The sequence below is a fragment of the Strongylocentrotus purpuratus genome, unplaced genomic scaffold (genome assembly GCF_000002235.5).
Source record: "Strongylocentrotus purpuratus isolate Spur 01 unplaced genomic scaffold, Spur_5.0 spur5_scaffold_5, whole genome shotgun sequence".
NCBI lineage: Eukaryota > Metazoa > Echinodermata > Echinoidea > Camarodonta > Strongylocentrotidae > Strongylocentrotus > Strongylocentrotus purpuratus.
Window position 1 is genome coordinate 39,409,456 of NW_022145611.1, and position 115,456 is coordinate 39,524,911.

Sequence of the window (115,456 nt, forward strand, 5' to 3'; positions counted from 1 at the left end):
CATAGGGTTGACCGGGGCTGTAATGACTCAGGTTTATAACTTTCTCACGCCTGAGTCACAATCTAAATCCTGCATTAGTCAGTATCTGTACCTTCAGGTTTGTGGCACTGAAGATGTGTCATCGAGCCGTTCTCATTTTTACTTTACCAGGCCATGCGAATGGTGGTGTTCATTTTCCTTTCGGTGGATTTTGGAGGAAAACAATTTTGTAACGCTGTATTTTTTTGCGAATTCATGAAACCGAATATCTACCAGTCTACCACCAAATCTGCGCTTGATAGTTGAACTGTGTTTTTATTACATTCATTACCATAAGGCAATATGCACGCTACGCTGTGTGTCGCCTCGATCCACTGACCGTCACTAAGTGGCGCCAATACTGCAAATGCATCCATTTTTATTGGCAGACTTGGTCTTGCATCATCGGAGTGAAAAAACAGGGGGATACGTTGTAACCTCCAGATGGGGAGGAATTATCGTCATAGGACACTCATCTCGTAATATTTTGTCTTCGAACGTACCATTTTGTATTTTCATAATACCTTTTTCAAGACCATGTGTATGGTCTGCACAATAAACGGGGAAAGTAAACACAGGATATCAACGTCGTATAATAACACACGCCAGAAATTTCCAGCGCGATCGAGCGATCTAAGTGCGCATGCGCAAGGCAGATAAAATCAACTTTTCGCAATGGCGGGCATCCGTGATGAAACGAGGAAGCTCTTCCCCGTCGACAATGTTAGGGCTATCTTAAAGATATTTCGCTCAGAATTGGAAGGAGATCATGAACCCAATCTGACGGTTCTTTCGGTTGTTGTAGGAATGGTGGAGAACATTTTAACGAGCAATCGTGCTTCGTCCCAGGGTCAAGCTGCTGATGAGAACCGCATGTGCATTGAACCCATCTTTCCAGTCATTGAGCTACCGAACGTGGAGGCGTTGTGCGCCAAATTCGAGGCTCAAGTGAAAGGGTCTGTCGACTTGAGCGACTACAAGTCAGAATTTGCAACCAGAGAAATGGTTAAAAAGGTGTCTGATATTATCTGGAGTTCACTCTCACGAGCATACTACAAAGACAAGGCTCACTTGCAATCTCTTTTCAGTTATCTGACTGGTAAGAAAAGACAAAAATTATCATGAGGTAGTTTTTCATTTTGGAGAAAATATGAGTTGCACGTGATTGACCGAGGTGGGCGGGGCCAGAGATAGAGTCCACATGCGTACCAACATAACAACTTTGGCTCAACATGACTAAATCTAAGTTAGATCAAAGAGATAGCTGGTATCTCTTTGGGGTCTTTGGTTAGATTCACAATCAATTTTTCAAATTTCACTTATGTCCTGGGATATATATGAAGTCTCAAGATGTTAAAATTAGATGTGTTTCTGAATTTAGGCAATCCAACCCTTGTAACTCTTAAATTGATTTTTATGAAAGAAAAATATCAAACGGAATGGCAATTTTTTTAATGAATCGGACCACTTAGCTTAAGTAAAGAGACCACTAAGTCTATGCGAATCTCAAATTGGCAGTTTGGTCAGTGGATTGTGACGTTGTGTAGGACATGGATAACTCCCATTTGTCGTGTACAAAAATATAACAAATTTTTGTTTTTCTCGTAAGTTCCTTCTTTCTTGGGGCACTACTCAAAATATATTATAGATAGCATATTATTATAGGTCCTTTTAAAAGAAATGACCTTCCTGAGCCATGATTTTGTTGAAAATTTTAATCATTTTGTATGTTGGACCAGATGGGGAAAGTAGTCCGACACTACATCACATGACAGTACTGCTTTACACAATTTAAAGTGCCCGTACGTGTAGTGATTTCAATTTTCAAAATTCATTACTTTCTTATATTTAATTGAAACTTCATCAGGCTCTCTAATTTTTCTGCTTTCTTTTAGAGTAGTTGTCCATTTGGGTTGGATTTCCCTTTAAGGGTTAATCTTGACTATAGTCTGTACCTGAGTAATCATGCCGGCTTTAACTTTAGTTCTAAGCCTTTATCAACACCACCATTAGTACCATCATTCAATTTATTTAGGAATTTTTTATCGGTTTTGAATTTGGTCTTGGGACTCCTGGTTTTCTATGATTTCTGAATTATAAGAAGATTCCATATTTTATCAACTTTAATATTTAGCTTCAGACTGCAATGGTATCAAGATAATTCTATAATACCGGTAGTCTCAATAGATTTTTAGTTTTTTTATTTTTACTTCAGTCATGCTGATTTATTATGGAGTTAATAAATCTAGACTAGATCTAGCAGTATTGGTAATCGATTACAATTTATAGTATTCCCCCACACATTAGCAAAAATTTTGTTAATGCATTGCATCGATCTAACAAGTACAACAATCAACATTGGAAGTTTTATTTTTTACATTAAAAAAGATGGGTCTATACATGTACATGTTTTCCTGTCCTGAAAATGCTTTAAATTGTTTTGTTTTGTTGCAGGGGGAGGGTTTTATTAAATAATGTATTGAAAACTATTGAGTCTATGGGAAAAGAAAAACAGTTGTACCAGAATGAAAAAAAAATCCATTCCCGTTATCATTTTGTGCAAATTATTACTTATTACTTATAACTGCCCTAAAGTCCCACTGCACTACTTATACCTACGGTACTCGCACCCTCTATAGCAAACAATGCCTAATCGGTGACCATTGGTCCCCCATGATAACCTTTTTCTTATGTTAATTGAGAGCTTATTTGATGAGATAACCACCTGTCAGTGACCATGCAGGGAGGTCTAATCCCTCCTGGCCAAACTAGTGCAGATAGGCATTAAGGTCTCTTCTGCACATGAAGTTGAATTTAGTAAGATTATTTCATATCAAGTCATAATATGGACATTGTTATTGTAGTCATTTGTTATGTATCAAGGACGGAGCTTGTGCAAAGAGTTTCTTGTAAGACAATCTGTTGCTTTCTCTCGCACTAAAAAATTGTCTTTTTGAGTTTTATCTACCCATTTTCTTTAATTCCTTTCCCCTGCTAGGAAACCAACTGGATTGTTTTGGTGTTGCGTTAGCTGTGGTTGCAGCCTGTCAGATCCTGAACTTCAAGGATGTACACCTAGCCCTGTCTGAAGACCATGCCTGGGTTGTGTTTGGAGAGAATGGAGAGGGGACTGCTGAGGTCACCTGGCATGGAAAAGGGAATGAGGACAAGAGGGGGCAGCCTGTCAGTATGGGTAAGACAAGATAGAAGTTTTGATAAGATGTCAGCACAAAGCACTCAACTCTCTATCCGCCCTAGATTAAGTGATTTCATGTTTGACTTCGGTGTTAAGTGTTGGTGTTTATTTTGTTGTGAAATCATGATTTGAACGTGAAATGAGAAAAAGTCGGTCAGTGTTTAGGTGTTGACTTCTGATTTCTCTGTAGTTTCTGGTGGTGGTGTTCATTTAAATCAGATTTGAGCTAAACAGAGATCAGCAGTCAGATATTCCTGTTGACTAATACTAAAGAAAAGAAGTATCTATTTCATGGTCTGTGTTGGTGTCCATATTACTAGCTTTAGGATATATTTTTGTCGGTAAGAGCCTTCCAAACAATCAAAAGGGTTTAGTTTTTACTTCAGATAAATTTGATAAATCCCAATCGTCTTAATGAGGCCTGAGTCATAACGTTTTTTGCTAAATGTTTTACTGTTAACTTTATACGGGTGGTTTTGTTTAACCATTATGAAAATACATGTATTTGCACACATAGCAGCATTACTATCCTGGCTGTGTATTAAGGTGGGTAACACTGTACTGCAGTACATTCACGCAACATTTTGTTAAACCTGATCAAATATATTAACAACTCAATACTGATGACAAATAACAAACAAATAAAATATGTGGGGTCGCGTAAAACGCATTTAGAGTCCTTAGTTTTTATCTTTGAACTCCCAAATTCGTTACAGAATATATTGTTTCAAGTTATCCAACGAATGTAAATAATGTCAATCTGACTTAAATTTATTTCCATGTTTTGGGATTGTTCATTTTTTACTTGTGCAGCAGTAATACGTGGCTAAGGCCATCGAGGCCCCATTTTACTATTGACTTTTTCAATGGAAAAAAAAAAAGAATAAAAGATTTTTATTTTTATGATGGTGGCAAACAATTAAGCTCAGGTCTGTAGAGTACTAAAAGAGCTTTGGTTAAAAAATAAAACTATACAAACAAACAAATACACTACAAAATAAACAAATAAACCGATACAAAACACAAGAAAATACATGACAATCATTCGGAAGAATTGGTAGCTTCACTAGAGCATGGTATTGAAATATTCAATATTTATATTGTTCAAGGGCAATTAAACTAGTGCTCTCATGCAATGGTAGAGCTCACAAGTCATAACAAGCTGAAATGTGTGTGATTTGTATGCAGCTCATGAGGTTGACTCATAGGCCTGTTTTACAGTGCTAACCCCACTTGGCCCAGCAATTACATGGTTAGGAAGTACATAATTATAATGTAAAATTGTTAATTACTGAGAATAATTGTTTTTAATGATTCCTCATGAATTGTAATATGCCATTAAACATTAAACGGAAATCAACCAGGGGTTATATCCTTAGTTCATTTAATATTTAGCAAGGTACAGGTTAACTGTATAGCTTTTGAAAATGAATGTTTAAAGTCATTCTAAAAGTTGATAGTAATGATTTGTGATTTCTTAAAAATTTGTCTCTAGTATTTTGGTCATAATCAAGGATTATTTATTTATTCCACATTCAATATTATTGAGTATGAACACTAAATTTCTGAAACAATTATTTTTAAAAAATTGTAGGAACTTTGTTTCCTTGTTTAATGCCATTGCTACCTTCTAGGCATTTCAACTTAATTTCGAGCCTTTCAATATATTAAATTGTATTTTTATTAGAACATGGTCGTTAAATCCTTCTTGTGAATGGGAGCCACGCGTATGTCTTGCTCGTTTAATAGGCAGTCCACTTATATCAGCTATTAACAAATTACATGTTTCATGGTTTGCAATTATCACAGACATGTGATCAAGTAATTGTGGATGTACTACCTATTATATTTCCAATCAATTTGCAAGGATGTGTCATTTTGCATACATTGTTTATTTAGATTATAATGGCTGCTACTACATGTACCGGTATAGTGTTCATTTAACCTATACAGAACTAGATAGGATGATTGCTTTGCTCTCTCTTTTCATCCTTATCAGTATACCTTATTTGTATGGTTGTGATGAGAGTGCCTGCCTCCTCCGCACTCCACCCCCACAGCTCAATTCAATGGTGCTTGAGGAGTCCAGAGGCTACGCCCACATACAAAATCATCTTTTATGCAGAAGACAGCATTGTATTCAGCATGGCGTGTTCTGTTTCTTGCTCTGGAATTACTTACACATTGATATTTCACATCATCCCTTGTATGGATTGTCTGGATTATTTGCCTTCTTGATATGAACACCAACAAAAATTACTTTCATTCTGTAGGGGAAATGTCAGCACCTAGCCCTAGAGATGTTCCTTTCTGATCTTTCTTTGAAGTATACTCCAATTATCACACTGAACTGAATTGAATTTATTTCCACATTTACATTAAAAATACAGAAGTTGCTACAGTATATATACAAAAGTAAAAGTATAAAAAGTAGACAAACATCAAATACATGCATTAAGAAGATAAAAGGACAAATTCACACGACTTGAAAACATACAATGTAAATGTGGTGGGATAACATTGTTAAGAATTGACCGGAGAGTATGTGGGAGTCACATCAATTTATTTTCATTCTCAAATTATGCAAAATTCAAGGAGCTTTCCTTAACTTAAATTAAATTGTATTTTTTTCTGGCACCCTAATGTGTGGGGTGAACACTATTGATTGTCAAGTCTAACTGTCAGGGTCTATCTATTCCTTATACCATCCAGATAATATGTCATAACTACAGGTATCATCCTACCAGCAATAAATTCAAGTGTCCAAACATTGAATATCAGAATATGATAATTACTTTGATCAAACACTTGACACCCAATAATAAGAATTGCACAGGGTTAAGGTTATCATTTCAAACTACATGTATAAACCTGAAAAAGGTCCCCCCCCCCCCTCTTTTTTTTTTCTTCTTCTTCCTTAGCTCGCATGGACTCTTTATTGATTTGCAGATGTAAAAGTATTTTTTATGTCGTTTTTGTTTATGAATTTTTAAATCTTGTATAACTTTTTTACATCAATTTTTTAAAATTTATTTATTTCTTGCTGGAGCTCTCTTTTTATGCCTCCGCCACCGAAGGTGGTGCCGGAGGCATCATGTTTTCGGGTTGTCCGTCCGTACGTCCGTCCGTACGTCCCGTTTGACCGTTATCACAATATCTCAAGAACCATTTAAGATTTAAACTTAAGACTCGGGAATAGTATTTATCACCATAGGAAGACGATCTGATTAGATTTTGGAGTACGTAGGTCAAAGGTCACAGGTCACAGAGGTCAACTTATGAAATTCCTTGTATTGAGTTTGTTAGCGCGATATCTCAAGAACCATTTGAGATTTAAACTTAAAACTTAAGGATAGTATGTATCACCATAGGAAGACGATCTGATTAGATTTTGGAGCACGTATGTCAAAGGTCAAGGGTCACAGAGGTCAACTTATGAAATTCCATACATTGAGATTGTTATCATATCTCAAGAACCACTGGAGATTTAAACTTCAAACTTAGTGATAGTGTGTATCACTATAGGAAAACAATCTGATTACATTTTGGAGCACGTAGGTCAAAGGTCAAAGGTCACAGGGCTCATTATGTATGCAAAAACAGCTTGTGATCGCGTTATCTGAACAACCGATTGATGGATTCCTGCCAAACTTTGGTCATGTATGTATCTTGCAGAGCTGATGAACTGAATAGATTTTGGGGTCACGAGGTCAAAGGTCACAGGGCTCATTATGTATGCAAAAACAGCTTGTGATCGCGTTATCTGAAGAACCGATTGATGGATTCCTGCCAAACTTTGGTCATGTATGTATCTTGCAAAGCCAATGAACTGATTAGATTTTGGGGTGACGAGGTCAAAGGTCACAGCGCACATTATGTATGCAAAAACAGCTCGTGATCGCGTTATCTGAACAACCGATTGATGGATTCCTGCCAAACTTTGGTCATGTATGTTACTTGCAGAGCTGATGAACTGATTAAATTTTGGGGTCATGAGGTAAAGGTCAAGGTCATGCGGCTCATTATGTATGCAAAAATAGCTTGTGATTGTATTATCATTAGAACAGATTGATGGATTCCTGCCAAACTTAGATCATTTATGTATCTTGCAGAGCCAATGAATGGTTCATAAGATCAAAGGTCATGGGCTCATTATGTATGCAAAAATAGCTTGTGGACGCATTCTCATTAGAACTGACAGATGGATTACTATTTAACTCAGGAAATCTTGCAGAGCCAATGAACTGAGTAGATTTTAGGGTCATGAGGTCAAAGATCAAAGGGTCATATATGTTTATGAGAAATTGCTTGTAATCACGATATTCTGAGAACATGTTAATGGATTACAATTGAACTTGAATTTGAAAAATTTCTTCCGTTTTGGTTTGTAAAATTGCTCTATGACGGAGGCATCATTTTCGACTGCGCGCAGTCGAATTCCATCTAGTTACAAATGTTTTTTCTTCCCAGAGATATATATTGATTTTCATTGTCGAAAATGATTTTTTTTTTTTTTTTTTTATTTATTTTTTTAAATTTTTTTAAATTTTTTTTTTTTATTTTTATTTTTTTTTTTTTTTTATAATAATTTTTTTTAATTGTTTTTATGAATTATTTGCAGGAATCACAGAGAAGAGTTGGTTGTATCTGAATGGTTTCCCTGTAGTGTGCACAAGACACATGGAGATAGCAGCCTTGGTGTCAGCTATCAACCCTACTATCAGTTCATCGTTAGACAGCATAGAACTTGCTTCTTTACAACAGGTGGGTATATTATTTATATACAGTATTCCCCTTCCACCTTTTCACACATTGGTGTTATTGCTAATAAGATGCAAGAATACAAAAGGGATTTTAATATATTTGGTAATTTGATAACTTTTGTAATATAATGATCATTTGATGATTTAAAGGTATTCTATGGCATTAGGCAAAGTAAAGAATTGGTGGGGGGGGGGGGCTGTTTCTTTGTATATAGGATTTGCTACTTCAGCTTACCATAAATAGCACTTTCAGGTATTTGAAAGTGAGAGTGAAAGCTGTGCTGCTTCTAAGGTTTTGCAAACAGGAACACCGCCCTGATCACTATTCTACTCTATTTATAGGTTTGAAAAGAAGGTTGAGTTCCGGTAAAAGTGAAAATGTATTTGTGAGCTTTATTGGTCTCTTTATTACTACCGGTAAGCGGAAAGAAATCATAGTAGGAAAATTCCAACAGGGTTTTCCCTGAAAGGCTCTCATATTTGTGAAAAGAAATGATTAAGATTTCTGATGCCACATTTTCATACCCCTACCTGTATACAGTCTCTTTCATTGTTCATGTTTGTTTTGTTTTGTTTTTTTGATAAATATATTTTACATATTTTAATAATTTTGATGAATTCTAGACATCAAATATACATTTGGTAATGGATGATGCCTTTGAGTTGGAGTTTGAATATCATAACTTGAGTACAGTTTTATGATCAAGATTAATAGTTATCTACATTGTATACTGTAGGCGTATCTAGCGCTAGAACTCATCCGTCCCATTTTATATCGGTTACATGTAGCTTTAGACCAGAATGTCAGCACTAATAGTAGGGACACTGATTTTCCGTTTTAAAAAATGGCTTTTTCCATTTCAGAAAATCTGGAATTCCGTGAATTCTGTTTCGCCAATGATAACCACTCAAAAACAATATGGATGGGACTGGATAAACTTGATGCAAAATACCAGTGAAAATATACGAAAAATTATCAAATGTTTAGATTTACCAACTTCAAATTCGTACTTAGACAAGCAGACTAAAGTTAGCGGAATGTGTCAGAACACTACATATTCCTGACGGAACGATACAGATACAGGCTGACTAGTACCAACGTGGATGAAAACATTTCAGTCTTGGCTGTCATGTCAGCGATCGGTCGATTTTAGGCGCACATGCCAGCCCCTTTTTCGAACTGTACAACAGCGTGTGTACAATCTCGCCGCACTTAGTGCCCGCTGCTGGCGTGTGTGTTCCTAGTATTACGTCTACATAGCTGGCATAATAGGATCGATTCGCTGCTATTTGTACTGTGTTTTGTGTCACAATCTCATGTGTCCAGCGAAACAAAATGGCAGCCCCTGTCTCCTAAGAATCTGACGAATATCACTAAATATTCAGAGTTATTAACCATGATTTTAGGCCCAATATCTTTTCACTGCATAACAAATCACACAAATAGTGTAAGTTTTACAATTTTCTTCTTAAAAAATGAAATGTTTTTAGGTGAAAAGGGTTTTCCCCGACTTTCTGTTCGAAATTGCATTTTCCGTTTCAAATGGTCATTTCCGTGAATTCTGTCCGTTTTCTGTGATCACAGAAAATCAGTGTCCCTACTTAATAGGAATAAACACAGGCTCATCCTTCACAAAACATGGCAAATGGTTTAATGTGTTTACTCTTACATGTAGATAGTGAAGATTGCAGTAGCCCCTGCTTTGTCTTGTATATGTGTGTCTTTTAGTTTCCTCTGATGCTATTTATGACATGTCAGTGGGTAGTATGTAGGAATTTAAGTGGCAAGAGATTGCATGATAGTCTAGGACAAATACTTCAAACAAACAACAACAACAAAATGTGTGTGAATGATCAAATATTTAAACTCATATTTAAATTAAGCACCTGTGTATAAGGCGCACCCCTATTTTGGGGAGGAAAAAACGAAAACCCACGCGGGGAAGGACCTTCATTTAACATCGAGGTGCAGTTAAAGGCACTGATTTGTGTTTGTAAACTTGTCACAAATAATAGTAACAATGTTGTTTTTAGAAGAATGTGTAATATCATTAATGTAAATTAAAAACAATAGAGTACCTAGGTCCTGGGATAGAACCTTGTGGTACACCATTTGTTATATAAAAAAAATTGAGGAATTATTATTATAAACTACATATTGAGATCTATTAGAAAGATTACTTTCAAACCAAGATGACAGACAAATTTTAGTGTTGTTGTAGTTTCCCAGTGGTGAGTCAACGCACTGATTACTGAGCTGGGAGACATTGCCAGGCATAGCGCCATAAATCGAAACTAAAAAAAAAATATATAATTTTTTTTTTTTAAATTTAAAAAATTAAAAAAAACCTGTGTATAAGGCGCACCCCCGACTTTCAATTTTTTCGGCGGCAAAAAAAGTGCGCCTTATACACGGAGATTTACGGTATTGCAAATCATATGACTACGTCACTACGGTGCTATAAAATCTGTATGGTTGGATGGTCCACTGTTGTAATCATCAAAATTGGAATCAACATATCCTTTCTTCAATTTTAAATGAAGAAAAGCAAGTAATGGCTTTCTGAGAGGTCGAGTAGTTTTGTGAAGGTTGTATATTTTTAGCATTGATCAATAATGAAATGAAGAATATCCCATGAGAGTTGCCTACAACATCCTCATTCAATCTTCATACACCATGGATAGCTAGTATGAACAGATTCTTATCTGTAGCACCAACATGTTCATTCGATCTTCATACACCATGGATAATAGCTAGTATGAACAAGGTCTCATCTGTAGCAGCAAGATCCTGATTTAATCTTCACTGATACAATGTACACCCTGAATCAGGGGTTAACCCCCCCCCCCTTGATTTTTTTTTTTAATGTGTATGTTTTGGGGGAAACCCCCCCCCCCCTTTTTTTTTTAGTTTTTGTTAATTTTTTTTTTTAAATCCTTAAAGGGGAAGTCCACCCTGAAATTAAGTTAGTTTTAATAGGAGTAGAAAAATGAGAGAAACAAGTCAGTGAAAGTTTGAGCAAATTCCGATTAAAAATAAGGAAGTTAGGATTTTTGAAGCTGTGATCAATCAAACACAAATTGGGAACTCTATGACGTATCATGCGAGCTCAACTACCATTTGCTCAGTACTAAAAAAATCTAAAATTTTCATTTTCCCTCAAGAAAAATTTCAACCATACATGCACCCTAAATATAATAATTGCAAATATGTTTCTATACTCCCCCTGCAAGGAACAAATATATATTCCGTCATCAATAACCAAGAAAACATGATTTTATGGAATATTATGCACAAAGCAAATGAAGGAGAGCTCGTATAATAAGTCACAGAGTTGCCAATTTGTATTTGATTGATCACAATTTAAATAATTCATAACTTTCTTATTTTCATTCAGAATTGCTCAAACTTTCACTCACCTGATTTTCTTATTATTCTGCCTCTATCGAAACAAACTGATTTTGGGGGTGGACTTTCCCTTTAAAACCCCCCCCCCCCCCCCTTGAAAAAATCCTGCATTCGCCACTGCCCTGAATAAGATAGCTAGTATGAACAGAGTCTCATCTGCGAGCAGCAACATCCTCATTCAATCTTTGTAAACCATTGATAAGGTAGCAAGTATGAACAGGGTCTCATCAGCAAGCAGGAACAACATCATTTAATCTTCATACACCATGGATAAGGTACAGTGTAGCTAGTTTGAACAGCGTTTCAACTGCAAGCAACACAAAAAGGGTTGTCTAGACATAGTGGATGTATCCTACAAATGTCATAGGGTCATGAGAGGTTTTAAGGGTTAGATTTTTACCAAGTTAGGAGATACATATATGTAGTGTAAGTCCATCCTTTAAAATGATAATGCACAGTGCAGACATTAATTTCTAGTGATTGTATTAAAGGTACTATGTCCCTTTTGCAGCCAACCTCAAATGCTGTAGAACTTTGCAGGAAATATGAATATATCATGTATGTCCTATCTGTGAAATTTAAACGTTAGCAGTGTCCTCATGTTCAAATTATGCAAGGAAACCTGTTTACTTGCTAGACTTCACTGTCAGACACTATTGAGTGACTGACTGGCTTTTTTCTTCTTTGTCAATAACATACATGAAAAGAGTTGTAAAGGGTACATGAGCATTTGTCTACATCAATAACCCACTTCTTGTGATGGCCAAGATTAAACTGATTGGATCTTTGCGCAGCATAAAACATATGACCATTCGGTACAATTGTCTGAAAATCAAGACTATTACTTTTGGGCTCTATAGCCCTAAAGTCGGTTTGACAACTAATACCGTATTTGCCGGCGATAAGGCCGCATCCCCGGAAACTACAACAACTACAACTACAACTTGTAATTCAGAGCATTCTGGATCAAAAGACTGTTAAAGATGCCACTAAAAAGTAAAATGTGAGACTATAGTACTGAGTAGACTACTAGATGTAATTTGACTTCACGTCCTTACCATTGCAAGCAGTGCTATCATCGTTTAATGCAGTCACACGGGCTACAGGTGTAAGAGCCATCTGTGTTCGAACACATTCCATTTGCACAGAGCGTTGCATCCACCATGCATTCGTCAATATCTAGGAAAAGTAAACATTTTTATGCCTCCGCCACCGAAGGTGGTGCCGGAGGCATCATGTTTTCGGGTTGTCCGTCCGTACGTCCGTCCGTCCGTCCGTCCGTACGTCCGTCCGTCCGTACGTCCGTCCGTACGTCCGTCCCGTTTGACCGTTATCACAATATCTCAAGAACCATTTAAGATTTAAACTTAAGACTCGGGAATAGTATTTATCACCATAGGAAGACGATCTGATTAGATTTTGGAGTACGTAGGTCAAAGGTCACAGGTCACAGAGGTCAACTTATGAAATTCCTTGTATTGAGTTTGTTAGCGCGATATCTCAAGAACCATTTGAGATTTAAACTTCAAACTTAAGGATAGTATGTATCACCATAGGAAGACGATCTGATTAGATTTTGGAGCACGTATGTCAAAGGTCAAGGGTCACAGAGGTCAACTTATGAAATTCCATACATTGAGATTGTTATCATGATATCTCAAGAACCACTGGAGATTTAAACTTCAAACTTGGTGATAGTGTGTATCACTATAGGAAAACAATCTGATTACATTTTGGAGCACGTAGGTCAAAGGTCAAGGGTCATAGAGGTCAACTTATGAAATTCCATACATTGAGATTGTTATCATATCTCAAGAACCACTGGAGATGTAAAAACTTCAAACTTAAGGATAGTATGTATCACCATAGGAAGACGATCTGATTAGATTTTAGAGCACGTAGGTCAAAGGTCAAGGGTCACAGAGGTCAACTTATGAAATTCCATACATTGAGATTGTTATCATAATATCTCAAGAACCACTGGAGATTTAAACTTCAAACTTAATGATAGTGTGTATCACCATAAGAAGACAATCTGATTAGATTTTGGAGCACGTAGGTCAAAGGTCAAAGGCCACAGCGCACATTATGAATGCAAAAACAGCTTGTGATCGCGTTATCTCAAGAACCGATTGATGGATTCATGCCAAAATTAGGTCATGTTTGTTACTTGCAGAGCCAATGAACTGAGTAGATTCTTGGTTCATAAGGTCAAAGGTCAAAGGTCATGGGCCCATTATGTATGCAAAAATAGCTTGTGAACGCATTCTCATTAGAACTGACAGATGGATTACTATTTAACTCAGAACATCTTGCAGAGCCAATGAACTGAGTAGATTTTATGGTCATGAGGTCAAAGATCAAAGGGTCATATATGTATATGAGAAATTGCTTGTAATCACAATATTCTGAGAACCTGTCAATGGATTACCATTGAACGTGAATTCAATTTTTTTTTTCTGTTTTGGTTTGTAGAATTGCTCTATAACGGAGGCATCATTTTCGACTGCGCGCAGTCGAATTCCATCTAGTTTTCCCCGAAGACGGTAGTCGTTATTTTCCCACTTGAAGACATTTTCAAGCCCCACACTTATTTTAGGGAAGTTCTAAATTAGTATTATCTTTCAAATGCAGTTGGAATTTAACTTTTTCATTTTTTGGCCTGCAAATGGGACATAGTACCTTAAACATAATTTGTTAATGTCTTTAAAAAAAAAAAAAATCATTCAAGGGTTAAAATTGTGAAATACATGTGCAAGAAATGCACTTGTTTTCATCATGTACACATCTTGGTCATTTGCCCGCCCCCCCCCCCCACTCAGTGTTATTTAGGGTACACGTATGCATGTTCCCTCCTTTTGAAAACACCCCCCTAAGTCTGGTGTGTAAAGTTAATACGGGCCAGATTTTTGTGTACTACGAGCCAGACTTTGGTGCATGAAAAGTACCCCTTTACCGGACATTTTGGGAACACGCATGCGGTTCCTCCGACCCCGGAGTGGGGGGGGGGGGGGTCATTTGCTTCTCCCTCGTTGTAATTATGCACATTTTGATAAACAGCGATCATTTTCTGTTTATCTTATGTCAGGACTGTTACCTAGAAAGACCAAACTAATGATGCATATAAAAAGATTTAAGGCCTGTGTACTACAGAGCATGTGCAGGAAAGAGTAGGTAACCAATACTGAGTGTAAGGCAGGGGTTCTTGAATATTTGTCATGCAGGGTAGAATTTTATTTGGCATTGCATTGCATTACCTAATAAATTCTAGTCTTCTAAACAAAGTGAGATTTGCATTTTTTTTGTAATTCTTGGCTTCATATCGTCTACCTGGTATTTGGAGCTGGAAGGGTGTTAGCACAGTGTTTATTATATTAGTGAACACACCTCTGGCTCAAAATGCACTGTATTTTTGATGAGACAAAATTGGGCTGCTTTTTTAAGATTCAGGTTTCTGCCTCATCTTACAAATTCACCTCTCTGCAAAACACAGAAATTAAAAGCTTGAAAATGATGCAACTGCTATGAAGCCATATTCATGCATGATTGTTCGATTGAGATTGAGAGACTCATCTGCATGACACAAGGCTAAGATCGCGTGATGATTGTCATGTCTGTAGAGTAGAGATGAACTGTGGCATTACTCATAGCATGGTGTGAATGGTATGGTTTAGTTATTAGGTCTGGTTATTAACCTTTCAGCGTATCATCGGCAAAAAATGCCAAGAGCAGTATTGAAATTAACTTAGGTGACGGTCTTGTTTCCCGGCCACTCACCCTTCTAATGAATTCATTTTCATACACACCTCTGCTATACACTTCAACCAGGTTTTTAATCAATCATATCTAGCATGAATTCTTAGTGGTTGATGATGATAAATAAGAAAGCCTCACATATGATGCAGTAAACCACCTTTAAACAAAATATTTTACATGTATGTGAACAAGGCCAAAAGACAAAGAGGTTCATGAATGTTGCATACATGAGAATGGTGTGACTCATAATAATATCTTTGTTGTCAATTTCATTGATTATTTTTTGCGACAGAGTTTTTAAACTGATAGGTATCTTTCCTTCCACTTGCGTATTCTTGGTCATACATCAAGCATCAATTTGATGTCTATACCGTATTGATTTTGTTTTGTATGGTACTTGTTCTCAATCATTGATATTAGAGTGGTTTTTTTTAATCAAACGGTCTGAATTCCAAACTACTGCAATTGTCTGTCCTTAAGGTATTATTCCCCATTTTCTCAATCCTCAATGACCAAATCACTGAAGTCTGACTAATGGCTATTTCTTGTCCATTGCAATATCTCTCAATAAACCATGAAGCATAACTCAAGTCTTTCTGTTTTAGAGAAATTACTTTTCTCTATCTTTTTAGGTTTATAAGCCATGATATTTCAGAATGACTATACAAGCAGTGACAACAGTGCACAAATAGTGCAAACATATGTACAGTTGCCACTATGTAGGATGTGGAGTTCGTAATTTGAACATTCTTAAAGGGCCATCCCTACCCTTGTAATAAGTTCATTTGTATGAAAGCAGAAAAATCAGATAATCATAATGGCGAAAGTTTGAAATACATCTGACAAATAATATCAAAGTTATGAATGTTTGAAATATGAGATCACTAAGTCTAAGCAAATCTCATATAAGCAGTTTAGTCAGTGGATTGTGACGTAGTCCCAGATACTGTACCTCTCCCATTTATCGTGTACAAAAATATAATCAATTTCTGTTTTTCTCCTAAATGTCTTCTCCCCTTGAGGCTCTACTCAGAATGTATTATGGATAGTGTATTATTATTATTGATCCTCTAGAGAATAGAATCTCCAGAGTCATACATTTTTGAAAACTTAAAGTTTCAGTCATTGTGTGTGTTGGAACAAATGGGAAAATTGTTCGCTACTACATGACAGAGACATTACCAATTCAGCCAATTTGAAGAGCCCAAAGCTACAGTTGTATAGTGATTTAATACAACCTTTAAAAATTCACTTTCTCATTTTTTGTCAGATTCATTCAAACTTTCACCAGTCTACTTCTCTGATTTGTCTGTTTTCCTTCAGAGTAGTTTGCTATCAAGGTTTGATTTCCCTTCAACCCATTCGTGTGTGTGCATTGCTCTAAACATGCTTGCTGAGAGTTTTAATGCATAACAAATATTCCTATGTAGGGAAGAAAATGGAAGCCCATGATAGATTCAAATAAGAAGGAAAAAGTATGCATCTAGGTATGATTTTGCTTGCCATTTCTGGTATGATCTGGAAATGAGTGAATAATATTTTGTTTATTTCATGGGCCATTGAAAGAAAACAGCACTTGACTCAGAAAATAAAGGCATGTGAACACACAAGAAAGTGTGCATGTAATTAAATTTGCGCCCCTCTATTATTCATAACAGTACATGTACTTTCAAGTTCAACAGTCTTTTTCTCAAATGGATGAAATGGCCATTATGATTCTAATCAAGTAATTGTCTGTGGGGAAATTTTCAAAGGGAAACTGAGAAATATGAGAACATAAAGACTCTCCCTTTATCATTTATATTTTTGCATGTTATAGAGAAGATAAAAAAGAGTAAGAGAGGAAGAGATAGAGAGAGATAGAGAGTGAGATAGAGGGGGGGGGGAAGAAAGGGGAGAAGGGTTTTAATGTCTCAAAACTTGAACAAATGTCTGGCTGAAATGGAATCTGAATGCATCCCAATTTAGCTACTTACAATTTGCAAATACTTGCAAAGGTGAAAAATTATGCTCAGGCCTCTGATTTATGTTATTACACCCAGGCAAGAATAATGCATTTCTGCCTAGAGCCAGTATTCGTGCACTGTGCAAGTAGACCAGACCGAATGACAATGTGTCATTAAAATATCTGATTTGATTTAACTCTGTCTCATCTCTTCATACTGGTCCATGAAGTGTACACTACACGTGAGAGTGAAATCAGACGAAGTGACTCATTTTCATGTGTTTATTCTGTGTGCAAATTGTCCTTGTTTCCCAGCGAGGCGATGTCCCATTCCTTCAGCGTCTTCAGTGCCACTGGCTGCTGGAATTCAATAATGTGAACAAACACCTAAAAATAGATGAGCCATTTGTTTTTTTTCCTGAGCTGCCTTTTAATTACGTCATATGTAAGGTTGTCTTACAATGAAGAAACAGTGATTTTATTACTAACATATTGACAATTTTATAAAATCTGATTTCAGGGGAGAAAAGAGATTTGCATGAAGAAAATTGTGAGCAAAAGCTAAAAAGCTGAGTAAAGTTTAGAATGTAGACAATATTTCTGAAAGACTATGCATTTGTTCTAATCGTGGAATCAATTAGCATACGATTGATTCCTGTGCTGTAGAAGCTTAATGGTTGTCATGCAGACTGAGCTGTATTGAATAATGCCTGATTGACATTTAGTTACTAGACTCTTCATGATGTGAAACCGTTTATATTTACAGACTGATGTACATACTGTACATACATATAATAACGTATTAAGTGTGTATTAAGTGTAGAGTTCCTCTACCAAGAGGCAAAGTGTACTTGTGATGCCCTTAATACAAGGCATTATATATATTTTGTGTGGGTGTATGCTGGGATATTGTCGTATTTAGATTGTTGTTAGATATTGTTGTCATGACAACCCAGTAATTCCTCACTGAGTACATAGAGGAAAGTGAGTGATTGCCATTTCAATCTCATCCACGTGCAAAGACTTCATACATGTACTGGGTACATGTTTATTGTAATTAGAAAAGACTTCTACCCCATGTTAGTAATGACTTAATGTGTATCATTTGACAATTCAGCAAATTTTTCTTATTAGTGAGGTTTTAGTATTGATGAATCAATAAATTTTGCTTAATTTTGATATCAGGTTTCAGTATTTGGTAAACCAGTAAATTTTAGAATTTTATGCTGTCTTTTCTTTTTCAGGAGCTACTATGGTCACTCTATGACATGGGCCATCTGAAAAAGTAAGCACTTCATTTTATAGTTATGTTATTTCCCTGTGGAGTCTTCTGACGTATATATAATTTATAGTTTCCTGGAATTGTTGTGGAGGGGAAAGACAATATCCTCATTTAGTTGTAAATCATCTTCCCTGCCCTTTCTGTTCATATTTGCTTACCAGTTTAGTTATTCACTGTTCTCCAAAGTTGTCTTGATATATCCTTGTTCAAAGCGTCCTTGCTATATGAAGTGTCTGATTGCTAAATACATTGGCTGGTATTCTTGGATGGTGATTACTTTAAAGCCTGGGAATTGTAACATAAAAATTATTATAATAATAATAATAATAATAATAATAAATAAGATTTGTATGGTGGCAAATCCATTGGGCAATCAAATGCTCAAGGCGCAGTTTGTGCAAAAGATGAAATACATGATATACAAAAGTGCAATAGGAAAGGTACAGACATGAAAGGTAAAGGTAACCTTGTTTGTTAATAATAAGTTACTATGGAGTGTAAATATCTAATATTAGATGTATCTCCTTCAATCAGTCTTATCTTTAGTAACTTCAGAAACGATGCATGGTAAGTTGCTACTATTGTAGCAAGATTGGAGATACAATATATTTTTACGATTGATTGCAAGTTGATTTTTATGTTACAGGTTCCAGGTTCTTTTAACTAAATGGACAAATTAAGACCTTATCAAGACAATGATTTTATTTCCTCCTGAATGGACTGCAATTTTATTTAGGTAATAGAGCGGTCAATATATTTTTTGCATTGTATAATATATCAGAACCTCTAAAGCCAGGTTGTCCTTTGTTCACCTTTAAACACACAGGTCGGTGAAAACTTTTGAAACATGTGAATTCAAATAGCAGTTTTACAATTTAGAGTATGTATACATACATGTTAGGGAAAGTTGAGGTAAAAATTAGGTCCTATTCTTGTTTTTGGAGCAGAGCAATCCGACTCTCATCAACTTTCTTTTCAATTTTCTCATCCTGCAGGTATCCTCTTGCTCTGAGCAACCTTGGTGACCTTGAAAGCATTGACCCCACACCAGATCGACCTACAACCCTTGAACTGTTTGAGGAGGCTATTCAGGCGGGCAAGGAGTTCTATTCTGACCACCATGTCTATCCCTACACTTATCTGGGTGGTCATCTCTACCGGCAGAAGCAGTACAAGAGGGCAATGCAGTACTGGGCAGAGGGAGCTAAAGTGCTCAGTCAGTGAGTAGATTCTCTATTGTCTTGCTCAATGTACATAGTATTTTACAGTATCCTTCACAAGTATGTAAATGATTTGTTGTAACTTTGTAAACCTCTGCGCTAGAAATGCATGAATCCAGCAGACATTCTCTAGTTGTGTATGCAAACATAGCAGCTTTTCCATTTAAACGTTATCAATTTCGTTTTAAATTGCATTGAAATATGTATAAACCTGCAAAGGGTGCACTCGCTTACTTCTGCGGATAACTATATTTACTTTCATATTCAGAATGAATGCCTTGGCCTGTATGCCTTTGAGAAATATTGAGTAAAGTTTGTTAATGATAGGCAGAGCAGTTGTGTGCAATATGAATAGATATCAAAGGGATCAGGAAAGCTAACAAAACAATTTTAATTGAACAGTTCAGATGTTAAGGTTCTTACTTTATCTAATGTACAATGTAAATACACAATAGGTAGATATCACCATGAAATCATACTGTTAGAATGATTGGTGAGAAAAGCTTTTATTAAGTATTACACTTTTCTTTTTTTTTCTGTGTGAAATATGATAATTCATTTCTTTGAATCCTATCATTTTCTTCTTTCAAGATACAACTACCAACGGGAAGATGAAGAAGTTTACAAGGAATTTCTGGAAGTGGCCAATGAATTAATCCCTACCATCCTGAAGCAAGCCACTGTGTACCATTCCAGAGATGCCAGGCACATCCCTAAAGACCCTGAGTGCTACGGATTCTACCTGCGTCTCTACGACAACATCTGTAAGTGGGAGGAAGGCAGTTCCACCCCCGTCTTGCATATCACATGGGCGAAGCACTTTGTAGCCTCGGTCACCAAGTTTGACAGCAGCATACGGGACAGGTTGGATGTTAGATTGATCGATGCTGAGGGGAAGGAAGAAGTGGAAGAGAAAGAGGAAGATAATGAAGAAGAAATGAAAGATGAGGAAGAAGAGGAAGAGGAAAGTGAATCCAAAAAAGCAGTCAAAGACAAGGAAGAGGATATCAACAAGAATGTGGTCTCTGCACCTGATGAAGCTGACGGTTGCGGGAAAAAAGGCAAGGCAGAGAATGAGGGTGAACGCAGTGAGGATAACATTAATCCAGAACTCTTCTCAGATCCTTTTGCTGGGACAGGGTTACTTTGGGACACCAAGACCGAATTCAGTGATTTCCTTAGCACTCGTTCCAACGGCAGCGCTTTCCCAGGCATGACACTCGAGTCTCTCATGAAAGCAGAGAGTCCTGCAGAAATGGCATTCCAAAGGCGTCTAAAGTCACAGCTGTCGCAAGATGATAATGACAATGCACAAGGACAGAGTGATAGTAAACAGAATGAGGAGGGTGACGATGAGGATGATGAAACCAAAGACGAACTGGAGGACAGCATCAACTTGCCTCCACAACCCGTACCTAAGATCCTCTTGAGGAGTGCCAAAATGAAAGGGCTGCGAGGTATCCTCACCTCAACGAGCAAACTGAACACTGCAGCCATCCACCTTCAGCTGACTGCCCAGTCACAAGTGCAAGTTGGCAAGAGAATTCGATCCACCAATGATTATGAAGACTATGGCACCTTGAGACGTAGACCACGCAGGGAATGAGAAAGGGAATCCTACGAAGGATTATCGCCAGTAATGTAGGAAAATCCTTTACATGGGATTATGGTAACTAAACTTGGTTGAATGTATAATGTAATGTCAACAAAAGAGATTTGTTTATTTTGAAAGAGGAAAAAACAGTGATGAGACAGTGCCATGAATAAAGAAATATTCCTGTATATTGTTGTTAAAGAAGGCAAGCATTAAGCCTTTTGAATGAAATATAAGCTTTAGAATATTTCCAAATTATTAGTGAGTCTGCTCACATTGCATTTCTCAAGCAGTAGACATTTTGTCTAATGCTAGATTGTCTTGAAATTAATCCGAAAGGTCACAATGTTCTTGTGAATTGCTTTCATGAGTTATAGACATATTGATCAAATTCAATATATTATCTGTTCATCTAATGTTATATAATGAAGAAGATTTGTCTTGGTAGCCAGAGGGAGGGGTAAAAGTAAATATTATCTGTGTGCATTGGGTGTACTTGACATGTACAATTACCAGTAGGCAAGCCAAAGTTATCATTTCCATTTTAACATTATTAAAGGAAAATTATGCCCCCATCGGCAGAGACAATCCTCAATTAGATTATTATAGAAATACATTCAGTGAAAACAAGGATTGTTCCTAGTGCATCTTCTGTATAAAAAGTGCACTTTTCTGAACTTCCATGCTTACTCTGCAATATATATGTATTTTATGTGCATTTAGTAGAAATTTTCTTTTATATGTTAAGAAAAAAGACTACACAGGTACGGAGTGCAATCGTGCCCATCTTTTTTATGTTTCTTAAACAAGTCCTGTGTGGTCAGATTTTTATATTTATATGGAATGACTTATTTATGTCCTGTAAAGTTTATTTCAAGTTGTTTGCTTAATAGTATGTACTTTTCCTTCTTACGAGGTCATAATTGATATTGATCCAGTTGTACATATATATACGTGTAGCCAAATGTATTGCTGATGAAAACGCTTCGTCAGTGTAAATTTGAGATTATCTTGTCAGATTATTCTGTGATTTCAAAAACATAGGACATATTTCCATCTCTTTGGAAGTTAAGAGGTATAAGTATGTTAAACATAATTCCATAGTCATTAACTGTATGTCTGAGAACAGCATTCTCCTTTGTATCTCTCTACTTGACCAAATTGAAAACTATACGCATGCTGTGGATGATTTCTTCACTTATTACCATTTTATATTTTATTTATTTATTCATTATTAGTGTTTTTTGTTATCTTTTATATCACTTCTTGTCCATTCTTGGATGATGTATCAATAAAAAAAAAACAGCAGCAGTTTTTATTCAAATTGTTACCAAAGATTTATCACAACATTCTTCATGTTGTTGCTAATGTATTATGCACTTGCCAAATGTTTGGAGATTATTTGGTCCTCTTTAACATATTGATGTATAAATTAATGTACAGCGTAATTGAATTGATATCTGTATATAATACAATGTCTGTAGATTCAGTGAGCATATGCTCCGTCATTTTATTGTTTGATGCTTGTATAGTTAATTATGTCTTTCTTGTCGGAAGAAAAGCTCAATGTAAATTACGAGAAAAAGGCCATGGTGAAAGTTATTACTGAACAAAATGTTTTTAAGTAAAAGGTGGTATTTCAAAAATACAAATAGGGGTGAAAATATGATTGAAATTTGAAGAAAAAAAGGTTGAATATTTTTGATGGTGCATATATTCTTGTATGTAATATGAATATACATGTAAAATATGCACGAGCAAATATAAGAACCGGTAATCTGTTTCTGTGTTGTCATTTGAAATGCCTTTTATGTGGGTGTCATTTTAAAGTTGCAATGATGTTGATTAAAGTTAATGTCAGTGTCTTTAACAAAATTATAACATGGAATTCTAGTAATGTTATCTCTATTTTTATTGAAATGATACAAATTATTAATGCAACCTTTTAGAAGAAATCAAAAGGGCAAATGTTTTGGGGCACCCTACAGTGAAATCAGTCAGATAATGTTACGTTTGGATAAATTCAGATCTGGCGATACCTTACATTTTAGGGAATAAAATCAGATAATTCCAATCATGAGATTTTGGTTTTTCCAGTACTCGAGATTACCTTTAATATTTGGTGCCATCTTTAAAAGATATTATTGATCGTAAAATGAATTGCTCCTGTTTTGTGAATGGGATTTTTTGTAAATATGTAGATTTATGCATGTGAAATGAGTGAGAAAATCCACCGTTCTGCCTAATCATGTTGTATCATAAGGTAGGTTTTAAAATGAGAAGTACTGAATGTTTGTTTTCTTTCAAATTTTTATTAAAAAATGAACCACATTTGTGTCCTTAAGATGAAAGAGCGCCACCAAGTGGTCATTGCTTGTCAGGTGTTTTAAGTGAATGCAATGAAAAGACAAGGAAGTATAGTTTATTTTTGAAAGAGAAGTATGTTATATCTTTATTTTTTATGAGACAATCCCTAATTGTGTCAGTCTTATTTTCTTGTGAAATTGTGGTAACTTGTCAATAGATTTTGTTCTTTATTTGATGTAAGATAATGCTTTGTTTAGAAATTGAAAAGATGTAAAAGAATTATATATATTTGTTATGAAATATGTAACTCACCATTCCAAAAATATACTGCACTGTATGCACCAACTGTTGATTCATGTTAAGATATTAAAGTGTATTCATTTGAAGGAAATTTTGAGCAATTTTATCCAAACAACTCCATATATTTGACATAATATTTCACATCAAGTTCAATTTAGTTAAGATGATATATATTACAATGTAACATTTACAGTATTTTCTTCAGTACTGTGATTCTTATGAATGTATTTATGATTATGTAAATCATCCTCTAATTGTTATTTTATTACTATTATTTTGAATGAACAGACATATGAATGTATTCGTCACACCCTCCATTGATCTAAAGAAGAATAAATTAGGTAATGAAGAAGAAAAGCTGCTACTTGGAGAGCTATAAGGGCTATTTCAGTAGTAGGGAAAGGGGGAGGGGTATCCAGAGCCCCTGCTTATTATTAGCACAGATCTTCAAGCATTCATAGTTCTTTCTGTTCAGTAGGTATGACACTTAAGAAGGAAAACAAGTTTATCGTCTAAGGGTTATCTAACCATCACCATTTCAACGATTTATTGATTTATTCAAATGCAAATATTTAAAGTGAATATTTGTAGATTGGTGTTCAAACTGTTTTTGCATTCGCACACATTACACAGCCTAAAGGAATAATAGTATCACATGGCTTATTTTGTCACATTTGAAAATATAATCTTGTATGACATCTATCTACATTTAGGATTTGAGTAGCCTAGTTTGCCCTCGTTATTGACACAATAGTTATCAAGAATTCCCTTATCTGATATAATGTAGACTTCTGTCCAATACACTTTCTTACGTACATTGCCTTCAGCTCTAGACACTCGTCTACTTTGCCAACCACACAAGAATTTCATGAATAGAGTCCTGAAGCTCCTGCAATTTAATGTGACATAAGTCTATATTATAGCCGGGTATTATGGTTGGCACTTCCTGAATCAAATGAGCAGAGGTTTGGCAGTCAGCCCCCCCCCCCCCCCCCCCCCCCCCCACCGCTAGCTTTCAAGATTTGAAATAATAATAATAATAATAATGATGATGATAATAATATTATTTGCAGCTCCTAATTTGGGAGTGTTACAGACACACCAATTATATAGTAAGCTTAATACCTGTTGTCACTTTTTATGCCTCCGCCACCGAAGGTGGTGCCGGAGGCATCATGTTTTCGGGTTGTCCGTCCGTACGTCCGTACGTCCGTACGTCCGTCCGTACGTCCGTCCGTCCGTCCCGTTTGACCGTTATCACAATATCTCAAGAACCATTTAAGATTTAAACTTAAGACTCGGGAATAGTATTTATCACCATAGGAAGACGATCTGATTAGATTTTGGAGTACGTAGGTCAAAGGTCACAGGTCACAGAGGTCAACTTATGAAATTCCTTGTATTGAGTTTGTTAGCGCGATATCTCAAGAACCATTTGAGATTTAAACTTCAAACTTAAGGATAGTATGTATCACCATAGGAAGACGATCTGATTAGATTTTGGAGCACGTATGTCAAAGGTCAAGGGTCACAGAGGTCAACTTATGAAATTCCATACATTGAGATTGTTATCATGATATCTCAAGAACCACTGGAGATTTAAACTTCAAACTTAGTGATAGTGTGTATCACTATAGGAAAACAATCTGATTACATTTTGGAGCACGTAGGTCAAACGTCAAGGGTCATAGAGGTCAACTTATGAAATTCCATACATTGAGATTGTTATCATAATATCTCAAGAACCACTGGAGATTTAAACTTCAAACTTAATGATAGTGTGTATCACCATAGGAAGACAATCTGATTAGATTGTGGAGCACGTAGGTCAAAGGTCAAGGGTCACAGAGGTCAACTTATGAAATTCCATACATTGAGATCGTTATCGCGATATCTCAAGAACCACTGGAGAATTTTCACTTCAAACTTAATGATAGTATGTATCACCATATCATAATATCTCAAGAACCACTGGAGATTTAAACTTCAAACTTAATGATAGTGTGTATCACCATAGGAAGACAATCTGAATAGATTTTGGAGCACGTAGGTCAAAGGTCAAGGGTCACAGAGGTCAACTTATGAAATTCCATACATTGAGATTGTTATCATGATATCTCAAGAACCACTGGAGATTTAAACTCCAAACTTGTTTAAATTGCTCTATGGCGGAGGCATCATTTTCGACTGCGCGCAGTCAAAATTCCATCTAGTTTTTTCTGAACAGATCATGTTCGTTGGCCATCCTTTGAATTTTTGTAAACGTTAAATATTTTTGACACACACTGAGTTTCAACTTGAAGGACCATATGAAACATTTGATGAGGAAAGACTTTAGAGTTAAACATTATATGAATTAATTGATCGATTCCGTGCCAAAACGTATCTTCAAGTGACATTGCTAAATTATTTATACTCCACTAATTCAGGTTGCATTTATTTTGTTCCCATATTAAGTACCGTATGTATTTGTGTAATATTATAATTGAGAATTCTATTAATGTGTCATATCACCTATTTTATTTCAAGGCAACTTCCACTAAATATATTTCTTAATCGGTGTTTTTATAGATTATATGCACTATTCAAACATTTTTGCACAATTTGTTTAGTTTTATTTTTTCTTGAAATAGTCAAGTATAATACATATCTTTAATGAGATATCAGAAGATCAGTCAATTTTTGTGAAGATTGTTTCGTTGGAAAAACCTTTGCACAGAATTACAGTTGTAATTGTAGCTCATACTAGAAATACCACTGAACAATTCTGTTACACTTGAGTGGTATTTTATGCTCCTCTTGTTCTCATTGTTATATACATATCATTCCAACTAGTGATCATGTATGATTTAGAAGCATTTAACTTCATATATTTTAGCAGCTGAACTTAAATACATGCATTCTCACTTTGCCTGTAATGTAAATGTAATAAGGATTGTATGGTCTTACATGCAGCTTTTTTATCAGAAAGATGTTGACTTTGAAAAAAAACTCATTATTTCTCAAGAGTTTGAGACAAATTTATGTTTCTCTTGACCATTGTATTTATAGTGTAAAGTAAAAACTGGTGGTGAGATGGGAAGTTTTCTCTTAAGAAGATAAAGCTTCAGATCCACTCCAATTTTATTCATTCTTTTTCTTTTTCTTAAAGTAAAATGACTGTTTAATTGAATCTCTTTCTAAGTGAGACAATTTTTCTTCTTTTACAAAACTGAAGTTGAGCAAAGGTAAGACCAAAGCTTTCTATAACGTTCCTATAAAGACACTATTCTAGTTCCAGGGATGCAAATCTTTACATTGGACAAGATATATGAAGCTTTAAAGTGTTGTCATTTTTCAGGCTAGTTTGGTAGTACAGTATACTGTATTTTGATGTCACAGAAATAGTCTACCACATGTCATAGATTGCTTTGGAAAAAGAACTCCAATTTGTTCTGTATTCCTTGAATATAGATTAAAGATGTTTAATGTTTTAAGAGTTCAGATGAAGCTGTAATGCCCACATATATACAATTGTTGTATTTGGCTTACTGGGGCTGTTAATACATTGTGAGATTGACCATATCACATGTATGTGAACTTACTTAACTTTCACCTTGTTTTGGAAGTATCAAGTAATGTTCCTATGAGGGTTTTATGAAAAAATCCGACAAGTAATTGTGACAATTGAAAATTATCAAATATTATTCTATTCTGATATGAATATATTCATAATGCCAGCTTCAAATTGACTAACTATGAAGTAGCCATGATACTTTAACATAATAGTCATATATTAGTCTTACTTTTGGTAAAGACTTTATATTATCAAACAAAATCCAGTATATCTCTTTATCCCTATGTTTATTCAAGCTACCGGTATATATTTTTTCTGAATCTGTTGAAGGTTTGTAGGCAGACATATTTTGAGGGTTCAACAGAATACCCTGGCTTAGTAAGGTAATTTGAAATGCTCATCTCTTTTTAAAACATGCTTGTAACATCATGGTGAAAGAGCTGTTTTGTTGTTGTGAATAACATGCGTATCAAATGCAGTCTTCATTCTATGTAGTATTACTTAAGCTACTAGAACTTTCTTCTTCCTTGTCATTGACTTTATATGTAGATGTTCTAGCTTGATGTATAATGAAAATGTAGATTTACATTGTGTATGTCATATTATTTTCATCCAATTATTCTGAACAGTATGAAATGACATAAATAATGTAACATAGAGGTGTATTCAATAGATTTTGGGTTAGGATTCAATCATTCAAATTCTAAGGTTTAAAAAAAAACATACTGATATCTTTTGCTTAATTTTTAATGTAAATTTAAATTTTGCTATGGTATGCTCTAGAAATAAGACTAAAATATAGATTTGAAAGGCTGAAGCTAACAATTACAACCTTGCCAGGTAATGAGTTATATTGTTCAGGAAAGATATTCCCAGACTTGGTATATTTCATAAGAGATCATTATTGAATGAATTTTAGCTGTCATTACAAAGATCAATGAACTATAATTAATTTCAGTTTCTATTTTCCGACTGATAATTTGGTGTTATTATAAATTTGAAGGAAAGGGATTAAGATGCAGTGTCATTTGACAATGTTAAGCACAAGCATCAGGAATCTATAACATTTATCATACCCTTTCATTATCTTTTGTAATGAAAAATAAATGACAAACTCATTTCCGATGGAAAAACAGTGTTAATAATACTTTTCACATATATGAATTATTAGGCTATTTTTATAATGCTGGTAATATTTGCTAACGGAATAAATCACATCTGTTAAAATGCCTTTTAAAACCTAAATCAAGGGATTAACTTATGTGTTATTTCTTAATGTGTAAATAGATATACATGTAATGCTATGATATTGTTCATCTGAAATAGAATTCTTATAGACTAACATTTCATTGTAGCAGTTTTTTTTTTTGTATTGCTATTTATTTTGAGCACACCTTGAGTTTGGTAATTCCTTGCAGCTTTGTTGTAGATGAAAACACATAGTTGAAGCTATTTGCATTATTGAATGTTAGACTTTGATTATTATTTGCAACATGAAGATACAAAAAGGACACATTATGTTCATCATGCTTCATGTTTCATGTGTAACCACATTAGTTTCTGTGAAGAAGAAAAAACCCAAATTGATATTACTTAAACCAGTTAATGTCTATATACATTCTATGTCACAGTGGATTCAAAATTCTATTTACATTTATGCTAAAAGCATGTTTGAAGTACAATCACAAGTTTGGAGCATGTAATGTGTTAATTTATTTATTTGGTCTTTTGCATCAGGAACACTATTTTTTTTTTTAAGCTACTTGATTTATACTTAAATTTGAGTCTTTAAAATAATCCATTGATTGTAGGTATAGTAGACATATTAGACAAAATTTATTTTATTGTTAAGAACTTTGACCAAATCATTTGTTATGAAGGACAGTGTTTCACACAGACAATAATGGCACAAACTTGCAAAATTCTATGATTTGCCAGCGTATTATTTTGTCACGGTATCTGTAGATTGTATCTTCATCTTCTGAATTGTTTTGTTCTGTTTTCAATTTGTGTGCTCAATTGTATCGCTATTGCAATGAAAGATAATAAATATCTTGCTTGACAATTTCAAAACGTGTGTTTGTCATAGATTTGTGTGTACACATTTACATTGATGTTGAAATACTCTGAAACCAGCAACTTTCACGAACTTGGCATGTTGTCACTTTTTGCAAAAGTTTAAAGTTTTACTTTATAATTTTCCTTTCAATTTGATTGTCGCGAATAAGTCGCCCTTCACAATCTGCAAAACTTTCTGGTTTTACAGCACTTATATTTAAATCCATGACTGATCCTATACATAGCCATCACCGTAAACTTATGACAGAAGTTTGTGACAGTTAAGTTGCCACAGGTAATTTAGTTTCGCAAAGAATTTGTTATATATATATATTCTATTAACATACCTCTTTCTTGTATGACCAGGTTTGATAGAGAAGATATACACAATATTATTTTGTTTTTCAATCAGTTTCAATTAATTTCAAGTTAGTATTAGAAATCAACATTTATGGCTCCTACAAGCTACAACTGGACTTACGATATGACAGATAAGTCACGATGGATTAATTCATGTACATAAATATTTATTGATAATCACTTATATGATATTACACAATGAGCACTAAAATATTTCTCTACTTCACACAAAATTCACAAAAATAGAGGCACTTTAACAGAAACTTATGATGTGAAGCAAATAAAGTCTACAAATCAAAAGAAGTACATATTAACACCCTTTGACCTTTCAGATCGGTACTCTTCTTTTTGTTCCAAATCAACATAAAAATATTGTTCTCCAAAAAATTTCCAAAATTGTTTCAAAACTAAAAAAAACTTGACCTGTATTGTTCTTCATACTTTTGCATAAAATTATACAACTTGCAAAATGACTGTAATAATGCTTGTTGATGTCGATAGACATATCTAATATACAAACATTTAAAAATTGACCACAAACAATAGTCTAATTAACTAAAATGCAGTTCACATAAACTAGCTTTTCTCATGAAATCTGATTCTAATTTATATCCGATATCAAAATGTAGTACAGTTGTACATGTAATTGAAAATCTACATGATTATTTCAGTACATAAGTTAACTTCATATCAAAAACACTCCTCAAATATATTTTTGTCACTAAAATACCAACTTGATGATATTTATTGATTCATAATTCATTCTATAGGCCTAGGAGTAATACACAATTCATAATTACTATAAAATAGAAGCATTAATTTAAGGGTACAGAAATAGTGACCTATACATGATACACTTTAAAAAGCCATGATGATTTTATAAAAAAGTGTTTGCTCAATAAAATATTTGTGCTTTATCGTTTGCATAAAAAATAAATTATGTGCATAATCTCAACTTGTTCGCTATGGCATTCATTTAAAAATTATGATGCATAATATAACCATGATTGATGTTTGTTTGTTTTGTTTGTTTTTATAGCTGTATGGATCTAACAAACAAATTTATCATTAAATTAAACATGATTTGATAGCATTAATGTGCATTGCATAATATATATCAGATCTGTGTACAAAGTCAGGAAACATTAGAATGCAATGATGAAGGAGGAATTGATTACCATTACTGCAATCTCCACTAAAATACCAACAAGGAAAAAATGCAGCAATATTCAATAACACCCACCTGATTAAATTCCCATGTTTACTATAGATGAATAAATACAGATGAAATCTACAGCAAATGTTTTCTGTATGACATGCGGCTACTCATCGACACATTTATGCGTGCCCGTTGAGATACAAGTACCAGGTAGTTATTGCCATCAGAAGCATTCAAAAATGGACTTCATATCGCAGGCAAGTCTTGATCAAAATGTTTGATCTTTATAGCGTCACTGAGCACTCTCTCAACTCTCCCACCGAAACTTCCAACACATGTGCTGCACTGTGAATAGCCCACTACATTCTTGTATACATACTTGTATTCTATGAAACAAGCTTCCGACGTTCCAAACAAATCCACCATAATCATAACCATTTGGGAATTTATTCATTTGAATAGGACTTAATCAATTCTCTCATTCCATTTTGGATCTTAATCAAAATAAATTTCAATCATCGTCGGAGTCCACCCCACCAAGTTCTTCTGATTTCTTCATGAAGTTTTCATTAAACGGATGTCTGTAGTCAGGGAAGTCGATACCATCTCCATACCTCTGTCTTCTCTGTTCCTTCTTGATAATAAGCTCCATGGTATTTGGTACATTACTCCATGCTTTGAGGGGTATGTAAGTGATATCCTCCTGGTGTTCTATACCCCCGGCCATGGCCGAGGCTGCTCTTAGTACGGAGCCTTTACGCTCGCGTGGTGTTGTGATTGGAGAGTCGGTCTAAAGAAAGGACAGAAAAAAGTAAAATGTTAGTCTACATAAGAAAATGTATACTTGTTGAAATCATATTTGATGTCCTTTAAATTCAATATTATTGGTAACCAATTATGAGGCACAGTGCTCCTGAGAAAACTGCTTTCTGGTTTATCTCCTACACTAAGTGAATTCTTAACCTCAATCCCGGACCGTACTGTAACTTTACTCTAACTCCAAATCTAACTTTAAACCTAACTGTAACCCTAGTTCTGTATTTTTAAAAGAAAAAAGCATTTTCCATGTTTAATTGCATCATTATTTGGGAAAGTGGTCTTCAAAAAACAAGTGTGAGCTCATGTTCAATCAAGGTAGATATGACTATGCTTACTTGTTGACCTCCATTGATTAAATAAGCTTATAATAAAATTGAATGTAGATCGACTGGTAGACTTCTAAAGAACATTTCATCTAGTTAGAAATAGACTTTTAAATGGAAATCACTGTATGTATACACAGGTCAAATTTCAAAAGAATGCATTTACTCACCCCTGATGGTTGTGATATGAGACCACCCTGAGGGATAGGAGGTACAGACTGCGCCCTCTTGACTCCATCGCTCTTCTTGCCAGCGCTCTTCTTGCCCTTCTTCTTGCCTTCCTTTGGAGTTGGGATGGTTTCAAACTTGTCCGAGACAATTTGAAGAACCCTCGGATCAGCCCACCACCTTGCTACATCCATTGCTGTATCACCTAAAGAGAGATTATATGAATCAAGATTGGAGTTTAAAACCAGTATCTTACAGTTCATGGATTAAACGCCTTCTAATTAACGTTTTGGAAGTACAAGTCCAAAGAAATCAGTGCTTAATGCTTTAGTACTGCTTGTGTTGCTTATTACCGGTATTTAGGGTATTTCAAATTGCAAATATATTGGAGAAGATATTGGAACCTAAAATATTCTTAAATTAAAAGCTAATAAAGGGTCTTAAAAGTTTTCTGCTCATAAATAACATATAGATGAATAGGTTTCTAGTTTTCTGAAATAACTAGGGAAATGAAATATGGATTTAAATTACTTCTTTAAAAAAAATTGCACTCTTTCGACATAAGTCCCAATATATGCCAATTATACATTTGAAATATCCCCTTAATAAAAAAACAATTTCAATCAAATCTTACCTTTTCTATTTTCAAGTTGCACACTACAGCCTCTGTTGATGAGGTACTGTACAACGTTTGGTGAGCCTGTCTGTATAGCCCTCATGAGCGGTGTCCCTCCATTCAATGCCTGAGCGTTCATGTCTGCTCCAGCCTCCACTAACCGCTGGACAATGTCTAGCTGACCAGACAGACAAGCATGGTGAAGAGGAGTCCACTTGAAGTTGTCACAAGTGTTTACCTGGGCTCTGTTTGAAACAACAAGGAGTAAATATTATATAGACTTACTCTGAATGGGAAGAAGATATTGTACTCTTGTCAATTTGGGTTTCATCAATGTTTGGAATAACTATGTTTTCTAAAGAAGTGATAGCAATCATTTCTCTCTCTCTTTTTCTTTATCCTGTATGAAACTCATTCCTTCACAGGTGCAAAACGTATATTAGGATATGGACACTGCTTGGTAGAAGCGTCTCTTGTTAATCTGTTAACTTCCGATGGATTCTCTTTCCTTTTTCCAATGTTCTGATCATTCCTCACATTTCAGTTTTATTGTTATTTCTTCATAATACTTTAGCAACCAAATTCTACTTTTCATCAGTATTTCAACTTGTTTTCATCTGAAGTAAACTTAATTTTGAAAATGCCTCTACAAAAGCATGAATTATGAAGAGCAAAATTGAAATACCATTAATATCAAAATCGCAAATCAAATGCAGCACTTACCCATTATCAACTAAAAACTTGGAAATCTCAAAGTTCCCTTGACCACACGCAATCATGAGGGCCGTCTTGAAGTATTTGTCTCGTACATCCACGCTCCTACCATGAATGAACGCCTGTCGTAATGAGTCTAAGTCTCCCATCTTTGCAGCATCATTAACATTAATGTAAGTCTTTTCTGGATGACTAAGATACCAGGCTGAGTCATCCTGGATGGGATGAAGTGGGGGTCTGTTGCGATCAAAACGACCAGTATCAGTGAATGGTACATGTCTCTCAATGAATACAGGTGGGGGTCCACCCCTTTCAGTTCTATCACCTTCAGGTCCCAAACAAATGGGCATTGGCACTTTGGTTTTACCCTTCTTCTTCTTGCCTTTTTTGCCCTTCTTCTTCTTATCTTTCTTGGCATACGCTGACATGAGATAAGTTTTGTGTACATACTTCTTGGCTCCTAGAAAGTCACTGTAATTGATAACGTTTTCCTTCATCTTGTCATGAAGCTGGAACAGTTTCTTAAAGTCTTCTTCATTGACGGGTGCATCAAACGATATGAGGACATCATAGAACTGGTCCTTAGAGATAACCTCATTCATCTCTGGGTCCATCTCCATGAACTTCTTGGAGAGTTCTTCTTGTCTGGCATTTGCCCAATCATACACCCTGACAGCCCATGGCTCCGTGGGCAGTTTGCCGCCAGTCTGAATCTTTTTGGCAAGTTTCTCAGCCTTCTTACATTCCTTCAGTGCATCCTTAAATCCAAAATTCTTTGCAATCACTTTGGGAAGAAGGCCATCTTCATTCTTCATGTGTGCTTTGGCACCTGTTTAAAAGAAAACAAAAGAAATCAAAAGTAGATTAGTATGAGAATGCTTTATCTACAGCTGATATTTGTCAAAATGGATATACTGTGATAGTTTGAAATTGAATAAAGTTTCTATTCCATTAGATTGTTCTCTAGGCAACAAAAAATATATTCTGACTTAGATATATTCAGAAGTAGTTTTTTATACAAACTATGGAACAATTCAAAAAATTAAAAGTCAATCTGGAGAATATTTAATAGTTCCTTTAAGAGTATACACTAACAAAATTAAAGACCAAGTGCTGACAGTCAAAGCTGAATTCCTACTTCAACCTACCTCTCTGTGCAAGGTATCTGCAACACAGGGCATGACCCCCCTCTGCAGCGTAGTGCACAGGTGTGTTTAGAATGACATCAACACAACCAAAGTCAGCATCGTAGCTAGCTAATATCTGAAGAACCTCAAAGTGCCCTCTCATGGATGCTCTGTGAGTGGGCGTCAGCATGTTCTTGTCGGGTGTGTTCACGTTGCCCCCTTTAGACAGGATGGCTTTGACGACTTCAACACTACCGCTTCCAGCTGCGGCATTCAGCGCTGTTCTTCCTGTGGACTGCATAGATAAAAGATGCATTGTATTCAAAATCATGTTGCACAAACACAAAATTGATTTAATCTTTTTCTCCCTTACATCTTACAAGTTACATTGCACTGTAACAACAAACTAGAAGCAATTTTAGTGATGGTGGTACCGGTATAAAGCCCAATAGAGAAGGTATTTCAAAAAACCTGAATAAATCTCTTGCATTTTACCATGCTCAAAATTATGAAATGAGGACCAAGTAGATGTACGCATTGATACACGTAATTCAGCAATTTTAAAAAATTCAAAGTTTCAAACCTTTCATTTGTTTCCATAGTTTTTTAGTAAGCCTACATTTGTATTTCATACATCAAATACTTATCTCTCTTTGTATGCTATTCAAAGTATTCAAGTTGTAGTTAAATGCGTATCCTAATGTCTGATTTTGCTCTTGACATTTTCTTTGTTTAAATACAATTCTTTTTTGTGGAATATTCATTATTGAATGTTTCCCTTATATTCTGAAATCTTGTCTACAGTAGCTCTTGTGGGATTGGGAAACTTACTGGATGTGTGCTGTTTGGATCAGCGCCTTGGTCGAGAAGCTTCTTACAGATATCTTCATTCTCTTTTGCTTCTAGACAGGCTACAACCAGAAGAGGCATGCCATCATTAGATGTATTGTTACACTCTGCTCCATTCTCCATAACAATGGCTGTACAGCGAGCATGACGACTGGTTGGCAAAATACAGAAGAACAAAATACCTATAAAGAAAAATGAAAAGAACAAGAGTTTAAAGTATGAATTCTCAAAATACACCTCCATAAATATAAATTTGGTTTATTTGTATGTTCATCATAATCCGTACGTTTAAAGAATCACTTATATTATTAACTTACTGACCAAATTAGGGACTAACTAGAAAAAGAAAAAATTGCATTGCTCAATATGACTTCAAATGTACTCCAAGTATCAAGTATAAAGAGTCAAATAAATGTAATTCTTTTGTGAATACAGAAATCATAATTATCAGTTCCTCTTAAACATTTTGCTTCATATTTTAATATAGATTCTAGACCTGAAAAAACATCAACTTGAATCTTGTCTGCTGGCTGAGTATAAAATCTTCCTCACCTTTGCCATCAGTATCTTTTATCTTCATGTCTGAGCCAGCTGTGGCTAAAATTTCCAGAGTCTGGACATGGCCAAACTCTGCAGCTCTCATCGCAGCTGTTCTCCCTTTAAGATCGATGACGTTGGGATGGGCTCCCAAGTCGAGAAGGAATCGTACCATCTCCTCATCATTGACCCTTGCTGCCAAATGCAATCCTGTTTCACCTTCCTCTGGTTCACTGTAGTTGACGAGATGTGGGACTCCATTTGAGCACAGTTTCTCAATCTGTGCTTTGTCCTTCGATCGTACACACTGCAAGAACTTGTGAACTTGCAAGATTTCAAGTCTGGTTTGTGCAACTGGCATTGTTGACACTGGGTCCTTCTCTGCTTCTTCTTTATTATTAAGTTTCAAAGATTGCTTTATAGTGTTAGCGGTTGTAGATCATGAAATTTCAACTCTTACTTGCAGAATCAAATAGTCAAGACATCACCACAATGGCAATGAACAAGTCCCAGATTTTTCAGGAACTTGTTGTTTACTCAAATAAACTTCGAACAAATTCTTAATCTTAGATCTTACACTCATCACAAGTGTCCACCATGCACCAAAATCGTTAAAACATCACACTCTGCATAAAGATTATCGATGATTCTGCATTTCGTCTCATGTTACTTGCAGTAAGAATCTGTGAAATGCTCCAAATTCAACACCTGTCGTTTCCGCCGTCTCGCCTGGCCGTGAAAAGGGGTTGTCACACCGATATCCGGAAGAGAAATTGATTCCACAATAAACTGCACGAAAATTAAGTGGTTTTATGTCCAAACAGCTGCTCGCTCATTTCTGTAAATCTATGAATTATGTTGCATAAAATCGGGAAATAAATATTTGTATATCCATGTTATTCCTTATCATTGATGTGATGTTGCTGAGGTCCTAAAGTTGGGGTCAGATGCATTGAGCGGCCTACGTTGCTATTTTCGTGGTAGTGTTCCGCATATATGCACCTGTATTGTTCGCATCGCGATAACACACACACAGTACTTTATACAGTACACACGTTGCGACCGTATCCGAAAGCGTGTGTAGCAATGCCCGTTGCTAAGGAGAAGACAATCAAATGGGGGTGTCTCATCGAACTCAAACCATGTCTACGTCTACGAACGTCTAGTTTGTGCTTGTGGTCGGTATTTTGTCCTTGATGCTCTGTCGGGACCATTGTGTGGTTGCAGAGGAAGGATGGCCAGATAACGGATTGCTATTATGTAACATGTAGGCTATTTATACAAGATCAAGTTTACAAGATTATGTCTGACATTAGCTTTTTATCCCCTTTCTTAATTAATAAAGAGTAACCCTATGCAATTGTTGCAATGCAAGACGATTGGGGTAGGCCTACATAATTATGTCAAGTCATCGTTTGGTCAGAGATATGATAATTGATATAGTAACATCACTGCTTTTGTTATCTTGCCAGTTGTCTATAAATGTGATGTTTATAACTGAGTTGTCTATGTGAAATGTAAATTTCTATTGTTAAACGTGTTGATATAAATTTGCCAATGAAAATAAATAAATAAATAAATAAATAAATATTTTTTTAAAAATCCCTAAACATGGGGTATGATTTTGCGCTGCAAGATCTATAAAAATGCCCCAACATTTCAGATCTTGGCCTTATAACATGAGTTACTATTTTCTTCAGGATAAAATCTCACCCTTAATCTCGTTACATTGAAAATTTCATGCAAATGGAAAATGGCAAAACCTTAAAGCCCCACTGCACTAGCTACTTGCCCCCTCTATATTGCAAACAATGTATAAGCGGTGACCGTTTGCAGTGGCGGATTCAGGGGGCAAAGGCGCAGCACGTGTGTCCCCCCCCCCCCCCCCCCCCCCGTAGAAAAAAGGGGGAAGGGGAAGGGGGAAAGAAAAAGAGAGAAAAGTAGAAAAAGGAGGGGGGAAAGGAAGAAAAGGGTAGAGAGGGAGAAGAAGAAAAGAGGGAGGAGAGAAAAAGGAGCCGGGGAAAGGAAGCAAGAACAAGAGAGAGAGGGGGGGGGGGGAGGCGGAAAAAGAAGAAATGGGGAAAGACGGAGGAGAGAAATAGGGGGAAAGAAGAATGTTGAGAAAGGAATATAAAAAAAAGGTGGATGATAATATATAAGAAGGTGTTTTTTTAACCGGGAAAGGGGTGGGGGGGGGGCGGTACACAATTTTGTGGTGTGCACAATATGGAGTCCCTCTTCAGGCGTGTAGCCCCCCCCCCCCCCACACACACACACACAAAAAAGCACATGAAGAACAACAAAAAGAGATGGAAAAAGAAGGGAAAGAGATATTTTTTATGAGTTAAAGGAGAAAGGAAAAAATTGAAAGAAAATTAAACAACGATAGAAAAGAGGAGCGAGAGCATGAGAAATTGCATTTCTTTTAAAAGAATAATGGGATAACAACCAGTGGCGTCGCTAAGGGGGTGTGACACCCCCCCCCCCCCCCCACACCTGTCAGGATATTGTCGGTAAAATTGCGCTGCTGTCGGAGGGAAAGGGGAGAAAAGGAAAAGAAAGGAAAGAGAGAAGAGAAGAATGAAAGAGAAAAAAGAAAAAGAGGAAGGAGAGGAAAGAAAGGAAAAGAAAGAAAAGAAAAAAAAAGAGAAAAAAGAGAAAAAGTAACCAAAAGATACGAGGGATGAAAAAGAGGAGAGAGAGAGGGGGGTAAGAGCCTGAGAGAAGAGGGGTGGGAGTAAGGGATGTTGGGTGGAGTCACCACGTCGAGGGGGCAAGAAAGATACGCATAAATAATTATGTTGCTGTGTCGGATCCGCCGTGTCGGTATTCTTGCTCGAACCTCGTGTACTATAATTATCAATGCAGAAGTTTGAAGTCGGTGAAATGTATTAGGTCGGTCGGCCGGCATTTTTTTTTCCGCAACGAACTGTTACTTTTTATCGGACAAAGAATCGTTTTTTGAAAATTCAGTCTATGAATAAGAGTCAGAACAACGAATCGTCTTCTTTCTCTAATAATTTAATGAAACGTCAAAGCTTCAGCGCTTCGCGCGGGAGGGGGCATCCAAAAGAGGCGAACCCGCGTCCTCGGCTGAAATATTTATAAATTTGAGTCACTTCTAATTCTCAAAATTTCACCAGTGTGCAAGGGGAACTCCCTCCCGCACCAATCCCATGTAGTATTTTAATTCAGAATGTGATAAATGAATGCTTTTGAAAATCATGCCGTCACAAACAGGATTCGGTTTAAGCTGAAATTTACTAAATATGGAAAATTAGGTATTTTCCAAAGCCTGCTAAACTAAAAAATTTGCCATAAACATAAATTATTGTGCATTCCTATCTTGTGAATTTCTATATGAATATAAGCTCCCAAAACACAATGCCATCCCTTGTCAGAATGCAAAGTGAGATTATGGAGGGCACGGCTGGCCTCTCAGGGTTAGGGAAGATGTCAGGATCTTTTCACACCCAATTCCCGACCTCACCCCAAAGTTCGCGAACTTGTAGGCCTATTGCATTGAATGCATTCCTACATTCTCAAATCAAGTGGTTGCGAGTTCTGACTTTGAAAAAATGGATAGCAGAATTAAAGCTGAACGATGGGTTTCTTTGGAATACAGAGAATCAAACGAGGAAATGTTCCCAAAGGTGTCAAAGGTGTCAATAGATCCCTTTTAAACATCATTATTCATTTCCCAAGAAACCCATCGTTCTGTCAGTCAGTAGTATCATAACTGAGAAGAAAAGGTACATGAATTAGATGTTGACTGGAGAACAAAACGAGTGAAAGAGAAGCAAAGCAGTAGTATGTCCATGAGCAAAACAATAATGGGCAGGATCAGGAGCACCAACTACCGGTAGCGATTTTTTCTTCTCGAATTGTTGTATCAACCACACCATACAAGTAAGTGGCGAGGGCCAGGGGAAAGAAATTTTAAAAGTCGCCAGAATTTCTGTTAGCTGTCAAGTTTCACCGTATTTTGAAAGGTAAGAACCGAATTCCTGTTACATTGCACATTATTTTTCAAAAGAGTACATGATGAATCGACAAAGTTGAGCTCAGTAGGCCATATATTAAAACATCGTCCGCTACTGCGCATACTTTCAGTCCCATCTGCTTATTTTTTAGTTGGAAACTTCGGGAATCCACGTCCAAATCTGATCTGCTAGCTGCTGCGCTCGTCTAGGTCCATGGCCGTGCACTTGTGATGCTGGCTAATATTACAAAACCAAACTCTAGCTCTCCGCACGCGTGAAAGTGAAAATCAGTTTTGCAACAACAAGACAACCATGCTCTGACTTTTATTTATTGTAGTAGACAGCCATTCTACAGCAGTGGTTGACCTCTGTTTTTAAATTATCAAGAAATAACATTGGCAAATAAATTTAACTCTACATCATTGTGTCCGGGTGTGCACAATTAGCATGTTTGACTTAAAATTTGAGTTGATATTTGTAATGATATGGATATTCTCGTGTTTACGTTTTCCTCAAAGGTTCATTGATGTACATGTACAAGGCAAATTCCTGGTAGATTTCGCTAGAACTATTTTTACAAACATACATGGTGAATTCCTTGTATGCTATTTTTAACACCTGTTCCGAGACGTTGCGCTCTTAATTTTGGCTCTACTTTTTCGGCTTGGCCGATTGGATTAGGTGTCGCTGGGCGTGTCGCCACAGTTGACTTAAATTTAATTAGGCAAATTTGGGAAATAGATTTGTATTACAATTGGAAGGGTTTTTCCTTGTTGCCGGGTCTGTTCACACTATCGAAATAGTATGAGAGAGGAAGTGAGGATTACAGGTGTGTAATAGCCAGAAGCATGTGGGCTCGCTAGTGTGGACGGACATAGCAACATTTATTCCTTTTTATATTCATTGAATTAATTTCCAGGGTTGTTGGGTCTCCGGGTGATTTGCATCTCTTGTTTGAAAGATTAGAATGTACGAGACACAGGTGGGTGCGTGAAAGAAGTATGTGAGGAATAGAGATGCGGATCATCCGGAGCGCCTTATATCCGGGGGGGGGGGGGGGGGGTAAATTCGCCAAGAAATATAGGACCTTTTAATACGGAAACTAATTATGGGTGGATTGATATTACGCAAAGCGTCTGTGTGACACGCCTCAATTTTTGGGAGGACGAGGCGTGTCAGTTCGGGGGGATAAAAACCGAGTTGCGTCTCTGGAGCGGGACCTCTTTTCCGTTACGATACCGACATGAGTTGCTAATTTGCTTCAATTAGGTTGCCCAGCCCCAAAACATGAACTTCGTGATTTATTAATTCTACGTTTATTTTAATAAATCTTCAACTCCAATCAAGAATTTGTTTTAGTGACTTTGATTTATCTTCGTTTTCTACACTTCATGAACTAAAGTTATACTTTAACATTTTCTGAGTCGGTACTAGGCGGGGCGGCTTTGGCCACCGGGCCGTCTCGCCGTGGATCGCTTCAAATAAATGAGTGTTATCAATGTGTGACATAATGACTGCATTGACCAATTGGAGGTGCCCTATACATGTTACATAAATGTTTATCTTGTGTTTCTGCTTCTATATACTCAAAGCCTACCTTCTATGAAGTAAAAGAAAGATAAGAAGAAACTTCAGAAAGAAAAGAAATGCATTTTTTTAAATTTTCTGATTTAAATTTTGTATTGCTATTTCAGAACTGATGGTCTTATAAGGTGTATGTGTGCCAAGACTCCTGTTTTCAGAGACTACTAGAGAAGGTATCATTTAACTTTTTTTTTTTTTTTAAGGAACTATTGTATGAGATTACCTGATATGACTCGAATTTGGAGGACATCCTGGATTGTTATACAGTAATGAACCCTCCACAACTGAGATATTAATACACTTCAGCTAAAGGAATATGATGGCCCTTCTTTCTTCAGTATGTAGCATGAAGAAAATGGCTTCCAGAAGTGCTCAACTGAAGTCTTTGGTCAATAAGCTTTCATTTCAAGAAAGAGCTGGATCATTCAGATTTCATAGTAGAACATCTCTGTGTATTTCACAAATTAGTATAGTCCAATCTGTGTTCTCAAACCAAAGAAGGAAATGTGAATATATATCTCCCTATTACTTGAAAGCAAATGCAGGCCCATGGCACACATTCCTGCCTCAGAGGACATTGTCCAGTGAAAGCACTTTGACTCAAGTTGATAAGCAAAGAGGAGAAATTGGATCAAGAAGAAGTAGATGGCTTATAGAAATTTCAAAAGACCAATGGTTTACAGCTGATCAGTGGAAACAAATGAAAACCAGGTGGTCGGATGAGCAGCAGCAACGGAGAAAGCAATACATAGCAAGAACAGAATTTGAATATGAGCTGCATGCCATGGAATCAATTGCTGCACAACCGTTCCCAGTTGCAGCGAAGTCTCTCATTGCTTTCATCAAGGATGAGCACACTGTCATGAAGAGTCAGTTAGTGAGTAAATGTCTTTTCATGTGTACAACATGTCAAGATCTTGAAGGAATTCTTTGGTGTGTGGATTGGCTGGAGGAGAACCAGGGCATGATGGACAAGGGAACCATAGCCAATGCTGTATCAGGTCTATGCTTGACAGACAGGTGGCAGCAGAGCTCTAGCTTTATTGCTAGGGCTGCTGATGCTGATTGTGTTACTTCAAGAATCCTAGAACCTTACCTGATAGCTGCTTGTGAGCATGGTGATGAAAGTCTTGCCAAATCTCTGCTCGAGGATCACTACAGAAAAGATCTCATCCCAACGGATGCTAGTGCTTTGAAAATCATTGCAACCTTCAAAAGCAATGCAGATGACCGATCTATTCTGGAGGACAATGAGCACATAGTGACAAGACTTCTGGATTACAAGAGGGCAAAGAGGTACTTTCCTTCACAACATGTTGCAGAGGAACTGGGCAACTGGTTCAAAAGGTGATTTCTTTTGGGGTATTCATTTCATGGCTAGCATTTGAAATCCAAGATCCATCGTAATTTAGATGTCTCTTTTGGTAATTTCACTGTAAAGTTCTTTTGCACAATCATTCATACGTGACATTAGTGAAATTGAAACAGAAAGAACATGTGATTGAATGAATACAATTAGAGACAGATGGGTTTTATTTCTTGGTATTTAATTGATGCAATTGATGAAGAATAAACCATTTATATTTCAAAAAATAAAAATCTTTTCACGTAATCAGAATGCATTATAGTAGTTGCAAAACACGCCTTGGACAGATGGCCCTGGCATAGCTGTTAAGATTTTGTTTTTAATGGAACATACGTTGTAAATGTTAGGTGTCTTGCTTGTATTATGTAATAGAGCTTATTTTTTACTATTTTTCCTGTAGCAAGCAGCATGAGACATGGAAAGTTTCTCACACCAAGATCAGTCATACAGGTGTTTGTAAGTCTTGCTCTAGTCATCTTGAACCTCTACAGACAAGTGAAGAAGAGTTCAACAATCTTAGAGAAGAGATCTTTAGTAAGGTATGTAGAGTTCAATGTCAAGGTTTTTCATTGCTTTGATATTTTTGTGCTTACCTTTTGTATCATATTGGCATCCTCTTTGCTTTAAGTTGATGATACATGTAGTTCTTAGCCCTTCATGTTTTATTTTTCCTCCTTTCCCTTGCTATAATATATATTCCAATCTCTATTTTGAAATAGATTTGCTTTAGTTATTAAGATAGGTTTGTTTGTTTGACTTTGACTGTAATAAGTTGTAACAAACTTTCCAGGAGGAGAACAATTGTTAAAAGGAAGGTACTGAGCCCCTTTCTTTCACTCCATGTATATGTTGTGTACTTGTATCCAGTCTCGTTTGTGATTGGAAACTCTTATGTAAAAACTTTCTCTCTTCGTTCTCTCTTCCTCTCTCTCTCTCTCTTTCAATGTATATTATTAGGTAATCAGAGGCAAAGACATATTCAGGAAGACAACCCCAGAAGAGCTAGATGCCTTCATGAAATTCATTGATTCTGGACCTTCATATGACATTGTCATAGATGGTCTTAATGTTGCTAAACTCAAGAAGAGAAAGTCACCGGGTAAAGTGGTATGTTCCAAACAAAATTATGTCTGATAGTTATTTGTACTCTTCCTCAAGATCATTGATTAAGTGATATTATTTTTGTAGATAAGACTTGTTATTATGTACATTATGTTATCTTATTTTGTATTAGAAGTGAGAGTGAGGTAGTTTGCAGAGAATATGACTGTCAGTAAAGTTGTATTACTATTCAAAGAGTATTTGTCTTATTTCTGGGCCAACATAATTGCTTGTATTGTATAAAATATAAACCCTACACTTGGTTTAAGCTCGGTGGAAAGTCCAATTTAAATTATAAAGTTAGACTGAGGTCTGAGTTTCCCCTTTGTTAACTTGACTTAGTCCTTGTATCAGCTTGAACTGAGTTATTAAAGTATAGGCCAAATAGTTTTTTTAAAGGAAAATTGTGTTTTTCTATCTATTATCTAAAGACCACTTTCAAAGGCTTGCTACATCCTGGCACATTATTCACAGCTACATTATGTTTTCTCATTCCCAGCTGAGACAATTTGTGGAGTACCTTACCAAGAAGCTTGGCTACAGCTGTCTTGTCCTTGGGAGACATCACATGCTGAAACAACGAAATCAGTTTGAGAAAGGTGACATGGCTGTCATACAAGTCCTTGCTGACTGCTTCTTTACACAAAACATGTAAATATCAAGCTCCATTATTATTATTGTAGTGTATGGACAAATTGAAATGTATCTAATGTACCCGCAGAGATTACAAACCCAACTTATGTGAGTAAAGGCATAGCTTTTCAAATGCTAAACAGTGAAAGATATTTATGTATATCATTTCCATGTAAGTGTTTGCCAGATACTGTGTATGGGTTAAACTATATCTACACTGTCTGATAGTACCAATTAAAGTACTAAATTTTGCAGAAAGGTAACCATAGCTTTGCATGAGTAATTTTTACACGAGGTAAGCATTTTCTGGATATAATTATGTATGTGAGCTAAGCCTTGTACATGACATGTGAGATGATCAGCCCCAAAGATGGTAAAGATAATAATATTCCATACACCTCTCTGCAGATATGACCTTTAAACCCTTGTATCTTAACCCCTACAGGTCAGAGGATGACCCTTTCATGATGTACGCCACCATGCACAGTGGTACAAAGACCAAGTATGTCAGTAGAGATCTGCTCCGAGATCACAAAGCCTTACTGAGTCCTGGTGCTCATCTGTCATTCATAAAATGGCAACGTACCCAGCAGCTCACTCCTGTGGACTTCAGAGAAGGAAAAGCAATCTTCAAGGTAATGATCACAAGTTTTATACTTTTGCCATGGATATGCTATCCAATAGCTTATTGAGAGAGAGAGAGGGAGAGAGATAGGTAAATGTGAGTATGTGAGTGATGGTCTGTCGGTCTTTTTATTTAGCCTCAAATAGTTCTTCTTTGTGTTGTGCCATTCTTTGGAAAGAAAAACCTTATTAAGGTCATTAGATGTTCTAGATTACATTAGAAAGATAGGTTAGTACCAAAATGTCAAAATACAAACTTTTGATAGAGTGCAGAAATCTTTCATCGTCATATCCATGTTTAATACAAGTGTCTCTTTCAATTAGCTATTTTATAGGGTAATTGTTTAAAATTATGATTTGCCTAGGATTGTTTGATGATGCTATACTCCAATGTAGTTTGATGCATTGGACTCTTACTATAGTTTGGAAATAAATAATCAATAGACGCATTTAAATTTGATTCAAACGTCACACACAAAATGGTGGACATTTAGGAAACAGCACGACAATATACTTTCAGTGGTCTACACTGCCAAACAAAAAAATAAAAATGAGAAATCATAATAAACCTTTAATTTTATGTCTGGATCACTAATGTTTACAATTACTCTTCTGTACTTTTTACTGCAGCAAAATCTGGCTCATGACACTGTAATACAGTCAACAGATAAGAGCTGGCATATCCCCTATGATGACGGTCAACCACGCTTCTCATATGAGGTTCCCCTGACATGGCTGTGTGCTGTTAAAGACTAGTTTATTCACAACTCTAACCATACAATGGCTATGCATTTTTGTTTTGCATTGCTCTAAGAAATTTGATTCATCTTCAAAAGTCAAGGTGATCTATTGGGAAATCCATGCTTACCTAGGAAATGGGATTTCTTTTTTAAAGAGACAACAAAACTTTCTAATTGATACTTCTTTATTTAGGCACTCTAACAGGAACATGTATTCATAAGAGCATGCCAACTATAGTCAAGCTTAACCTACCCAGAGTTTAATAATCAACTGATTGATGAAATGCCCATTGTACCCCCGTTTGTTCCCATAAATTACCATAATTATAAAGTTATAAACACAGACCATGTCATTATTTTAATTTCATGACTTTCAGCAGGATATTCCATGGCATTGATGCTCCATACTCCATGAAAATATCAGTGGACCTGGTACAGCCAAGGCTAACTCAAGTTGCATTTGTATGCCCCAAAGCTAGTGCAACTTATGATAATACTGGCTGTCCTTATTTCTGATATTAAACTGCCCCTGTATTCTGATTTCTGAATTCTCCGGGCCTACATGTCAAACATATTTAATTGATAACAAGTTAGGAAACTTGGTATAAGCTAGTGAAACCATTGCATGCATTTGATTGCTTGGCTTTCAGCAGATTATGAAAAAGACATTTAAGTAAATTTTATAAAGTTTATATTTTTCAAATTTGTGTAGTTATTTGTTTCTAATTGACTTACTATAACTTGTATGATGTTACATTAAAGATACAATGACCACAAAGCTCTATTTGAGTATCACATTTACTTTTGTTGTTTTATATTGTTTATCTTTGGGAAGGTGAGACATACAGAGATGGAGAGGGGGCAGAAGCTGAAAGAGAGACAGAGAAAGAGAAGAGGGAGGGAAAAGATGGTGTGGGAGAGAAGAGTGTACATGTAGAGGGAGAGGGGGGGGGGGGGTTGTAGTATGAACATAATGATGAGTTATGAAAGAGTTACTAAATGCTACAACAACCAGTTGAATGTGTTGGTGAGAGTGTTGTACAAGTCTTTTTGAGGGGCTGATCCCCCTTCATGACAGCTTTACCAGAGCTTTGCAAAAAAAAATGTTTTCACTTGTAGCATTGCTTTTAAAATATTTTCAGTCATGATAAATGAATCGAATGGCGCTGAAAGGGGGATTCAAATGTCTGCCAAGACAGGTAGTCAGTATCTAAAAGTCTGCAAAAAAAGTTGAATTACAGATGCATACATATTCTTAATCTTGTACATGAATTGCACTTCTCTTATTCATCTCTCACATTTCTCTTTATTATTTCTGAAGAGTGAAATCGATGGTCTCTTTCATATAGAAGAAAGAGAGGAATGTTGTCTGTGATGAGAAAGGCCTGTGCTCATGTTTAAGATCCCCAATCTTCAGAGAAAGCAAGGGAGAGAGAGAGAGAAAGAGAGAGAGAGAGAGAGAGAGAGAGAGAGAGAAAGAGAGAGAAAGAGTATAATATTTAAACACAAACTTACAGACAAACTTACAAGTACAAACATGTATTAACATTCAATAGTATCCAAGCACCAGAATATCTTTAATTCCATTGTAAATGTATTTATTATTCTCCAAGAAAAATCACCTTTTACTACTTTATCTGAAAAATACATTTCTGTGAGCTATAACTGTATTATGTATAATGTATCATCATATTCCCAGCTTTGCACTGCAATAGCAGCACGTATCTACATGAAGAACAAGATGCTGGTACAATCATAATACTGAACGTGAAATTCTCAAAGTCAAAATAATACAATAGAAATAGAAGCCCAAAACTACTGTTTCTGATGTAACCTACACAAATGACAAGTTGCATTGACTACGGTAGTAATGTGATGTGTCTCCCCCCCCCCCCCCCCCCCCCCACAAGAAAAAGAAATCCAAGAATCACACTAAATTTACTGTGGCAATAGCTGAACAAAATAGATTGGTAAAAGTTTAACCAAAATCAGATAGAAAAAAATGAATGTTTAATATTTTAGGGTGAACAAGAATAAAAAATAGAGAAATTGGTCATACCATTCTAGGTAAACTTTCCTTTTCATTTTTACAGTAACGTATCAAACATTCTCTGTAGTCTAGTACTGTAGTCCGAGTAGCTTTTTCACTTGGAGCTTTACTCCAGATATATTACCTGTATCATGTTGTTATTATAATATATAAACAAAGTCTCCTTTATATTGAGAAAAGTGTAACTTAATTCATTTTTGAATGACTGTCATTATTAAACTACCAATTTGAGATTTCCATCTTTCAGTGATCTCAACTTCAAAAATTCTTAATTTTCTAATTGTACTCTGGATTTTGTTCAAACATTCACCAATCTATTTCTCTGATTCCTTCTTTCATTTGAAGCACACATAATTCAATAGGCAGTGAAACACCGACTAAAGTAGTCACTTTAAACCTTCACATATAAGAATCTCATTTTCTTTATAGTAACAAATCTGTGAAAATACGGTAGAGAAAAATAAAATAGAAATGTAGTATTTTAGCTCACTACAGCAAGTCAAAATATTCAGCACAAATTATGAGAGGCATAATAAGGCAATATGTGCAATGTGTCCCATACAACATATGACATTTATTCATACATTTCACCCATGAACGAAAAATGTATTGATACACCTACGACTCGTGGTAGTGATACCATAAAGCAGTGCAAAGCCCCATTATGCAATGGTCTATCAAGATATTCTTCATTTTTGGATGAACTATTTGGGAAAATGAAATTGTTGTACAAGGCACATTGTATGGCATTGCCCAATAATAATAGTCTTGCAGTTTCATGCAAGTGCATCAATTTAATACAATCTGATGCAAACAATTCAGTTCATTTAACCTATCACCAAAGATTTATACACCCTTATTGGTAATTTATCTTAAGCACACTTAAAAACCTATGAATAAATTAATCAAAGCTAATCAAGTAAAATAGCAACTTATTATTAAAAATTGCCAAAGAAAACTCAATCAGTATACACACCACACACAGACAAATATAAATATCTGAAGAATCCACAAATATCCTGATTGTTGAAGAGTAACTATTTGGTGAGTCTTCTTCAAATTCAAGCTTGCGATATTTAGTTCCAATTCATTTAGATATAGCCTCTTGAAGCATTTCAAATTGAGCAGCACTCTGTCACAATTCACAATTATATCTAAGAACTAATATACACATAAATAATATCTTAAAGAGCTTTCTTACAAGCATATATACTTTGCTCAATCCTTAAGCACACAGATAAAATAACTTTTTAAAGAATGTTAACTAAATTACAGTATTCAATTGTGAAAAACTAGTCTTGTTAAAGAGTAAAGCAAATCAGAAACTACAAATAATCAAAATTAATATCACTGCTGAGAGTAATCAACCTGATTTCAACGCCCATTACTGTTCAGACTGAGAACAGTTATGTAGATTCAGAATTAACTGAGAACTACTGCTGTTACCAAAAATATACCGGTAGTCCGGTACATAAACAAAATGTTTGTACCATCATCAAATTAATATTGATGCACATAATGGCTATTAAAATAACAAAAAACATATCTGACTAACCTAACTTTCCAGGACTAGGGTTAGGACTTAGGAGTAAAGACACCAGAGCATACCTGCCCCCCCCCCCCCCCCCCCCAGTTAAGAAGGTCCCAGAGAAGCCAAATAAAATGGTTGAATGTAAAAAGGCCAGTATTTTTAGGTGCAACTACATTTTACTCAGCCAGTACTCAACTTGGAATAAAATCAACAGAAATTGCACTTTATGGAGAAATCAAATGTAGTGGATGTTGTGGTATCCAACCAGCTTAAGCCAACTCTTCTCATTCAAATACATATGAACCTTTCATAGAAACAAATAAGAATCTCTCGAGGCAAAATTAGGAATGCAATTTGGAGCGCATAGAGGATTGTCTTCAATGATTATTATGCGCTATACAAATCACAATTATTATTAATCTACTTTAGATGCTTTTACACAGAAGTTTTCAGTAAAAGAGAGAATTATAGAATTCCTTCAAAATATGAATGGTTGGCAGCAAAGCAGATACCATACGTATATACTTGTACAGTGTACAGCAGGAAATATACATATTATATTCACAAAGTAATTTTTTTTTTTAAATGTTATCATCTAGCGATATATTGCCAAACTTTGGTACCTCCATTACATTAGATCTCTAGCTGAAAATAATTTTTTTTCTTTTGTACAATTCAGGTTCATTCTTATTAGCTTGAAATGTGCATACACTTCAACATTCACAGTTATAACATTAAGCAGAAAGACAATTTTTGAATGTCAAGACTTTCAATTTGAAACACTCATAACGTCCAAATATACAATTAGTTATTTACAAAGGTCATTGGAGCCATGTCTAGATGATCACTTTAGCTTTGAAAAAAACTAACCTTCAGAGTAAGCTTGCAAATATTCAACTGAGTAAATGGAGAAGAAAGCACTGATGAACCAAACAAAATTATAAAGTTATGCTAGCATGTACTTGAAAGTTGCTGAACTGGTTACTAATAAATAATATTCAGAGGCTTACTTTGATAGTAATGGTTCCAATCATGATACCTTAAAAGTAAATATTTCTGAGTACACATGTATAGAAATTTACTACCATGTGCATCAACATTGTACAGGTGTATTACTCACATGTTTACTCTAGAGTGTCAGTTTCTCTCAAGAGGAGAGCTATCATCTGAACATGGCACAAGGTTAGCACTACATCACAGCACAACTTACAAATCACGAGTACGGCTGCCTAGTCATGTCTTATTTGGACCAATGGATGATTCTTGAGCAGGTGCAGGTTTGGCCTTTTGCCCTGACTTACGCTGTCTTGCATACACCCTGAGGAAGAGAGCCACGAATACCACTAGAATGCCCATGATGCCCTGGATATTGAGGGGATGGCCGTAGATGATGCAGGATAGGAGGATAGCCAGGGCCTGACGTGGTCATGATGATGGTGAAGGTGACCGCACCAAACTGGGAGATGGTATAGAAAATGAAGAGCTGTCCTGTGGCTGAAAACAGCGACAGTAGTCCCACATGAAACATGAAGGTGTTGTATTTGAGCATGAAGCCGATTCCCTCGAAAAACCCACCTTGTTCTATAAGAGACCAACTTGTGAAAAGGCAGGAGAAGAGGTTGACACCAAACATCATCTGAATACTGGACATTTTGTAAGTCTTATACAGGTCTGCTTGCCAGTTAGAGGTGAAACTATCAAAGGCCATATAACCAACCAGGATCATGACCCCTGATATTGTTGTCACGGTTGACCCCTTGTGATCTCCTCCCTGTGACAACAAGAACAGTGCCACACCGACAGAGATCATCACAGCAGTGATGTACTCATAGTACTCATATGTTTTCCCTGATATAACTTTGCCCATGAGCATGACAGGAATGATCTTGGAAGCTTTGGCCAGGACTTGAGTGGGGAAGGTCACAAACTTGAGAGCCTCGTACTGACACCAGCTACTCATGATATTGGACAAGGAGCAGTAGGAATACTTGTACAGAGGTGCAGTATGGCGTGGTTGAGCAGTAAAGTTCATGACACACAGAGCAGCTATGAAAGCAAGAACACGGTTCATGAAAACCAAAAATTGGGAGTTGCTGAATTTCTCTCCAGGATTTTTTGCATCTTTGCCATACTCATGTGCCATGATACGTTCTTGAAGGACTCCCCAAGCTAGGTAGGACCCTTGCAAGCCAGCCACACAAAACAGCAACACCAAGCCACGGTTCATCTGAAAGTAAAATTAAATGTACAAATATTTTAAAGTACTAAACATCATTATCCAAATAAAAAAGAAAAATTTAATTTTCATACAGAAGGGCAATATATGAAAGAAGCACTCTTGCTTTTAATATACTGATTAAGCTCCTACTCATTAATTAATTAATTAAAATAACAATTTAAAAAAATACAAAAAAACATGTAATGATCCATATACATGTATCACCTAATCACCTATATTAGTCAATATAACTTGATTCTAAAGTTGGCAATCCCTTACCAATTTAAAGTAGTATTGATATTTGTGTATATGTCATGGTTTTCAGCATAGCTACATTTCAAAAGCCTGAAATTTTGCTGTCGCCTTCACACAAAAATCAACACCTACTAATGACGTATCAAACAGGAAAAAAAACTTGCATAATGACTACAATGTGATTACGGTAATCTGAATATATTAATGAACTGAAATGGAAACTTAAAGTACTAAATAAATGAAATCATACAAAAGCACAATAGATTAGTTGTGTTGTAATTACCTTTGGTGTTTCTGTCACCACACCTTTGCTACCTCCTTCCTCAAGGCTTGACTTGATTTCATCCAACCCAGCTACACATGATTTGACAGTCTGATACCAACAGCCATGACCTGTACAAACGTATTTGAGATAATCATAATAAAGGTTGAAAAAGTGGCACAATTGAATGGAGTAATGGACAATGTGCATAAAGGAAAAAGGGACTCGTCAACAGGCCCATGGCAATACTTCTTCCCCATTAATTCTACAAAATTATAGAGAACTTAAAATAAAATTTACCAACAATTAAAAAAATATTGATTATTTGAAGATTACACGAGACATGATTTAAAGGCTAAGTCCAGTCCGAAAATAATTAACCTTTAATTCATGTAGAAAAACTAGAGAAATGGAGCAAAACAAATTGAGTAAAATCGGATAACTAATAAGGAAGTTATGATTTTTTTTTAAGTATGAAAAACTACGGAACTTAGAAAATCGCTACACAAATTGTGAATTTGGTTATCAGTTTGTGACGTCATTCAAAATTCATAATTATTGATTCTTATATAAATATTTTATCAAAATTCACATTTGTCATGATTTGAATGAAATAAATTACTCTATATTAGTGCGTCCACACAAAAACATATTACTATCAATATAACTTGGATGCTGGTGTGAGGAAATAAGATTTTAGAAAGAAAATTGGTAATTTGTATTATCAATATAAAGAAAACAATTAGTGGATAGTGAGGAAATGACGTCATAGACTCATGAGTGAGTTGCCAATTTGTCTTGTGATTTTCAAAGTTTTTCATGTCATCAAAAATTCATAACTTTCTTATTAGTTATCAAATTTTGCTCAAACATTTTTTGATTGGTTTGTCTGACTTTCTGCTTCTATTGGAAGTACCGGTAAGTTTTTTTTTGCCCTTTAAGTATATCAATTCATGCAAAAGTAGGATGCATGAACTGGGATATAATTCAGTTATCATAAAGTTTATATAAAGTGCTGGCAGTGCCAGCAATAGCATTTTCAATGTAATTAAGACCCAAATCTATTCCCTGTACCTGAGAAGTTCTCACCACCTCCTCTCTCTCATAGTGCTGGTACTATAAATTTGTATATGTACCAGTACTTAAACCCAACTCTATTCCCTGTACCTGTGAATTCCTCACCACTTCTCTCTCTAGTGCTGGTGCAATACATTGTATATGTGCTTAACCCAACTTTATTCCCTGTACCTTCGGGATCCTCACCTCCCTTCTCTAGGTATCCAGAGCGTCTGATGTAGCTAATCACCAACCATGCAGGAACAATCACTGACAGGTAACCAAGGACATTCAGCCCCAAGCGGATAAACCAGTAGTCCATCCAGCCATCTGAAGAATCCTTGTCGGCTTCTTCAGCATTTGCTACATGAGCGTTGGCCAGGCATAGGACAATGCTAATTATGAGGGTGGCAGTGCCACGACTTGGCTTGTTTGTGGGTTGTCTGAAAACAGTCATCTTCCCTCAATTTTCTGTGGACAAATGAGATAGATATTATAATAAGTCAAAATTTCATTTGCCTGAATTAAAACTGATACACCTTACGAGAGGTTACTACTTTTTCTTAATGATTATGGTTGAACATAGTGTAATGAATGTTTCATCAGACCTGACTTTTGTGAGTGTGCATTATGGTTTAACTTTTCGGTAGCAAATTCTTTTGAATCTTTGTGTAAACTCCATCTACACAAATTTGGTCGTAAAAAACATACCTTACCATGTCCCAGGTACATGCAAAAACCACTGAACTGAAAAACAAATCTAGAACACTGATACCCCCTCAGTGCCCTCACAATGCACAATAAAACGATTAAACAGATATCAAAATATGTGAATCACGATAGCAATAACAACATGAAACCGAGAATTGCAGGAATCAAGTGGTGTGAAACAAAATGGATTTTGAAATAGATTAAATTCACCCTTAGAGAAAGAAAAACTAAGGAGAGGAAAAAAAGGGAGAGACAGAGAAGAAGACAAAAAAAGGAAAATAAGAATTTGAAAAAAAGAGTGGAGAGAGAAGTAGGAGAAATAGGGAAATAGCAGAGCTAGGGATAAGGAAATTGACATGTTGAGAGAGGAAAGAGAGAGAGTGAGAAAAAAAACCTTCCATACTACAGCAGTACTGTCCCAACCCCTCCCACTTTAAAAAAATTCTCCATAGCCCCTTATTCAGGTCTATTCCAATGTACAGTGTTGCTTGTACAAATATATGGAACACTACCATGTTTTCCTCCAGAAGGATAGTGGATACCTTAAACTTTAGAGCACAAGCTCCCCATTCCAAATAAACAAACACACGCATGTCGTTCTTCAACGCACAATAAAGTATGACATTTATTCGGTGTATACAGTATGAGTATTTACTACCAGGGGGGTGTTTCACAAAGATTCTAAGTCGAACTTAACTCTAAGTTGGACTTAAATATTATGGAGAGCCATTTGTAGCCTTATTATGAAATATATTCAAAAGCAAAAATTCAAGTATTTTAGACTTTTCATCAATTCCACATCAAGAACATGAAATCTCCTATGATACATGTAATAGAAAATATGAATGATTTGAATCAACATTTATGCCTTTTAAAATAACTTCTACAAAATATTTTCAAGGATGCTAATGGCTTTCCATAATTGTTAAGTCCAACTTAGAGACAAGTTCAACTTAGGATCTTTGTGAAACACCCCCCCAGGAGTCATAGATTATTATTACCTGTTACACAAGTCCCATAACCAGAAAAACGGTTCACACATACAGCAAACTCATTACAAACTTACAAACACATTATTACATAAATCTGTCAGAATAATATTTCCAGTCAGGTTCACAAATCTATTTTCTTTGTATTCTGTGGGTATGAGATGATGATTGACAAAAACTTTCTTGATACAACCAAGCAAATTTTGCATACCTTATTGATATCATTTAAGGAGTCAAATAAATATATGGCATACAGCTTTGTTAATAGTAACAAAACTTAAAGAATTCCAACATGTCATTATTGAAAAGAAAGGCTCGCGTTAAAACCAAAAGAGGACCGCCCAAGATGGCGGATATCACGTAGTCAAGTACGAGCACTAGCTATATTTTAGAACCTGTACAAGCCTTCTACATATTTCCATCTTCTTCCTCCTCCTCCTCTTCCTCCTCCTCCTCCTCCTTTCCTTCTTCTTCTTCCTCCTCCTCTTCTTCATTTTCATCTCTTTTCTCTTCTTCCTCCTTGGCTTCACTGCAAAGTCTTTCTCTAGTCTTGCAGAAAAATAGAGACTACTAGTATTCTGCTCTACCAGGTTATCCCAATAAATCACATACATACACATGGTCCAATATATTTGATTAAAGCCTGAAAAGAAATACAATTTAAAACATTATTTTTGTATAGATCTAGGTCTGGGCCTACAGCATCAATGTAAACTTGTGGGACTGTTGCAAATATTTAGCAAATCCCATGTCAAGCTAAATCCTGAATCTGAGAAGATTTGGTACTTAAAAAGAAAATAAGGTCCTCATGAACAGAAATTGTGATACTAATATAAATAAAAATATATATTTGAGCTCGCTTTTACCTAATTCTTCGGGTAAAAAGAAGAACTTCTAGAAGTGGAGAGCCAGTTTCGACACGTCAAACAGCAAAATTATCGATATCGCTTGTAGTATCGTCGTATATCGTTCCCGACTTTGTTACAAAATAATCATGAATCGCCTTGCAAAAGTCATTCTGTCAGCATCCAGGAAAGGTAATTTGAGTAAGTATATAATTCACCATTATTCGGAAGGTAGACACGTTGAACCAAGGCCTTTAATAAGTTGTTAGCAGTGATACTGCGTGCATCTCGGCCTCATTCCTCTCTCAGATGAATATACCAAGCGAATAACGGTGTCCCACCATTGTCGCATGCCTAGAGTTTCGGGGTGACGTACATGCACTGAGAGCCCCGTGTTATGTCGCTTTCGTGATCGTGTTGCGTGTAAATCAAATGCCTGAGAGTGTTGCGGGATGGGGGGGGGGGGGGGGGGGGGGGGGGGTCCACTTCCCCACAGAGTTTACACGCTCACACAAGTGTACAACTAGTGGCTTATTTCACGAGAGGAGAAGCAGATTAAATTATTAGTAGCCCTAGACTAGAAATGACATGATGAAGCCAGGTAGAATTGTTAATTTGTAAATGATGTTGTTGTTGTTGTTTTTTTGTGTTTTTTTTGGGGGGGGGGGGGTGAGGGGCAAGAACTGATACAAAAAAAAGAGATCAACCTTGGCCTTGGGAGGGGGGATTTCTGGCATATTTTATGACATAAAAGTCATAATGGTATCCGAGACATGGTGATGGATCCAGGGGCCCGTTTCTCGAAATCAACGACGAGACAGTCAAAACTTTAACCGCCAACTACGGAGATGTCTCTGATCTTCCTTAAACATTTTATGAAGAGTTTACTACTTCTTCTATAGTACTAGCTAGACTGTCTAGACCTTGTGGTATCGATAATTTGGTGAGAGGCGCCAAGACATTGCCGTAGTCGCAATTCCATGTGGTTAAAATTTTGTTAAAGGAAAACTGCAATTATTTAAATGAATTAGGAATATTTTAAAAAATGAAAATAGAACCAGGGAATAAGAGATGCAAAATAATTGGCATATTTTCATGAAATTTTGAAATATAAAAAAGGATAACTCCCTGTTAAGTGAATGTGATGGTGTAGAAAGATAGCTGGAGGACATGAAAAAAGGAAGGCAACTTATGCCATGTGTGTCTCGTAAGAGAGTATCAATTGACTTCTCTGGGCTATTCAGTAGTTGTTAATTCTTCGGAAGTGCTTACAAGTTGCATGTGACGAAAGGAATTTATCCTAAACTGAATTTCATTATGAAATTGTGTTTTCTTACAGAATGACTTGATTTCTTTTTTTCACCCCTTTCATAGTTTCATTACATATTGTTCTGATTGATTCTGTTGATGATTTTCCTTAGTAAAGAAATGCAGATAAAACATTTTAACAAGATCATGTAATTTTGTGACATTAGAATGAAGCCTCAATACTTTGGGTAAAATAATACAATTGCTTGAATACTTGTGATTTATACACTGATTATTTGATGACATGCATCATGTTCATTAATTTAAAGGTTATCCTAGATAAGTTTGTTAACAAATTAACAAAAATAGAATAGTGAGCCTCACTATGAATATGACTGACAAAGAAAGCGGACAAAATATACAGTTCCTCAGGTAGACAAAGGAACATCCCTTCACTGCTATTATGTAAAAATGTGTAGAACAGGTGTCACTTGAGAATTAACCTTTTTACATAATAGCAGTGAAGGGATGTTCTTTTGTCTACCCGAGGAACTGCATATTTTGTCCGCTTACTTTGTCAGTCATATTCATAGTGCCTATAAGAGACCAATTCATAAACAATCGGTAATTCACAAAATGTTTTTTGTCCTCATATTTTTTTTTTTTACCAGTAGTTTTATTCACCCCATTTTTTGATATTATCAATTATCAGTGTACTCTAGTCTTAGCCATGAGGTTGAAATTCAAGGCTACTTATCGTTAAATACATTTCATAATAAAAACGGTAATGCAAATGTGATCTGATTAGGCCATATAGGACCATTGTATAATTATTAGAAGGGGATGATTAGGGGGGGTGTAGGTGATAGAGAATTATATTGATTTAGATTTTTGAAATGTATTTTGTAAAGTTATATGATTACTGTCATAGGACAAGGATTCATGTATTCTGTTCAATTCTATTAAGGCATGTACACTCTGTAATATTATCAATGCAATGTTGGTTACAATGTCTTATTGGCTGCTTTATTTCGGAAGTGTGTCAGTCTGAAATTAAAGTTCTTCTTTTTCCATGTTATAACAGCCAACATAGGCCTTGCAAGTACTCTGGCTAGGAGCATGTCTTCAGGAGGGCTTTCAAAATATAATTTTGAGTCACTCGCTGTGACAAGTCCCCAGGAGTTTATCTACAAGGTTGAGGTGAACAGGCCAGAGAAACGTAATGCTATGAACAAAACATTTTGGAGGTAAGCATTATTTCATATTGATTTGATTTTTTGCCTTTGAATTAGCGCTATTGTTTATTTATCCATTTCATTTATACTTCCAGTATCAGCAGTATGAAGTGCCTCTGCATGCAATTGAACTCAACATTGGAACTGTATTCAGTGTACGTCTCTGTCCCCCAAAATAAAAATAGAAAACATGGTTTATTTCTAATTCGATACCAGTGATTTACAGATGTTGCTGAAATGACATGATTTTCCGGGGAAGGGGGGGGGGGGGGTGGGGTGGGGGTTCCACTTTTTTTCTCTTCTCTGCCCCCCCCCCCAGTTTTTGCTCCTCACGCCACTGCTGTCTGTTGGTGAGATCAATTTAAAGAAAGTAAAATTAAAAAACATGACCAAAAAATGCAGAGGGTTCATAAATGACATTAGAAAAATTAGGATATATTGTATTGTACAGTATTTATGTATTGTAATGTATTTATATTAATGTATCCATGATAAAACTCACATTCACCCAAAACGGACTACTTTTCAGCAAGTCCATGCTTAGTCAACAACAGTTTTAATTAAACATGTTATTAATTCAGATTTATTATTCCTGTATTAAATGAATTATGAATCATAATTATAAGTATAATTTTCCAACATAATTAATAACAATCATCAATGAAACCACAATTTCACAAGAAGAACAATTTTTTATTTTTTATTCTTTTAGAGAGATGGTAGAATGTTTTAATACCATTGCAACTGACGAAGACTGCAGAGTAGTACTATTAACTGGGGCAGGCAAGACATTTTCTGCTGGTAAGTTGGAAACATGAACCACATCCACTGCTGTCTCACAATCTTAATGTAATTGCTCTTACCCCTTTTTATATTCTATGTGTTATTCTTCGTTTCTTCTTCTTTCTCTGACATTCTCTTACCAATTGAATATATGGCTGTGTATATTATTTTCTGCTGTCTTTTTCTTCTGATTCACTTAAGTAATCAGTATTTCATTCTATTTTATTGATATGAGATAGTATTTGTGTTATTTGTACATATGTGAAGATGAATAAACTTTCATTTGATCTATTGGTCTTTGGTAAATTAATATATTTATTATAGTGGCATGGAATGCAATTTTGCTCCTACAGTATAAATATTAATTAAGTTTATACTTGCATTGCTTTGTGTAAATGCATCTATGTGTCTTATTTTAAGTACCTGAAATGAACAGTGTTTTCATTTGTTTCAATACTAGCTTTAATCATTCATGTGACTCAGCCAACTGAAAGCATTGTTCAGTTTTTATTAGATTACTTGGTTTTATGATATTTTTCTTGGTTTATTTGTGAATAGTAAAGTCAATGGTCTGATCTTACTTTGTGTGTACTCTTCTATGAACATAATATTGATTATGATGCCATATTTAACTATATTTTTTCTTGGCAGGTATTGATCTACAGGATAATGCTGAATTGATGCAGGGCGCTATTCCGGGATCAACTGATCTTGATGTATCACGTATCGCCTATAAACTCAGATCCAAGATCAAGGAGTATCAAGAGTCTTTCTTTGTTATTGAGAAGGTCAGTTTAGCTTGTCATAAAATAAAATAGAATTTGAAAAACTTATGAAAAAACTGTCAAATGGCTCCTGCGCAGTTAAAGGTCTAAGAGATCAAATGTCCATTAGACAGAAGCTTTTGGCCCATGAAAATATGGTTTAATGATTAACCCTTCAAAAAGTTGTTACAAAGATATAAGACCATATCTTCATTCATTTGAGTCTTCTGTCTTTTGAATATTTATTAAAGCTTGTGCTTGTGTTCTAAACAACTAGCATTATTCTTTGAAATGTAGTGAACTGAGCATTTAAACAGTGTTTACACATGTAGTGCATCAGATGGTTCGTAGTTCAAGTCCCACTGTGGACATAATGTCCCTTGGCAAGACATAAACCTGCATTTTCCACTCCCCACCCAGGTGATGTAAATGGAAACCTGGTAGGAAGAATTTCCTTGAATGCAGCGCCTAATCAGGGCTGTTAGGCTAATGTAGGACTACTAATAGTACAGCGATTAGATACATTAGTATTCGGTGCTATTATAATGTTACTATCATTATTATCAAGATACTTTTGTGTATAGTATGATTTTCTCTGCTATACTGTATGAGAATGCTGTGATTCTTGTAACCAGGCAGCAAGACCTAAGAATCTATTGATAATAATCTTTGATAGATGTTGTGTTTACATTTAGTCTCATTTGAAAAAAAAAGAGTTGCTTCTTTATGTTATGAAATAATAATTGGTCAGTATTTGTCATTGTTCTGATAGTGTCCTAAGCCAGTGATAGCAGCCGTCCAGGGGGCCTGTTTAGGAGGAGGACTCTGTATGATCTCTGGATGTGATATTAGGTTGTGTACTGAAGATGCTTGGTTCCAAATTAAGGTAAGTAAGCTCCATTTATCATCCCATCTCCAAAATGATATTAGTTCAGAGTGATGTGAGGCTTAGTTAATTATTTGCTGCTCCAGTAATGCAAACAAAACCAAAGTCCACTCTCACTGTCCTGAAGTGGTCATATTTGATTTGTTCAAGCTATTTTTGTTTGCATTATCATGCTGCAAAGTGAACTTGTTTGTCCAGTATTGTTAACACTTTATTATACAGCACTGTGAGAGTAAAAAATAATCTGGGTTGATTTGCATGTGTAGCTTATGGAAGATTTTCATTCCAAATGTACCATGTATTCTCAATAGTTAATTTTTCAATCATGCAAGCTTTATAAAGCAGCTCCAGTAGGAGACATACAGTAAAAGGTGTAATGTGTTTGTTAGACCAGCGTAAGGTCCTCACTAGTTTGAAATGTTCTTTAACAAATAGAATTAAATAACTACATGTCCAGAGATGCCAACCAGTACGATAACAAGAGTGGAATATGTTTTGTAATACCCATAAAAACAACAGAATCACATGGAAACATGTACCAGTTAACCCCCGCAACCCCAATAAAAACTTTGCTTTACAATTTTCTTTTAAAATTGTAATGAAAGAGCAAACATTTTACTTGACCGTACGTACCAGTATCACATTTCTCTGAAATTTTACTGGCCCAGAGCCAACCGGCCATTGGTAGTGTCGAGTTTTCGTGAAAATCTGATTTTTCTCTCCAAAATCTGATTTTTTAGGATACTCAGTCTGTTTTTTTGTGTTAAGAGGTTGGCATCTCTGCATGTCAATAAGTTTCTCCCTTTATTATTTTGTCAGCTAGAAAATGTAATAGCATGAAATTGAAATTTAATATAGTATTATTTTTGTTAAAGGTTAAATTCAAAGAAAATCACAAATATGTCAACTAATGTATCACTAGAAACTGGTAAGCTAACAGATGGCCATCGTACACGTTTTAGGTGAACTACATATCAGGTGATTTATAAAAAAATATAAAAACAACCACCTCCATAGCAGCTGGGATACACGAGAGATTCGCCGGAAAAATAACAATGTTTTAATGACGTCACTATATGGACCAATACTAGCCAAGCAGACGGCATCCCATAAAGAATGAACATAATTGCAAAGCTATTGTTTGTCAAATTATAATGAGTTTAGTGTATATAAATGTAATGGCATGTCAAACCATTCAAAACGGGATATGACCCGATTCTGATAACTAAAATCTTTTGCTTGTAAATACACAGGATAGGGGTTAATTAACAATCAAAGAAACCAGACTTTCAAATTGAAAACCCCCCGGAATGATATTAAGGACGGCTTTTGTTCCCTCTTGAAACGCCAAACATACCGCGGTGTGTGCAGCTGAATATACAATGGTGTCTTATTTTGTTTACAAGCGACAGATTCCTTTATTTTTGTATCCCTGCATTTGTCATCAAAATAAAACCATGCGCGGGATTTAGAGTGAGGCAATAGATTGCACATTTAGCCCGACGGTAGTGAAGTAAGAGAAAGAACTCAAAAGAAGATGAAAACACAGGCACTGAAAATGTGTGAGATGTCATGGGGCATCGTCTGCTTGTGCAAATCATGTCCATACTGTGATCTCACACATCTCGGCAGCGTTCGGAGAGCTCTTCAGGTGCTATGCCGGGGCTGTATTTAAGCGTTATGTAATTTATAATAATCATTACTTCGAATGTTTCCAAGCATTGAATTTTGATAACCTTGTCGAATCAAAGAGTCAACTGTGCAATAATGAAAATAAAGTTACTTTTTGAAATCAATGAATATCTGCTTTAATGCTATAGGTATTATCAGGAAGAGGATACATCATTTTGCTCCTATTTCAATGATTTCAGTGGCAGCAAAAATTTTAATTCATATGAATGCCTGGTTATTTAATACCCTCATATACATGGAGGTAGGTTTGACCCTTGTCATAAGAAAGTAATTAATTTATTAAAATAACAAAAACAAACAACAACATAATTATTATTTATTGAATAACATTACTGTAGATTTAACATTTACTTTGTAAAAGTTGCAACCAAAATAATTCAAATTACGAAAAGTTCTGGTTGTGTGGTTTATACAGGAAACAGAACTTGGTCTAGCTGCAGATGTAGGAGTGCTTCAGTGGTTACCAAAGAAGACATCTAATGACAGTCTGCTTCGAGAGCTCTGTTTCACAGCAAGGAAGTTTGATTCAAGTGAAGCCAAGGAATTAGGTCTGATCAGGTGAGAGATGATCTCTTTATTCATATATTACCATCTTATCTTCATTTTTTTTTATCAGTTTCTCTGTATCAATTCATTATTTTATCCTTAAGACCCCTTTTATTCTCCCTTTTACTTATTTTTTTAACAATTATAGAAAGTTTATGGATTCATATAAGATAAAACTGAATAAAATTATCCATGTGCCATTTAAAGTTTGCCTTATAAAAATTTGTTTATTTTCCGATCAATTACGATAAATATGCATTTCCAGAAATTGATAAATTTTGAAGTCAAATATGTTTCAGTTAATACTCAAATGTGTAGTGATTAGGTGTAATTGCCCATTAATTTTCTTTTTCACCACCATCCATTGTTTTTCTTTAGATTCAAAATGATGCTTTGTACTCTAGAAGTTCCAATTATCAGTGTTTAAGAAATCATTTACAACCATGTTTGTAACTTCATTTTGCTGTAGAGATCTGTATTCATTTATTGTTCACAAATGTGTAATAAATTAATTATTCTATCCTTTTTTGTTTTAAATGTATCTTTGTCTAACTTGGCGTTGGGTAGTCGCCTGTACCCAGACCAAGAAGCCATGATGGGTGGTGCTATGGAGCTAGCAGCAACTATCGCCAGTAAGAGTCCAGTGGCTATGCAGGGCACTAAAGTTAATCTGAACTACAGCCGAGATCATACCGTAGCAGAAAGCTTCGAGTATATTGTAAGTCAAGAGTAGAATCCAGTAATCCACAGACATCACTTTCAGATTTCACACAAATCACTGTCATATTCCTTAAAGAGGACAGTCACCAAACAACCTAGACAAATATAATCATTACAGTTCATTGTAATTGTGTAAAGAATATCAGTTAGATTTATAAAATGTGAAATAATACTGTATATCAACATTTTAAATATGATTAATATTTCCTGATCATTGGATTAATTACTATTCTGCACATATAGTGCACCACTCCTCTGGGGAGCATTACAGCCAGTCGCCTTGTACAGATATGCACAAATCAAAATCACATCCTACTACTCGAAAATACCAGTTATACCCGGCTGGAGAGAAGTAATGCAGATGAAAATACTGTACCGGCCGTCGCCCTCGTTGAGGGCGTCGACCGCATCGTCCCTACCTTCCCTCACAGCGAGCCTGGTATATGTGGCCATATCTCGTGGAAGAGAGATAGAAGCGATGTATCTTATAAAATCCTAATTCGTTTCAGTCAAAATATATGACTATAGAAATACAGGTAAATGGAATAACTAAATTGACACTCAAAAAGAAGAACACATTTTGTTTGAGACAAGATTTTAGTTTGAACACAAAAACAAAAAAACTTCATTTAATCATTTCTTTCTTTACATCAATAATATTATCGCCACTGTTACAAATTTAATAAATCTCTATATAATATATATATATATACACACAAGTTAATACTTATGTTTATAAAATCTGTTTGTTATAACACTGTAAATTGGTAATGGACTTTAAATTAACTAACCTGTTTGTTTATAAAGGAGAGTTTAGGGAATTAGTAAATGTTATTTAAAGTTCAATGTGAAGTTTAAGTTTGGACCAATTTGTTGGGCGGCTCTTGCGAGTCGTCGTTGGACCAATTTGTTGCGCGACTCTTGCGAATCGCCCCGAATCCGAAAAATCTATCTTATATATACACTGTATGCGTACGTGGGGGAAATCTATGCGCGTGCTGTAAGCAACGCCGCGATCATGCACAGAGCTAGATGCGCGCGTACACATTGCAACTGGTCCTTATAAAGTTCAAAATCTTTATTAATTCAATATTAAATGCTTATTTATTCCAACCGTTACACTGCTTAAGTAATGGAAACATTACAATGCGTTTATTTGAAACTTTATACAAGGCATAAGATAAATATTTCAAGCTCTCCTTTGTAATAAGAGCAGAAATTTAACAAACAAATATTTCATAGCATGAATTTGGGATTCACTGTCATATTTACATAATGCGCGTAAACCGCACAACCTGAATTCCGATCCTAGTTAATAAACTAAAGAAGTACAAAATTCGAATTCTCTTACGTTTTTGACAAGAGATTGTTAAGACAATAATATGATATTAGGGATAATTTGCTTGTCTATCTGAATAAATATACAACTTAATCACATATTTCATAAATAATGAATTTTTAGGCATATTACTACGATTTATAGATTGGATCTAGTGAGTAGTGTGTCGGAAGCAACGTACGCGTATGCTTCCGGTTGTGTTTATACGTGAAGCAGTTCATACTAGACTTCTTAAAACTAGAAACTTTTGCTTGTAAGCAGGTATTTATACACAGAAACACACACAATCCAGACTATAACTCGCAGCGGTACTAGTTAATCAAGATAATGTTTACCTATAAATGAAGAATGTGAAGGAAGTGATGAGAAATAGGCTGGCTGAATGCAAGATCTCGGAGTGAGCGAGAGAGAGAGAGAGAGAGAGAGAGAGAGAGAGAGAGAGAGCATAGAGAGAGAGAGAGGGAGACAGAGGAGAAAAGACAGAAATAAGACAAGATTGAGAAAAGAAAGGATGGGATGATTCAAGCTGCATGTTTTCAGAAGTTTCAGATAAAAGATATGACAGCTAGCATGGAAGTCAGTTTACAAGTATAATATTGTGAGGGTGGATCGTTACAATACCTTGACTAAGGACACGAGTTGTGTGCCTTGCTTTAATAAAACCTACAGCCATCACATCTCCACTCAAGTATTTAAACCACTTGAAATGTCTTCTATACTATTTTGGAGTCTGAGAGAAAATAAAGAGAGATTGATGTGAGACGTGATGGAGGCATACTGTTCAGTTTGCATGTTGTAATGGTGCATTACCTGAAGTATGTGCAAATTGTATGCTCATTTATTATATCTGTAGAGAATGATACTCTTGTCTCTTAATACACAATAGAGGAGATTGAATTGATGTGTGCCATGCATAATTAATTCTTTGTCATTACAAACTTATGAACAAATATTACAGACCAAAGATAGTCATGAATATTGAAGAGTGTTGTCTAATCTTTGCATTCTTTGTTTTTTCCTGTAGGCAACGTGGAACGCAGCCCATCTACAGACTGAGGATCTTGCAAAAGCAGTCATGGCAAGCATGACAAAATCAAAGGCAGAGTTTTCAAAGCTGTGAGATGATCAATCAAATTGTAAACGTGAAAGAAGGAAAACCTATTATAGCAAATGCTTCAGCACCATGTGTACAACTCTGTTATATGAACTCTTATCATGGTAAACCAGGAATGTTATGTGAAAATTATTGGGGCAGCGTTGTGTGGTAAGAAAAATTTGTTATAACTATGGAAAAATATATAAATACTGGGTGATTTTGTTGAAATATATTCCAGTCTAAACATGCTTGGTTTTGGCCATGTTAAAAAAGACGTAGTGATCCCTGTCTTGAGGTAAGAGTAAAGTATTATATCATTTGAAATTTATCATAACAAATAGGCAGATGGAATTTTATGACTCATTCAAGAACTTAAGATTGATTTAGATCCATCACAACATTTTGTCATTCAGGGTCAAGGTATACTTTGAAAATACACTTTTTTAAGGAAACTCTGGTGAACTGGCATTGTTTTGTTAATTTTTATTTTGATGGATTATTTTACAATGGTTGTGATAGATCTTACATTCCCAGACTCCCTTGATCATAGGTGTAAATGTTCAGCAAAACTTTGCAAAGGAACATCTTTATTTACCATAACATTTATTATGTTTAAAATCATTTTAGGTCATATATTTCATGCTGCATTTCATTGTAAATAAAAGAAACATATTCAAATCAATTTAAAGGCCTACATGTAGCAGCTAAAGATTACTTCAATTAAAAAAAATATATAAAGTTTAAAATAATGGAAATTATATTTTCTTCTGACAAGTCTGATTGTTTGACACTTGCATTTAATGTTATTGTGTATTTCTAAGTGATTGTAGACAGATTGATCCGTAAGTCTTTTTTAAATACTTAAATAGCTATTGAAAGATTAACCTAATTGACCTAATTGACAGATTAGTTTGGTTGAATAGGTCAACTACTTGGAACTAGTAGGCCCTGGGTTCACATCCCATCCCGGTGGGCTACGGGAGCTTCTTTGGCATTATGGTAAAATGCCGGGATTAGTGATTATTCATCTTCGTGCCTAGGATTGGCCTTGTGTTAAAATAAGATTGATCTTTGCATTTATAGGTAGTAATCCAGAAGAAATGTACATAATTGGTTATCCACTAGATCTCTACTCAATTTGTTAATTTCTTTGATTTGACTGGATAAGAAGAAAGATAACCACATTTATAAAGGAAGTTATTTATATGGAAGAGGTGAAAGTACATTTAACAGGGTATTACAACTGGGCCCCTGCTTATAAAAGTTGCAGTTTATTACATTCAGTTGGTAATCACAAACTTACAATTGCCTGTCTCTTGATATACAGCATTGCGATTCATTTCTATATCAAGTTAATTTGCAGTCTCTTTGGATAAATTGCAACTCTTGATAAGACAGAGCACTGATGGTTGTCACATTATTTAGATTTTTTTTGTTTACACGAGAAAGGTGATCTCTATTGATCAAGAAAGCTTATGTTTCTTCATTATTGTGACACTTGCTGCACAATGCCTTTATTTTTATGCCTCCGTTACGAAGTAGCCGGAGGCATTATGTTTTCGGGTTGTCCGTCCGTCCGTACGTCCGTCCGTCCGTACGTACGTCCGTACATCCCGTTCTCGTGATCGCGTTATCTGAAGAACCGATTGATGGATTCCTGCCAAACTTTGGTCATGTATGTATCTTGCAAAGCCGATGAACTGATTAGATTTTGGGGTCACAAGGTCAAAGGTCAAAGGTCACAGGGCTCATTATGTATGCAAAAACAGCTCGTGATCGCGTTATCTGAAGAACCGATTGATGGATTCCTGCCAAACTTTAGTCATGTATTTATCTTGCAAAGCCGATGAACTGATTAGATTTTGGGGTCACGAGGTCAAAGGTCAAAGGTCACAGGGCTCATTATGTATGCATAAACGGCTCGTGATCGCGTTATCTGAAGATTAGATTGATGGATTCCTGCCAAACTTTGGTCATGTATTTATCTTGCAGAGCCAATGAACTGATTAGAGTTTGGGGTCACGAGGTCAAAGGTCAAAGGTCACAGGGCTCATTATATATGCAAAAACAGCTCGTGATCACGTTATCTCAAGAACAGATTGATGGATTCCTGCCAAACTTTGTTTATGTATGTTACTTGCAGAGCCGATGAACTGATTAGATTTTGGGGTCATGAGGTCAAAGGTCACGCGGCTCATTATGTATGCAAAAATGGCTTGTGATCGCATTATCATTAGAACAGATTGATGGATTCCTGCCAAACTTAGATCATGTATGTATCTTGCAGAGCCAATGAACTGAGTAGATTCTTGGGTCATGAGGTCAAAGGTCATGGCTCATTATGTATGCAAAAATAGCTTGTAATCACGATATTTTGAGAACCTGTTAATGGATTACAAATGAACTTGAATTTGAAAAATTTCTTCCGTTTTGGTTGGTAAAATTGCTCTATGACGGAGGCATCATTTTCGACTGCGCGCAGTCAAATTCCATCTAGTTTATTTGTATTTTGCCAATATGTGAAGAAAATTGAAATACTGTATATATAATTGTATACATGCATAAATGATGAATAAAATTTAGATAACCAAGTTTTCCATCTTGGTTGACTTTATTTCATATTTAAGCTGAAGTAATTTTACATTTTAAATTTGGCTTTACTGGGCATTAGGTGGTGTGAAGGCTGAATAACTAAATCATTTTGTGAATTTCATTGTGTGCCTTTTTAGAAAGATGCAATGAATTCAGACAAGGAATGTACAATGTGAAAGGAAAAAAAGGAATTCTGAAGTTATGACCATTCTTTGACTACATCTGTTATCACATCTCAGTCCACATATCATCCAAATTGTGAACATTGATGTCACTATTTCAGCAATCAAAGGTAAAAGATTTAGAAATGTATGTTTATACCCTTTAGCCAGGTACACAATCTTTATTACATTGTCACAATCATATTCCCACATTTTTTTACCTAATCTCCTTATCTTATTCCCTCTTTCTTCTCTCTGTCTCTGCCTCTCTCTTTCTCTCTCTGTCTATCTCTATCTATCTCTGTCTATCTCTCTCTCTCTCTCTCTCTCTCTCTGGCTCCCTGACCCTCTCTGTATCTGTCTCTTTCTCTCTGTCTCTATTATGTCTCTCTCGTAATCATGAAGTAGACTTGCAACAAAAATATTGCAATTTTCTTCATACACTTCAATATAATTTGCGAACAAATAATAAGTTCATAATGTTTACAAATATCTGTAAACTTGATTTGAATGATTTTTCTGAGTAACGTATTTAACACAATGGAAAACTCATGGGCTGAAGAAAAACGATATATATATATTTTTCTTTCTTGTGCATTTTATTTACAACTATTTACACTATACATAACATCTTACATCAAAAATACCACCATTGAATTTAATCAAAATGATTTAAATTATATTAGATATTGTAAAGCATAAAGTCCTTTTTAACTCCAAATTTTTCATCTAAAATTTAGCTTGACTCTTAGCTGGAAAGGCATTACAATTATTTTAGATCAGAAGCAATATTTTTTTAAAGTAATTCATCTATATATATTTGACAAGAATGTTACTTTCTTCAAGAAAACTATTGATATTGCTATTTGAATTCTTTTTAGAATTTCAAGATGGATAATTTTCAATACTGCCACTGAGGTACAAATACATTTGCCAGGCTTTGATATGAAATAATATGAATTTCAAAGGCTAGATATCAAACATAAATTCAGAAACCTATTTTATGGTTAAAATGGCATCATAGGGTGATTGCCTGTTCAAAGCCCAATACAGCTCTCAATGCCCAGCAATATAATTCTATATTACTGGTCTAAACGGCATTCAGATATGTTAAAGGTACTTAGTAACATTGTGATGGTTGATTTCACAAATCTGTTGAATCATGATGCAAAACACGTAAACTTATGTGTGTATGAATGGATTATCCAACTACGATGCCCCAAATCCAAAATTAATTCACGCAATATGAAGATTTTTAACAAAGTTCAACGGGTTTTCGAATTCTCCCAACCATTTTTGATTTTTCCCAACCATTTTTCCATGAAAAAAGACATAAAAACAGGCTATAAAAAATCTGCCAACACTTAAACGTCTGGAATGGAATGTAGAGCCATTTTATTGCTTTATTGATTTCCATTCACCTAAAATGTAATTAAATTGTAATAATATAGTTGGGAGAATTAAGGAATCGATCGGATCAGTTTTTCCCAATTTGTACCATGAATAATGGTCCGTTTTAGCTCAAATTTTCAGATTATCTTTAATTGTACATCTAGCATTAAGTCACTACCTTAGCACCACTGTCTCTCATCTGAACAATGTTACAAAGTCCCTTTAAGCGAATGCATCCTCATGTATTACATTCTGGAAATAACTTATTTCACTCCATATTTTCAATGATTGCCTAGGATAGGAAGAGGGTGGTATCACATTTCTGCATCTAGAGTCATCATTGAAGCATAATCTTTATATAAGACATGTCCCTTTTCTGGGTCCACGGCAGCTGACAGCATCTCCTCCAATTCTTCTTGTGTGAATGGCTCTCCTGTCATACGATAACAACAATAATCAATAGGTCATATCAAATGTATGCTAGTTCAAATACCAAAAACAAACGATTTGTAACCATTTCATTTCATACCTCCATGATTTTGTAAATATCCCTATGCCCTTCCAAATACAAAAGCGATGGAACAGAATTAAGAACTGAGGGCAGAGATATGTGTGCTTCGATCAGCATAACTAAAACATGTCATATTAGACTTCAGCTTGCACTATCAATATCATTGGAATGATAATAAATATTGGGTACAAACTGCAGATGTCTTGGGATTGGAAAACAATAGGTTTTCTGGCAGATTCGACAGAGCCATCAAATGCTGGAATTCTAGAATCATCTCACAAGGAGCTTAGATAATAGACTTAATTGCAATTAAATTCTCTCCTGTTTTTCACTAAGAATCAATTTTCAAATTTTGAATTGCTATTTGAACTCCGGTCCTATTGTCAATGTACTTACTGCTACATGTTGACTTATATGTAACAAACTACTTGTTTTACCATAGTATAAATACAGGGTACCATAACATTACAACCTTTTTTCATTTTTTAAAAGTTTTCTATAATATATGTTTAAATGGCTGTTGGCCTACAAACCACTTTGCACATGTCACAGTTATCGTACTTCAATCCACTTGAACACTATCGTATTACTTGATCAACTGTATTATAGTAAAATTGTGTATACCAGTATGTTGTTTTTACTTTTCATAAATTGTGAATTTAAATCATTTCACATAATTCAATGAATAAGTGAATATATTAATATACAAATAATAATTACATGTATTATGAAATGGAAAACGATGATTACCTTCTTCAGACATGAGTTTTGTCATCTCTTCAACTGTAAGGTGACCTTTCTTCTCAACATCTAACACCTCAAACGCTTTCACAAGCTGGTCTTCTGGGCATGGTTTGAACCTAGATGGCAACAAGATACAATAATTAGAAAGCATTTGTTCACAAAGATGAGTTATCAGGCAGTTTTCCTAAATATATTAGAACTAAAATTAGTAGGCATATTGAATTCCTCTAAAAAAAAAATTTTTAAAGCAGCTGAATTCAAAATAAATGGAAGATAAAAATATGCTTTCCAAGAAAATCATGGTACAAAGTCACAATGAACATGCAAAAATGGGGATAATATCAATCACACTTCTCCACTTCATCATAGATCAAACTGGATACATTTATTTTTTTAATAATCTGATGTTGGAGATTTCCTTTTCTACATAAATGGTCAAATATACATGATATACATAAGCATAAACAATTTCCATCACAATGCTATTGAAAATCAGTTTCATCAGTCAGAAGTGGACTACCAAGCATTTAAAATAAAGGATTTGGACTTAATTAAGCTTCAATTTGGTATTGGTTTGGTTTGGGGTTAGTTTAAGTACTGAGGTATAGTGTTGGGTCTAGGATGTAAGTTAGGAACTGACCATAGTATGAAAGTTACTGCAGCATGTGTCATACAACATACACACATCTACTCTTTCAATCTTTCTTTGCATCTATAAAGATACTTAATTCAACTTACTTTTATTCTGAGAGGACTTCCCTCATGATAAATAATTTTATAACAAGAACACAAAGATAATGCACACATATCCATTCCGAGGGTGTAAATATTCGTTACAAAGTACAGTGTAGGTGCAAAAAAAATGTACAGTGTTTATGTAAACATTGTTTTAGGAAAATACATGAGACAAAATAATCAACAATGAATGGAAAACATTATTAAAATTGTATGAATTAATCAAAAGACCTTACACAGTATGATTAGAAGTTTTATTTTGTTTTTGTTTTCACAAATTTTGAGGGAGTGACACAACTGAACTCGTGGAAGGGTTGGTGGAAGTTGTAAGAGAAATGGATTGAGATGGATGGGTCATGTGTTCAAAAGGGAAGATGATGAACCTGTGAAACGAGCATGGGATCTGAAAGTGGATGGCATGATATGGAAAGATCTGGTGAAGAAAGAAAGCAGTAAGGTTGGTTTAAATGAGGAAGATGCTCGAGACGGAGGGAGGGAGTGTCATCATGGCTCACAAGACAGTAACCCCTTTTAAGAGGAAAAATGCTGACTTGAATAAATGATGACGTTGAGTGACATTCTGATCGAGTTTGGTTATTTCTGAATATAGAAAGGGTGCTACAGCCATGAATATACATGTATGTCACCCCAGCTCCACTTTTTCCTGAATATTTTAACTTGATAGCAACTTACTTGCGTTCCATGAGGACTTCCCTCATGACAGGCTTATAGCGATCATACTTGATGTATCCAGTAGCCTCCTCTTCTTCCATCTCAGAGAGAAGATCATGGAGTTCACCTTCGCTAGGACAGCAGCCTAATGATCTGATAATGGTCCCAATTTCCCTGGCACATCAAATATTTAGGTTAAATATTGTTTTGATTTTTTAAAGAATATTCAGGGATAAAAAAGAAGCTAAAACACTTAATAGATCTGAGACAGATCTGAGTATGTGTGTATATTATAAGCTTTCTTGTATGAACATGTATATAGTTACAAGTGACAATATTTTTATTATTTTGTTTGTTTAATGTGATACAATTAATTTGGTTTCTTTAAGAATAACAATATATAGAATACAATACATGCTAATATTTCATAGGGAGGGGGGGGGGGGGGAGGGGGTAGTAACAACCAATTACTAAGTCTCTTTTTTAATACAATTTCATCAACATTTTCAAAGAATTGCATTTACACTCTTACCGAAGAATTATCTCGAGAAAAAAAGTGTTTTAATGTTGGCGAAACAACTTCTTGTAGAAAATAAAATGTAGTATGAAACTTATACACAAAATTAACACTAAGCTTATTCCTATAATCTAATTTCCCAATTTACTTTCTTATCAATAATTATCTAACTCAGCGGATCAATGTTCAATTTTCAAGCAATAACATTTTAGATACTCACCTGACATCAACAGTCTTGTTTGACTCATGGTCAAAGATATCAAATGCATCTGTTATTTTCTTTTGAATATCCGCCAGCAGTGATTCTGTGGGAAAGGAAAATTTTGGTGTAGACGTATATTATTTGACAGGACTCTGCACTGCTCACCTCTGAACATGTTATATGGACTCTTTTCAAACTTTCTACACTGCAGGCCTAGATCTAGGTCAAAATGAAATGTCGGGTGTAGACGCTGATTGCTTTTCAAAATATGACAAAACTGTAATTAACAACATTATTGAAAAACATCTAAGGGCAGAGTCATAGTATACTGCTCAACTTAGACATGGAATTACGCATTTTCTCCAGAACCTTTTAAATTCCAAGTCTGGATCTGGATCTGGATGTGTACGATGCAGGGCCCTACTGGGCATAAGCGCATCGGTTGAGAGAGAGGGCGCGGGGGTATTTAGAAGGCTCTGTCAATGGCCTTCCTGAATGTGCTGGTTGATGTGGAGTTTATGGTGTTTTCATCCAAATGGTTCCATTCAATGATGGTAGATGGGAAGAATGAGCTCCTGTAGTTTTCAGTTTGTGCTCTGATGGGGTTGTAGCACTTGCTGTTGTTTTTCACTTGTCTGTCTATGATATTTGAGGTATTACAGTTTTCAAATTGTCTTGCACGGATACGTCGTTTTGATTTGGTTGGTTGAGCAAAGTTTTGAATTGGGAGAGCTGGCACCAGCCCCCCGACCACTTTGAAGAAGAGGGTGCGTTTGAGGTTTCTCCTTCTTTCCTTTAGGCTAGGGAGATGGAGCTCGACAAGCTTGTTGGTAATGAAGCCCTCGTCTCTGGTCACATAATTCCCTGTGATAAAGCGAACTGCTCGTCTTTGGACGTTTTCAAGTCTGTTGATGTCCTTCTGCAGATATGGATCACAGGATGTAGCCCCATATTCAAGGAGAGATCTTACAAGTGCAGTGTAGGCTGTTCGCTTAATGTCTGCAGGAAAGAAGTGGAGGTTTCTGCGAAGGAGGGATAGGACCCAGTTTGCCTTTTGGGTGGTCTTTGCAACATGTTTCTCCCACTTCAAATCCTCTGAGATTGTGACTCCCAGGTAACGGATGTCTTGGACATATTTCAGGATGTGGCCACTAAGTTGGTAGAAGAAGGAAGACTTGTTGCAGATGCTCATGGTGTAGCACTTCTTTGTGTTAAAACACATGCCCCACTTCTTTGCCCAGGCATCTAGGGCTGCAAGGTCATCTTGTAGGATGTGATGGTCTTGTTGCTTCTCGATTTGGCGGTAGAGGAGGCAGTCATCTGCGAACAGTCTAACTTGTGACTTCACAATTTCTGGTATGTCATTTACGTAGCACAGGAACATAAGGGGGCCTAGTACTGTCCCCTGAGGTATGCCTGAGTCAACATGAACATCATGGGAGGTCTCCCCTTCGACGACGACCCTCATGTGACGCTTAGTCAAAAAGTTCCTGAGCCATGTATGGATGGAGCCAGCGATTCCATATGAAGAGAGTTTGTGCATGAGCTTCTCATGGGGCACCTTATCAAACGCCTTTGAGAAGTCTAGCACTGCAATGTCTGTTTGTTTCCTTTGATCCTTTGATTTGAGTAGATCATGGAGGGCTGTTATTAGTTGCGTTTCTGTAGAGAATCCTGATCTAAAGCCATGGTTTAGGGAAGTGAGGATGTCATTGTCTTCCAGGTAGTCGAGGAGGTGTTTGCATATGATGTGTTCAAGGAGCTTGCAGGTGACAGAAGTCAATGAGATAGGGCGGTAATTTGCTGCTTGGTGTACATCACCACTTTTGAAGACTGGTGTGATGTTTGCTTGCAACCAGTCTGTTGGTAATTCACCAGTGTCCAGGGAAAGCTGGAATATCTCACTGAGGGCTGGTGCAAGCTGAGCGGCACACTCTCGAAGAATAATGTTAGGGATATTATCTGGTCCACATGCTTTATGGATTTTGACCTTCTGCAGCAGTTTGAGTACTCCTTCGACTGTGATCTGCAGGGGAGGAAGGGAACAGCTGTAACTCTTGCGGATTTGAGGGATGATCTTCGATTGGTCAATGGTGAAGACAGACTTGAATTGTTGTAGGAGGGTGGTTGCTTTTGTCTTACTCTCCTTCATCAGCTTTCCTTCCTTCATGAGGGGAGGTATCCCACTCCTTTCATTCCTCTTTGCCTTTATGTAGCTCCAGAAAGGCTTGGTGTTTTTGTTTGTCTCAAGTTCATCTACGATGGAGGAGGTAAGGTGATCTCTCTCAGCTTTTCTAAACTCTTGTCTGCACAGGCGTTGGAAGGTTCTATAGTCATCCCAAGAGTTTGTCTGCTTCGCTCTCTTGTACATTCTGGCTTTTCTCTTTACCATCCTTTTCAGTTTGTGATTAAACCAAGGGAGTGATCGTTTGCAGTTGCTGGTTTTTGACGTGATCTTTCGCTCTACAATGTCCATTAATGAGTCTCGCAGCATAGTCCATAGGTCTTGTATATTTGTCCCACACTCCTTTCTCCCAATGATCATCTGGGACAGGTCAGCTATTTCCTTCCTCACTTCATCCCAATTTGCATGTCTAAAATTGTAGATCTTTCTTTGTCGTGTCTTGACAGTGCTTGGCTGTATGTCAATTTACTTTTGTTATGATATCCTATTGTAAATCTATAGTTTAGAGTCTAAGTAGATCTAGACTAGACCTAAATAAAGACAAGTTACTTTAAGTAGAGGCCTAGTCTATAAAGACAAGTTTAAGTAGGTCTAGATCTAGATATCTATAAAGAAAAGTTTAAGTATAAAGACAAGTGTAAAAATAATTGGTACAGAATTTTTTATTGCTGTATTTTTTTCTTTGAGGCAATTAAAAATACTGTTTGCTACTAGTCTAGATCTAGTCTAGTAGTACGGGCCGAGGCCGAGCCGGGTATATTCAACGAATGGCGCGCCGTCTAGTACTACTACTACTAGTAGGCCAGCCACGGCACAACACTACTGCAAGAGCCGGTGTGAATGTGAATGTGATCACATCGCGACAACGAGAAATCAACTAACAATTTGAACTTTAATTCGGTCTAGATCTATATGAATGATAACAATTTTGGTTCTAAATGTATTTTAAAACCATTTTGAGAAACATTTTAAAATATAAATAACCAAGCAAAACGATTAGGCGTTATTTACCGGCACTTTCTTTCTCTTCTGCCTGAGCCATGTCGAAGTCTGTTGATATGTTGCTAGCGTGGTAGTCTAAATGTCAGACCTCACGATGAATGTTTGAACTGAGACCTAAAATTGTTCAATAAAAAAATTGATACGGGGAAATAAAAGATAAAATTTCATATAAATGTGGCATAATTTAAACAGTTTCTCAATGACTGATATATCTTCAAAATATAACATGAACTGAATTTCTTAAATTAAAACAATGTCATTCGAAAGATAAAACAATAAAATTAAAACTAGATCACGAGGCAGATAGAGCAGTTGGCCAATACCATATCAATATACCACAACGCTGCTCGCTCCCACTCCTGGCTCTAGCATACATAATATATGATTCATAATATATATATATATATATATATATATATATATATATATATATATTTTTGGGGGGGTGGGACTTTGGGGGAGTTCCTCATAATTACCCCCCCCCCCCCCCCGCCCGGAATTACCCTCATGTATATTGCGCAATTGTATCCAACATGATTTGAATTGGCTCTATGCTTGAACTTTGCTTTATACCATCATCAGACAGATCAGGGAGATGAGACAAATATACACTCCCTATATACCCCCCCCCCCCAACTTTTTTTGGGGGAACGCGTATGCTCGTTCCCTCCGAGCTCCCTTTGAAAGCATCCCCTATCTCATGCAGGGCTGCCAAAATATCTGGTCCCCCTTTCGCGGGCTTTTCCTGCCTTGAATCGTGAGACCCCCCTAAATCAAATTTTCTTTGATATTCAAGATATTTTATAACCCCCTTTTTACATTCCTCAGGAGTCCAAAGAGAGAGAAAATTTTTTTTTAAAGAAATCTCCGGGTGAAAAGTGAAATACACCCCCTTTTTTTTTTACAATTCTCGGGCCGGTTCCTGTACATAAAGGGGGCTCCTTCATAATAATCAATTTCTATACAAGTCATATTCTCCCCTCTCCTTACAAAAGATTTTCAACCTGATAACTATATTTTAAAAAATATAACGGAGATAGCCGAGCCCGACCGGTAGGTCCCACAACAAGCCGGAGAGGAAATTGAGATATGGGAATTGGTTTCATTTATTGGGTCACCCCTGCTCTATAACCCTTTTGTGAAAAACTTGGAAAATGTTTAATCTTTACGTGGCACTTTATGTATGGAGGCTACATTCAGCCGACCACTGGTGCTCGGCAAGTTGGATGTGGACTATGATCTGTCTCTTTTCTTCCACCTCTAAAAAAAGAGAGAGACTATTTAGTTACTTGATGGCATCAATTGCAAATTCGATAATAATCAAATTACTCAAAGGACTTCATGAATCATTGAAATGTTATCTTTTTTCAGCTCAGCTTATATATATAGCTATTGACAGAAATCAACAGAATAACATTGGACGTCGAAATTAATCGAAACTGTAAGGCCCCGTCCTTCGTAGCACTATAGTGTGCATCTATATCGGTTGATCTCGACATGCTGTATCGTTTTGTTTAAATTAAACTTAATTGATGTACATCAATAATCTGTTTATAAACATGTTTATAAACATAATCGGGTCCCTCTTTATAGTTACTTAAGTGGGTCAATAAAGATGGACCTATATATAAGGGCGGATGCAGCCGGAGGCACTAGGGGGCCACTGAGAGGGCGGCCCAATTCGTGAGAAAAACATTTAGCGGCGAAACAGCCAGCCAATAAGCGGGGGTTAAGCGAGCACTATTTTTTTTTTTTTTTTGTGCTCAACGAGGAGGGAGGAGGGAAAGTGCCCACTAATTTCTTTTAATTCAACGCCCCCCCCCCCCTCAGAGCACCACTGATACACAACACTTTTTTGTTTTGCCAGGGGAGCGGTCCCGTCTTTCTTTTTTTTTTTTTTTTTTTTTTGTGTGTTCTCACTCTCTCAAGAGGTGGCGCTATACCCCTTACATCTCAAAGAGATTCGATCATACCATAGGTGGCTTTCTCATCAACTCAGCTCTCAAATAACATAAGAAATAGAGGATCATGGGGGACCAACAGGCACCGATTGGGGAAGTTTTCTATATAGAGGGAGCAAGTAGCTACAAGTAGGACAGTGGGGCTTAAATGTAAAATGAAAAATGACATTTCCAATCCAATCAGAGCGCCAACGTCTAATTGCGTACCAAATCAAAGGCTGCATGTATGATGAGAGTTAGCCTATAATCTAGGCGGAGTGCCGAGCTTTTTTCTTTGCTGCTAGACTAACCTTAAGCAGAACGTCTGATACGGCGAGACTACGAACCGTGAGCCGCGACTCACGGTTCGTAGTCTCGCCGTATCAGACGTTCTGCTTAGGGTTAGTCTAGCAGCAAAGAAAAAAGCTCGGCACTCCGCCTAGATTATAGGCTAGATGAGAGTGAGAAAGACACTGAATATCATGAAAGACAGATAGTGACGTATTAATATTATTGTAAGCAATGGTAACTAAGGTTATTTTTGGTTTGAAAAAATGTCTACACAAAATAATATAATCATCATTTTCCAGTCCACATAACTCTATACGAAACATATTTTTGAATTAAGGGTTCACAATGCCCCCACTTTTTCAAAAACTTGTATCACAAAAATACTTGTTAAGATTGGAAAACGGTGCCCCAGTTTTACTTTGGATAAGGATCCCTTTTTCTAATGTTGCACATTCTTATATAAGTGCAAGTAACCACCTCTGATAAATGCCCCCATTTCAATCTCACAATTGTCCCTATTCAAATCTGAGAGGTGCAGGCCCGTAGCCAGAGTTTGATGTTTGGGAGCAGTGGCGGATCCAGGGGGGGGGGGGCCCGGGCCCCCATCCCCCCTTTTAGAAAAAAATCATGCAAAATCACGCGATTTTTACCTTTTTGGGGGGTGGGGCCCCCCCTGGCGCTCAAGGGGGGGGTGCAAATTTTAAAATTTTCGAGGACCCAAAAAAAAAAATGTACTCACTACCCCCCCCCCCCGATTATTTTTTGGACTCCAAAAAAAAAAAAAAAAGTGTCCGCTTACCCCCCCCCCCCCCCCCCCCCCCACTGAGCGACTTTGCGGCCGGTGCAATTTTCAAATTTTCGGGAGCAAAAAAAAAAAAAGTTGGGCCCCCTCCCCTAAGAAATCCTGGATCCACGCCTGTTTGGGAGGGCCCGGGGGGGGGGGGGGGTGCACATACATGTAATCGATCGACGTCCTGTGGAGGGGTCTAAAAAAGTTCAACATTTATGTTGGAATTTCCCCGTGCCTGGAGAGGTGCCTCTTTTACTTTGACAAATGCCCCAAGTTCCTTTGAAAGCCTGATCGAAGTACCCCTTCAACATCATCATCCATGATAATGATATCACAATGTATATGATATAAAGGGTATATTTTCGCTTTGAGGTTTTTCTTGGTCGGTGCCCTTTTCCGGAAAGGGCCCCTTTTGTTAGTGCCCGGCCCTCCCCACCCCCCCCCCTTTTTTTTTTTTGGAAGGCGCTCCATCGCCCCTGGTTTGGACCTAACACAAATGAACTTTCGTTTAATTAAATTCCCTTTGAACATTAGTTCCAAGTTTGGAATCAGGTAATTGATTGGGAATGCATTGGACTGGCGGTTTGGCCATTAATGATGCTATATTTACTTCACCCTTTTTTTTCCAGACGCGTCGTATCGGCAGAAAAGGTGCTCTATTAAAAATGCAAAGTTCTGAACAACACGCCAGAACGGCGATACGTACTCCGCGAACTACATTATTACTCCCATAAAGCAATGCGACAAAAGAGTGGCTAGCTAGCTAGCTCTGTGCAGCCACGCCACCATTTGTTTTTGTAACCTCATCGCTGATTGGATACATTTTTATTATCTTGTATTTCAGATTAATCAAATTAAATTGTTTTCTCGACATAATAGACCTATACGATAGATTATATTGATATTTTATAATACTTTTTTTTAAATGAAATAATTTTGAAAGTTTTTATGATTTAAAACAAAATATTAGGAAAAATGACAAGAAAACTCGATAAATCGAATATCCAATCAAAGGACATTTCTCAAATCAAGTGTACTTAGTTTGTCATTACGTACTAGCATGCTTGCGTTCGCGGTACACTTGTACTGCGGCCCCTACACTGTCGATCCAATTTCTTGAACGATTTAAAGCACCATTTAATATTCTGTGGTCAAAATTCTGTGATTTTATATCTCACTGGTTAAGCCCGTACATATTGAGTTTAAACAGGCAAAATCAAAGGTGATAAAATGAGTGGGATTGAGCCATCAAAATTGAAGGTCGCCGAGCTTCGTGCGGAACTGCAGGCGCGTGGGCTTGATTCCAAGGGAGTGAAGGCTGTGCTCGTTGAGCGATTGGAAAACGCTTTGCTCGATGATGCTGAGGAAGTTGGAAATGAAGATGAACCGACCGAGGCAGAAGGAGATGACAATTTTGATGACGATGTAGTAGAATTGGCACAAGAAGCGCTCCCAGAAGCAGAACAAGGATTTGGTGATGAATTTGGAATTGGATTTTCAGGGGATCAGGAAGGCACCGGCCAAGAAGCTGATGATGATCTCTTGCAAGAAGGTTCGACATCGATGGACATTATTTTTAAAATGATTATTAATTGAGATGTGTGAAAAAATATTACATGTAATGTAACTAATCTATCAGTAAAAAAAAAGGGGGCGCTGGTCCGGGAATAAGGACCGTTTGCGTAAACTCGAGTCGGACAGACGCGTCCTCGAAAAAATAAATTAAGCCAGGGTCCGCATTTCTTCGGCGCTTTGCCAGTAGGGGCTGGGCGCTGGTCCGAGAATGAGTATGGTCCTCGTAAACGAGGATGTCATGAACGCGTACAAAATGTGTCCTAAAAAATATGGATTGTCTGTATTTTTGCGGAGGATTTTTCATCGGTGCTCTGCGGGTTTCGGGTTATTTTTGAGGATGAATTGGTCTGCAAACAATCCTTATTCTCAGACCAGTGCCCCTACTGTCGGCAGGTGTAGGGTTTCCGATCTGCGTGCTGGCAATGCGAGAAAAAAAAGGGATTCCGCGTAATTAAAATTCCCCCAGTTCGCTGTCTTCTCGAGGATTAAACATTCATAACAATCGTCCGCATTTTTGCGGACGATCCTAATTTTAATCGTGCGTCCGTCTGGGTTTACATAGATATCCTCGTTAACATGGACAATCCTTATTTTCTGGCAAGCGCCCCCATGATACATACGGTGCATGAATGTTACAGATGATTATGATAATAATTAGTATAGACTAGACGTGATTTAAATTACTCAAACGGTTGGTTTCGGTTTAAATGCAAAGGCATGCAGTATAGGCTATAGATCTATAGCATTGATAAAAGCAAATGGGTAATGTCAAGTTATATCTTTTTTGGTATGTACCATTTCACATTGCGAAATTCACTGATGAAACGTACACTGCCAGTTCTGTTTCTAATTGAGCACTCATATCGTGAAGATACTGAACTTGTGATTATCTGAGGATTTTCCTTGTGTATCTTTCTGTTCAATTCTGTTCAATTTGAATTGCCAACGGAGAAGGAAAAAAATTGTCATGTCAATTGGATTTATGCATATGTAACTTGTTTCTCACTTTGTATGTTGGTTGGTTGGTCTCAATTTTTCCCCTTGTTACAGGTGAAGAGGGTGGAGATGACCAGCTCTTAGCAGACTTGGAGATTCCTCCCGCAATGGAGGAACCAGAAGCTGAAGCAGCACCTCAAGATGTTGATGAACCCCAAGAGGAAGAGTCTATGCAACAAGAGGTGGAAGCTGTGCCTCAAGTCACAGAAGATGCACCACAAGCAGTGGAGGAACAGGGGCAGGATGAACAGCAACCAGAAGGCATGGAGCAAGCAGTAGAGAAGGAAGGGGAAAATGGAGAGCAGACTGGGGATGGTAATGAAAACTATATGAATTATGAAACACATACCATGTGAATTGTCTTATTTTAGGAATGTACAATTTTTTACGAAGTTATGTTCCATAACAAACAAACAAATATTTGTATTGATACAAGTCACATAAATCAACCTGGGTGTTTTTTAATTTGTACAAGAATATCAACTGCTGCTAATTCTTATAAAAAGTTGTTTCTCTGTTTAAGTTGAATAATATTTACAACTCTATCATGTTTTATCATTTCCAGGAGACAAAAAAGAAGAAGACAAAGACAAGGAAAGGAAACGAGACCATGAAAACAGGAACCGTGATCGCCGATCTGGAGGCAGGGATCGATCTCCTAGAAGAAGGTGGGTGAGAGTAAAGGAGACTTGTTTGGATGTCCAGTGATGATACTTTCACTGCCAGTTCTGCTTCTGACAAACATGAAGATACTGAACTAGTGTTACTTTCTGAGGGCATAAATGATATACATGTAGTTGAGTTCATGCTCCAAACACTTGCATGTTTAGTTTACCATAGCTCTTCAGTGTTTTAATCAGTCAATTTTATTTTATAATGGGAAGTGGCTTTGAAAGCATTGGCTTTCCTATCTTATTTATTTTCATTACTTGTCCTTGTACTTCACTACCAGATTCGTGCATTTAATTGCAAATTAATAGAATTTAGTTGAATTTAGAATTCATTATAATTATCATATCTAGGCAATTCGTTTTAGAATAAGATTTTTTAAAAAGGCTTGAAACATTGTATATATAGACAAGCAATTTGAGAATAACACACTATATATTTGCTCTTACATTTGATTATTCAGTGATTACAGTATGCTTCTCGTGAGATTTTATATATTTATAAGAATTAGGCCTACTCTAAATGTAGTTATAAATCTCCCCAAGATAAGACAGGAATGTCTATACCATTGAAGAGGAATGGTTTGAAGCGTGGACTTTTAACTTGGCATATTTTGTTTACTCTCAATTCCAATTGTTCTAACTGGATTGGGGATTCCCAGATTCCAGGAATTTTGAAAGGTCCTGGTTTGCACACTTTACAGGAAGCTGGCTATGAGGAAGTGGACACATTCATTTCATGATTGGTTCACTCTAAATCAAATTTATTTAGTATTAGGAAATGCATTGAATGCAATGTACCAGTAAACCAGGCTAACAAAGATTTTCTCATTACTGTTTTCAGAACACCCCCTCCTGTGACCATGGAAGAAGATGATGATATTCCAGACACACAGTGTGTGCTCAGCAAATGTAAGTTACTTCATGATTTATTCTAGATTTATATCAGTTTTAGTGTATCCATGTAGAATTAATTGTAATGAAGATGGGACAGGAATCTGCATGTTTGAAATGAAGCAAACATTAACTGATAATGGAGGCATAATAGTAAGGCTGTGCACAACAGTGTAATGAGGTACCCTAGTACACTCCCAGGCTCACAAGCGAATATTCGGACGCCATGTTTTTTTATAATTTTTTTGAATTTTAAAAAAAAAATTGAATTTTTTTATTTTTGAATTTTTTTGAATTTTTTTTTGTTTTGTTGCCACTACCATACCACTCGGCAGTTTCCCAGGTCCCTCGCCGAAAACGCATGCAATTTTACTTTGAGTTGAAGGCGCCGATTTAATAAGAATAATAACAGTAAACAATGCTGTTTTAAAAACCAAAGATGGCAGAATAATCCATTTTCCTCCAAGTCCAACAGAAATCTGGACATTTGGTCCCAGTTTCTGAAAGGTGAGTTTGACAGTGCTTGAGTTGGGAAGCATTTTTACCGACGGTACCATGCCAGCGGCCGTCGCTCTCCCTGGCACGGGTAAGCGTGGGCTGGACATTTTTTTTTTTTTTTAATTATTTTTTTTTGCGGCCGAATATTCGGGTACGAGAAATCGTACCCGAGTAGTTGGCAACCGTGCGGGTACTCGAGCATTCGACTACCCGTCGCAGCCTTACATCATAGTATTTAACCCCTTCTCTCAAATTTTGCAGGGTATGAGGAAAGATGTTATGTTATACCTTTTATGGTATGTACCATTTCACATAGCTAAATCCACTGATGAAACGTACACTGCCAGTTCTGCTTCTGATTGAGCACTCATAATCGTGAAGATACTGAACTTGTGTGACTATCTGAGGATTTTCCTTGTTTAGCTTTCTGTTCAAGCTCTGATACACTATAGATGTTGCCGTGTGCTTTTTTATGCCTTCACCTACCAGCTACACATGTTTTTTAGAGTTGTTTAAAAGTACAATCAATATTAGTCCATACTTAAGGTTAATAATGACAAGATATAAAAAAATTGGAATGAAATTACAAGCTTCTATGCTATGTAGTGATGCGAAGGGCAAAATTAGAGTTTGGTATTACTGGTTATATTCATTGTGATGAAGGTGCAAGTTATGGACTATGACATGTAGTTCTTTGCATTCAACGCCAATTTTCATTTTGTGGTTTGCCCTTTTATTTGTAGTTGGAGGAGTATAGCATCTTGAGTAAGTTATTATATAAGTGCACTTTATAAGTATATTATTATTTTAACGCTTTCGATTTACCTTCATTTTCTTTGTAGACCTCTCCGACTTGAATCTGAAAATTGGTAAGGATGGCTACAATATCTGTCCCCTCAGCATGGAAGGATTCGCATACATGTGGGGAGGAGTCAAGGCTACCCATGGAGTGAACAAAGGAAAGGTCGCATTCGAATGCAAGGTTTGTTTTCCCAAATACTGGTTATGGTAATATGTAATAAATAGAACAGTCAAATATGTCTAAGTTGTTTTTCTACAAACAAACATGCACATATATTGTTAAAGATTCATTAGGTGGTTTGCCATTTAGTTGTAGTTGGAAGAGTTTTATTTTAAGTAATCATGATGTCCATGCTGTTTATGAATCCACTGATGAAACATACACTGCCAGTTCTGCTTCTGAATGAGCACTCATAACCATGAAGAGACTGAACTTGTGTTGTTATCTGAGGATGACCTGTTTTTTCCCCATTCCAATCGGCTTTTTTGCATCTCTGATATTCTATTAACAACAATGTTATTTTTCTTTTTGTCTCATAGCTGGAGTCACAAGCTGATGTACGTCATCTTCCCCCTGAAGAGAACAACAGACATGTTGTCCGTGTAGGATGGTCCATTGACGCTTCTTCTCTTCAGTTAGGTTAGTTCATTTCCGTGTAAATAACTCTTTTCAAGTGTAATGGTGGGATATTCTACAAGACCAAGTATTCACTTCCTTGATCCATCGGTGACTTGGAGGCTGAAAGATGTATTACTCAATATATTGAACTTGATAAGAGCATTATTTCCTGCGTGGAGTTCATATGTTTGGATTTGTGTAATTCTATGATGAACCGTACACTGCCAGTTCTGCTTCTGATTGAGCACTCACAATCTTGATGATACTGAACTTGTGTCGCTATCTGAGAATTAGGTAACTATCCATAATAAAATAATTCAAAGAAACCATCAATCTAGTCATAAGAGTCATCTGAAATGTCCAGTGGAAAGAAAGAAAACTTTTAAACAGATTGGTACTGTTCAGGGAGAAATGAAGAAAGTATTGATTTCTGAACTCAATTTAAAGTAAGCAAACTTCTAAGAGCTTGAACATGAATTTTTTTTCTTCTATGTTTCTACAGGAGAGGAAGACTTTTCCTTTGGGTATGGTGGAACAGGAAAGGCATCAGTCAAATGCAAGTTTGTGGACTTTGGAGAGAAGTTTGGCGTGGGTGATGTCATCGGGGCGTACGTGGTAAGTCCTCAGTTGCTATTGACTTAAAATTTGTTGAGGATATTTTAATATGTTTGAAGAGTTTAAAGAATTATGATATATCTTGCCAAGTATAACTTGAGAATTTTAGCGGTTTTATCTGAGAATAAGGTAACAATGATCTGTCCTGGTAAGTGGGATTACTTAAATATTGTATGAATTATATGAACAATTTTTGTTGTTTAGTTTTCCCTGTAATGCATATGAGGAGCGAAATGCCAGTATAGGGTAGTGTCAAACTTACATACTCTGACAATGTTCTAACCATGATATGATAATTTCTTACAGGATCTAAATTACTGGGAATAAAATTCAATTATTTTTACCAATCAATGTCAACATAACGACAATTTTTAACAATTAATTTGCTTTTGATTGCAGGACTTTGAAGGAGAGAAGCCTACCATCTCGTACACCAAGAATGGAACTGACCTTGGTGTTGCTTTCACCATTGAAGAAGATCTGAATGGTCAAGCCCTGTTCCCTCATTTCATGGTCAAGAACATCTCAGTTGAGGTCAACTTTGGCCAGAAGGTAGGAAACAGCAGCAAACTTGAGCAAAGCTTATTAATTTTGTGCAATCAGTTCTTTTTTTCAACTTTAATTGAGAGGACTCAATTCTACACTCCCAGTTCTGCTTCTGATTGAGCATGAAGAGACTGAACTTGTGTTGCTATCTGAGAAGCGAGTAAAAAGAGAACAGAAAGAGAAATTAATTTAAATCTGTTTTATCTCTGCTCCACTTCTGGTGTCATGTACCCTTCAGGATACTTCTGATTCAATACTATATGTGCCATTTTAGATTACTTTCTCTGTAATTGTTGTAGTACAGGGGACCCTAAACAGTCTGTTATTTGTAAGTTTTATTTGCTAGTCAAGAATCGTTGCAGATGAAAAAATGCTTTCATTTGATTCTAATTGCTTTATTTACAACTTTCATTTCGTTACACAGGAGGAGCCATATTTTCCTTTGAAGGAAGGATTCTCTTTCCTAGGTCAGCTACCCGCCGAGGACACAGAACGTGGACCTAAACCTCCTGCAACCAAGAAGGATTGCGAGGTAAGTCTTCACCATATGGGGTTTTATGATCTCTCCGGAGGCCAGCTCCTTCCATTCATGTATTCTCATCTGGCGTTCTGATTATTTTATAATTTTCATATTTATGAAAAATATGCATATGCATATGCCCCCCTTAAAAATTTGCTTGCCAGTGTAAAGATCTTAAATTTGGGGGCTTCCCATTTAGAGTTGTGAAGCCTCATTTAATATAGAATTGCAATTATTTATATGATTGGGAGAGGGGGTTGGGGGGATAAAGAGTGACTTTATTATTGTTTGCAAATTTTGGGTAGGTAAATCGGCTATTAGTAATGTCCATTGATGTTACACTGACAGTTCTATGAATGAGCACTCACAAACATGAAGAAATGTAATGATTGTTTTCATCTAGGTTTAGGGACACAGAAATCCAGTAAATAATCCAGAAAATAGTGGTTACCATTACCTTTGATTTGTTATCAATTTATCCAAAAGGTGAATAAATGTGTGAAGAGAAGATTGGTTATACAAATTATTATATAGATATTACCATTGTGTACAAAATGTGAAGCTCTTCAAGTATCAACATGGTCTTAGCTGGTTCTGATTTCAACAATAGAACTTGTTGATATAACATGCAAGGCATTCCAAGAACCACATGTCATATTTTGTTTTGTTTTTTATTTGTTTTGTGTGTGTATGTCTTGTATATTGTGTTTCTGTTAACTTATGTTTGACCTTTACATGTGTAACTGTTTTGTTTGTTTGAATGTGGTTTTATATGTTTGTATCAGTCTGATCAATAAAATGAAAATAAACTTTTAAAAAAGTTAACACCAGTCTACAGTATGTAGAGTTACTAGAGTAATTGAGTTTATAATGTAATTTTAAGATATTGTTACCGTCTGCCATTTGCAATAAATATTAAACCACATCAGAAGCCATCTGTATTTGGTTGTGAAGACTTCATTTCATGGTAAAGCTGCAAGAGTGCTGGTTTTGAACTAAGAGGAAAGTTGCTCATCTCTTCATGTGACATTGATGGCTGTGTGGGTACTCTAATATAAGCCACTGATTAGTCGCCAGTGGCACAACTAACCCATGATTGCACAGAATATCACACTTCTGATGAGACCGGATTCATGACCATCACTCCCATCATGAGCACCCAACATAACACCATCATTCGTGTCGGCAGCAACTTACCCATGGAATGAACACCCATCAACCCATCTTTTAGCTAGCTGCTGGTCAGCCAATATCCTTTCCCATTTCCCAGAATGTTGCAGTGCTGGTAGGCTTTGCTGATGAGTGGAGCCCTTGTATCATACCAGTTAGTCATATTCTGGAAGGAGCAAGTGTCCAGCATACATTTGTTACTGTCTTGTGGAAGGGATCTCTTCTTCGCGGAAAAGTGCTGTCTGTTCTGCGTAAGTGCTTGAAACTTTGAAAGAGCAACAGCTTCTACATGGAATAATATGGGCATATTGGACATATATCACCACAATCTCAAGCTATTGGGATAAACTTGATCAAAATGAAATGTGGGAGGGGGGTGCTATTTCGTTTTCATTGGAATGTCAGAATAGAATGTCGGAGGTCACATACTTAGGCACTCTTCTATTTCTACGAGAAGTTTAGGTGGATATTTTAAAAGTGTAATGAATAAATAAGGGATGCCAGTTTTCCGGCTATGTTCATGACGTCTTTCCATTCAGGCTTTATATTGTACAGCACATATGAGACTCCAACATGTCTAAGTCTCTTTATCAGCTCATTATGTGAAACCAGCTGGATATCACTAATTGTCTTGTATAAGATCATGAGTAGAAGAACAAAGCTTCGTGGTCTTATTTTTAGATGAGATGCATTATCATTTCTAATATGCAGGCAATGCAGAGGATGTTAAGATGCTGGTCCAGTATCTTCCATGTCCTGTCTCTCTTGAATGCAAGAACAAGGTGTGTGTTTGGAGCTATGATGCATCCAGGAATTATACAGAGATCATTTATTGCTTATCTGTTACACACATCACAAAATTGAATAATATTCAGTCATACCCTATTTTCATAGTTTTCTCTTTTTATAGGGAAATAAGTTGATTTTTTTTCCCTTTTGTAAATCAAAGTTTTTTCATAGGTTTCCAGTATTATTTATTCCTTAAAAGGTAATAATGAAGCAACAAGGACAATATATACTAAACTAGTACTGATAAATGAAAGTGTAATAGTATTTAACCTGTCTCTCAAAGTAATGTATTATGTACCATTTCACATTGCTAAATCCACTGATGAAACGTACACTGCCAGTTCTGCGTCTGATTGAGCGAAGATACTGAACTTGTGTGATTATCTGAGGTTTGTCCTTGTTCTCTACAAGCTCTGATACATAATAGATGTTGCTTTGTCCTTTTTTTTATGCCTTCATCTCTGAAGGTGGTGCTGGGGAAATTATGTTTTTGGATTGTCCGTCAGTCGGAACCATTGAGCAAATGTTAACCAAACTTGGATCAAGTGTGCATGAGTATGCAAGGATGAACTCATTAAATTTTGGGTGGAAAAGGTCAAAGATAAGGGTCATAAAGTGTTCAAAACTGCCACGAAATATCTGGTTACTGTGATAACTTGAAAGCATTAAAGCAGTTCAAACCTAGCGTGGATGAAGTATGAATGAGCATACAAGAATAAATTGAATGAATTAATACTATCTTATCTTGTCCTATTTTCGTAGATGACTGAAGACATGTTCCTGAGTAGTGATGATAGTGTTAGTAAGACTTTAAAGAAATTGCTTGAAGCTCGTTTAAACAATCTCTACCAGACTTCATTTTGCTCAGTCAAGCACACACTAAAACAAAATGCTCCCTACCAGGCATTTGACACTCTTAACCCAAGGTTAAGCCTCCCAGGATATTACCAGCTTCAAGAGACAAATGCAGCAAATTGTCACGAACCAAAGGAGGGTTGTGGGGTTTTGGAATCACTTATAGCAAATATAAAAATGTTAAACGGTAGACTTTCGGTAGCTTTAGAGCATAGTAATGAGGTACAGGACGTGTGCCATGATCTCACCACGATGGATAAGAAGTTGCAAGTACCCAAGAAGAAGATGAAAAGGCTGTCCCCAGGATCAGCAGCAGGTATTCCGAGAAGAAAATCTGCTGGTAAAAGCATGAATCGCTCACCAAGACCATCCTTTGTGTCTCTTGACCAAAGCCCTGATGCCCCTCCTCAACCTAAGGCCACTACTAAGCCTAAGGCAGCACAAAGGAAGGTTCATTCTTCCATGATTCATTCCAAGTCGGATGAAGTTAAAGGAGGAGCAAGGGGGAAACCGTCCAAGGTCGTGTTGCGCAGATCAGAGGTGGAGAAGATCTACAAGTCTAGTACTAACTACCGAGTGTGTGCACTACGTTTGGCAAGAAAGATGTTCCCAGGCAAGAAAGCAGGTTCTCGGCAATCTGTTCCGACCGAGTGTCCCAGGATGTTAGAGGTTCGGCATCACATCTTTGAACTATACAATGTTCCTGCTGCAGAACAGGATACTGTATGGCAGGAGTGTAGACAACTTCTCGACCAGTCTTTCTCATTTGAGGATCTGCAGCTAGACTGTCTTTTTCCGAAATGCCCCAAGCTTGTTACTTCTCGTGGCAGAATTAATTAAACTTTAATAAAAGCAAGAAGCTTTCTTTCAGGAAACCAAAGTTATGTTTTGTGTGAAAGACAGAGATCTAAGCATTTGGTTTTGAAAACTGTATCCTGGTCAATGTGTGAATATATATGTGTTTGTGAAAAGTTATTCATGTATATTCAGTTTGTTTAATGTGTGCTTGTTTGTTAAATCTTCCGTCTGCAAAGAGAAACAGTTTGAAAATAGTACTTGTAATGATGTGTAGGAAGAGGTTGGCTGTGATGTATCGTTTGTAGTTTCCTTTTGTGTCTTCAATATTATATTGAAAACAGAAACATGATTCAAAATATCATGTCAATGGAATAACTAAGAAGGTCGATAGGCTTGGTATCAGTAATATTTAAATATACATGTATTGTGCCATAAAATGATGGTAACTTTTTCTTTTGAAGCAATATCAGAAATATTAAGGTATTAATGGAAATGCAATGAACATTTTTAAACCACTCTGGTAACGGAATGGTTTATTATAAACTTCACTCAAGATATTTGAGAGTAATTTGTATTTGATGTGTGTTTTTTTTGTGTGTGTGTGTAGTAGTAGTTGTTTCGTTTTTTGTTCTGTGATCCATACAATTTACATTTGTTTCTAAGCATCCCCCCCCCCCCCCCGATTACTGGAATAATATTCTCAAAGATTCCTGAGTACCTGTTCATAAAAAGACCAATAAAGTTAGCCCCTTCCTTTATGGTTTCCTTTGGACATAAACAGTGCCCACTGTGACTTTGTATTACATTGTAGTTGGTTCATACTGTTTGTATGTTTGAGTGACTATACGTTGTTTGTTCATGGTGATTAGCAAGATGGATTATGCCATGGCTGTATATTAGGGTTATTATTCTGTTATTTTTGTGTTTATAGTACCCCATCTTTGACAGGATATATCATTGATTTGCCATTATCATTGTATATTGAAATGTATTATTACTATTGTTAATCATAATTTTGTGCTGCATGTCCACAAAGATTGTTAGCATACCACTTGTGCAAAGAAATAAAATCAAGTTTAAAGAAATTATTTCTTGTGTAAACTGTATTTTGAATTGATCATTCAAACACTTACTAATAATTCCATACAATTCAGAATTTTTAAAAAAACTTTATTCATTAGAAATAAAACATTGGTATTGGAACTATCAACAGAATCAAATAACAAATCTACAACTTTTTGGTGACACTTTCCTAAACATGGAACACACATACCTACCAAAATACTGCTATTCATCTCACATTTATTGATTTATATGGCCAAGTTCATCAACAATTTCATACCATGCTTGTTGTTTCTATCATGTTTCTAATTGTGTCCCATTCTTTTTTGTGTAGCTGCTGATGATGGTGGGTCTGCCTGGCTCTGGCAAGACAACATGGACCATCAAGGCTTGCAAGGAGATGACCGACAAGAAGTACTACATCCTTGGTACCAACCTCATCATGGATAAGATGAAGGTAGGTCAAAATGTCAAGCCGAATACAACCATTGTATCACCAGATCCACTATTAATATCTGTATGGGTGAAAAGGCCTGTGGAATGCTGGATCATTCTACATGTAGAAAGAAAAATTTATGATTATAGTTCAGATTGAAATATGGGAGGCCTATATGAATATTTGTGTTTCATAGGATTTTTTGTATACGCAATGAAATGGTTTTCTGCTGTTTAAAATAGTTGCAGTTTATGTTACCTAGGAAATACATGTTTGTAAGCTCTAATCGAAATATTTATTTAGGATTTTACCGTTAAATATTAATGGAATTGCTCATTAGTTATTAACATTAACCGAACTGTTTACAGGTGATGGGGCTCCGCCGTTCGCGCAACTATGCCGGCCGTTTTGACAAGTTGATGGACTTGGCTACCAAGTGCTTGAATCGATTCTTTGAAGTTGCAGCCCGGAAGCGCCGTAATTACATTCTTGACCAGGTATGTCGTCAAACTGGAGGTAGAGTCAGTTTCATGCTGAACTCCTTCCTTGCCTTGTTGCACAATGCTGAAAGATTACCCCAAAATGACTGAAATTCTCAGTGCATTACGAATCAATAAAACATACCTCTTGTAACATAAGTGAGCGTGCCATTGGTTTTACTTAAACAGTAACATTTTGGAGTTTAGATTGAGTAGATATTTGTAGTGAAAAGTACTTCATGCATTATTGGGCATTCTTTGTTATTTTAATTTTTGAAGAATAGCCTTATTTGGTATAATTTTTCTCTCTTGTAGAACTTTCCTATGTAATTGCAGTTGAATGATATAAATGATTATCGTATCAGGTGATCAAATGCATTTTTTTACAACAAAGATATGCTTATTTTAGTGACTCTTGAAATGATGACATCACAATGCTTCAGCAAAATGTCATGTATAATGAAGAGCAATACTACAAGGTGCAAAAGCAGAGCCATTTCTGGTAGTTAATGATAATTGATTTGTGGCTTGGAAGAAGAAAGGTGAACTAAAACAGTAAGGAAGTTCTCTGATGCTACGATTCTTCATGACAAAAAGTAAACTTGCATTCAAGACAATGATTGTTGCAGGATTAGATGGCAAGTGATACTCAATGCGATACGCAAGGAAATTTTGGTCTTTTCTGAATTCTAGAAAAGTAAATTAATTTCAACATACCCTACAGGATATGAGCAAATGATAGTCAGTGTCAAATTTAAAGAGGATGATTATAACCAAAGTGATTAGTATGGATGATTAGAGGAAAGTTGGTGAAGATTCTTTTATAATTGAGATTATATCAATGGAGCTAATGACTGCTACATGTAGGTAAAGAGATGGACCAACTTGGCTTGGAATTGGTAATAATTTCAATGGGGTTATGGTGATTTGCCTCCTCCAAACTAATACAAAATTAGTAAAAGCCACCATACCAGAGAAAGGAGTTTTGTAAAGAGTCCATGTGAAAAATTAATTATTTTCATTAGGTATTAATGAATAAATATGATGGCTAAAAGAAAATAAGTAAAGTAAATTTTTCGCAAGCATGTGAAATCGTGCATACTTGTCTATTTTTTTCATCTTTCAGCTATGGATACAGCAAATATAGAGATTTAAAAATTAGACTTGGGTATTAAGAATCTGTAGCAAAGGGTTCCTTGTCCTTGTTGGATTTGAACTGGTAGTTTTGGAGAAAACATATTCATGACTTATCTGAGATACACCTGTCATGAATGACAAAGTAGTGTAGAACTGAGATTTGGATTACAATGGTATTCAGACGTACAAATTCAATTTGACAGTCAAATAATAGAACTGCAAAGAAGTGAATATTTCGTCATATCAAAGGCATTATCTTTGTTGTTGGCTCAGCCATGGGTTTTTTTCGCATGCATAATGGAGAACTGTTTTTGTTTTTCATTTGATTAAATGATTTATTTCAAGTGATTTCAAGTGATATGTTTTGATGTTTGAATTATAATATGCCTAAGAATGTAATAGCTCTCTTAAAATGATGTGTGTGAATTACTCTGATTGTAGTTGAACTAAGTCATAGTATATTTTGTAATTATGTTAAGTATCACCAATGGCATCTCAGGTTAAGAGGTAGATTTGAAGATTTAATGCACTTTCTTTTGTATATGTTGGTTTTGAAATTTCAGTCTTGTGCACAAGGCAGCACTACTAACCACTTCTTTCTTTCAGATGGGTTTGTATATGGCATCAAACTATTGTTATGACCATTTGAGTAACATGTATGGACTTATCATTACAGAGAATTGAATGAAGATGCGGCTTTGATAGCCCATGAATGGAATCAGAAATAATCACTATTATTCTCTCCTACTCCAATGCTGCTGTCAGACAAATGTGTATCCCTCCGCAAGAAGAAGAAAAATGCGCCCTTTTGAGGGTTTCAGCACCAAAGCAATCGTATTAGTTCCCTCTGAGGAAGAGTTTAAGAAGCGGATCGAAAAACGCACTAAAGAAGAAGGCAAGGACGTCCCGGACCACGCTGTGAATGAGATGAAAGGTAGGGATCAGCCAGTAATGGCTCAAACAAATGTAATCACCCATCGTCTTACTCTCTCCTAGAATTAGCCTGTAAAGTGTTAATGTAGGAAACTGTACAGTAAGTGTAAATTAGTAATCTCACAGCTTCATGTTGTACTATTTCTGTGCACTAATTTTCTTTATCCTTTCGTACTAACCCACACTCTAATTTATCTAGCCAACTTTGAGCTCCCTGAGAAGGGTGTGCTCTTTGATGAGGTGGAGTACATTGAGCTGAATGAGGAAGAGTGCAAGCCCCTGGTAGAGCGCTACCGTAAAGAAGGCAAAGAGGCTGGAGGACTCAAACCTCGCTTTGACCGTCGTCCTGGTGGAAGAGACTTCCGAGGAGGCTATGACCGTGGTGGATACGGCCGTTATGACGATCGACGAGGAGGCTATGGTGGGGGCGGTGGCTATCGCTCTGGCTCTGATTATGGTGACCGTCGTGGAGGCTATGGTGGTGGTGGAGGAGGAGGTGGATACAGAGGAGGCTACCGTGAAGGAGGTATACCATCTATCCTACTTTTGATTCAATGACTTATCTACAGATTGTGCAGTGCATCTATATTTTCTGATTTTTAATTCAACATTGATTGATGGAGGGGGGGGGGGGGGGGGGGGGGGGGGGGTTATTAAATAACCTATTCATGCAGGTGAGCCCTAGTGCTAAAATGTACAATTTAATGATAGTGCCTTGTGAAACTAATGCCTAAGTATAGAGAGTGTTCAAATTTTAGATGTGTATCCAAGTTGTTTTTGTTCTGCAGATGCAGTCTGTTTTAAATGGTAGAACTATCAAGGTATTAATTACACAATACCAGTTGTCTGTAAACAGATTCCAATCTCCCAATATTGTGCCTTTGTTGGAAGTTCAAATTGATACATTCCCTTACTATATGTTTAGTATTGTGTTTATATGTTCTTATGCTTGAAGTGATAATAAATATCCTATCACAAGACATCATTGTAAGCGTTGTGGAGGTGGATGGTGGTGGAGGTGGATATAGTGTTTGCAAGAAATTATCTCTATCTAATCTGCTCATTTTACTTATCTCTTTCTTCAGGTTGGAACCGTGGAGGAGGCGGAGGTGGTGGATATGGTGGTGGACGTGGCGGCGGTGGAGGATACAACAGTGGTGGATACGGAGGCAGTGGTGGCTACGGTGGTGGACGTGGCGGCGGTGGCGGAGGAGGAGGAGGATACAACAGTGGTGGATACAACAGTGGTGGCGGTAACCGTGGAAGCTCAAGCTATGGAAGTGGTGGTAGCAGCAACTACAAGGGCAACTCAAGCTCTGGTAGCTATGGAAGCCAGAGTAGTGGTGGAAGCTATGGCAATCGTCAGAACCAAAGCTCCCAAAGCTCCTACAACAAATACGGAAACCAGGTAATTTTATGTGATTATGGCATTGAGAGGGAAAACTTTAATACTTGTAGAATATGAGCTGCTCATGGTTGTATGACTAGACCCTGTACCTATAGATTCCACAAGCCAACATGCAGTACCTCTTATTGGTGTTTACCGAAATGAAGATGACTGGAAATTGATTGTCTAAAGAAAAGAACCTCGTTACAGATTTTTATACCAACTCCTTTTTTATATTGATCCTAAATTGTAAATTATAGTAATGTATTGTGACAAGTACATGTAGTTCAGCGTATTGTACTCATATATGTATGTTTTCATGGCTATGTTCATGAATAAGTTGTATTTTGGATTTAAAATATTTTAATCATATATTATTTGGTATTTCTTCCTCACAGTCCAACTACCAACAGAATAAGCAGTCAAGTTACAACCAGCAGTCTACCTACGGCAGTGGCAGTGGCAGTTCAACAAGCAACTATAGCTCAAACCAAGGCTATGGTTCCTCAAACTACAGCAACACTTCAGCCGGGTATGGTAGTAGCAGTAGCAGCAACACCACTGCCGCCGCTGCCGCTCCCGCCAGCACCGGCTACAACCAGGGCAGCCAAAGCTCTTACAACCAGTCATACCAGCAACAGACCCCACAACAAAACCAATCAACCCAGCAACAGTACGCCAACTACCAACAGCAGTATCAGCAATACTACCAACAGAACCCTCAGTATGCCCAACAGTATGCTCAGTACTACGGCAACTATGGCAACTATGGAGGTTCTGGGTCCACTCAGTAAACGAGGTGGTCAAAGAACAAGGTTGGGATGATTATTCATGAGACATGGGTAGTCCGTCCAAATCTTCGCTCTTTGATTTGTTCAGGTTTCTCTGTGAGTAGGTTGACCTCAATAAGTCTTGTTGATTTTTTAGAACTTGCATGATATTTTCTGACTCTTTCAAATGTATATTTAGCAAGATATGGATATCTGTGTATTGTACCCCACTAGAATTAAAAAATCTGGATGACAAACACAATAACCTATAGAATGAAAAATGGTGTAAATATACAGTTTGAAAGGAAATTGCAAAAAGAAAGAAGGATAAGTGAATACAGTGGGTAACAGATTCTAAAAATGTCAAATATAAGACAGTGTGTAAATAGTAATAAAATGAGGGAGATTATCAATGTTTGTATTTTTAAAATGTTGTTTTATGGATTGAAACGTTAGATTTTGTATTAGTTTATTTTTAATTTTTGTTGGATTTGATTTACACACAAAATGAAACTTTTGGTATGTCAGTGAGGTTTTCTGTCCATTGTGATATTTGTTTACTAGTAATCATGAAAACAATTTTGCATTCTTAATTAGTCTCCATGTGTCCGTTTTACAGTTGAAAAACATTCCGACATCAGGATTTGTTATGAATCTAGTCTTTGCTTCTGGATACACACCACTACACATTTTCTTTTAGTATTTGATAAATTGTGTGTCATTTCAGTAGATTTACAGCAGCTTTTACTAAAAGTGATCCGGAGGTAAAAAGTCAAACGGTGAATATCATTGTGCTGTATATGATGTGTTGTGTTTTATGTGTACGTTATTGAACCAGTAAGTCATCATATCTGTAAGAAGTTAAAGCAGGAAATTGAAGTTCATGTTTTTAGGTACTCCCTCTAGTGAAAATATAATCAATATATATCGCACATATAAAAGAAGGGATTCTAAGATTACAAAAAACTTATAAGAGGACTTCATTGAACGTAAAGAAATCAACAACATACACATCAATAATAGAGACATCAAACCTACATGTAAATACATACTTTCATGTTAATGCAATTACTGCTATTTGAATCTTATTCTTGCCTTCACTTTGAGAAGAGCATTGGTTCTATGATGATTACTGAAATGTGTTTCTTAATTTTGTACATACATTTATTATGCAAATTTGATGAAAGGAATGTTTTGTTAGATGTAGACTTGTTGATTATCTCAATCCATCTACCATGCTATCTCAGGAGACAGAAGACTCTTTCCTGACTTAATAAATTTCTGAACTGTGAATTTGCTGTTGTTTTGTCCTTTTAAATTGCTTTAGTGTGAAGAAATGTTTTAATGTGATATGAAAGAGATCAAAGGTGGTTTCATTGATATGAAGCTGAAAATGTGCTAGATAAACATACAGAATTTGACATACAGGTACTCCCCAACAATTATGAGCCTCAAAAATCTCTCTGTGTGGCTCAGTGTACCCGTTCACATTTTTGTTAAATTAACTACAATTCAGGTACATTTGCTTGTGGTAATCAATGATGCTACCTTTGAAATGTGATATATGCTGCTGTAGCAAGATCGATAGAAGGAAAGAGATGGGAGGGGTAAGATCAAATATTAGCTTCCATACTGTAAAACCTCAAAATGGAACTGCTGTAATTGTTAATGAGGGCCGCTTGCAGCAGGCAGCTTTCAGTAGTATCACAAAAACCACCTCGGTGTTGGGATAAGTTTTTTTTTGTGGCAGCTATGGATGCTCGCAACTTTCACATGGTTATGTACATGTCATTGTTTTTGGAATTTCAGTACTTGAGAAATGGATGTAGATGGATATTTGATAGAATTGGTGAAGGAGTGACCAGGAAGAGGGGGAGATATCAATGCATGTAGAGGGACAAAGAGAGAGATAGTGAGGGAAGAGATGGAGAGGAGAGATATAGGAAGATATTTTGAGTGAATAAAGGAGAGAATCAGATAAAGACAATGGTAAAGATAAAAAGAGAGTGGAGGGAATCTAGTGTATCTTTTTGTTTTAGACTCGTGACAATCCCTCTTTTTCATCTTCTGTCAAGTCACCTTTTTCTCCACATAGCACCACTGTCTCATCTTTCTATTCAATTGTTGTCAGTCTCTCTCTTTTCCTCTCTCCATCTCTCTTACCTTCACTCCTACCTCCTCCGGTCTCTTCATTCTTTTTATTATTTGTAACCCCCCCCCCCCCCCCCCCCCCCCCCTCTCTCATCCTCTCTTAATGGCATCGTTTAACAATGTTAAATCTGAGATGCATGGCCCTACGTGTTATCGGTGTCTGTGATATGGTGTAATATTGAAGCCTAAACAAAATTGCACTTCAAAATGATCATGAAGTGCCTCAAAAAAGTAAAAATCTTTGAGTGACAGGTTTTATCACACTCATCCCCAATAGACAGTAGTGTTATGAAAACCGTTAGGCAAAACGCTAAATTTGATTTCGATTTCCAATCACAAATATCTTGATAATCAGACGGGCCATCGGCTTGTAAAAGTCATGGGGTTCCTGACTGACCTTAAGGTTTATAATTATCAGAATCTGAGACAAAGTTACCCAATCCCTTTGAGGCTATCACACATCTCGACCCATCTATGATATTAAAAGAATAAGCACTAGTTATTTTTTCCTTCACATTCTCCATGTTTGTACCCAACATCTTTCTTCTTTTCAATCTCTTGGTTTCTTCCCTCATCCATAATGCGCATAACAAGACTCCCATCATGTCTATGCCTCACATCCTCCCTTTTTGTACATCTATGCTCTAGCCCCCCCCCCCCCCCCCCCCATCTCTATCTCTCCTCTTTTTCTCCCTCTCTTTTCATTCTCTTCTCCATCTCTCCTCCCCATATCTATCTCTCCTCTTTTTGCCCCTCTCCTTTTATTCTCCTCCTAGTCTATCCCTCACTCTCTCCTCTTCTTATCCCACATCTCTCATTACCATGTCTATATTATTTCCATCTCCATCTATCTTTCCCATTCACTACTCTCTGTCTCACTTCCCTCATCATTGTCTGTATAATTCACTTCTCTAATACTGTCTCTACATTCTTTTTTTGTTGTAATTAGGAATAAGGAATTCAATCCGAAGACAACCAGAATATTAACATATAACGTAATTATATAATTTTTAATTAAGTTCTATTCTATTGAACTTCTTCAGATTTGAAGCCTTTCTTGAGAATGACATATTTGAGACATAGCAAATAAGGAAAACAAAAATTATTTTAGCTTTGACATAACCAGAATCTTTCTGAATTAGCGAATTGCAAAACAAACATGCAGAGCTAATAATTGCATAATAATGGAACAAAAATGAGGTTTACACTTGTATAATGGCATTAGCTTGCATTGTGATACCTTACATTAAAGATAAATTTGAGTTCTGGTTAATAAATAAATAAAGAATATAGAAAATAAATTCTCACAGAATCCAACAAAAGTCACACTGAATGTTCAACATTACAAATAAATGACATATGTCAAACAATTTTGGTAGAAAATACATACCGGTAGTGGCTGAGTAATGAATGAGCATAGAAAGATAAGGAAATCTGGGTAAGTAGGCCCTACATCAACACTGGTCACTATGTGCAGATGGGAGTTGTGTTTTTTATCGAAGATGATGCCCAGTAAGTTTTTGTGCGTTTCTTTTTATTTCACTGGTTGAAGAAAAAAAAATCTACTGCAGGATAAATAATGCAGAATAAATCATCAATTTTCTCTCAAAATACGATTCCCATACCAGAGTGCAAGATTAGCTTTAAACTCCAAATTTACAAATACCAATATCTAGAATTTTGAATTTGTTGCACCCAAAATGCTCCATTGATAACTAGCTGTCCACACGGCCTTCTTGCATAAAAGTCAAGTTGCAATTGGTCGCAAGTCAGATCAAATGCAAATATCATACGCAACTGCGCATTCCATTAAGAGAGTTGCGATTGATTTGATCATATATTTATCATAAAGTTGCGTTTGATCTGGAAAAGTTGCACTTGAAATTATGCAATCGCAAAAATGTGTTTCATGTTTTTAAGGACTTGTGTTTGATTTTCAGAGTTGCGTTTAAACGTAACTCTTTATGCAAGAGGGCCCAGGGTGAAGAAGTCCTGAAAAATTGCATAGCCATGCGAAAGTACAGTATTTGTGAAAAAATATCTCGGCCAAATTCCCTCCTTCTGCAATCATATTGGGATGATCATAAAATATAAAACAATTACCAGGTAAGGATTATTGTGATCAAAATTCTGTATCACTTAAGAAATTGTCTCTGGCTACAGGGCCAGGTTAATTACTATATATTCAAATACATGTACATATACATGTAAAATACAACCGTACACTAATTAGTGCTTGATTCAATACAATTATTTTCTGATTATCAAATATTTCCAATTTCATTTCTCAATAGTTTACACCTCCATTGTTGAGCAATGGATTTTTAACTTTGTCCTCATGACACATTTCCTAAATATATAATTTTTATAGATTAAAAAGAATATTAAAAAATACACTTTTGCACCATCAAATAAGAAGTTTTTCTGATTGTCAAATACAACCAGATGCTGGTGATTGTACGTCACGGACAGATACAGATATAAATGAGCTGGAATACATATGCTTGGATACAACACACACATTAAGAATGTTTGCCTGTGATATAAAAATTGATTCTTTTAAACTTTAGGTTTTGAAAAATATTAGCTTGGGGAAAAAAAGTCACAATGCCCACATGCACAAATCTCCAAACATTGCATATACACAAGTAGTTATCATATGAAAGGCTATGCATTTAAAGCTTTCAATTTTGGTCAGTCATGAAATATAGTATTAAAGAATAGGATGAATCTCATGTCTGTAAGATCAGTACTGACTGGTTATTTTGCTTCTAATTAGCTAAATATATTTGTCAGTAATTATCTCTACATCTCTGGAATGTATACTACCACAATTATGATTTTGTCTTTATTCTTAGAATTGGTGGATTCTGCAGGAGTGTGAAGTTTACTTATTAGTTATTCTTTTTGTTTCATATTGAAGAGTCTTAAGCCATTGCCTACATGTACAGGGTGGATAATGTATTAAGTCTATGGGAATAAGATATGGTAATCTAGTAGTCACCGGAAAAAGCATTTCATTCATAAAGAAAGTCAGTTACCATCATTTTATTCCTCATTGTTTACCATAGAGCACCTTTTACAAGTTGTTTGGTCTTTGGACTAGTAAAACCTATGACAAATTACACATCATCTGGAAATCACAAATAAAGAAAAGCGCATGCACACATTTTCACTGATCATGTAATTAAGTACATGTAGTACACATTTTGACACCTAAATCATCCAGATATCAATATCTTTTTGTGCATACTACAGGTATATGGCTATCATAAATTGTCTCTCCGCATTATTTGCCTTGTACTATCATCTATCCATAATCCTCAACATTAAGCATACATTTTGTGGATTATGACAATTAAATTTTGGTCATTTACAGAAAGACTACCAAGTAGTCTTTCAAATCAAGTATTCATGATGATTGTATCAACACATAATCATATTCTACTTTTTCTTTCAACTGTTTACTGCTAATTTAATATAATTTAGCTTTAACAAAATCCCATAGAGTGTTTTTGTTCTGTCTTTTTTGTTCTTCAGGATTACAATTCTACCAAAGGCAACAATGGTTTGATTTTAACAGTGAAGATATATATACATGTACATAGAAATTAGGCTAAAATTATTGCACATGAAAACAAAATCACTGCAAGATTGGATAGATTGATTACCAAATCAATTTGTGCTCTCATTGCGAAACATCAGTCATTGACTATGGCTAAGATGACTTATATATATATGTAGAATGATTTACTTCCACTGGAGTTTTTAAATGATTGAAGAGGTATAAGGTTAAATGCAAGACAAAAAGAAAAAAACATTATAATAATAAAATTAAATAGATTAAAAATCAGGGAAGCAAGTCGATCAATTGTTTTTTTACAATCTTACAAATTTACCCCATTCTTTAAAAAAAATTAAGGTAAAAGAGATAATTTTATGATTTGTTTTTCTTCTTCTTCTAGACTAATAAAGATTTTGTGTTTGTCCTTTCAAAGCATCTTACTCCATGAACCCTTTTCAGACAAAAGGCAAGATAACGCACATGTAGATTGAAACTTGATTAAAATTAATTTTGAATACAAAATGAAAAAGGCAACAATAGAGTTCCTCTTGGAATGACTATTATCATCATCATATGGAATGTATATTTGATTGATTGATTGATTGATTGATTGATTGATTGATTGAAATTTATTCTGTATCATATTGTTCGCACAATAAAGAACATAGTTGACAAAGGCAAATTATGAAATGAAACAGGAACCTACTGGAAAGCATAGATTGTTTTTGTAGGTTCCCAAGAATAAATATAATATGAACATTTTCATAAATCATTTTAAAGTGTCTTAATAATCACAGTAAAATAGATATAATATAATAAAATATTTTCATAAACCTTTTAAAGTGTCTACATAATCAAAATATACAATAAGACAAGACATGACAAAACAATTCATAACAGGACAAACAAGACATGACAGGACAAAACAAGACAAAAACAAAGCTGCACACTGTAGAAGAGAGAGTGTGAAACAGGGTGAGATGTGAGAGGTCTACCCATATCCTAGAAGTTTAACCTGTAGGAGACATGTATTTTTGTATTAAATTCTTTTTTGAAACCTCTACTAAAACTATAATTCATTAAAGGTTGAGACATATGAGGTGGTCTTAATCCAAGATTTACTTCTTCCTTTGAGGATGATGAGTGTTTGTGAAGCATGTGTTATACCTTGTTGTGTTCAGAGCTTAGCAACATTGTATTAAACGCTTTATAAATGTAATTTATTATTATTATACAATAATATTCATATCACTATGCTTTGAATTTAAATTTTAAAAATAAGACTACATAAAAGAAGGTCATTCAGAAAGTTTGGTACATAGAATGCTGTCATTCCATTACCTGTAATAAAAACACTTTCTTTGAAGGTAGGGTAGAAAGACAGGAGATACCATTGAATAGTGGTTGGAATGTGAATCGTAACATTATAGGATACATTTGATATCCATTCACATCTACATCTATCCATTCTTCAGAGGATGTTTTTCACTTATGGCACTTCACTAGAGCTAACGGGTGAATACTGCACTTTGCCGTAGGTCCTGACAGGTGGCCTGATCCTGGGGGCCTTCGGTGATGAACACTTGACAAGGATGATGATCACACAAGTTCCCAACGATACAATGAAAGTAATACTCAAAGAGATAAGAAATACACCAATAGGAGGCACAGCTAGCATAGAATGTTTCAGAAAGTTGGATATGTCCAAGGTCCAGATACCTGCGAGAGGTGTGGTATTGGAGGATGTCCGAGCTTGTTGACCATCAAAGAGAAAGAGTGTGTCATTATAGGTCCAAGTCATAGGGTCCAGGTGAGGACCATGCAGTCCCTGGCACGCTGCTGTCTGGCAGGCGCTATCAAGTTGCATCCATGACTTGGTTTGTAAGTCATACGTCCATGTATCCTGCAGTGGTTTTGTGTCGGACATACCACCATGCATCCATATATTATGATCACTATCGATCCATGTACCAGCATGTGTACGACATGATGGCAAGTCCCTAGATGCAGTTTTCTTCTTTTCAGTAGCTGCTAATGTTATCAGGCAATTATCATTAGTTTTGCAGTCAGAGAGTAGTGGTGTCCATTGAATATCTTTATCAAGTAACCATATAGAATACATAGCGAGTCAATCAGCTTCAACTGATCAGAGTTGAATGTTAATTATTTTGATCAGCAGGTGCATAGAGAATGATAAACCCTCTCTCTGAAGGCCACAATGGATAGATTGAAACATTCCTCAAGTCTGGTACAAGCTCTGACTGGGCTTTCTTTGTGCCAACCCTGGTTGGAATCTTTGTCCAACTCTTATGGTCCCAATGATACTGCAACAATGTTGTATCAGACTTCGCCTGGACAAGACCAAAAAGGTCCTGTCCTGAGCACCAGAATCTTGTAACATTACCTAGCAAGCTTTCATACCCCACTTCCATTTCCCAAGTCCCTGCATCTGTATCATATCTCCAAATATTCTGGCTTAAAGAGCCTGACGTGAGAATTCCTCCAGCAAGAGCAAGGAATTTCCCCTGAGAGCACAAAACTGCACGATGTCTCCCTGCAGGCCATTTTCTTTATTATGTTGGATTTGGGTCCAGTTCATGGTCTGAAGATCTAATCTCCAGAGATGATCCAGGGTAGACGTCTTGTTGTTCAGCGTAGCTTGTCCTCCAAACAGCCAGACCAGCTCTGCAGTGGAGTCTAGCCAGTTAGCTGCACCTGATTGAGGGAATGAGGCTTGCTGGTGATAACTATCCTTCAGTAATATGTTTCTCCAAACTGTAACAAAACAAAAATGATCAAATGAACATTAGACAGTTTTTGATAAAAATAGACAACAGAAAGTGAGAGATCTTTTGTAGAACATGTTAATGTGGTACCTACACCTACAAACATGAACAATGTACGTTACATATACTTTTTCCTTCAAGTTTGGGCAAGTTACAGAAAATGAACAAGCATTGTTACTATTTTTGTATTGACTGGAGTAGGTCTACTCGGCAGAAGAAAAAAATCTGTGGTTTGGGGAAATTCTACATCAAATGGAAAAACAAACAAGATTTCTTTCTATATTAGTTTTAATTTCTTGCAATTTTATTTATTTTTCAGATGCACACAACCAAAAGCTCTTCAAAAGCAACGTTTCATAGCAGAAAATATTAATCTGGACAGAAAGATTTGAGCACAAAGAAATGAAAGTTAAAACCTGATGGCAAGAAATGAACCTCTCAAAAACAAACTAAATGGGTCTTGTTTTGTAAATGTATGCTTACCTGGAGACTGAGGCATTCCATACGATGTCTTGATGACATCCATCATCAGAGAGAAGGCAAGTAATGTCTGAAGCTGGGGGATCAGTTCTTTACTTGTCATCAGCATCATTGTGATTGTCTAATTCTTTTTCCTTGTCATCACATTGTCTTATCAGGCAACAGGAGTACTTTCAGCCTACAATAATAGCAATGCTTTCACAGGCATACTATTTTTGTTTTGTTCTTCAGTCTTGATATGATCTTTTAAATACACAGGATAGGAGTGATGTGATCACAACCTTCGAAGATGATCCATAAATAGGATAAGAGTAGATGACTGTCAATGGAGATATATTCCTGCCTCTTAATTTCATGAATTATAACTCAGCATCTTGGCCATTCTCTGGAAAGTAAAAAATAGAGGAAACATATAAAGTGAAATAAGATGGTGCATGTAATTCAAAATGAATGAAGTACAAAACACAGTACTTTTAATTTAGAAAACAAAATTAGAAAAAGGCTGTTACAATGCAGAAAGATATATAATGACCATCAGCATCACTCATAAGATGAACTCAATTTTGTTTCCGATTACTACTCCCAGTCTCCTGCATTTTTTATACCACTGGCAGAGAATGCATTTGATGTGAAGGCAGTGAAGCATAAAAAAGTGCATACAATACCCTTCTCTTCACTCCTACAATATAATAATCTAACATCTTTTTATCACTTATGGCAGCAAAATGATGTCAATTTGATCTTTCAAAGAATATCTTCTACAAACTCTTAAATAATGTTATTATTTAAACACTCATGCACATTTCTTGACAACCGGCTGGAAACTCTTGTTTTGATCAAATATCTTGAAAGACATTGTCTTACTTTTGCTTTGAAGTTCACACGTGACCTTTATTGGCCTTGTTAGAAACTATGTAAGATTATGAAAATCTGATACCACCAATGGAAAGAGGAACCTAACATAACCCAGAGAAGAAAACGTCTTTGGAATAGGGTGTGAAATTAGGAAAATACTGACAAAATATATCTTCAAATCTTGTAGTCATCTGCGTTCGTTTCGGAAAGATATGAACTTACCCACAAGGGTCTGGAAATGTTTATTTTGAGAGCAGATGTCATCAAAATTTTAAGTAAAAAGTGATACCAATATTTTGCCTTGCAAACTGAGCAATTATTTTATATTGAATGGATCACTTTTTTTTGTTAAATCAGCTGTAAAGCTATACATTTTAGTAAATAAACGAATTAAGGTCTCATTGTATTTATTGACTTTTTTGTCAGTTGCAGTGCATTCTGATCCAACATTGAATTTTGAGATTGCGAATATGAACTCCAGAATTCTACAAGTCTCAACTCTTGTCTCTTGACAATAATTTGGTAATAAATTGAATAGAATACAGTTGTAAAGAATTATGAGAAAACATGGATCAAATATCACATTCCTAACATTTTTCTTAAATCCTCGCGGAGCTGAGGCGCTAACCTTATGTTAACTCATCATATAATCTAGGTCTAGCTAGCACTATGCCGAAAGCTTCAGTCTCTATAATCGTCGGTTGTTCCACTGAGACTACGTCTGGCTCCACTAGACCTCCGGTTATAGAGACTGAACGACTGCCTATGCCAGCCTGTGTTGAACTTACTCCGCTAGATTTTAGCCGCTAGGCCCCTCCCACAAACTTGCCACGGCCGTATTGTTATGCCCCCAAAATCCCCCAAATGTCATTTTACCTCGTTCATTTCCAATTTTAAATTAGGCCTAGGCTATATAATACATCGGTTCTACTTACTAACTTGATTGATATAATCCGTTTAATGGTCCCTTTTAAGGAAATTATCGGTCAAAATCGACATCCATGTTGAAAATCTTGCAAGCCGTTCGCTGCCGTCAATCTCATCCCTTCTAGTCTACGCCGAAGGCAAAATGATTATGAAGGAAAAACTGTGATAACGCCATTACGAACGTGTAGATGGCGCACAGTTTTTCCTTCATAATCATTTTGACTTCGGCGTAGACTAGAAGGGATGAGATTGACGGCAGCGAACGGCTTGCAAGATTTTCAACATGGATGTCGATTTTGACCGATAATTTCCTTAAAAGGGACCATTAAACGGATTATATCAATCAAGTTAGTAAGTGGAACCGATGTATTATAGCCTAGGCCTAATTTAAAATTGGAAATGAACGAGGTAAAATGACATTTTGGGGGATTTTGGGGGCATAACAATACGGCCGTGGCAAGTTTGTGGGAGGGGCCTAGCGGCTAAAATCTAGCGGAATAAGTTCAACACAGGCTGGCATAGGCAGTCGTTCAGTCTCTATAACCGGAGGTCTAGTGGAGCCAGACGTAGTCTCAGTGGAACAACCGACGATTATAGAGACTGAAGCTTTCGGTCTAAGCTAGCACATGCATAATCACACGAAGAATTTACGTATTTGAACAGCATATATTGTAACACGTGGGACCGTTACAAGCCAAACCTTGTCATTTGTTAGCATTTTCTCAACTGACATCGGGCTTATTAAGCGAAAGCAAATATAAAATGAAAATTATTGGCTAACGAAATTTACTAGACTTACCAAGGAATTTTACGAATGGAGTGAAGGATAAATATTATGGCAATCCATCCATCTCGTCTCACAATTCGGTGTCCGTTTCGTGTTAACAATAACAAATCAGCTAAATGTGTAAGCAATGAATAGCGCGCTCTATAGCTCCAGAAGTGGGTGTGGTCTTACTAACTGTGACACAGCCTACGAGATGATAATCACACATTTCGGGATGTAATATTGTCAGTGAGGCAAAATGAATGTTGAACTATTTGCTAAGAATCGAATATTTACAATGGAGCACTAATTGTCACTAACTAGCCCAGCTAAGAGACCATCCTGTCAAAATAAAACTATAATAAAATAAATAAATAAATAAATAATACATTTAAAACTAGATCTATAATAAAATAAATAAATAGATAATACATTTGTCTCATGTATACAGGCGCGGATCCAGGGGGGGGGGGGGCCGAGCGGGCCTTGCCCCCCCCCCCCCCCCCCCCCCCCGCAAAAAAAAAAAAAAAAAAAAAAAAAGAGAGAAGAAAGGAAAAGAAGGGAGAAAGGGAAAAAGGAGAAAAAGGGAAAGAAAGAAGAGGAAGAAGAAAATAAAAGGGGGAAGAATGAGATCGGGGGGCCGAAAGGGCCTTGCCTCCTAGGCTGTTAACCCCCCCCCCCCTAATCAAAAAAAAATAAGAGAGAAGGAAGGAAAGGGAAAGAAAAAGGGAAAAGAGGAGATACTGGCGTACTGATAGGGGGGGGGGGGCGCTTGGGGGAAATCATATTCAACCGTGGTTTATTTCTAATTCCACAACGGTGGATTACAAATACTGCTGAAATGACATAATTTCCGAAAATTTTTCCTCACTTTTTAGTAAATTATACGTTTGTATGTGTTTGTTGGAAAATGACAAATTCCTAAATTTACAACCAGGCAAAAAATATGATTCTTGAGATTCCTACATGTCAGGGCCCGAGGTACGGCGGGGATCGAGAGCCTCGAGCCCCCCACCACCCCCCCCCCCCCCCCCCCCCCCCCCACTTTTCTTGAAAAAGTATTTTAAGGAGAAATGAAATAGAATGAGAGCAAGAAAGTAAGAATAGTTAACTGCCAGTGTTAACAAAATAATGAGGCATCAACATAGCTCATCTGACCGTGATTAAATGCCTAAAACCCTAAGCTTCCGGGGGCTTTGCCCCCTGGATTCCATTTAGGGCCCTACGGCGGACCCTTAGATGATCATCTGACGGTAATTTAATACCTAAAAACCCTGATTTTTTGGGGCTCTGCCCCCTGGACCCCACGCCAAATAGTGACTTGCCAGTGTCACAAAATAATAAGGTATACACAAAAATATGCTCATCTGACCTTAATTAAACGCCTAAAACCCCTGAGCTTCCGGGGCCGGCTCCGCCGCCTTGACCCCACCAGGGGCCCTAAGGCGGGGCCCCTGAATGCTTATCTGACCGTATTTATCGCCTTAAAACCCCTGAGCTTGCGGGGTCGGACAAGGTATCAAGATGTGTTTATCTGACCGCAGGCGCGTAGCCAGGGGGGGGGGGGGGGGCGGTCCCCCCAATCGGAAGAGGACGTAGGAAGAAAAAGGAGCAGACAAAGAACATATTGATATTCAGACAAGGATTAAGGGTATAGAGAACGGTACAACGTCGTTTTCTTTTCTCTAATAATACTACGTCAAAGCCTCGCGCAGGAGGAGGTGGGGGGGGGGGGGGGGGGGACTGAATTCAGACGAGCATTCAGAGGCGAGAACGGTAATACGAATCTTTAACGATTTAACGAAACGTAAAAGCTTCTGCGCTTCGCGCGGAAAAGGGGGGGAACTGAAATCAGACGAGGATAAAGAGTCGAGAACGGTACAACGAATCGTCTTCTTTCTAATGATTTAATGAAACGTAAAAAGCTTCTGCGCGCGTCGCGAGGGGAGGGGGGGGGGGCAGGCGCGGATCCAGGATTTCTTAGGGGAGGGGGCCCAACTTTTTTTTTTTTGCTCCCGAAAATTTGAAAAATCGCTCCGGCCGAAAATTCGCTCAGTGTGGGGGGGGGGGGGGGGTGTACAGAGCACAATTTTTTTTTTTTTTTTTTTTTTTTTTTTTTTTTTTTTTTTGCTCCCGAAATTTGAAAAAACGCGCCGGCCAAAAATACGCTCAGTGGGGGGGGGGGGGGGGGGGGGGGGGGGGGGGGGGGGGGGTAGGTAGTGAGCACATTTTTTTTTTTTTTTGATCCTCAAAAAAATTTCAATTTGCACCCCCCCCCTTGAGCGCCAGGGGGGGGGCCCAACCCCAAAAAAAGGTAAAAATCACGTGATTTTACATGATTTTTTCTCAAGGGGGGGGGCCCGGGCCCCCCGGGCCCCCCCCCCCTGGATCCGCCACTGGGGGGGGGGAACTGAATTCATACGAGGATTAAGAGTCGAGAACGGTACAACGAATCGTCTTCTTTCTTTAATTGTTTAATAAAACGTCAAAGTTTCCGCGCTTCGCGCAGGAGGGGGAGGGGGGGGGGGACTGAATTTAGACAAGGATTAAGAGTCGAGAACAGTACAACGAATCGTTTTCTTTCTCTAATGATTTAATGAAACGTAAAAGCTTCCGCGCTTCGCGCGGGAGGGGGGGGGGGGGAACTGAAATCAGACGAGGATAAAGGGTCGAGAACGGTACAACGAATCGTCTTCTTTCTTTAATAGTTTAATAAAATGTCAAAGCTTCCGCGCTTCGCGATGGAGGGGGAGGGGGACTGAATTTAGACAAGGATTTAGAGTCGAGAACAGTACAACGAATCGTTTTCTTTCTCTTATGATTTAATGAAACGTAAAAGCTTTCGCGCTTCGCGCGGGAGGGGGGGGGGGGGAACTGAAATCAGACGAAGATAAAGGGTCGAGAACGTTACATCGAATCGTCTTCTTTCTTTAATAGTTTAATAAAAACGTCAAAGCTTCCGCGCTTCGCGCAGAAGGGGGGAGGGGGGGACTGAATTTAGACAAGGATTAATAGTCGAGAACTCTACAACGAATGTCTTCTTTCTCTAATAATTTAATAAATCGTAAAATTTTCCGCGCTTCGCGCGGGAGGGGAAAAACTAAATTCACACGAGAATTATTTCGAGAACGGTACAACGAATCGTCTTTCTTTCTCTAATAATATAATGAAACGTCAAAGCTTGGGAGGGGGAAACTTGCCCCCCCCCCCGCATTACGTCACTGTTGGTCACCATAACGTACCAATATTTGGCTCGCATAATTTCAAATTTGGGCCCCCCTAAGAAATCCTGGATCGCGGCCTGCATGTATACGTACCCTTGTCTTCGCATTTCTTCATTCCGCTCATGGTAAATCCCCAGGCCTCCCCCCCCCCCCCCTCCCACACTATGTCATGCACACTCGTCACTGCAGTGGCTGAACCCACAGGGAAGCAGACCTACCGTTTAGATCCTGCCCAGATGCCATCGGCGAGACCCCTCCTTCCATCCTTTTCGATCATTTTCCCAAGTTGTCATGGTTTTTGCAAAGGCAAACGAATCGTTTGAATCTGCTCAGTGCATGTGTTGATCCTTGATGGCCATTTTTTTAATCGAAAAGCCTACTACAAAATTCTTTCAATATGGAATCTGTTCATACTCTGTAAAGGTCACCGAACCATTCATTGTTATTTACTTTGTGGTTTGTTTGAACAAAATACTGTATGTTGTTCAGGGTTGTGTTTTGGTTTATTGGCGATTAGTCAGTAATTTGACTATTGTCACCAAAATACTTTACGGCACGTGTTATATCTCTCATTTTTATATTTTGAAAAATATATTTATTTCGTTTTATATTTATCTATTTTTTAAGATAGTATCGAAAAATAATATCGTAAGCAAAACATTCATGGGCTTTGTTAGTGCATGTTCTTAACAGTACGTGTAGATTATTTGTTATGTCATACACACCATACATAAATATGTATATAAGATATTACCTACATAAGCCTCTATATTCAATAATCTTATCATACCATTTATCATTGTTGTTACTTTTTCTTATTTATTTTCTTAGTACATTATGTATTATATTTTTAATGTACTGAGTGTAATTTAGCATATTTATAATATTGTTTTACTGTTCTTATTTTATTTCCTTATTACATTGTGTTATTATATTTTTAATGTACTGAGTGTAATTTAACATATTATAATATTGTATTATGTTTTACTGTTCTTATTTTATTTTCTTATTACATTATGTTATTATATTTTTAATGTACTAGTGTAATTTAGCATATTTATAGTATTGTATTATGTTTACTGTTCATCAAGGGAGGTATTACTTCCTGATAGGGAACCGTTTCGTTCTGTGAACGAACCGTACTACAGCTTTTGTATACTGGACTCACTCTATTTTAAGTATTCCATAATTTTTCCGGTTGGGATTCGTTTGTTTCTGTTAAAAACATAGCCCTTTCTATAATATAGTTAGGGCAATGTACTAAAAAAAAATGTTTTACAGTCTCTATTTCACTGGGGCATCTATTACAGAAACAGTAGCATGATTTCTCAATCTAAGGAGATCTTGGTTAAGTCCAAGGACTCCAAAGCGGAGTCGATGAATTGTTGAATGTTGTCTCTCTAATGAACATATATATGTTTATTAACATCTTTTTGAAATGTTTTCAAATACGAGTTGGTTTTGTTCCACCTTTCTTGCCAAAGGAGTTTGGAACTTGTAATAATTAAGCTTTTCATTTCTGACATATTTAGATATTATTGGCTTCTATTTTCTTTACTAATGCGGCCTTTGCGTGGAAATCCGCCATCTCGTTCCCTTTTATTCCACAATGTCCAGGTATCCACTCTACGTATATATCAATTCCTTTACTCTTTAAGTGAGTAGTCATGGTGAGAATTTCCAGAATAAAAGATTCGTCCTTCTGTTGTTGTAATGCAATAAGTGCACTCAGTGAATCACTAAAAATAACAACCCCCACATAAATATCTAATTCATCTACCCATCTGAGAGCAAGATGATGCCAGCCCATTCAGCCCTGTACGAAGAGGTGAAATTGCTAACCTTTTGCTCCGATGTACAGAATAATAATGGACGTAAAATGCAGCTGCAGAGGTCCCTCTTTCAGGTACTTTTGATCCATCGGTGTATTATATGTAATTGAGTCGCCCATTTAGTATGTATGATTTCCAGGCTGCTTTGTTTTTGCTGTGTAGGATGATCTGTTTTCTTTATTCGAGTACTTAATTCCGGGTAGAATAACCATGGTGGAAATGGGGAGGAAGTTATTGTTTCTATACGTTTTCCCAGCTTGCTTTGTATTCTATATCCAAAAGGTTTGTTTACGTTTTTCCCTTCAAGTATTAATGCCAACATGGTTCAATGTTTTTCAACAACGGATGATTCGCCCATCTTCGATGTTTTGTCTATATTTTTCTTGAAAGCATTTGTCTTCTTATATCCAAAGGCATTTCCCCCATTTCCACCTGTAGTGATTCTGAGGAGGTTAAGGCAGCCCACCTGCGCATATCCTCAGTGCTTGGTATTGGACAGAGTCAATGGCTTTTGGTGGTAGCAGCTGCACTGTCATACGCCTCACATCCGTAATCAAAAAGAGACCTTATAAGTGCTCTGTACATTTCGAGGAGCTTCCCCAGCTTGTTCCAGTTAGACATCTTAAGATATTTAATTTTCTTTTACTTCTCGTGATTACATTTTCGATATGTGGTTGCCAAATTAACCTTTTATCAAATTATAACCCCTAAAAAGCGATGAGATTTTTCGTACATTAGCACATTTCCATTCAGTTCTATATCAGGCGGTAAAACGGCATTCCAGCTTTTCGTTAAAAAATACGGGCACTGTTTTGACAGGTGAGAGTCGAAACCCCCACTCTTCAAACCAACAAATTAAAAGATTCAAATATTTCTGTAGTTTTCAGTAATAATGTACAATGTTCCTGCCTGATATCCATATTGCGCAGTCATCTGCATACATAGATATTCTGATAGACTACGGTGAAGTTTGAATCAACAAGTTTACTACAATCTTCTCGATAAAGTATAGGACAATAAACAAAATGAGAGGCAAAGAAAATTTACTTTTATAAACAAAAATGCATATTTTTGTCTGCAGTTACCCTATACATTATAGGCCTACACGAATGTTACCCCACGCGCCTTGTAAATATCCCGTACTCATGTCAGTGTGTCATGCACAAGGATGGGGGAAGAGTAAGATTGAGATCATGCCAAGAGAGAGAGAGAGAGAGAGAAAGCGAGAGAAAGAGAAAGAGAGAGAGAGAGAGTG

The 115,456-nt window shown here is 36.5% G+C and overlaps 8 protein-coding genes across 11 annotated transcripts; 4 read left to right on the forward strand and 4 right to left on the reverse strand.

The window, feature by feature from the left end:
- Window positions 1-256: 256 nt before the first annotated feature.
- On the forward strand, window positions 257-24,195 carry LOC115929642 (menin-like). The gene is made up of 6 exons (XM_030999249.1): window positions 257-1,117; window positions 3,017-3,211; window positions 7,836-7,978; window positions 18,332-18,372; window positions 19,365-19,589; window positions 20,181-24,195. Exons 1-6 carry the CDS (start codon window positions 694-696, stop codon window positions 21,193-21,195), a joined length of 2,043 nt encoding a protein of 680 aa, XP_030855109.1. The 5' UTR covers window positions 257-693; the 3' UTR covers window positions 21,196-24,195.
- A 5,719-nt stretch (window positions 24,196-29,914) lies between these two features.
- On the reverse strand, window positions 29,915-37,064 carry LOC115929589 (ankyrin repeat and EF-hand domain-containing protein 1-like). The gene is made up of 7 exons (XM_030999093.1): window positions 36,092-37,064; window positions 35,522-35,721; window positions 34,712-34,985; window positions 33,573-34,392; window positions 32,868-33,094; window positions 32,236-32,438; window positions 29,915-31,713 (listed from the first exon to the last, which is right to left on the reverse strand). The coding sequence occupies exons 1-7, from the start codon at window positions 36,435-36,437 to the stop codon at window positions 31,435-31,437; spliced, it is 2,349 nt and encodes a 782-aa protein (XP_030854953.1). The 5' UTR covers window positions 36,438-37,064; the 3' UTR covers window positions 29,915-31,434.
- A 2,933-nt stretch (window positions 37,065-39,997) lies between these two features.
- On the forward strand, window positions 39,998-46,888 carry LOC578934 (mitochondrial ribonuclease P catalytic subunit). The gene is made up of 7 exons (XM_011676670.2): window positions 39,998-40,068; window positions 41,754-42,990; window positions 43,410-43,548; window positions 43,967-44,116; window positions 44,610-44,761; window positions 45,189-45,378; window positions 45,998-46,888. Exons 2-7 carry the CDS (start codon window positions 41,960-41,962, stop codon window positions 46,121-46,123), a joined length of 1,788 nt encoding a protein of 595 aa, XP_011674972.2. The 5' UTR covers window positions 39,998-40,068; window positions 41,754-41,959; the 3' UTR covers window positions 46,124-46,888.
- A 3,464-nt stretch (window positions 46,889-50,352) lies between these two features.
- On the reverse strand, window positions 50,353-56,430 carry LOC115929528 (adenosine 3'-phospho 5'-phosphosulfate transporter 1-like). The gene is given in 5 exon segments (XM_030998650.1): window positions 50,353-51,111; window positions 51,113-51,915; window positions 52,445-52,554; window positions 53,672-53,950; window positions 56,243-56,430. Coding segments are annotated over 4 exon segments (1,368 nt in total). The 5' UTR covers window positions 53,937-53,950; window positions 56,243-56,430; the 3' UTR covers window positions 50,353-50,921.
- Window positions 56,064-66,775, forward strand: LOC115918238 (delta(3,5)-Delta(2,4)-dienoyl-CoA isomerase, mitochondrial-like). Of its 2 annotated transcripts, none has more exons than XM_030998652.1 (8): window positions 56,064-56,216; window positions 58,357-58,519; window positions 59,220-59,308; window positions 59,942-60,078; window positions 60,827-60,940; window positions 63,048-63,190; window positions 63,746-63,896; window positions 66,262-66,775. In XM_030998652.1, the coding sequence occupies exons 1-8, from the start codon at window positions 56,174-56,176 to the stop codon at window positions 66,355-66,357; spliced, it is 936 nt and encodes a 311-aa protein (XP_030854512.1). In that variant the 5' UTR covers window positions 56,064-56,173; the 3' UTR covers window positions 66,358-66,775. The 2 variants fall into 2 exon arrangements, with proteins under 2 accessions (XP_030854512.1, XP_030854511.1); XM_030998651.1 differs by having other exon boundaries at window positions 56,066-56,225.
- A 3,851-nt stretch (window positions 66,776-70,626) lies between these two features.
- On the reverse strand, window positions 70,627-77,163 carry LOC578744 (dynein regulatory complex protein 8). Its single transcript, XM_030999422.1, has 5 exons — window positions 77,056-77,163; window positions 73,878-73,962; window positions 73,162-73,314; window positions 71,740-71,849; window positions 70,627-70,911 (listed from the first exon to the last, which is right to left on the reverse strand). The coding sequence occupies exons 1-5, from the start codon at window positions 77,084-77,086 to the stop codon at window positions 70,793-70,795; spliced, it is 498 nt and encodes a 165-aa protein (XP_030855282.1). The 5' UTR covers window positions 77,087-77,163; the 3' UTR covers window positions 70,627-70,792.
- Window positions 77,164-81,113: 3,950 nt separating this feature from the next.
- LOC578672 (heterogeneous nuclear ribonucleoprotein U-like protein 1) lies at window positions 81,114-98,908 on the forward strand. 3 transcript variants are annotated; one of them, XM_030999684.1, is made up of 17 exons: window positions 81,117-81,619; window positions 82,693-82,953; window positions 83,204-83,306; window positions 84,151-84,218; window positions 85,541-85,680; window positions 86,040-86,139; window positions 86,621-86,733; window positions 87,133-87,285; window positions 87,704-87,811; window positions 89,070-89,220; window positions 89,681-89,751; window positions 92,808-92,930; window positions 93,278-93,406; window positions 95,291-95,459; window positions 95,658-95,984; window positions 96,544-96,866; window positions 97,244-98,908. In XM_030999684.1, exons 1-17 carry the CDS (start codon window positions 81,298-81,300, stop codon window positions 97,637-97,639), a joined length of 3,057 nt encoding a protein of 1,018 aa, XP_030855544.1. In that variant the 5' UTR covers window positions 81,117-81,297; the 3' UTR covers window positions 97,640-98,908. The 3 variants fall into 3 exon arrangements, with proteins under 3 accessions (XP_011674976.2, XP_030855544.1, XP_783923.3); XM_778830.5 differs by lacking the exons at window positions 89,070-89,220; window positions 89,681-89,751 and having other exon boundaries at window positions 81,118-81,619; XM_011676674.2 differs by lacking the exons at window positions 92,808-92,930; window positions 93,278-93,406; window positions 95,291-95,459; ... (1 more) ...; window positions 96,544-96,866; window positions 97,244-98,908 and adding an exon at window positions 90,521-92,499 and having other exon boundaries at window positions 81,114-81,619.
- A 6,592-nt stretch (window positions 98,909-105,500) lies between these two features.
- Window positions 105,501-109,482, reverse strand: LOC105443479. Its single transcript, XM_030998362.1, has 3 exons — window positions 109,179-109,482; window positions 106,601-106,982; window positions 105,501-106,106 (listed from the first exon to the last, which is right to left on the reverse strand). The coding sequence occupies exons 2-3, from the start codon at window positions 106,707-106,709 to the stop codon at window positions 105,808-105,810; spliced, it is 408 nt and encodes a 135-aa protein (XP_030854222.1). The 5' UTR covers window positions 106,710-106,982; window positions 109,179-109,482; the 3' UTR covers window positions 105,501-105,807.
- Between the last annotated feature and the right edge of the window lie 5,974 nt (window positions 109,483-115,456).

Excerpts from the sequence above, each read along its gene's own strand:
- LOC115929642 (XM_030999249.1), top strand. The coding sequence starts at position 694 with ATGGCGGGCATCCGTGATGAAACGAGGAAGCTCTTCCCCGTCGACAAT. Across the intron at positions 7,979-18,331 it reads AACTTGCTTCTTTACAACAG|GAGCTACTATGGTCACTCTA; the intron begins GTGGGTATATTA and ends TTTCTTTTTCAG. Across the intron at positions 18,373-19,364 it reads GACATGGGCCATCTGAAAAA|GTATCCTCTTGCTCTGAGCA; the intron begins GTAAGCACTTCA and ends CTCATCCTGCAG.
- LOC115929589 (XM_030999093.1), bottom strand. The coding sequence starts at position 36,437 with ATGCCAGTTGCACAAACCAGACTTGAAATCTTGCAAGTTCACAAGTTC. Across the intron at positions 32,439-32,867 it reads GCAACTTGAAAATAGAAAAG|GTGATACAGCAATGGATGTA; the intron begins GTAAGATTTGAT and ends ATCTCTCTTTAG. Across the intron at positions 31,714-32,235 it reads TCATATCACAACCATCAGGG|ACCGACTCTCCAATCACAAC; the intron begins GTGAGTAAATGC and ends TCCTTTCTTTAG.
- LOC578934 (XM_011676670.2), top strand. The coding sequence starts at position 41,960 with ATGATGGCCCTTCTTTCTTCAGTATGTAGCATGAAGAAAATGGCTTCC. Across the intron at positions 44,117-44,609 it reads GAAAGTCACCGGGTAAAGTG|CTGAGACAATTTGTGGAGTA; the intron begins GTATGTTCCAAA and ends TCTCATTCCCAG. Across the intron at positions 45,379-45,997 it reads AAGGAAAAGCAATCTTCAAG|CAAAATCTGGCTCATGACAC; the intron begins GTAATGATCACA and ends TTTTTACTGCAG.
- LOC115918238 (XM_030998651.1), top strand. The coding sequence starts at position 56,174 with ATGAATCGCCTTGCAAAAGTCATTCTGTCAGCATCCAGGAAAGGTAAT. Across the intron at positions 60,941-63,047 it reads ATGCTTGGTTCCAAATTAAG|GAAACAGAACTTGGTCTAGC; the intron begins GTAAGTAAGCTC and ends TGGTTTATACAG. Across the intron at positions 63,191-63,745 it reads AAGGAATTAGGTCTGATCAG|TCGCCTGTACCCAGACCAAG; the intron begins GTGAGAGATGAT and ends GGCGTTGGGTAG.
- LOC578744 (XM_030999422.1), bottom strand. The coding sequence starts at position 77,086 with ATGGCTCAGGCAGAAGAGAAAGAAAGTGCCG. Across the intron at positions 73,963-77,055 it reads AGAAGAGAAAGAAAGTGCCG|AATCACTGCTGGCGGATATT; the intron begins GTAAATAACGCC and ends CCTTTCCCACAG. Across the intron at positions 70,912-71,739 it reads AAAACTCATGTCTGAAGAAG|GAGAGCCATTCACACAAGAA; the intron begins GTAATCATCGTT and ends ATCGTATGACAG.
- LOC578672 (XM_030999684.1), top strand. The coding sequence starts at position 81,298 with ATGAGTGGGATTGAGCCATCAAAATTGAAGGTCGCCGAGCTTCGTGCG. Across the intron at positions 89,752-92,807 it reads CTCTTGAATGCAAGAACAAG|CTGCTGATGATGGTGGGTCT; the intron begins GTGTGTGTTTGG and ends TTTTTTGTGTAG. Across the intron at positions 93,407-95,290 it reads GTAATTACATTCTTGACCAG|ACAAATGTGTATCCCTCCGC; the intron begins GTATGTCGTCAA and ends TGCTGCTGTCAG.
- LOC105443479 (XM_030998362.1), bottom strand. The coding sequence starts at position 106,709 with ATGATGCTGATGACAAGTAAAGAACTGATCCCCCAGCTTCAGACATTA. Across the intron at positions 106,107-106,600 it reads TGGAATGCCTCAGTCTCCAG|TTTGGAGAAACATATTACTG; the intron begins GTAAGCATACAT and ends GTTTTGTTACAG.